Source organism: Rhizophagus irregularis, chromosome 4 (genome assembly GCF_026210795.1).
Source record: "Rhizophagus irregularis chromosome 4, complete sequence".
NCBI classification, from domain to species: Eukaryota; Fungi; Glomeromycota; class Glomeromycetes; order Glomerales; family Glomeraceae; genus Rhizophagus; species Rhizophagus irregularis.
This window is the reverse complement of record NC_089432.1, coordinates 4,815,011-4,950,711: the sequence shown is the minus strand read 5'-3', so window position 1 is coordinate 4,950,711 and position 135,701 is coordinate 4,815,011. Positions and strand designations below refer to the sequence as shown.

General features: G+C 27.0%; 20 protein-coding genes across 20 annotated transcripts; 12 read left to right on the top strand and 8 right to left on the bottom strand.

Annotated features, from left to right (window-relative positions):
* Positions 1-10,356: 10,356 nt before the first annotated feature.
* Positions 10,357-12,412, bottom strand: OCT59_024370 (uncharacterized protein; the record flags this gene model as incomplete). The annotated part of the gene is made up of 8 exons (XM_066135391.1): positions 10,357-10,757; positions 10,859-10,923; positions 10,994-11,137; positions 11,214-11,395; positions 11,463-11,630; positions 11,695-11,769; positions 12,018-12,098; positions 12,197-12,412. The coding sequence occupies 8 exons, from the start codon at positions 12,410-12,412 to the stop codon at positions 10,357-10,359; spliced, it is 1,332 nt and encodes a 443-aa protein (XP_065991417.1).
* Positions 12,413-13,528: 1,116 nt separating this feature from the next.
* On the top strand, positions 13,529-14,523 carry OCT59_024369 (uncharacterized protein; the record flags this gene model as incomplete). The annotated part of the gene is made up of 2 exons (XM_066135390.1): positions 13,529-13,777; positions 14,089-14,523. The coding sequence occupies 2 exons, from the start codon at positions 13,529-13,531 to the stop codon at positions 14,521-14,523; spliced, it is 684 nt and encodes a 227-aa protein (XP_065991416.1).
* Positions 14,524-15,435: 912 nt separating this feature from the next.
* OCT59_024368 (uncharacterized protein) lies at positions 15,436-16,780 on the bottom strand (the record flags this gene model as incomplete). Its single annotated transcript, XM_066135389.1, has 3 exons — positions 15,436-16,245; positions 16,414-16,604; positions 16,690-16,780. The coding sequence occupies 3 exons, from the start codon at positions 16,778-16,780 to the stop codon at positions 15,436-15,438; spliced, it is 1,092 nt and encodes a 363-aa protein (XP_065991415.1).
* Positions 16,781-19,197: 2,417 nt separating this feature from the next.
* Positions 19,198-20,953, bottom strand: OCT59_024367 (uncharacterized protein; the record flags this gene model as incomplete). The annotated part of the gene is made up of 9 exons (XM_066135388.1): positions 19,198-19,316; positions 19,390-19,434; positions 19,514-19,543; positions 19,628-19,993; positions 20,080-20,170; positions 20,235-20,327; positions 20,390-20,488; positions 20,562-20,805; positions 20,877-20,953. 9 exons carry the CDS (start codon positions 20,951-20,953, stop codon positions 19,198-19,200), a joined length of 1,164 nt encoding a protein of 387 aa, XP_065991414.1.
* A 6,190-nt stretch (positions 20,954-27,143) lies between these two features.
* On the bottom strand, positions 27,144-28,300 carry OCT59_024366 (uncharacterized protein; the record flags this gene model as incomplete). Its single annotated transcript, XM_066135387.1, has 5 exons — positions 27,144-27,182; positions 27,263-27,616; positions 27,691-27,864; positions 27,930-28,090; positions 28,168-28,300. The coding sequence occupies 5 exons, from the start codon at positions 28,298-28,300 to the stop codon at positions 27,144-27,146; spliced, it is 861 nt and encodes a 286-aa protein (XP_065991413.1).
* A 16,727-nt stretch (positions 28,301-45,027) lies between these two features.
* Positions 45,028-45,465, bottom strand: OCT59_024365 (uncharacterized protein; the record flags this gene model as incomplete). The annotated part of the gene is made up of 1 exon (XM_066135386.1): positions 45,028-45,465. One exon carries the CDS (start codon positions 45,463-45,465, stop codon positions 45,028-45,030), a length of 438 nt encoding a protein of 145 aa, XP_065991412.1.
* Positions 45,466-52,533: 7,068 nt separating this feature from the next.
* On the top strand, positions 52,534-56,552 carry OCT59_024364 (uncharacterized protein; the record flags this gene model as incomplete). The annotated part of the gene is made up of 6 exons (XM_025332645.2): positions 52,534-52,554; positions 52,629-55,704; positions 55,776-55,854; positions 55,929-56,079; positions 56,146-56,280; positions 56,358-56,552. The coding sequence occupies 6 exons, from the start codon at positions 52,534-52,536 to the stop codon at positions 56,550-56,552; spliced, it is 3,657 nt and encodes a 1,218-aa protein (XP_025169325.2).
* Positions 56,553-63,299: 6,747 nt separating this feature from the next.
* Positions 63,300-65,558, top strand: OCT59_024363 (uncharacterized protein; the record flags this gene model as incomplete). Its single annotated transcript, XM_025332646.2, has 5 exons — positions 63,300-63,536; positions 63,645-63,717; positions 63,793-63,974; positions 64,053-64,392; positions 64,459-65,558. The coding sequence occupies 5 exons, from the start codon at positions 63,300-63,302 to the stop codon at positions 65,556-65,558; spliced, it is 1,932 nt and encodes a 643-aa protein (XP_025169326.1).
* Positions 65,559-71,577: 6,019 nt separating this feature from the next.
* On the top strand, positions 71,578-72,469 carry OCT59_024362 (uncharacterized protein; the record flags this gene model as incomplete). Its single annotated transcript, XM_066135385.1, has 8 exons — positions 71,578-71,674; positions 71,752-71,763; positions 71,839-71,880; positions 71,942-72,010; positions 72,078-72,131; positions 72,206-72,241; positions 72,313-72,384; positions 72,459-72,469. 8 exons carry the CDS (start codon positions 71,578-71,580, stop codon positions 72,467-72,469), a joined length of 393 nt encoding a protein of 130 aa, XP_065991411.1.
* Positions 72,470-73,708: 1,239 nt separating this feature from the next.
* Positions 73,709-74,020, top strand: OCT59_024361 (uncharacterized protein; the record flags this gene model as incomplete). Its single annotated transcript, XM_025327825.2, has 1 exon — positions 73,709-74,020. The coding sequence occupies one exon, from the start codon at positions 73,709-73,711 to the stop codon at positions 74,018-74,020; it is 312 nt and encodes a 103-aa protein (XP_025169328.2).
* A 7,385-nt stretch (positions 74,021-81,405) lies between these two features.
* On the bottom strand, positions 81,406-82,938 carry OCT59_024360 (uncharacterized protein; the record flags this gene model as incomplete). Its single annotated transcript, XM_025321271.2, has 1 exon — positions 81,406-82,938. The coding sequence occupies one exon, from the start codon at positions 82,936-82,938 to the stop codon at positions 81,406-81,408; it is 1,533 nt and encodes a 510-aa protein (XP_025169332.2).
* A 2,145-nt stretch (positions 82,939-85,083) lies between these two features.
* On the top strand, positions 85,084-85,404 carry OCT59_024359 (uncharacterized protein; the record flags this gene model as incomplete). The annotated part of the gene is made up of 2 exons (XM_025327826.1): positions 85,084-85,246; positions 85,313-85,404. 2 exons carry the CDS (start codon positions 85,084-85,086, stop codon positions 85,402-85,404), a joined length of 255 nt encoding a protein of 84 aa, XP_025169334.1.
* Positions 85,405-87,230: 1,826 nt separating this feature from the next.
* On the bottom strand, positions 87,231-88,691 carry OCT59_024358 (uncharacterized protein; the record flags this gene model as incomplete). The annotated part of the gene is made up of 1 exon (XM_025321273.2): positions 87,231-88,691. The coding sequence occupies one exon, from the start codon at positions 88,689-88,691 to the stop codon at positions 87,231-87,233; it is 1,461 nt and encodes a 486-aa protein (XP_025169335.2).
* A 969-nt stretch (positions 88,692-89,660) lies between these two features.
* Positions 89,661-91,708, top strand: OCT59_024357 (uncharacterized protein; the record flags this gene model as incomplete). The annotated part of the gene is made up of 5 exons (XM_066135384.1): positions 89,661-89,681; positions 89,764-89,836; positions 89,921-90,105; positions 90,176-90,527; positions 90,591-91,708. 5 exons carry the CDS (start codon positions 89,661-89,663, stop codon positions 91,706-91,708), a joined length of 1,749 nt encoding a protein of 582 aa, XP_065991410.1.
* Positions 91,709-94,183: 2,475 nt separating this feature from the next.
* Positions 94,184-95,971, bottom strand: OCT59_024356 (uncharacterized protein; the record flags this gene model as incomplete). Its single annotated transcript, XM_025330762.1, has 1 exon — positions 94,184-95,971. The coding sequence occupies one exon, from the start codon at positions 95,969-95,971 to the stop codon at positions 94,184-94,186; it is 1,788 nt and encodes a 595-aa protein (XP_025169337.1).
* A 15,772-nt stretch (positions 95,972-111,743) lies between these two features.
* Positions 111,744-113,717, top strand: OCT59_024355 (uncharacterized protein; the record flags this gene model as incomplete). Its single annotated transcript, XM_066135382.1, has 6 exons — positions 111,744-111,898; positions 111,989-112,462; positions 112,555-113,392; positions 113,461-113,499; positions 113,577-113,612; positions 113,674-113,717. Exons 1-6 carry the CDS (start codon positions 111,851-111,853, stop codon positions 113,715-113,717), a joined length of 1,479 nt encoding a protein of 492 aa, XP_065991409.1. The 5' UTR covers positions 111,744-111,850.
* A 1,747-nt stretch (positions 113,718-115,464) lies between these two features.
* Positions 115,465-117,759, top strand: OCT59_024354 (uncharacterized protein; the record flags this gene model as incomplete). Its single annotated transcript, XM_066135381.1, has 5 exons — positions 115,465-115,713; positions 115,794-115,866; positions 115,960-116,141; positions 116,233-116,593; positions 116,669-117,759. The coding sequence occupies 5 exons, from the start codon at positions 115,465-115,467 to the stop codon at positions 117,757-117,759; spliced, it is 1,956 nt and encodes a 651-aa protein (XP_065991408.1).
* Positions 117,760-118,489: 730 nt separating this feature from the next.
* OCT59_024353 (uncharacterized protein) lies at positions 118,490-120,962 on the top strand (the record flags this gene model as incomplete). The annotated part of the gene is made up of 5 exons (XM_066135380.1): positions 118,490-118,738; positions 118,839-118,911; positions 119,004-119,182; positions 119,279-119,648; positions 119,723-120,962. The coding sequence occupies 5 exons, from the start codon at positions 118,490-118,492 to the stop codon at positions 120,817-120,819; spliced, it is 1,968 nt and encodes a 655-aa protein (XP_065991407.1). The 3' UTR covers positions 120,820-120,962.
* Positions 120,963-121,480: 518 nt separating this feature from the next.
* Positions 121,481-124,181, top strand: OCT59_024352 (uncharacterized protein; the record flags this gene model as incomplete). Its single annotated transcript, XM_066135379.1, has 5 exons — positions 121,481-121,729; positions 121,835-121,907; positions 121,999-122,177; positions 122,274-122,634; positions 122,713-124,181. 5 exons carry the CDS (start codon positions 121,481-121,483, stop codon positions 123,771-123,773), a joined length of 1,923 nt encoding a protein of 640 aa, XP_065991406.1. The 3' UTR covers positions 123,774-124,181.
* A 6,918-nt stretch (positions 124,182-131,099) lies between these two features.
* OCT59_024351 (uncharacterized protein) lies at positions 131,100-132,964 on the top strand (the record flags this gene model as incomplete). Its single annotated transcript, XM_066135378.1, has 5 exons — positions 131,100-131,141; positions 131,617-131,817; positions 132,158-132,238; positions 132,324-132,666; positions 132,732-132,964. 5 exons carry the CDS (start codon positions 131,100-131,102, stop codon positions 132,962-132,964), a joined length of 900 nt encoding a protein of 299 aa, XP_065991405.1.
* Between the last annotated feature and the right edge of the window lie 2,737 nt (positions 132,965-135,701).

Sequence of the window (135,701 nt, the reverse complement as noted above, 5' to 3'; positions counted from 1 at the left end):
CTAATTCAACAATTCCGTGAATTTCTCTATAACCAATTCTTACATAAATTTTTTCTATTGAACTGCATATTTGTGCCAACTCATGATAATAATTTTGATCAATTAATTGTACGATAACAATATAGCTCGTATATATTTGAAAGAGAAAATATTTGCTCCTGAATATTGAAATATTCATATCTGGATTTAAACATTTTATAGATTAACATTCACTAATAAAGCTTACAAATTTCCTCATTCAATAAATTTGAACCTTTCGAATTCGGCCATATTTTCGGAAAATTCCGGCTACATGTATAATATGTATAATATGCGTGCATCGGAAAAAATACACATTCTGTAAATATTAACTTAGATCAAATCCAAAAAGCTTGCCAGAAAAACGTTTTAACAAATAACGAAATAACCTACTGTATATATTTTTTTGCACGCTCTATTAAATACAGTCACGAATCCTTCCAACCAATCCAGAATGTGATCATTAAAATCGGATATCTCTGCTGAAATAATCCACCTTTTCAGTATTAGATTCATTGAATTGAAATTATGATATTTATAAATTAATCAATTTAAATAAATTAACATTTATTAAGATTTTTTTTTCGAAATATTGAATTTCTTCTCATGTTGGTAATTTAATTTCAGGCGGATGAAAATTACCAGGTTGTTGACGCATCCAATTATTACATAAAATTGCTGCATGTAAATGTTTACATGTATTACCTTATGTAGACATTGACAAGTATCTTTTTCTGCTGGATATATACATATATAGTAGTATATATTAAATCCATATGAATTTCTGATTTAATCCATACAAGAAGTTCATTATCAAACTTATCAATTCTTTCTGATGAAAAATTCTTCGTCAGCTTCAAAATAAGCATACCAATAATAATTTTCTTTAATAGTATAATAATTCAATTTTTGATCATCTGATTAATATTGATTTTTTCATTGAGAAAGTTCATTCTCAAGTTATTGCTAAAGTATTCTTTTTCTAATTAAATTATTAGTAATGTATAAAACTAATAAGCATTATTTTCAAATTAAGTGATAAAATGTGAGATACTGAAAATCATGTTTATTTTGATTATAATATTTATGAAGATAATTCATAAGTTCTATCTTTGTTTTTAAAGATTGTCTATGATAAAAAATGCATTTTTAGTATAATATGCAGCTTATCTATCATAAATTGAAGTAGAATTTCTTGAATGACTAAATACTTACTTATCATTACTTATACATGTTAAAACAAATCATGAAAAAAAAACATAAAAAATATTTTTCAAATATTTCATTTGGAAATATGTACAATTCATTTCTAAAATATAAAACAATTAGAAACTTTTATTAGGTTTAATTAACAGTTCAAAATCTGGATTGAATTAATATCAAGTTGGAGTGAAATATATGATTGTTTCAGCATTAGATAGTACTTGAGTGCTAAAAATGATTATTTATTAAACTAGAATATAATATTTTTAAAAAATCATTATTAGTTTTATAGTTTAGCTAGTATATAAAAGTTAATGGACAAATGATGTGTTATAAATATAATACATAGGATTCATGGTGCATTTCTTATGAAGACACAGCCATGAATCTTCTGAGTCTTCTCCTTTGTCTTATGGAGCAAGCTTTCATTAATCTCATAATTAACCATTGTATATCCTTTACTATATGATAAAATCTTGAGATCATTATTTATACTACAATAAAGAACAAGAATATATTCTTATGGGTAAGAAACATAAATGCAATGATGATTTCTGTCAATTCTTTTATTAGAAAAAGTAAAAAGTAACATATAATTGAATAAGGTTATTGTGAATTAATTACCATATACAAAATGTCAATTATTTACATTAAGTTATTGAATACATTAAATTCAAATCATTATAAACTGAAGTAAGAATTTAAAATTAAATACCCTTGGATTTAAGACTTCTTGTACTTTGACTTTATTGTCAATTTACTGTTAATATGACAAGTCAAGAATTAATATTTTATCATGTTTGAATCTGATGTTTTTTAAAAGATTACCAATTGCAATAGCATAGTACTCCAGTATTGTGATGAAGCAAAAAGTACAAGTATCAAAACCACTATTACAGAACCATGTGCTATAACTTGAGTGCAGAATAGGAAATGTCCTCACTATAGTATATAAGATTCATTAATTTCATTAATGTTGAAATACTTTTGTACAACACCAATGACAAGAAACCAAGGCTGAAATACTGCTGAAATATGTCCGCATATTTTCCTTGCAGCAGGGATATTGCACAAAATTAATATTAATGCTGCTCGAATGTTTCTTCTGTCTGGAAATCCATGTGTGCAATTTAAAGTCACCCCATCAGAGATAAAAAAACATATCATTTTTCTCCTTTAATTATTTTATTATTATTTCTTTGTAGTGTTTCGATCCGGGCAGAAACCGTCATCCGGATAAATTAAAAAAAATATCCAGTTTCTATCCGGATTATCCGACTCGGATAAAAATCCGGATATATCCGGGTAGAAACCGAAATCCGGATAAAATTATATAAATTTTTTTTACTGTAGATCATTTTTATTTTTAATAAATAAAATTCGTGGCATTCATTTAATTTAATGTGGCATTTAATTAATTAAATATATGGCATTTAATTAACTACTAAATTCGTGGCATTTATTAAATTTATGACAATTAAATTTCGTGGGATTGATATAAAAATTTATTTATAGCGTTTATTTTTTTATTTATAAATTTAAGTACAGTTAGTTAATGTAGTCCTAAGCCCTAACCAAAATAAATAAATACTGTAATCATTTTCTTGGATTTTTTTGTAATTTCACTTGAAACATATTTTTGAATAGTGGAAAATAATTCATAAAATTATGGAAAACAGTAACGTTCAAGATTATATTACTCTAAGTGAAAATGAAGAGTCCAGTGATGAAGTTACAGAAATTGCTCTAATACTAAAAAGAGGATGACCTAAAAAATTATCTAGGACACTTGGAAAATAAAGGATGATAAGTGCTAGTAAAATAAGTTAACTGTACTTGAATTAACAAGTCAAATATCAAATAATCCAAATCCCTTTAAACTAACTACTACAATGACTAAACCACAAACAAAAGTGAGTTGGGTATGGGAATATTTTGTTAGAAAACAAAGTGAAAATGGAGAAATACGTGCATATTGTCAGTTTATATCAGATAATGGAGAAAATGTACAAAAAGTTATAAATATGATGGATCTGTTGTTAAGCATGGAATAACACCACCCACAGAACACATTATATCTGAAAACAAATCAATAATAAATGCCACAAATTTAATATATTAAATTCAAATTATGTGACAAATCTTGTGACATAACTTAAAATTTTTCCTTGTGGTTAACGAATAATTAAAACAATAAAAAAAAATATTTAAAGTAATCATATATAATATTTTAACTCATCTGAAAATATATGAAATGTTATGATTTAAATTTTTTTAAAATTTTTTTTTATTTTTTATCCGGATTCCGGGTCAATCCGACCATTTTTTATCCGGATATTTATCCGGGTAAAAACCGTAATTATCCGGATACCTAAAAAAAAAAATTATCCGGGTTTATCCGGTTGAACCCGGCAACGGATCAAAACACTATTTCTTTGACATTAAATGAAATTCATTTCTAAAAAGAGAAGTACACCTCCTGATTTCTTGAATCCATATAAATCCCAAAATTCTTTTCTCAATGCCATGTCCTGAACTGAAGTGATAGTGGATCACAAGCAGTCTTCAAATGTAAAATTGTTTGAATGATCTTTTATTTTATCTCTCTGTGATGATTGATAAGATCTAAAAGAATAGATAGGCTTGCTTCATTCACATTATTAAGAACAATATAAGGCCAAAGATCTGATATGAATGAATATTAATCCAATACTTTAGAAAGTAACAATTAAGTAAATGAGTAGAAATCATTCGTGTGGCCACTTGATTACAGCATTTTTAATTTGCCAAGGCTGTAAATGTTGGTGATAATAATGGGGTTGGTTTAAAGTTTAAAGACAAATATATTATATATGAGTAATATGACCAACAAATGGTATATTAAAACCATAAATACAAATATGATTATTTGTTAAGAGTAGATATTGTATAAGTTATGTTTGTTTTTAATGTAGAAATTTTAGTTAAAATATTTTTTATAAAAAAAACAAGGTATTATTAATTTTTTTTTTGTTTGAAAAAAAAATAAAAGGTTATAGAAAAATAAATGTGCAGAAATAATAGGACTTATATGAAATTTGTGGGAAAAAGAAAATAATTTATTTGATATGAAAACATGACATAAGTTATATTTATTTCCTGAAATATCATCATTTTGATATTGTTTTATTAGAATGTTTTAACTTAATTATTTTTCTGAAAAGTTTGAGAGAGTAAGATTTACAATAAGCAAACAATAAAATTTTGGAATTTTGAGAAATTTGAAAATTTTTAACCTTTGATTAAAAGTGAATTGTTTATCAAAATTTAGATTATTTAAAGGGGGTGGGTATGTTAAACAACCAATTAAGTTGAATAACTTTCTTGTTATAATAACATAATTGACACCTTAATAAATATCTAAACCTTAAAATAACAGATAACAAAAATATCAAAATGATTTTGATGATATTGTTCAAATATTATTGGGTTTCTATAAAAATCATGATATTCTTCCATGAAGCAATTAATATTGATGAACTTTTTTTAACTACTATTGGTAGAATATTTTACGAAATATTCAGAAAAGCAATTTGCGTTAAAATCTTTTTTTAATCTTGATAACATCATCATGAAAGAAATCATTCGTGAGGTATTTTAATATATAATACATTTTTTTTCGTCTATAAAATTTTATCAAATATATTTATTTCAAATATTTTATATTTTATTCAGTTAAAAATTCAACGCGAAGTTGATTTTCATGATAATATTATTCGTTGCTATGGAATAACAAAAATTGGGTCAGGTATTTATAAAAGTCACCTTAATAAATATAATATTCTTTTGATTGCAAGATTTCACAAAGTTCATTTTATTAATTATTTTTTTTTTATTATTTTTCCAATTTTGCACGAAATACATTTCCAAAACCTCCGGTACCAATATGTTGAATATTATTAAATTCTTTATATTCAAATGATTTAGAAAATTCTTTATCTACTGATTCCTCAATCCAATTAACCCATTCATTTGTATCTTGCATATTGATATTATTGAATGTATTGAATAATGTTAACAGTGAAGTTTAAAAAAATGGAAAGTAAAAAAAAATCGTTAAAGTGTAACTTGTACGCCTATTTTATATATTTTTTCTCCGATAGTGCTTTGATCCGTTTCTAGTCCATCCGGATGAATCTGGATGAATCCGGATTTTTTTTCATCTGGATATCCGGTTTTGATCCGGATTTTGATCCGGATGAAAAATATCCGGATTCATCCGGAATCCGGATAGAAAAAAAAATTTTTTTCTAATATTTTTTATAGATTTTGTAATAAATAAATAGTCTATTAGTTTCGCAACTGATAAATAATTTTGTAATATATAAATTTTGTCATGAACAATGATAAATTGATGATTAGTAAAAAATTATTTATTTATTATTAATTTATTTAATATAATTAAAGTGAAAATTATTTTTACATTTTTATTAATCTTATTAAGTAAAATCATAATTTAAGACGCGATATTGTTTTTTAAGCCTGATTTTATCAAAATTTGTAACTCAGGCCAAATTAATAGTGCCAGCCCGAATTACGATAAAATAAGCTAATTCAAATTCAATAATCAAATCAGAAAAAAGGCTACAAAAATTAAAAAAAACCTACCAAATTGTATTAATAAGTACCATTATCTTTAATATGGATTGTCATATGCAATCTAAAAAATTTTATATATGAAATCTGATCCGGATTCCGGATTTCACCTGGATTTCTGACCCGGATTTCAATCCGGATCAAACTGGATATAATCTGGATTTTTTTTTTGTGTAATCCGGATGACGGATTTCATCTGGATCGAAGCACTATTCTCCGATGTTAGTCATACAGGCATTTAGTACTACCTCAGAACAAACAAAAAAGTCAATCAGCCATGGTACGCAGTACGCAGTAATTTCATGCATAGTATTTATCATGACATCATCATTAAAATTATCATCAAATGTCGTACTGTAAAAAGAATTTTAAAAGTATCGTAATGTTGAAATTGAATAAATAATCCTGATCACAGCCATTATTAAAATATGTTGTTTTAAGATGAAAATAAGAATGTTTTAATTTATCAAAAGTATCATTACAAAGTTTATTTTTATATCATTTAAAAAATATAACTTGATTTAATATGAATTTAATAAATGTTATTTTTGAGAAAAATTCTAAGGTTTTGTTATAACTTCAACTGTTGCATTGTTTGTATGAGAACGAATATTAATAATTCTTTTGTGGTTTCTATTAGTAATTTTGCAATAAATATTAAATTCTTCTCTCTAAAATTTAGTAAAGAAAGAATTTCAAGTTTTGGTAAAAAAATTCCTTATAAATTATTATCATTTAATATCATATTAAAAACTATAAAAACATATTTTTATCCTGTTAAATTAATAAAATCTGAAATTACTTGGATTAGCAAATAAGTGCAATTACAAAGTTCAAAAATTCTCAAAGTTGTTCAATAATATTAAAAAGATTCGCCGTCTGTATGACATGTATAAATTTTATTTCTCCCAAATTTTTTGTGAGAGAACCGAAATACTTATATTATCATCATAATTTGAACTTTCTTCAGACATACTAATTTCTTCCGAGATATCACCTTTATTATTATAATAAATTGAATTTTCGGATCCAATAAAAATTTGATACGTTTTAATTCATGAATTATTTCAACCCTATAAAAAATATGGATACTGTTAACATACGGTATTACCGTATTTTGCGAACAGTATCATTACAGTATCATTAAAGTATTTTAACAGTATTTTCACATACGATATACATTCGGTATTTTGCACACCGTATTATATACACGGTATTTTTAAATAGTGAAGATTTGTATACTTTATACTTATATACAGTATTATATCTCGGTTTATAACGTATGTGATTATTTGCGAACAGCATGGTATTCCAGTTTATAACGTACGTTTTATACTTGTTGTTATTTGCGAACAGTATTATACCTCAGCTTATAACGTATGTTTTATACTGGTGGTTATTTGCGAACAGCATGATGCCTCAGTTTATAGCGTATGTTTTACACTGGTGGTTATTTGCGAACAGTATTATGCCTCAGTTTATAACGTACGTTTTATACTTGTTGTTATTTGCGAACAGCATGATGCCTCAGTTTATAGCGTATGTTTTATACTTGTTATTATTTGCGAACAGTATTATACCTCAGCTTATAACGTATGTTTTATACTGGTGGTTATTTACGAACAGCATGATGCCTCAGTTTATAGCGTATGTTTTATACTTGTTATTATTTGCGAACAGCATGATGCCTCAGTTTATAACGTATGTTTTATACTTGTTGTTATTTGCGAATAACGTATGTTTTACACTGGTGGTTATTTGCGAACAGCATGATGCCTCAGTTTATAGCGTATGTTTTATACTTGTTATTATTTGCGAACAGTATTATACCTCAGCTTATAACGTATGTTTCATACTGGTGGTTATTTGCGAACAGCATGATGCCTCAGTTTATAACGTATGTTTTATACTTGTTGTTATTTGCGAATAACGTATGTTTTACACTGGTGGTTATTTGCGAACAGTATTATGTCTCAGTGTACAACGTATGTTTTATACTGGTGGTTATTTGCTAACAGCATAATATACGCATATTTTATCATATTTGCAAGTATTATTACTACGGTATTTTTATATATAATATTTATATATTTAACATGAAAATTTGTCCTTATAATTATTAAATTTTATTATTAAATTAAAAATACTATAATCAGATATAGAAAAGTTAGAAGGTACAATTTTAATAGTGATAAAAAAGATAAAAAAATAAAATTAGTAGTAATAAAAAATTAATAAAAGATGAAATTAGTAGTAATAAAAAGATGTAGTTAGTAGTAATTAAAGATGAATTAGTAGTAACAAAAGAATGAAATTATTAAAGATTAGATTAGTAGCGATAAAATTAGTAGCAATAAAAAGGAGATACAATTAGTAGTAATAAAAAGATAAAATTAGTAAAATAAAATTAGTAATGATTAAAAGAAGACAAAACTAGTAGTAATAAAAGAAAAGGATAAATAAAGACAAAAAAAAGAAAAGAAAATAAATGACTGTACCTACTTTATTAAGTATATAAACATGTCTATATTAGAAAAGTTCAAGAAGTCAAAATAAATAATTAGTAATAACTGAAAGTTAACCAATATAAAAAACTATTATAACTTCACAATTCTTCTTAAATAATAAAAATAAAACAAATAAATGTAATATCTGAAATAATAATAACTTGAGTAAAAAAGCAATGATAAAAAGAAACAAATAAATGTAATATCTGAGATAATAATAACTTGAGTAAAAAAGTAAAAACAAAATAAAAGAAAAAGTTTGTATTTTTCAAACTTATATTATTCACGTTACAAAAACAAATGATCTGCAATCATCTATTGGCTAATTTTCACGTGGTAATCAACACTGATCAGCCAATAATTTTGTTCTTACATTATAGATTTAATTAACCCGGAAAAAGACGGTAAATAGCCTATAGTCCTATACAATAATCTATACAATAACCACAAATGTGCATAATTTGATCAGAAATATGATTAAAAAGTTCTAAGTCCGATAATTACGATTGTTAAGATACCGCTCAACTTTAACAGTTTAACTTTTTAACTGTATAGTTGAAAGCATGATCGATAAATTAAACAATGACAAGAAAAGTTCGCGAATTTTCCTTGGTACTGCTTAATTTTTTTAATTTTTAAGCAGTATCAAGAAAATTCGCGAACTTTTCTTGTCATTGTTTAATCGATTGCTTTGAAAAAAACAATGGTATACTTTGAACAATCCAAGAAAAGTTCGCGCGAATTTTTCTTGCCATTGTTTAATCAATTGCTTTAAAAAAAAAAAACAATGGTATACTTTGAATAATAGCAAGAAGAAAAGTTCGAGCGAATTTTTCTTGCCATTGTTTAATCGATTGCTTTAAATAAACAATGATATACTTCGAATAATAGCAAGAAAAGTTCGCGCGAATTTTACTTGCTATTGTTTAATCAATTGCTTTAAAAAAAACAATGGTATGCTTCGAACAATAGCAAGAAAAGTTCGAGCGAATTTTTCTTGCCATTGTTTAATCAATTGCTTTAAAAAAACAATGATATACTTTGAACAATAGCAAGAAAAGTTCGCGCGAATTTTTCTTGTCATTGTTTAATCGATTGCTTTAAAAAAAAACAATGGTATGCTTCGAACAATAGCAAGAAAAGTTCGAGCGAATTTTTCTTGCCATTGTTTAATCAATTGCTTTAAAAAAAAACAATGGTATGCTTCGAACAATAGCAAGAAAAGTTCGCGCGAATTTTTCTTGCCATTGTTTAATCAATTGCTTTAAAAAAAAAAATGCTACTTTGAACAATGGCAAGAAAAGTTCGTGCGAACTTTTCTTGCCATTGTTTAATCAATTGCTTTAAAAAAAACAATGATATACTTTGAACAATGGCAAGAAAAGTTCGCGCGAATTTTTCTTGATACCGCTTAATCTTTAAATTAAAACCTTAGTAAATTACTTTACAGAAATTTCAGTTAGAGTTACGGTCGATATAAAATCAATGTCGATTCTATATTGATCAGACGTCACCATGATGTCGTGATGAAAATCGATTCGACATCTTTAAGTTGAACTTAAATACGTTGATTCGATGTCTATTCGTTTACTAATCGTAGTGATATCGATTCGACATCGAATAACTACGATTAGTAAACGAATAGACATCGAATAATAACATCGCACTTACATTGTTTCAATATTAAGTTAATGTCGAAAAATGTTTATTTTTCCCGCCTTGTGTACATTAAGTAAACATCGAAATGACATCGAACAGGTGTCTATTTGACGTCACACAAACATTATGCGAATCGAGATGACATCGGACGAGCGTTGATTCGACGTCAATCAAACATTCGACATCAGGACACGATGGCTTAGTGTATTTTATTCTAAAAGAAATAAAACGAAAAAAAAAACCTAAAAGGAAGTTTATTGAGACTTTTTTACTCATTTCATATATACCAGCATTGTATGTAATGTGATTTTCATTTATTAATTAAGGTTTAATACTAGTTATTATTACTATTATAATACACGGAATTACTATTATAATACATGGAATTATCTGGTGTACTGACAGTAGTACTTTGACTAGTATTACGAGGTGGGTTTTCTAATAACGCCTGCGTTATTAAACTTTTATTTACAATCATAACGTTCCTTAGGTTCAATAAAACACGTATAAGGGATTTAGTGTTTGTTAAATGTGGCGATATTGGGATTTCAGCATGATCAAGATGGAAATATCGCGGTATACCACCTAGATCCTTTACCAAAACATTTAATCGCATATCTAAACCAGCAATTTGAATACCAACAACTCCAAATTCATTACCGACCGGTCTACATAATGCGTTTATAGCACTTGTCCCGTCTATCATTTCTCTCCACAATTTTACATCATAATCATCTTTTTTTTTTCGCTACATGTAATGCGAGAGCTTTCAACATAAATCAACTCGATATCATTTGTGTCTTGCTTCATTATTCCCATAATATCGGGTTTTTTACCGATTCGTTCTCCATCGATCCCTTTATTTTTTCGAATCTTGCTTGCAATACTCTGACGTTCTGCACTGAAATTTGATAAAAATACACACTAAGTATCTGAGCCATGGTTAAAATAGTAATCACGTGACTACTTACATGCTTGTACAGATATAACCATTTGGTAGGTTCGCCAGGCTTGCACGAAGTAAAGGGACTATAACATCGGTAATATAAGTTCCTTCGCTCTGTTTATTACGGGAAGTACTTGTCGCATAAATTGGACTACTCCATATTTCGCCACTAGGTAAAATAAATATCGGAAAATGTTATCATACAATTACTATTTATATAATGAAGTTATTATTGAAAAACTTACAGTACATCTAAAATTCGACCTGTTATTTTTAATAGATCAGAATCATCTTCTTTCCATTTATTATCGTGTTTGGCATTTTCCACGATTTTATGAGTAGACAATACTTCAAAATTTTCTAAGAAATCCTCACATTTTTTTACAACTAATTTGGGGGGAGTACATTTCATTTTATTGCATGGTTCCTGTTGTTATAATGAAAAAGAATGAGTATGAATGCAATTCATCCAATAACACTAAATTGCTTCTCACCATAAAGATTGGTTTTAATTTGCGATGTAATCCTGTTACTATATACGAGTTATCGCTTAGAACCATGTTTGCTACAGGATCTCGCCACGTAAGATCTGAAAGAACGATATTCTCAACTGTTTTCTTAAGGGCGCTATAGAGAGGCCCATCATCATCACCCAAAGGATGCTATATAGAGAATACCTTTATAAGTATTGGTACGTATGATTATAAAAAATAGAAAAACACATACTTTAAGCTTTTCATTTAACATCTCAATATTTTTCTTTATTTCTTCCTCCGTAGTATCTGGCGTTGATTCCTTATTCTGAAATTATGATTGATTAGATCGTGATAAGATTTTCCAATCCATATATATATATATATTAAGAAATACTGTACCGTATCCAACACCTTGATCTTATTTAATCCTAATATGCTTTTATATCCGCTTTTTATCTACGACAGTTAATTAGCAAATATCGATATAATATAAGTTAGTGACCACATTAATTTTATGAATATTAAATTTTGCTGCACGTGCACAATCATGTAATAGCTAAGATAGTCACGCACAGCTAGAGGAGAGCAGAAACCCTCGACATCTAAAGGATTTGTTCCTAACAACATCGCTCTTCTGGGCCGGCATCCCCCAACCTTCAGCAGTGACAACCAAAACTACTATAACACATTACACTGCCGTAAATTCATCAGTTTGCACAATAACGAATATTAATGCGCCTATTATTACTAACCTCCGTTAAAACCTCCATCACACTTTCTTTTCGTTGGAAATCTCTTATTCTTTTTAACGATGATTTAACCGCACTTTCTACTATTTTTATAACTTCTTCATATGGAAGTAAGTCATTTCTGTTCATTGTCTGGTATATAACGGTAGCAGAACATATAGCATCAAGAGGTCCTTCTAGTAAAAGTTTTTCAACCTTAGCTGTTACTAAACATGACATTATAAAAACTATTAGAGAAAAACGTATTGATATATAAGATATACAATATGAATACAGTAAACAATTAAAAGTCACCGAAGCTCCTTTTACTGCTCTTTTAAATGATATGTTGGGTCGAGCATAATGATATGTTGGGTCGAAGCATAAGAATATGCATAAGAATATGCCTTTTACTGCTCTTTTAAATGATATGTTGGAGCATAGCAACGCCAGAAGTTGGGGGTGATGCATGTAAGCAAATGGCTATTTTTGTTTCACAGCGCCTATATGCATTGTGGCGGAGTGGAGTGAATTGATTGATTGATTTGCTGATCGGGTTACACCAACAATAAAACATGTGATCAAAAATGCCGAGTATAAAGAACGTTAGAGCTGATTCGAAACGTAATAGTAAAATTTTCACAAAAATATATAGTTTTATTAAATCATTACAATAGATAGAATGTTTTTATGTTTCAAGGACGAGGCGACCTTGCATTATGCAAAAGAGAAGATAGAAAAGAGAGAAACGAACAAAAATAACGATTGTACGATTGTACAATTCATAAATTCAAAAATTACTCGAAGGTATTCAATATAAAATAAAGTGAAATAAGGGTACAATCAATCGAGAAACTAGAGAAGAAATAGCAGATGTGGAAAATGAAACGAATACGGACATTATGGAGTTAAAAGGATTTTATTTCTTTTCAATCGCAATATTGCGCTAACAGTATCGACAATATCATGAAAAAAGGTCGTTTTTTCAACTTTAATCTTCAAAACAGCGACAATCCAAATGTCCGGAAAAGACAACAAGCACGATTTGAACGCAAATGTAGGCAAGTTTTTCATAAGTCTGATCTTACAGCTGACGCCTCACTTGAAGATAAACTTTTAGCGTCAAAAAGAAAAGGTTTCCTATTTCAACAATCACAAAATTTCAGAAAGCCGATTATGCATTTGAAATATAAGAAGAAATTTCAGGTTCCACTACAGCGTTACTATACTTTTCAGCTACCGTTCCTTGAATCCTCAACACTACCCGAAGTGCAACGAGAAGTACTACTATATTGCTAAATACTTCGATTCAAATGTCCATGGATCTATATTTGATCCGTCTTATGAGATAACAAAATGGCATCATCATCGATCGAGGACAACATTATTAAATCTCCAACGGACGACAATAATTCAACACCTGTCGTCAATACTTCAGTTGCTTTTGCTGATCCCTCTGGTTCTTCTTCATCTAATACTACTTCGAAAGATGGTCAATTTCCCCTCCATCTTATCCCATTTATCCCTGATGAACCTATCTACAAGGGTGGTCTTACATATTCTAAATTATCTAAGAAAGATAAGAAAAATCTTCAACCGTTGAAAGTTGGTAGCAAACAGTAGATTATTGAAATTGAGGCCATTAAAGCCACCACGACCAAGAAATCTAAAAAAAATCGGATAAAGCTAATACGGTTTCTAATCCCGTTCCTATCCGTTTGTTCCCGAAGAGCCCATGTATAAGGATGGCAAGCTACATTCTTCGTTATCTCATAATGAAAAGAAAACCCTTCGACCCTTACAAGACAAGTGGGTAGTAAACAGTGGGTAGTAAACAGTGGATTGCTGCAATAAGAGCTATAAAGCTACACGAGATCGCGAAACTCAACTTGCGACACGCATCGATGATTTGAAAGTTCAATGGGAAGACTACTACTGAAATCGCTCTCTATCGCGATAATTTGACTATCGCTCTTACTCATTATCAAAACGTTTGTTATGATTATCACACATACTTGAGACGACAACATTCTCCTATTGCATCATCTTCCTTACCTCCGACAAAAGGAAAAAAGAAACAAAAAGGTCGCGCTACCGACCCTGATTTCAATATCAAACAGTTACAAATTTTAGAAGAAACAATGGACGAAAGCGGTCTCCATCTTGCTCTCACAGTACGGCATAATAAACTATATGAACCGGAATATGTTACTCATCAGGCGCCTCGTCAACTTAAACGGTCAGCCACTAGGAATTTTAATTCGGACTTGCATTACAATCTCCATATGAGGAAAAGGTTTCATCATTTTACTGAAGATTCAGCCTTGGTTACTAATTTTTGTTCGAACTAATAATTTCATTTTATTAGATGCTCTCCCTCTTTTTTATATTTATAGATATATTGGTCCTCTTTTTTCACCACTTTATAGTATTGAAATTTTTCGTATTTTTATATATATAGTATTATAGTTATATAATAACTTAGGTTTTTCTTTTTTTTCACTATTATGTGATTTGTTCTCTTTTTGTTTTTACAAATTTAACAACTTAAAATAGCGTTAACCACTCCACCTTTTACAGTATTCACAGGTGGCAACCTTATCTTATGGGTTGAAAGGAAAATACGGGTCTGCACTTGTTGTTCGATTGTTTATTTGTGCGTTTTATTACTTTTATTACCTATTCTACTTCGGTTGGGTTTTAGAATAGTTTTTATATAGTTCTAGTCAGGGCTCGATTTATTGGGCGACGATTCTACATTGTGTGTTTTTATAATTTATTAGCTTAAAATTATCAATGTATTCTCCTGGCTTACCTTAAAATCCTTAAAATAAAATAAAATAAAATAAACAAATTCTATATCACGTCATTTATATAAATTACCATTTATCACCATAATCAGATGGTGATGAATAACTATTTGTCACTATAAAATTTCAACTATAGCAATGTATTTTATTATATATTAATAAAGAAATTATCTAACTGTTAAAATACAATGATTTTATTACATAATCCCATAAACCAAACATCTTGACCCTAATCCTAACGTAATTATAATTCAACGTACTGTCCCTAAACGCAATTATAATGCCAACGCACACTGACCTTAACTATAACACAATAGATTTTTCCAAAAAAAAAATCGCCCGACAAAACCCAGTTGAAATTATTAGAATTATAAAAAAAAAAGGATCTCTAATAGATAGAGATATTCAAAAAACCAAAAAAAAACGAAAATAGAAGAAAAAAAAATGAAATCACTAGTCAATCATCATTTCATCATTATCACCGTCGTCATCTTCGTTGAAGTAGTATCTCGGAGAACCAGTATCATCATGATCGCTCGCTTGAATCGATTTATATATTCTCTGAAGCTTATATTCCCTTAAATAATTCTCTTCAATTTTTTTATAATTATAAATTGTTTGTCCCTCTTCTTTGGTCATAATGAGTCCAGTCTCAATGAGTTTGAGCCAAACTTCATACGCGGCATTACTTGTTGTAGATTTGAAAAAATTTATGTCTAAATTTGGAAAAGCGTCAATAATTCCCCATTCACGATTTGAAAGACTAATTAACTTTTCAATTCTCTTTCCTGTTTTTATAAAAATTGATATATCTTGAGTTTTAAATTTGCTAGAACTGCTATATTCAATTATTTTTTTATTCGTTTGATTTTTAATCGTCTCTCCCCTAGCTCTAGTCTTATATAAATTACAATAAACCTCTATTTTTTGATATATCATAAGAAAATTTACATATCCCCTAAACTTTCTTCTTCTTCTTATTTCCGTTTCGATATGCTCTTCAAGAATCTTGTCATAAACTTTTATTAAATGATTAACTAACGTTTTTATAGTATTTTCTTTTATAATATCAAAATCTGAATCAAGCTTTAAGAGGTTTGTTTCTGAAATGATTTCAGGAAAATTTAGTTCATTCTGAAAATCAATTACTACTTTCTCTTCTTCCTCCTCTGAATAATAAACTTTTAAAAAATCCTTGTTATTTTGATTCTCAATTTCAGCTTCAAACTCCTCCTTTGTTAAAGTACTTAACTTTTCTAACAACTTTTTAATATACAATTTAACGTCAATATTGTTTGGATTCATTGTAGGAGGAATAGTTGGTAGATTATCAAAATATAATAGGAGTTTGTGTAGATTTTTTGCCATTTCGATTGCCGGCGCGGTTAAGAATGATCTTAAATCAGTGGTTCTTGCTGTTGATGAACTTACTGAACTAGATCCCGGGGCTACATTTGCTGCTTGTAAAATTGTATTTTCTTCTTTATTGAAAAGTATTTTAAAAATTCTGAATTCTTTACTATCTAAAATTGCTTCTTGGTTTGATGATATATTAAGAGAATTTATACCAAGGCTTTCCATATTTTTATTTATATCTACAACAAATTTTACAATGTTCGATTCTAGAATTGAAACAGAAATAAACGTTTATTCTTAATAAAAATTTTATTTAATAATTATAAAAATTATATATATGATTCTACATACTATTTTGGCTTGATGTTACTTCTTGAACATTCACCTCTTGATGTTGACTTGTTGCTACTTCTTGATCGACTTCTTGATTAACATTCATCATTTGTAAGTAAGAATGTTCAGAAGAAAATTTATGAAAGAGGAAAATTTATTTATGAAAGAGAAAAATTTATGAAAAAGGAAAATTTATTTATGAAAGAGGAAAATTTATGAAGGGGAAAATTTATGAAAGGGGAAAATTTATGATAGAGGAAAATTTATATTTATGATAGAGGAAAATTTATGATTATGATAGAGGAAAATTTATGATTATGATGGAGGAAAATTTATGAACGAGGGAAATTTATGATTATGATAGAGGAAAATTTATGATTATGATAGAGGAAAATTTATGATTATGATAGAGGAAAATTTATGATTATGATGGAGGAAAATTTTATGATAGAGGAAAATTTATGAAAAATTATGAAAAAAGAAAATTATTTAATTATTTCCAGGAAGACAGTTTAAATAGCAAAAGAATGTATTGTATTGAGCGTATGTATTGTTCGAAAGTTGTTATTAATTTTTAATGGCACAAAGAATATATATATACATAATTTGTTTAAATCATGATGTAATAGGTTTCCTTTTAAGCAGCTCCGTTTCTGGGGCGGTTTTTAAGCAGCCCCAAATTAATGGCACAAAAGAAGCAGCCCCGTTTTCTGGGCGCGGTTTTTAAGCAGCCCCAAATTAATGGCACAAAAGAAGCAGCCCCGTTTTCTGAGCGCGGTTTTTAAGCAGCCCCGTTTTCTGGGCACGGTTTCTAATTCCCCGATCCTACTGTAAACTGTATGTATAAATAAATTTCAAAAATAAATTTCACGTGATCATATAGAACCGCGGTATCTTTGGCTTACAGTAATTGGCATAACATTTGTTCTGGGTATTGATTGCAGATATTACGGAGTTTAAAGTTCATATATCAGATATTCGCAATTCCGCAATAATGCAATTAATTGTGGTATCACAGTACTGCGGATTAATTGCGCTTTGGCTATATTTCGTTTTAAAGGGCTTCGGTTTTTGCAAAAAATATACTTTGAACAATGGCAAGAAAAATTCGAGCGAATTTTTCTTGCCATTGTTTAATCAATTGCTTTAAAAAAAACAATGCTATACTTCGAACAATAGCAAGAAAAGTTCGAGCCGCGAACTTTTCTTGCCATTGTTTAATCAATTGCTTTAAAAAAAAAATGCTACTTTGAAAAATGGCAAGAAAAGTTCGAGCGAATTTTTCTTGCCATTGTTTAATCAATTGCTTTAAAAAAAACAATAATAGACTTGAGTTAAACAATGGCAAGAAATGTTCGAGCGAATTTTTCTTGCCATTGTTTAATCAATTACTTTGAAAAAAAACAATGGTATACTTTGAACAATAGCAAGAAAAGTTCGAGCGAATTTTTCTTACCATTGTTTAATCAATTGCTTTAAATAAACAATGATATACTTTGAACAATAGCAAGAAAAGTTCGCGTGAATTTTTCTTGCCATTATTTAATCAATTGCTTTTAAAAAAAAACAATGATATACTTTGAACAATAGCAAGAAAAGTTCGAGCGAATTTTTCTTTCCATTGTTTAATTAATTGCTTTAAAAAAAACAATAATAGACTTGAGTTAAACAATGGCAAGAAATATTCGAACTAATTTTTCTTGCCATTGTTTAATCAATTACTTTGAAAAAAAACAATGGTATACTTTGAACAATAGCAAGAAAAGTTCGAGCGAATTTTTCTTACCATTGTTTAATCAATTGCTTTAAATAAACAATGATATACTTTGAACAATAGCAAGAAAAGTTCGCGCGAATTTTTCTTGCCATTATTTAATCAATTGCTTTTAAAAAAAAACAATGATATACTTTGAACAATAGCAAGAAAGTTCGAGCGAATTTTTCTTGCCATTGTTTAATCAATTGCTTTAAAAAAAAACAATGGTATACTTCGAACAATGGCAAGAAAAGTTCGAGCGAATTTTTCTTGATACTGCTTAATTTTTAAATTAAAACATTAGTACTAAATTAGCTAATTAGAATTAAGCAGTATCAAGAAAAATTCGCGAGAATATTCCTTGATACTGCTTAATCTTTAAATTAAAATCTTAATACTAATTTATTAAATTTGATTTATAATTGAGCTTTAAAAATTAAACAGTATAACAGTATTATCAATCGGACTTTGAACTTAAAAATTAAACAGTATTAATGAAAATTCTTGTGAATTTTTCTTTACATCAGTAAATTTTTGGGTAGTGCATACTAGTGTCGAAGTATACATTATAAACATATGGGTTTAAAATGTAGTATTTAATATAAAGTTCATAAAGTTGTAAAATTTATAATAAAAATAATATAAAAAAATACCGTATCTATAGAAAATACGCTATAACGTATGAAATTTTTTATAGAGGCTGGTGATTATTTGCGAACATTACAAATTTAAAACATTTTTTATTTTAGTTTATAAAAAAAAGTAAATGATTATTTTTTCTTGGTTTTCTTTTTATTGTTCTTATTACTGGTACTAACAACCCCACTGGCACTACGATTGACCTCTTCTTTATTAACGGCCATAGGTCTTCTACGCAGGCTTCGTCCGTCTAATGTAATAAATAAGAAAAAATATTAAAAGTTATTTTATTTAAATTAATTAATTATAAAAAATTTTTTTACTTGTAATTTTACTTGTAACTTTCAATCGTTTGTTGTTTGAATCCTCTATTAATAGAAAAAAAAATACATTTAATTATTTTTATTTAAATTAAAATATAATCATTTTATAAAAAAAAAATTTTACTTTTCATAGGTTCTCCGGTTCGTTTTTTTGCTAAATAATAAAAATCACAAACATTAATCACAAACATTAAATTAAGTCATTTCCTATGGTTGATTTGTTACAATATAATTATACCTTGATCTTCGTCTTCAACATCATTTTCTTCATTTCTATTTCGGATTTCTTCGTTTCCTTCAATTCTGATTATTACAGTTCTAATCTCCTCTTCTTGTTCCTCATTCCTAACTTCCTCTTCCTCTTCTTCTTGTTCCTCATTTCTAACTTCTTCCTCTTCCTCTTCTTCTTGTTCCTCATTTCTAACTTCTTCCTCTTCCTCTTCTTCTTGTTCCTCATTTCTAACTTCTTCCTCTTCCTCTACTTCTTGTTCCTCATTTCTAACTTCTTCCTCTTCTTCTTGTTCCTCATTTCTAACTTCTTCTTCTTCCTCGTCTTGATTCCTTTTCTTAAAATATCCGTTTCTATTCTTGGCTTTATGATCGCCTTTCATTAATATAAATTAAATATAAATTAGATTTTTGATCTTTTCTTTTTTTTTTAAAAAAAAAAGAAAAAACAAATATACTCACGGACATGTTGGACGTGTTTTTTTAACAATTCATACGCAAACCAATCATTAAAGCCGAACGGTATATGTAAGTCTTTCGTTCTTAATTTAAACTAAGAAAAGGTTATTATTTCATTATATTTATAAAAAAAAATCTATAAAACAAATAAAAATTACCTTTTCGATTATTTTGAATAAAATGTTCTTAGGAATGTCTTTATAGGCATAATTGTATTCAAGCTGATAATCAGCGCATATGCGCATTGCAGCCTAGTTTTATTGATTATTAAAGTCTTGTTTTGTATAACCAAATTATTTATGTATATACGCACCACACATGTCGTATACACTTCATTCGAAATATTTAACGCGTTTAACATATCAGCTTTTGAAATATACTTCTTTTTTGGCCTTTGTATAAAACTATGTGTCTTTTAATGATATATTTAAAAAATAAATAAATAACTTAAATAATTAAATACAGTAATAATAATAAGGGCTTACAACAACAGAAGTTATGGACGACGACGGGGAGGGTCTTCGCGTACTCGCTGTGAATGATGTGGAAGGGCTTACAGCAACAGAAGTTATGGATGACGACGTGGAGGGTCTTCGCGTACTCGCTGTGAATGACGTGGAGGGTCTTCGCGTACTCGCTGTGGAGGAAGGCCTTTGGAAACTTAACGCTGTAGAAGGTCTATTATAACTTGTTATTGTTGTGGGAAACGAAAAAGTACTATCCAGAGAACTGAAAATAAATTTTTTTTTAATAAAATTTATGAAGAGTTGCATAAAAATCCTTATTTTTCATACACATACTTTATTTTTTCCAATAAAGCTTCATTTTGTTTCTTGATAAGGTCCAATTGTTCTTGGAGATCATTATTATTGCTCATAGTCACGTAAAAGTATCGAACGTATCGTAAACGTATAAATGTTAAAGAGAAAAAAGTAGGAAAAATACGTGGATTTTTATGATGACTAGGGTTTATTAACATCAGGTGATAAATTAAAATCGCGTACGTCCCCCGTGTAAACAGATACGTGAAACAATGTGAAACATGACCTGCCTATATGTAGCGATCATAGGGGCACAAACACTTTAAAAGGACGGATCTCAGCCCATCATTTATTGTCGGGATTGTCGGGTACTCGGGTTACTCGGCTAGTCGGGTTATTGTAGAAAAGATATATAACACGGGACATATACACATATATATGATGGCGTAGTATAAAGTATAATTGTATATACTATATAATGTAATTATGTTATACGTTAATTTTAGAGTTTATTTTGAGCTTTACCGAATATTACCGAATATTTTCGAGTTCTTTAAAATTTGCTAAGTCCCGTACATTATGAAATCAGTTATAATAAATTTCAAGATTTTTCATTTCGATATTTGTATTTCGAGCTTATTAAGTGTCGGGCTTATGAAATGTCGGGATTTAGAGTGTCGGGATAATATACCAAACTCTCGAATATATATATAAAGAAAGCGAATTCAAAGAAAGTACTAACAAATTATATGTGATAAAACTCTCCAAATACATATAATAAACTTTATTAAATTAAAAAACCATTAAATAAATATATTTTTTTCCTAATTGAAATTATGCCTAAGTGTGAATGTAAACATTGTTTAAATTTATCAAATGGTAGGGGAAGAGTACTTCATAGGACAACAGTAGCTCGACATTTATTAGAAGAAAAAGAGGCACAAGCTCTAGAAGATGAATACCAAAGACTTCATCCTGAAGAAAATTTTTATCATTCTGAAGAGGAAAATTTATACGAAGAAAACTTACGTGAAGAAGACTTGTATGAAGAAAATGAACGATCATTTATGGTGACAAGTGATAATGAAGAAGAAAATGAACGATCATATATGGAAATGTGTGATAATGAAGAAATTCCAGAAGAAACTAATGATGATTTTAGTTTCCAAAATGAAGAAAATGAGAAAACTAATAATTATGAAAATGATCATTATTATTATTATGAAAATGATGATTCAATTTCTGATTCTCAAAATGAATCAGAATCTGATAACATAAATTCTAATGCTGATAATGAAGAAGGTGAATTCCAAAATAAATTATTAATAGTATTTAAATACATTAACTATTTATTAACAATAATGATAAATTTTTTAGATAATACAATTATTTCTGATGAATTGCTTGAAGGATTAAGGCTTTTATATGTGAAATCAAATTTTAATTTTTCTGAAGCTGCATTTAATAATATATATAAAGCTTTCAATAGAAATAAAATGAGCTTAAATAAAATAAAAAAAATACTTGGTTCGATAGTAGGAATTGAACCAAAAATATACGATATGTGTGTCAATTCATGTTGTGCGTTCGTAGGAGTTTTAGAAAATGAAAGAAAGTGTAAATTTTGTAAAGAGGACCGATATTATAGTAATGGTAAATCAAGAAAAAATTTACCTTTTGTCTCTATAATTGAGCGTTTAAAGCTTCAATTTAAAAACTCTAAAAGATCCAAAGAATTATTATATAGGCATAACTATACTAATAATATAGGAGATCTTGTTCATAGGGACATAGGTGATATTTTTGATGGGCTGATTTATAAAGAGTTATTAAATGATGCATATTTTCCCGATCCTAGAGATGTTGCATTTACTGCATCTTGTGACGGTTATCAAATATTTCGACAAAAAACTGATGACTGTTGGGTATTTCTTTTTATAAATAATAATTTGCCTCAAGAATTAAGGGTAAAAAAAGAAAATTTAATGGTAACATTAATAATCCCAGGGCCAAAACAACCTCAAGATTTTAATTCATTTCTCTATCCATTAATTCAAGAGATGAAATTGTTACAAGGTATATTAAAAAATATGAAAAATAATAATTAATATAATATTTATTAATCATATTTTTGTATTTACAGATGGAATATTATGCTATGATGGAAACAAAAAAGAATATTTTACTTTACGTGCTCACATATTAGCTTGGACTGGAGATCTTCCTGCTCTTTCAAAAATTTTATATTTAACGGGACATAATTCATATTCAGGTTGCAGATTCTGTAATCTTCGAGGAACTTTAAATGAAATGAATAGACATGTATATTATCCATTACAACAAAATATTGATCCTATACGATTACCAATTCGAACACATGATGAGATGCTGACTAGCATAAATCAAATAGAACATCTGAAAGGAGATCGTAGAGAAACTTATATACGTAACTGCGGTTAGTTCAATATTTTAAATAAACTCATAGTAAAATTGATTAATATATTTTCTGAATTTTTAAAATTCTTGTTTAATAAAAAAAAATTAGGAATTAAAGGAAAGAGTATATTATTTGAGTTATCTTCTATAAAATTTCCGCGTTCATTTCCAGTGGATATAATGCACCTTTTTTTTGAAAACATTGCACCTCACATGTTTCGACATTGGATAGGAAAATTCTATCCAAAAAATGATGAACGGAATTCAAATAATTATACAATAAGTTCTAAAACATGGATTGAAATTGGTGAAATCATGGAAAAAAATAGATCTAATATGCCATCTGATATTGGACGTCCTCCACGCAATATCATTAAACATTCGGCTGGGTTTAAAGCTGTGGAATGGGCAAATTGGATTATTTTATTTTCTTTACCATTATTAAAAGGAAGGCTGCCACAAAGGTAATAATAAATAAAAAGAGTTAATTGTTAAAAAATTGATAATATAGGAAAGCTTATTTAAATAATTTAAAATAATAGTTACTTCTTAGGATGGTCAAATTTTGTTGAAGCTGTTCAGTTATGTATTCAACCTCGAATAGATTTTGAAGATCTAGATAAAATCCGAAATTTATTGATACAATTTTATAATCATTATGCAAGGTATCATCTTTATGGAATTATATAATAATATTTTATACATTAATTAACATGTCTTTTTATAATAATAGTTCATACGGGTTAGAAGGAGAAAGATTGCCGGTGTATTTAATTTCTTTTCATTACTCTCTGCATATAGGAGATTGTATTGAAGATCTTGGTCCTTGTCGTGGATTTTGGCAATTTCCGATGGAAAGGTATTGTGGAATGTTAATTCCACTTATTAGCTCTCGAAAACTTCCATATGTGAATTTAATTAATAATGTGTTGCTGCAAGAAAGGTTTAAGTATCTACAATTTTTACCAACGTATGATGAAAAAGTTTTTTCCAATTTCAAAGAAAAGGAAAAAGCATGGCCATCGCATAGGGTAAAGTCTAGTATTGTATATGATAATCAGTATGAATTTTATTCTCCGTGTGTTAATTGTAAACTAACAAAAAATGAGGCTATAAAATTAAAGCAATGCTATGCAGCTATATTCCAAAAAAATGCCAGGGATATTAGAGTAATTTTTAATTATAACTACTTTGCATTGTATATTTATTTATTTTTGAATACTTTTACAGATGTAATATCATTATTTATTATTTAGGACATTGAAGAAAGTTATATGAAGTATGGGAAACTTCGTACAAAAGATGGCAATATTGTATCTTCTAAATGGTGGAAAAAAGAAAATGATAGTAGTCGAAATGATTATTGTGTCGCTGTAAGAAATTGATAATTAGATTTTATAATTATTATAAATATCATTCAAATATTAAACAGAAAATTTTATTATAGATTAACTTAACTATTGATGAACAAGAAGAGGAGACTTTTGGACAAGTTGAATATTTCATGCTCCATAATATGCAAAATCAAGAACGAATGTTTGCATATATTCGAAAAATCAAAAAATTGGAGAAAAATATTGGAAATTTAAAATTTTTTGATTGCTTCGGTCCTCTACAATATGTGGAAGTAATTGGTATTGATAGAACTGTTGGATTTTTTGAAGTGTATGATAAAAAAAATTATTATATAATAGACAAATATGCAAACTGGTAATAACTGCAAGCTGATAATAAAATAACATTTTTTCATCTTTATAAGAATAAAGTTTTCGTAAATTTTTATTTATTTTGATGATCGGGAATGTCAATTTACTTTTAACTTTATAAAGGCCTAAATTTAAGGAAAATTAAGTTTCAATCGCTAATATTTTCAAGTTCAATAAATCTTTATATTGGTTTCATAATAAATAAACGAGAATTTCAAATTTTTTTTTGTCGTAAAATAATAATTTTTTTGACGTAATTGAACCAGTTGCGATAAACATACACGTGATCGGTACTACGGTTAAATGTTATCGATTTTATACATATAGGTATACGTTACGGCGGGTACACAGATATAAATATGTAATCATTAAATTTGCGTGTCTGATAATGGTAAAAATTTTGGTTTTTGGCCAAATTTCGTTAAATTAATTGAGATAATGGATATCTTGTTAACAAATTTATGTTTTATTTATTCAATAAATATTTCTTTGTCATTGTTTAATTAATTGCTTTAAAAATAAACAATGGTATACTTTGAACAATGGCAAGAAAAGTTCGCGCGAACTTTTCTTGCCATTGTTTAATCAATTGCTTTAAAAAAAAACAATGATATACTTTGAACAATAGCAAGAAGAAAAGTTCAAGCGAATTTTTCTTACCATTGTTTAATCAATTGCTTTAAAAAAAACAATGGTATACTTTGAACAATAGCAAGAAAAGTTCGCGCGAATTTTTCTTGTCATTGTTTAATCGATTGCTTTAAAAAAAAACAATGGTATGCTTCGAACAATAGCAAGAAAAGTTCGCGCGAATTTTTCTTGCCATTGTTTAATCAATTGCTTTAAAAAAAAACAATAATAGACTTGAGTTAAACAATGGCAAGAAATGTTCGAGCGAATTTTTCTTGCCATTGTTTAATCAATTACTTTGAAAAAAAAAACAATGGTATACTTTGAACAATGGCAAGAAAAGTTCGAGCGAAATTTTCTTGCCATTGTTTAATCAATTGCTTTAAAAATAAACAATGATATACTTCGAACAATGGCAAGAAAAATTCGCGCGAATTTTTCTTGCCATTGTTTAATCGATTGCTTTAAAAAAAAACAATAGACTTGAGTTAAACAATGGCAAGAAATGTTCGAGCGAATTTTTCTTGCCATTGTTTAATCAATTACTTTGAAAAAAAAACAATTGTATACTTTGAACAATGGCAAGAAAATTTCGAGCGAACTTTTCTTGCCATTGTTTAATCAATTGCTTTAAAAATAAACAATTGTATACTTTGAACAATGGCAAGAAAAATTCGCTCGAAATTTTCTTACCATTGTTTAATCAATTGCTTTAAATAAACATATTAATATCAGTTACGAGATCCGATTCACTATCACTAACAATTACAGGAGGAACACAATGTTTAACATGTTGAGTATATCCAGATTTGGAGGAAAATGTTCTTGAGCAATATGGGCATTCCTGGGGTATCATTTTAAGGTATTTGTATAGGATTTGAATTATTTACTTGCTATTGCCTTTGGTAAAAATGACCGTATTTATACGCAAATTTTTATTTCCTTCAGTAAAAATGGCCATATTTACATATAAAATTATTTATCATACGGCCGTGAATCTCATTAAGATCAGCCGATCCACAAAAATTTGTTACTTTGATCTTTTTTTTTGCACGTAATTAATAAAAAATATGTTTTTTCACCACAAAATACGTTTTTATTTTATTGTTTTTATTTTATTGAAGTTTTCTTTAAAAATCTTTGGTCCCGGATCAGCCGAATTGAATAAAATTTTACTAGAATTGGATAAATGATCGGCCGATAAAAGCCGATCATATTTCGATTATTTCCAGAGATCGGCACATGAAGTAAAAAGTCAAATTTGCCTTAAATTTATTATTGAATTGAAAATTTTATTTGGTTTGTTACAAAAAATTTGCAAATTTTTATATATAAAATTCTTGCTAAGCCCTTTACTTTAAAAAAAACATATTTCCATCAGCACCTCCCCCATTCAAAATTGAAAAACATGCACACTTGTTAAATTTAGTAATATAGAAAAGAATTATATTAATTAGTCAGAACCTTTAAAGGAAAAAGGATATAATATTATCGAAAAAGAAGAATTTTTTTACTTACGGAATCAATATATTTTTTAGTTTTTGCCGTCTGTTCTATCATCATCTAATAATTTCTGACCGTTAATAATTTAAATAAATTAGTTAATAAATAGATACCATTATTACAATTTAAGTTCAAAATTATGAAATTTACCATATAATATTCTATTTTATTTTTCATTGTATTTTCATTTGTTTGTATTGTTTTAGACTTTGGGTCCAATAATACTGCGAACGTGGCTGTTACGAAGGCGAGATGCAAAGAAGATGGATATTCTCCAGCGAATACTCTTTCAAGTATTCGCGTAAGCACGCCCAAACTTCCATTTTGATTAAAAAGTTTATTGTAACATTCAGCCACTGCAGGATGATTTTTCCATTCAATTATCCCTGCTGATGAAGTGTTAGTATTGATGGGTGGCAAAATTACTTCTCCAAAATAGCTGAATAAAGCATCTCTAGCTTTAGTTGTCAAGCAACTTCGTAGGGATCTTTGTTTTGATAGAAGCTTTTATTAAAAAAAAAAGATTATTATTATTTATTAGTTTTCTAAAACGTAAATATTAAATATAAAAAATTTACTTCTGGACAAATTTTGTTGTTAAAATATGAAATCCACTGCGTTTTAGTAGTGAATTTGTTGTAAAAGTCTTGATGTCGAATTTTGAGAAATTCCTCAGTTGCTTCTCGTAATTCTTCTTTGGTAGGGTATATACTTATATTAAATGTTGCTTTAGCAACATCTTTTATTATGGTCTAAAGAAATATAATTTGAGTTATAATATGTATATGACTTTAAAATTTAAAAAAGCTAGACTAACCTTTATGAAGTTATTATCACCGGAATTATCAGATTCGACCATCTCCTCAATATGCTTCATTCTATTGCATAAAAATTCCAAATGTTTATTGGTTTTTACGTTCTCCTCGATTAATTTAGTGTTGAACTGTTTATTTTGTTCTATCATATTATCGAGTTGTTCTAATAAAATAAATTTTTGTTATAAAATATAAATTATCATAATTTTAAAAAACGATAATATTCAAATATTTGCATACCATTAAAAACTTCGCTCATGCTACTCGTGCTACTCATACTACTTTCAATACCTCGGCGTTTGTTTGATGTTTCTTCACCCGCCGATAGAAGTTTTTGAATTTTATTTCGAAATTCTGATCTATCTCCGGACATGTTTGTAATGTTGATGATAATAGAGAATTATAAAATTTATGATAAGGTAAGAATCCTCACGAAAAAAAATATTGAGCAAGTCTTTATTTTACGGTATTTATGAATATTAAATGTACATACGTGGATATAAAAAAATCTAAATTAGGAAAAACTTAGAAGTTGCTATAAATGTATCCACGTGGAACCAATATCGATGTATGTGGAAAAGCTTAATAATATTTAATGGTTATGAATTATTATGAATGTACATACGTGGATCAGGGACTAAAATAGTACTGTAAAAGTCGGAAAAAACGATAAATTTTGAAAATATACGAAAATTTTCATTTTTCCTGCGACCTGTTAATGCCAATATAAAAAATAAAAACAATCCCCTGAGCTCAATCAATACTAATGGTTACGAATTATTAAATATATATGTGGATATAAAAAAATCTAAGAAGAAGTATAAATCATACCCAGAAGTTATTAAATGTGCCTACGTGGAACCAATATCAATGTATGTGGATCAGGGTCTAAAATAGTACGTGGAACAAATATCGATCAGGGTCTAAAATGGTACGTGGAACAAAGATCGAAACCCCAGAAAAATACGATATATTTAAAAAGTATCCAAAAATTTTCAGTAAAATAAACATAATATATAAAAACCAATAAATTAAAGCCCGTCAGCAAATTTTTTGTACCTACGTGGAATCAAATCGATGTATGTGGAGAAGGACACGTGGATTTGGGTCTACATATGTGGATATAAAAAAAATCTAAGAAAAAGTATTAATCATACTCGGGTTATTATAAATGTACCTACGTGGAACCAATATCGATGTATGTGGAGAAGAACACGTGGATTCGGGTCTACATATGTGGATATAAAAAAAATCTAAGAAAAAGTATTAATCATACTCGGGTTATTATAAATGTACCTACGTGGAACCAATATCAATGTATGTGGATTAGAGTCTAAAATAGTACGTGAAACAAATATCGATCAGGGTCTAAAATAGTACGTGAAACAAATATCGATCAGGGTCTAAAATGGTACGTGGAACAAAGATCGAAACCGCAGAAAAACACGATATATTTTAAAAGTATCCAAAAATTTTCAGTAAAATAAACATAAAATATAAAAACCAATAAATTAAAGCCCGTCGGCAAATTTTTTGATAAATCTGATTAAATCCTGATGCGAATACTAAAAAAGTATACATATGTAGTTATTCAGTAAAATTCGAAGCAGATATCACATATACGTACCAGGGACGATGATTTTTTGTTGTGATAAAATTTATAAAATATGTTTGTAATAAACTAGTATTTTGATTTTGTTTATTGGTGATATTTTGTTGGTTAATTAGCTTAATAAAGCAAAAAATATGAAAAAAAAACTAAATTAACAAAAAACTAGCTGTAAGTAAGAATCAAGATGCTGAAGTCGTGGTCAATAAAGGGGAAAATAGGCAAATTTTTTTGTTGAAAAAATCGAGAGTATGAACAAATTCTTTTGAAAAAGGTGAAATAAAATGAAAAATGGTAGTAATTACTACCCTGATGGTAATTACCCCTTTGTTGATTATCTTGTAAAATAGCATGAATTTTCGCTATTTTTTTCATTTCTGGTATTAACTCGCAATTCAGCTTCATATAATCTTTAGCATAAAAAATCAGTCGAAACTAAGAATTCCACCGTGTTGCATTAGGTAACGGAATTTTACGTGGTGATGCAATTCCATGTTCTTTTAAGTGAACTGTGTACGTCTTCGTGTAGGAGCATTAACAAAAACGTTCTTTATATCTTGCAGAAAGCTTTTTAGATGTTAAATTGGGAAAAGTCTCGCTGAAAAAAAAATTTTTTTATTAGTAAAGACAGGTAAGATTCAAAGATTAAGATTATCATGAACTATACCCGATTTATGCGCACAACATGGCGCATGTATAACTGAGCATAACACTTTTCATATAAGCCGCAGAATTAGCGTATAATTTTAACTTTACCGAATATTTCCGAGTTCTTTAAATTTTGCTAAGTGTCCCAACCTTTTTGAAAAATCCGAAGGCATCCGGTTTATTCATATCTAATCCGGATTTAAAAATAAATCCGGTTTGAAACTCTAGGTGCGAAGGATTTCGAGCGTAATATTTCGTAACGATTCCGGTACGTAAAACTTGCGAAGGATTTCGAGCGTAATATTTTGTAACGATTCCGGTACGTAAATTTTCGAAGGATTTCGAGCGTAATATTTCGCAACGATTACGGTACGTAAATTTTCGAAGGATTTCGAGCGTAATATTTTGTAACGATTCCGGTACGTAAATTTTCGAAGGTTTCGAGCGTAATATTTCGCAACGATTACGGTACGTAAATTTTCGAAGGATTTCGAGCGTAATATTTCGTAACGATTCTGGTACGTAAATTTTCGAAGGATTTCGAGCGTAATATTCCGCAACGATTACGGTACGTAAAATTTGCAAAAGTATATGCTATAATATTCCGGAAGTTTACGATACCCGTAAACTTACGTATGTTTACTCCGTAAATTTACGGACATCGTAACTTACGTAATATTATGCCCGATTAAATTTGCTGATGACTACTTCGAACAATAGCAAGAAAAGTTCGCGCAATGGTAGATCAAGTAGTAGAATATAAGGATTTTAATATACCGTATCTATTATTCACAGTAAAATACGTTATAAACGTATGATTTAATATACCGTATCTATAGCAGAAATGAATGATACGTTATAGACGTATGAATTTAATATACCGTATCCATATTTTGCGAACAGTATACAAAATACCGATATACAGTAGAAAGATATTTATACAATATACGTTACAAATGTATGAAATTAAAATACCGTATCATACAGTCTATTCACCGTATACTTTGTTACATTTTTTATTATTGGCATTTTGCGAACAGTATACATAATACTGATGTGCAGTATATAAAATTGCGAACAGTATCAAAGATGCGAATATACAGTATATAAACAGTGTGCATATTTTTTATAGGGCAATATCATCACTCAATTTTAAAGGATCTTATTATATTCTGTCCTAAAGATTTTAATGCAAAATATTCGAAAATATTAAATTTTTAATCAAGATATTTTAATTTTTAACATCTTTTCATAAAAAACTAACCATTGATATTTTTTTAAATAATTTTTTATAATTAATACCAGCAAATACACCTTTTGTTTGGATCTCCAAAAAATCCTGGCAAACCATAGTGATATCGACAGCTAACATCAAAATCCTGATAAATGCAATATCCCGATTGAACCAGACTGGGATGAGTTTGAGATTAGTTAATTTTTTAATGCGATTGTTTCTAATTTCTAATCTAGTAATATACTGTATATAGTCCTTTTAATTAAAATAAAAATTTTTCATTAATAATATACCCTATAAGAAATATGTATACGGAAAGGATACGTTTTGTATACATTTTATGTACGTTTCTATAGATTCCGTATACAAATTCCGTATATTTAATAAGCAATTCATTTTTGAACATTTTTTAAAAAAACTAATGTACAGTCAACTCTGGATATAACGAACCCTCCGTTCCAGGAGGTTTAGTTCAGTATATAGTGAATTCGTTATATAATATACCGAACTAGTTTTCTTTATAGGTAATTTAGGCCAAATTTGTAATGCTGGCCAAAATTATAATTTCTTTTAACATAAATTTTCGAAAAAATTACTAGTAATTCTGGCCAGCACTATAAAATTGGCCTGGACTACTATATAATCACATGACCGTTCGTTATAGAAAGTATAAAGTTATTATATAGCTGATATATAGGGGCTGGTTAAGTTTGGTTCGGATGCGTTATATAGTGTTTTATTATAAAAGTTCGTTATATCCAGTGAAATTATTTATAAAAAATCAGTTCTGGAAATTATGATTCGGTATAGCGAGGTTTCGGTACAAACAGGTTCGTTATAACCAGAGTCGACTGTATACGGAAAAAATTAATCATACGGAATGTATACGGAATTTTTAAACTTAATTTTTTAGAAAATAATTTTACAAAAATCTCGTATCATAACATGAGATCACGTGATTGTTTATTGTTTTGTTATGATACGATTTTTGTTTTTTTATATAAACCCTTACTTTGATGAGTTTGATCTTCTGATCTTCCTTTCTGTCTTTCCTTTTCTTCTCTTTTCTCTTTTCTCTTGTCTTATTTTTGTTATTTTTTCTAAATTTTTCTTCTTTTTTCGTCACCCCCCTTTTAAAAAAAAATTTTTTTTTTCGTACCTCACTTTAAAAATTTTTCTTTTTCATCACTCTCCTTTAAAAAAAAAATTTTTTTTCGTCACTCCCTTAAAAAAAAAAAAATTTTTTTGATTTTACTCTTTTATTCCCACTCTTCTAAAAATTTTCTTCTTTCTATTTCTATTTCCTCTTTATAAAAAATTTTTTATTTTACTAACTTTGACGTTGTCACCCCCGTCTGCCACCCGGCGGTAAACAAGCTTCCCTGCTTTAATGTATATTCGTTCTCCACGAATACATTAATATTCTTGCTTGGTTTAGTTTTATTACTACTTAACTTTCAAATTGCGATAGCTCTCGCCACGATATTTCATCCATTATCTTCTTTCAAAAATACGATAGTTCTCTTTACAAAAGTTTATATTTTATTCATTTCATAATTCTCGTTATGACATTAAATTCACCATGAATTTGTCCAATTAAAATTAATTAAGCGAACATTACAGTAAAGTTTAGGGCGAACCTATTACCTTTAAAATAACATTACGCTTTACTAACAATTAATTAAACAAAATTACTTTTTCATCATAAGAAAATAGCAACAAAAACAATCGAAACAATTAATTTTCATATAAAGGGTATTTTATTTATTCTTCATAAAATTCACAATTAACTAATTTACTTAAAGTTTTACATCGTATCTGACGACTGTGGAATTCACCTCCCATTCCGCTCCTATTTAAACCAACTTTCTTATTCTTTCTTTTCTTACTTCTTATTTCTTTCTAATATTTTATGTTATGTTTTCCCTTTTATGCGCTATCTTATATGCTATTTTATATGTTATCTTTTCTAATATGTTATACTATTTTAATATGCTATCTTTTCTTTAAAATAATCTTTCGCATATTATGTCGTAAAGATATAATCCATCTTTTGTGGCTGTGCTATCTTTTCTTTAAAATAAAATAATCTTTCAAATATTATATCGTAAAGATCCATCTTTTGTGGCTGTGCTATCTTTTCTTTAAAATAAAATAATCTTTCAAATATTATATCGTAAAGATCCATCTTTTGTAGCTGTGCTATCTTTTCTTTAAAATAAAATAATCTTTCAAATATTATATCGTAAAGATCCATCTTTTGTGGCTGTGCTATCCTTTCTACTGCGTCTCGTCAGCTATTCTTCTACTGCGGCTGCAGTTCATCAATATTTTACATGTTCCTATTTTTTGTTCCTTTAATTCGCTATCCTTCCTTTTTATATGATTTATCATTTGTGGCTTATGATTACTCCTCCTAATTGTTCCTATTGTTGAACTTGATAAACTGGTTACTAAGCCACATCGATCAACTCCCCACTTGATCTATTGGTTCTCCGTTAATCATTTAATAAACATTACATCATGTAGATCATTCCTTCTCCTAAAAGTTTATCCTTTCCGGTTAATTTTGTCCAATCATGTGACTTTCTATCGTTTGATCTTTTATTCCATATTATTCCTCCATATTATGCGATTACTTCAGTATCTATGGCTACAGTTTGCCCCCCACCTAAAATTTGAGTCCCATCAAATTCGAACTATTACTTCAAAATTTGTCCTATCAATATATTCTTTCAGTAATTCACCATTTACTGGTGTTTTCAATATCTTCCCTTCCATAGTTTTAATCCTGTATGATCCTTTAGAAATTATCTCATGTACATAATAAGGTCCTTTCCATTTTTCTTATAACTTTCCAGACCATTGTTTTTCTTTTGCTGCGTCATAATATAGTACTTTATCTCCGATTTGTAATTTCTGCTTTATTCTATTCTTTTTATCATGGTACGATTTTTGTTTTTCCTGAGATTTCCTGACATTTTCTTTAGCTTGATTCCTAATGTTTGGTAATCCTTCGATCAACCCATTAACTCTCTCTGCCATGGTAATTTCCTTATCTTCTAAATCTAACAATGTCTTCATTTGTCTCCCATATATTAAATATCCTGGTTCCATTTTCGTTGAATCATTCCTTTTAGTTCGATACACGAACAATACTCCTGGTACTTTCAAATCCCAATCTTCGATATTACTTAGCTTTGCTAATGATTCACATAATGTCTTATTAAATCTTTCAATTAACCCATTAGTTTTTGGATGATAAGGCGTCGAAAAGTTATGTTTTATCTGAAATTCCTCCATTAATGATTTCACTAATTTATTATTGAAATGACTCCCTCTATCACTTAATATCTTCTTTGGACATCCATGCCTACATATTATATCTTCATAAATAAATCTTGCAATTTCCTTAGCATCTGCTGTTTCCAATGCCTTTGCTTCAGGCCATTTTGTAAAATAATCCATCGCTGTAACTATATATCTATTATTTCTCTTTGTTACTGGTAATGGTCCCACTACATCAATCCCAATTCGATAAAATGGTTCTATAACTTTGATTACATTCAGTTCATGTTTTCCTATTGGTTTTCCTCTTCTCTGACAATTATTACATGATTTGACATAAGCTTCCACATCTTTTCTCATCCCTTTCCAATAATACCCATCCTTGATCCTATTATACGTTGCATCTATCCCAAAGTGTCCTGATAATTCATGATCATGAGCTATGTACATTAATCCTTCAAATTCGTATTTTCTTATCACTCTTAGTCTTTTCTCATCTTTTATTTTGTAAATTAATCCTCCTATAATTTCATATTCCCGTTCGTCATTGATATTCCTCGCTATCCTATTATATTCTTCCTCTTCCATGTCTATGTTGTAATTCTAAAAGCTAAAGTGTTGTAAAAGGTTGAAATGTTATAAAGGGTTGAAGTGTTGTAAAAATTAAGGTGTTGTAAAAATAAAGCGTCGTGATAACTGTTCCATATATTTTTAATTTTTATCTCTTGATTTATTTTTGATCCTTGGTATTTCTATCCTTCTTATATATTTTTCATTCCCTATAATCAATTTAGATCGTACCCATCCTAATCCTTTTTCTATTGGTCTTTCTTCTATTATCATATTGTTTCCATCTTCCATAATTAATTTCACCTTTTTCTCTTTTAGTCTTATTATAATGTGTACATCTACTAGTATGAAGTCTTCTTCTTCTTCAATCCTTAAATGGATAATTGTTTCGTTCTCTTCTTCTTTTATGGTCACTTTCCATATCTTATCGACCTTTACTCGATAGATAAGAAACCAATTCATATAACAATCTCCTAATACCATTTTGGAAATATAATTTTAAGCTCTTTGGTGTTTTTCTATCTCCTTATATACTTTTCTCCAACTACTATCGTCATTCCTAACTTCAATTTGACTGTATCTTTTGGTATCTTTGTATACATCCTGGTTTTCTTTAAACATTTTAACCATGTCCAAATATTCATTTTTCTTTAATGTTGGGTATGACGATTTCTCCATTTTCTTTGTTTCTCTTCCAATATAATTTTCCCAACATACATCGCCATCTTTTTCCAAAAATATCACTATTGATTCATCTATTGTTCCTTTTAATCTGAATATTTCTTTTTCCATCTCATGGTTCCCATGTGGAGTAATTAATCCTCTGTTGAAACTTTTCGTCTTCTGATAATAATATTCGCAATATGGCGATTTGTCCAGAATTATTATATCCGTATCTTCATCATATTCTAACATTCTTCTGTTTATTTGTTCTACTACTTCCTTTCTAAATTTCCATTCTGTTTCTAATTTTGATTCGTGAAATTCACCTTTGTCTTTTCTTCTCCTTTTGAATGTATTAAATCTTACTTTTAATCCTTGCTTTTCCCACTCTTTAATCAAATTCTGTACTATACTTGTTTTTCCTAATCCATCCACTCCGTCGATTATAATAACTTGTGGCTTATTTTCTCTTCCCAATTTCTTTAATAATTCTTTTTCTGTCCTTTCCTCCAAATTCAAAAGTATTGCTTCTTTATCGGTAAAATATTTTTCATCATCCCATCTCCCTTTGAATCTTTTAGCATTATACCATTTATTCCTAAATTTGATATATCTCAATTTCCCCTTATTACTTTCTATTTTTGTTATTTCTTGATTCTCGTTCCTTTCTGTTTCTTTTTCTTTAAATCTCAGTCTTGATAATCCATCTGCATTTTTAATTTTCTTTCCACTTCTATGTACTATTTTAAAATCAAATTGTTGTAATTTCATTACCCATCTTGCTCTCCTTCCCGTTTGTTCCTTTCCATCTGTTAATCCTTTTAATGCTGCGTGATCTGTTATCACTATAAATTTCCTTCCTACTAAATATTTCTGAAAATGTTGTATTCCCCAAAATACCGCTAAGCATTCCAATTCTGTTGGTGGATAATTCTTCTCTGCTCCAACTGTACTCCTACTTGCGTAAGCTATTACAACCTCTTTATTTTCTTCATTCATTTGAGCTAACACTGCTCCTAATCCTATCTTAGATCCATCAGTTATCAATATAAATTCTCTGCTGAAATCCGGATATACTAAAATTGGATTTTCTGTCAATTTTGTCCTTAATACGTCAAATGCTTCTTGTTGTTCTTCTTTCCATTCAAACTTTTCATTCTTTCTTGTTAAGTTAAGCAAAGGTTTTGCTATCTTCGAAAAACCTTTCATAAATCTCCTATAATATGAACATAATCCTAAAAATGATCTTACTTCTGTGACAGTTTTTGGCCTCCTCATATTTTCTATTTTCTCAACTTTCTCTTTATCCGGTCGCAATCCATCTCTTCCTACTATATGCCCTAAGAAATTTATATTTCTCAATCCAAACTGACATTTCTTCAATTTCACAATCATATTATTCTCTCTCAATTTACTCAATACTTTATCTACATGTTCTATATGTTCCTCAAAATCTTCTGAATAAATCATTATATCATCTAAATACACTGTAACAAATTCTCCTATATATTCTTTTAATATTTTATCCATTAATCTCTGAAATGTTCCTGGTGCATTCTTCAATCCAAATGGCATAACATTGTATTCATATAATCCTTGTGAACAAATGAATGCTGTTTTCTCTTTATCTTCTTCTGCCATTTCTACTTGATGATATCCTGCTGCTAAGTCCAAACTTGTGAACCAACTTCCCTTTCTAAATTTTTCTAACAATTCATCTATCCGGGGTAAAGGATATTCATCTGACTTTGTCACATTATTTAGCTTTCTATAATCTATACAAAATCTATAATTTCCAGTTTTCTTTCCTGCTAACGTTACTGGAGATGCCCAATTACTCCATGATTCTCTTATCTTCCCCATCTTTAACAATTGTTCAATTTCTTTCTTTATAAACTTTCCTTTTTCATCAGTTTCTTTATATCTCTTTTGTGCTATTGGTCCTTGATTTTCTTCAATTATTATTTCATGTTTAACTGTATTTATCCTTCCCAGTTTCTCTTCGTCATATTCGAATATATCTTCATATTCCCTTATCAATTTTTTAAATGCTATTCTCTCCTCATCGCTCATTTCTCCCAGATGTGTTTTCTTTTCAAATTTTTCTTCTTTGCTCTCATTTAGCATCTTTACCGTCTCTCCTTCATTCAGAAAGCCAAGACCATTCATTTTTCCTCATCCCTCTTTTCTCTATCAGTTTTTACAATCGATAACAACTCTTCTTTTTCCATCTCCTCATATTCATCTTCACCCTCTGACTCTTCACTAGAATTGCCATCTATATCATCTATATTCTTTGGATCTCCATTAAATTCACCCCTATTCCCTGACTCCTCAAATTCAACATTTTTCTTTCCTCTAAAATCAATTGGTATTTCATATATTCCATTATCCCATTCTATTGTTAACAGACCTTCTTTCATATTTATTATCCCATATCTTAATAAATCAGTTCCTAATATTAAATCTTTTCTTCTCGAGTCGATTACTTCGAACTCCAAAGGTATTTCTAAATTTTCGTCAATTTCTATTCTAATTTCCACTCTTCCTAATGAAGCTATGTTATTTCCATCCGCTATTGTCAATACAACATCACTTTTCTTCATTATTGGTATATTTAATTCCTTTCTCAATTCATTCGTTATTACTGAAGGTCCTGCTCCTGTATCAACTAATGCTCTGATCATTTTTCCCTCAATTATTATATTACATCTTGTTGCTTGTGATTTTTCTTCTTTCTGATTAATATTCTTTAATTCCCCCGAGTGTAGTCAATATCTCAAACCATTTAATAATTTCTTCCTTACTTCTGGTCTTTCATTCATCATTTGTCCCCAATTAATTGGTACGCTTGAATTTACAAATTGCTCAAATGGATCAAAATCTCCAACATTTGATATATTTCGATTTAACTTCACTTTCTCGTTTGTACATTCTCTAGCAAAATGTCCTTGTTGTCCACAATTGTGACACCTATTATTATTCTTTCTAGTTTCATATCCTTTCTGTAATTGTTCTTTTGTAAAACCCCTCTTATTATTCCCCTGTGCTTTTTGCTGTTGTCCTTGCCATTGTGCATTTCTTCTTCTATCTCTTTCATCATTCATAACCTTGTCTTTATTTCTTTCACTCTTTCTAGGTGGTACTGGGAACATATCGTATCTTTCCTCATCTTCATAGTTATTCACTTCGTATCCATCAAATCCATTATTATAGTTATCATATCCATCACCCTCATTATATCCATCATATTCATCATTATATTCCATATTATACACATTATATCCTTCACCATAATATTCTTCATCAAGGTAATTAACTTGATTATTTTGGCTATATGACCCTTTATTATTTCCTCCATATGATCTTCTTTGACCTTCCCTACAAACTCTAGAAGTATGTCCTTTTCTTCCACATGTATAACAAGTCATTCTATCCCAGTTCATATTATTTCTTTGGACATTATTATTTCCGATCGGTCTCCTATCATTCCCATTCCTTTGCATTACATATGCCTCATTTCTTTGCATTACATGTGCTTCCAACCTTTTCATTCCATTAATTAACTCATCCCATTCATCACTTTTAACTTCTTTATTTTGTAATTCTTTCGCAATTGGATTCATTCCTTTATATTTATTTGTCTCTTCTTTCAAAATTTCTTCCATGTTTTTCTCTTGTCCTACTCGTTTCATATCTAACCCCATTGTTTTCATTAACAACTCATCTTTCGCTTCCTCTTCTCTTTTTGCTTCGTTAACTGCATCATTCAGATTCGTCGGATTACTTCTCCTAACATGATAACCTAGCATGGCATCTAACCCTTGAATAAAATAATTCACTTGATATAAATCATCTAACGCATGACCTCTAGTTGCAACTCTTAATATTGACCTAAATCTTCTAGTATATTCTTCAACACTTTCATTTGTTCCCTGTTTAATTCTTGTTAATTCTAACATTTTTCTTCTTTGAACATCATTCCTAGTAAATCTGTCGATTAATCTTCTTTTCAAATTTCTGTCCTCATTATGATCACACCAATTCACTAAATTAGCTGCTACCTTTTCTTTTTCTTCATTATACCATTGTAATGCGATTCCTCTCAAACAAGTTATGGCTATATTTGCCTTATTTTGTCTACATACACCTCCTCCAACATTTCCTTCTGGTCGTCCGCTTACTGTAAATGCTATCTCAAATTGTCTAATCCAATCATTAATATCTTCATCCTCTTTTCCACTAAAAGTTGGCATACCTACTATTCCCCCCATTCCTGCGGTCTGAATCCTATCCGCCAAAGTCTGTCCTGCTCCTAACGCATTATCTAATGCATTTGGTGCCAATCCCATAGCATTCTCCATTATTCTTCTTATTTGTGCTTCATTTGCCATATTTACTATATTCTCTTGAAATAATTCTTGTAAATTGTAATCAGATATTTCACTTTCTGTGTCAGAATTTTAAAATTTAATGAACTATTCGAATCTGAATTTTGATTCAGACCAAAACCTCCTGTATTTATAACATTTTCGATTTCATTTTCAGATTCTTCTTCTTCAAAATCTTCATCACTTCCGTCCCATATTTCATCCGGACTTAATATTTCTCCAGTCTTTTCTAAATCATCTGTATTATCTTCTTCTGATTCTTCATTATCACTCTTTTCACCACTTTCTTCACTATCTATTATTCCTGCTTGTTCTTTCAACAACTTATCTAACTTTTTCTTCAATTCTTTTTCCGACTCATTCTTATTTTCTTGAAAGATTTCAATGAATTCTTTATCTAAAATTTCTCCATCTGTATATCCCATACTAGTTAATCTTAACAATTCTTCTTCAGTTATCATTGTTCCAATATCTTCAAAAATCTTTTGCAATCTTTTTACCCGATCATCAATTTCATCAATATCTTCTTCCTCACAAACTTTGCATATAGTTCCTTCTAATCTAAACATATCATTCATCCATCTTATTTCGCATCTTTCGCACCAAGTTGTATTCTCATTTAACCACTTATGAATCTCTTTTCTTAACTCTCTATCTTCTAATTCTATTATTCCCATATACCTTTCTATGAATTCTTCTGTTACCATTATTCGATTATTAACTCCAAAATTCTTTATTCTTTGAATTTCCGATATATCCATTTCGTATCCTAATTTTTCTAAGTTGTTTTTTAGTTCTATTAATTCATCTTGTTCATCTTCCCGTATTTCCCGATTACATTCTTCACATCTGCCGTCTTCTTCCGATATCACATAATCTAATTTCTGTTTATTGCATCTACCACATATTTTTGTACTCAAATCTATCCATTCCTTTATGTCTTCAGACTTATCAAATTTCCCCTCCTGAAAAATATAATATCTTATAAAATCATATGTCAACAGTACTCCCGTTTCTATCTTTTCTTTTATTCCAAATTTCATTATTTCTCTGATGAGCTTTTCTTTTGGGTTTACTATCAGTTGTCTTAATCCTGTCCTTATTTCACTTAACTTCCACGTTTCATCTTCCACTATTATTTCTATTTCCTCTTCGGAATCATATATTTCATTACCTTCTTCTTGCTCTATCTCCACTAACTTGAATTTTTGTGTTCTTTCCATCGCTTCTTTTAAATCTGTTACAATCCATTCTATTACTCCATCATCTATTCCCAATATAATAGGATCTCCTGCGTCTATATCTTCACTATCTTTAAATGTCATGCTATCTGTCAGTTTTCTTACAGTATCTTCTTGCAAATTCTCTCTCTCAGATAACATCTTCTCGAACCATTCTGGTGAATCATTTTCATGATATGTATGTATTCGTTTACCTTCATATTTGTCATTCCACCAGTACCTGAATCTTTCAAATCTAAGATATAAACTCACGTTAAAATTCTTTTTCATTTCATAACTTTCTAAGCTATCTTCACTTTCTGAATCTTCTGGTTCTTTTGTAAAGCCCCTAGTATCTATAAATATTCTTATTATCTTTTGTACCATATTCCTGTGATATTCGTGAACATTTTCTATGTCTATATTCCCATATTCCATATTGGACATTAATTCTTTTACTTTCTCCTCATTCGTAGCTATTCCTTCTTCTTCATAAAGTAATTCCCTGAATGTCTTTATTGCCCCCATCTTTACTCGTAATGGTTCAACTTCTTTCGATGTGATCTTGTACCATTGCCAAAATTTTTCAAACCTTCTTTCAACATCCCAATCTTCCAAAATATATTTGTGTTCTATTAATTCAGGATTTCCAATTAATCTATCAAATACTTCATTCTCTAAATCTCCTTCAATACAATCTCTTACAATTACTAATATAATTGTTCGTAATCCTTTTTCTTTCATTTTTGGTTGTATCCTATATCTTATTGATTCCGTTATTCTATCCATTATGTCTCTACATTTTCCCTTGTGTATTGTATCTTCTCTTTCTGAATTATCCATACTTAATAAATCTATTACTCCCTTGATCGTTACATCATTATATATTATTATTGTATCTTCGAACTTAAATAATGCATCTCAAAATTTCTTGAATACCATTGGTTCATTTTCTATCGGATGACATAATTCACAATTTAAACATTCATCTAATTCTCCCGTTCTTAACTCATGTTCTTCTTTATGTGTCCTATATTCACTTTCCCATTGATGATACCATTCCATCGTATACTCCAATTAAATTATTATAAATATTCATCCAGAATTCAAATTGAAATTCCACTCTCTTATATATCATTTTTATCACTTCTATTTTGATCTTCTAACCATCCTTTACTATATTGTCCTTTCCTATTACCTATATTGAATGTATAATCTTTCTTTCATTATGAATATTCATTTAACAACTTATTTTTTTTTTCTAAATCTTTTACTTATTCATAATATTCTTATATTAATCTTTCAATCTTTAAATCCTCTTTTTTTTGATCTTCACAAGTTTCTTCTGCTATTCTTATCTTTCATAATTTCATGTATATATTTTACTGCGCCATTAATTCAAAAATTATTCTAAGTCCACAATCTCCTCAGACTGCGGAGGTTTTTACTGCGCATTCTAAAAATTTCAAAAATTTTCTAAGTTTTTACTGCGCCTCAAAATTTTCTTTTATCATCGAAATTTATAATTTTCGCATTTCACGAACTTCAAAATTCCCATAACTTCTAAAGTTCGTGAATTTTTTTAGTTCTTTTTCATTATATATGTAATCTTTACATCCATATATTTAATATTACGCAAAATATCTTCTTTGTTTAATCTTGTACTAACTCTTATCATAACCATTATGTCGACACACAACATATTATACTTTATGCGACACACGCATCTACACTTATGCGACACACGCATTTATACTTATGCGACACATGCATTTATACCTATGCGACACACGCATTTATACTTATTTAACGGTGTTTCTTCTTATTTATTATCTTTTACAATTCAATAACCTATACTCGGCTTGCCTTTACCTTCACAATGAAGTATAGTAGTTTCGAGGTTTGCTATTCATCTTATCCCATAATACTTATCTTCTTTTCATGAGTTCAGTTGCGCATTTCCCTCAATGCTTTCAGTTTTATCTGAAGAAGTTATACTCACGATGGTTTCTCTTTTTGCCTTGTGAATTCAATTACGCATTTTCAAAATGCTTTCAGTAGGGAGATGTTTCACTCACGTCTGAGTCCAATTATTTCAATTCCCATCTGAAGAAGTTATATTCACAGCCGGTGTTTTTGTAATAGGTTCCCACGTAACCCTTGTGTTTTAAATAGGTTCCCACGCAACCCTTGTGTTTTGGTAACAGGTTCCCACGTAACCCTTGAGTTTATAGCTTACTCGTCAACTTTTCGTTACAACATTGTATCCCCAGGAACTTCTGGCATCTGCAAAATACAATGGTGCCCCTCCCAGAATACCACATCTTACGAGGGCTTCCTTAATTTCTCGGTTTTACAATTATTAGCGCGAAAACCTCAAAGACGACAACTTTTGTGACTTACTACAATACTTTCTGGATTTTCCTGTAATAAATCTATTATTTTGAAACGAGTTCATTATATTCCATCATATCACCGCATCCTTCTTTTTATAATTCCTAAGGTAGGTGTACAATATCGCTATTTTGCCCGTTCCCATTTTAAAGTTTTTCAGGTACTTACAACCTTTTTCCCCAATATTATATTTTAATTCTAACACCTCTTTTTCTGAGTTCAGATTCTTCGGAATACCACGTCGGTACCATGATCGGAACGATCCTTCCCTTTGCGAGTGATCAATTCACTTAGTTGTTAACCGTTTCCTTCTTAATACCGCATAGGTACTTGACTATAAGAAGATAGTCAAAATGTCAACGCAAAGTCAACATTTCCTTTCTCAGAGCATGCACCAAATTGTCACCCCCGTCTGCCACCCAGCGGTAAACAAGCTTCCCTGCTTTAATGTATATTCGTTCTCCACGAATACATTAATATTCTTGCTTGGTTTAGTTTTATTACTACTTAACTTTCAAATTGCGATAGCTCTCGCCACGATATTTCATCCATTATCTTCTTTCAAAAATACGATAGTTCTCTTTACAAAAGTTTATATTTTATTCATTTCATAATTCTCGTTATGACATTAAATTCACCATGAATTTGTCCAATTAAAATTAATTAAGCGAACATTACAGTAAAGTTTAGGGCGAACCTATTACCTTTAAAATAACATTACGCTTTACTAACAATTAATTAAACAAAATTACTTTTTCATCATAAGAAAATAGCAACAAAAACAATCGAAACAATTAATTTTCATATAAAGGGTATTTTATTTATTCTTCATAAAATTCACAATTAACTAATTTACTTAAAGTTTTACATCGTATCTGACGACTGTGGAATTCACCTCCCATTCCGCTCCTATTTAAACCAACTTTCTTATTCTTTCTTTTCTTACTTCTTATTTCTTTCTAATATTTTATGTTATGTTTTCCCTTTTATGCGCTATCTTATATGCTATTTTATATGTTATCTTTTCTAATATGTTATACTATTTTAATATGCTATCTTTTCTTTAAAATAATCTTTCGCATATTATGTCGTAAAGATATAATCCATCTTTTGTGGCTGTGCTATCTTTTCTTTAAAATAAAATAATCTTTCAAATATTATATCGTAAAGATCCATCTTTTGTGGCTGTGCTATCTTTTCTTTAAAATAAAATAATCTTTCAAATATTATATTGTAAAGATCCATCTTTTGTGGCTGTGCTATCTTTTCTTTAAAATAAAATAATCTTTCAAATATTATATCGTAAAGATCCATCTTTTGTGGCTGTGCTATCTTTTCTTTAAAATAAAATAATCTTTCAAATATTATATCGTAAAGATCCATCTTTTGTGGCTGTGCTATCTTTTCTTTAAAATAAAATAATCTTTCAAATATTATATCGTAAAGATCCATCTTTTGTGGCTGTGCTATCTTTTCTTTAAAATAAAATAATCTTTCAAATATTATATCGTAAAGATCCATCTTTTGTGGCTGTGCTATCCTTTCTACTGCGTCTCGTCAGCTATTCTTCTACTGCGGCTGCAGTTCATCAATATTTTACATGTTCCTATTTTTTGTTCCTTTAATTCGCTATCCTTCCTTTTTATATGATTTATCATTTGTGGCTTATGATTACTCCTCCTAATTGTTCCTATTGTTGAACTTGATAAACTGGTTACTAAGCCACATCGATCAACTCCCCACTTGATCTATTGGTTCTCCGTTAATCATTTAATAAACATTACATCATGTAGATCATTCCTTCTCCTAAAAGTTTATCCTTTCCGGTTAATTTTGTCCAATCATGTGACTTTCTATCGTTTGATCTTTTATTCCATATTATTCCTCCATATTATGCGATTACTTCAGTATCTATGGCTACAACGTCCTCCCTTTAAAAAAAAAATTTTTTTTAACTCTCCTAACTTCGTTACTCTCTTTTTAAAAAAATATTTTTTTTTGATTTATTCTTTATTCCCCTTTCTTTTTTATTTATATTTATCCCTTTTTTTTATTTCATAGGCCAGCAGATTTTTTTTTGTGAGAAGATTCAGTTTTTTTGTAGATCAGTTTGGGAGTTCCTTTTTGTAGGATTGTTCGGGATTTTTTTTTCTTTTTTAGGTCAGTTCAAATTTTCTTTTTTTTTTTTTTGTAAGTTGGGTTCAGATTCTTTTCTTTTTGTAGGTTGTTTCAGTTTTGTTGCTTCAGAGTCTTCTTTTTTTGTAGGTCAGTTTTGGATTTATTTTGTTGTTTTGGTTTCTTTTTCATCAGATGCTTCATAATTCTTTTTATTTATGTAGGTCAGACATTCTGGAGTTCTCTTTCTTTTTTTGTAGGAATGCTGACCTTTGGTGACTTGGACGATTGCAGATACTATATGAAGGGGGGTTTTGTTTCCAATTAAGTTAGACGTTCTTTTTTGTTTTTTTTAGGTTGTTTGACTCCAAATGAACCTGAACTTATAGATAATTTTGGTTGCAATAGGTGGAATTTTCATAATGTATTTGTATTTTGTTTATTTTTTATTTTTTATTTAATTTAATAAAGTAAAATTAGATTTATGTAAATATAATTATAGTAAACTGTAATACAAATAGTAAATTCAGTGACCAAATCGTATAAATTTCGTGATAAAATCAGTGATCAAATCATGTAAATTCCATATGAATTCCGTGCAAATTCCGTATCCAAACCATATTTTTAGTGATACGGAATTGTGCATTTTTCCGTATCCTATTATGATACGTTATTTCTAAGGAAAAAAAATCGTATAAAAACTTTATAAAAAACGTATCCAATTTTTTTATAGGGATAGTAATGTTAGTAAATTTGTATTAATATTAATTAATACTAATCAAATAATTCAAAATTATATTGGATAAATTAAGATACTGTACGTTACTGCGCCGCTGCATTTTTAAAATTAAGTGTTTAATTGGAAATTTATAAAATTTATATAATTTTTTTTTTAAAAAAAAACTTTGGGTTTTGACTATCAAGAAATTTAACTGTCAGTATTTGTGACTATCAGGATTTTGTTTCAACCAGAATTTGGGCTTATCGAGATTTTTGTGTCGAGAACGTAGACTGTCGATATCATGGTTATGGCAATCCCGTGCCATATTATATAAGATTTGCAACCAAAAAGAAAAATTATAAAAATTACTTGCAAGGACACATTCCAAATTACCTCGGTTCGTCTATTGCATAATTAATCATCATAAAATTCTTTAATTAGTTATTCAATAAAATTTTAAATAAGCAATACTATCATTAAAATAAATATTTCAAACCATTTTAATTTATAAAAACTTAAGTCACTAAGTTGTAGTAATAAATCCTTTTATTTTCAACAAATAATAGTAAATATACCCATCATTATAAATTGTATTCTCAATAAATTCATCAATATCATTATTCCAACTGGTTCATCCTTCAAGACCTTATTGTGTAAGGTGGATCGGACTAACATTATGAATATGTCAAATTTGTAAGAAAGGAGTTTCATGTTTGTTTAGTTTTAATTAGCGTGCTTATTAATATATATTGATTATTCGTTGATTCAATGAAAGATCAATGAGAATAAAAAAGGAAAATCAATTTTCTATATCACAAACATTTTAAACAAGACCTTTTTAAGTTAAATAATTATTATATAGATATTAGCTTTTTTTTGTGGCAAAATTTGCAAATTTGTTAAAAAAAAATTTTTCAAGTATTGATAAACTCATAATATAATGAAAGAGAAAATATATTTATGTAGTGAACTATGTGAATGGACGATCTACATCATGTTAAACGGTCAGTTTATTGCGAAAAAAGGAGTCAAATGACGAATTATAAGAAGTAATTTTTTAAGATTAAAAATTTTTGATAATCGCAATTTGTATTATGATTATAACTTTTATAGTGTTAGCGATTGTTTTACACATTCTAATAAAGAAAAACGTAAGAAAAAAATAATATAAAAAAATTAATGGAAAAAATTAGCAAAATAAAAAAATAAATTGAATAAACAGAAATAGTAAATAATAATTATTGTACTAATAAATTTATAACGTTAAAATTGAGTTTTCTTATAGCAAACTTCAAAAAAAAAAATTTTTTAAATATTAAGAATAATAAGAATTATTTTTAATGCTTAAATTCTTATAGGCATTAAAATGAGTATATCTTATTAATTGACCAATAAAATTAATAATATAAACGTATATAAAGCGGACGTGACAGTCGTGACACACATGTCGTATATAAGTTAAACTTTTTATGAAAGTTAAACATTCGACTTTTGATTATTTAGATAGTCATTAGTCATCCTTAAAAAAGAAATATTATGAATATTTTTTATATTACAATTTTAACATATCTGATATATAATGTTATTTTATTCTTCTATCAATCCCAAATTTTATAATTAAATTTGTCTAATATATACTTTAAAATAGTTACAGTATTTACGATCATCGTTATTTGTTAAATGATCCTGCGTCTTCAGACAAATAATTATTTTTTTTTTCTTTTGAAATCCTTTAAATAAATGGTAAAGTTGGATTAATTAATTTAAAAATTTAAAATCAAAAAATCAAAGTTTAAATAAAAAATTATCGTACTTTTTGTCAAAATTAAATTTTTTGATGCATCGGAAAAAAATTTTCCTTAGCAATGAAAATCGCAAAATCATTTGACTAGACTAATTAGGTTTGAGCACAGGAGTACAGACGCAGTCATTGTTACACATGGTTGACTTTATAAGTAGACCGTTCCGAAATTTTTTTTTTTTTAAATTTAAATTTAAAAAAATTTGCAATAAAATATTTCATCATGTCTGTTATTAGAGAAGATTTAATTTATACTACACTTAATAAAGCACGTGCACTAACGGATCATAATATTTACAATGATTTTCACAAACAAACTGAATTTTGTAAACAAACAATTCTTGCTGATGAATCACTTACAAAAGATGAAAAATCTGAAGCAATAAGAATTTTGACTGCAACTTATGATAGAGGCAAACTTGTTTATAATGAAGGAATAAGAGGAGTTTGTGAAATTTGTAACCAAAAATGTTTAGCTACATTATATTGTGAATATTGTGTTCGAAATTATTTAAAAAATAATTTTTCAAATTTGGACATCTGGAAATGATGTTATTGATAATTTAATACAAGAATGTCAGATGAAAACACTTGACCCGAATGTCATAGTTGAATGGATTCCATATAATAATTTAAAAAGTATTAAATATTTAACAAAAGGTGGATATTCTGAAATTTATACAACAGAATGGGTTGATGGAGGTTATGATGAATGGGATTCTAATTAACAACAATTAAAAAGATTGGAGAATTGTAGTGTGGTACTTAAAAGACTAGAAAATGTTGAAGGTGCAAATAAACGTTGGTTTGAAGAGGTTTGTAATCTAAAAATGGTATAGTAATTTTTCATTCAAGATATTTTATAATACTTACTTTATTTTATAGGCTAATTCGCATTTAAATATATGTAATAAATTGTCAGATGCGATTGTCCAATGTTATGGTTTAACAAAAGATCCATTAAATGGAGATTATATGCTTTTAATGAATAAATTGGATACAGATTTAAGAAAATATTTACAACAAAATCATAATCAACTTACATGGAAAGAAAGAATTCAAATTGCTGCTGACATAATATTAGCACTTTCACGAGTCCATAATGAGAATGCAATTCATAGGGATTTGCATTCTGGAAATATACTATTTAGAACTAAATTTAATATTAGTGATCTTGGATTTTGTGGACCTGCAGATAAACCATTAAAGAGTGAATATGGAAATCTTCCTTACATTGCACCAGAAGTTATTGCAGGAAAAGTAACTACTTTTAAATCTGATATTTATAGTATTGGCATACTTATGTGGGAAATTTCATCTGGACAACCACCATTTATTAATTACGAACATAATTATGATCTTGCTATGTATATTATTAATGGTATAAGACCAAAAATTGTATCAGGAACTCCTTTAGAATATAAAAATTTAATGGAACAATGTTGGGATGCTAATCCATCGAATAGACCAGACATTGGAATACTTAGGAAAAGAATAAGAGAACTTAATTTAGACTACCAAAATAAATCAAATGAATTATTAACCCAACTGGATGAAGATAATAGTTTGGAAATAGGTGATTTAGAAAACTATACAAATAGTAGCAGATTATTTACGAGTAAAGTTCATCAATTTAAAAATCTCCCTGAACCAAGAAATGCAACAGAAGGTATTATTGAAATTTGTTATTTGATTTTTAATATATGGTTGATATCAATAATTAAAATCTTACCTTTTTAATTAAATAATAATGCAGAAGAACAAGAAGGTATAAATTAACATACAATTTTATATATATTTTTTTATTTTAAATAATTAAATAATAAATTATTTTCTTTTATTAGCATTTCACAGTAATAAATCATACAACTTTCATATTCCCAATTACAGTAAGTTTATTAGATTTATGTTAATATAATAAGATACTTTATTTGATTTATTTTTATTTATTAGTTGATGATTTTGATAAGTTGAATAATCAGAAGAATAATTCAAAAATAATTAGCATTTTTAAAGGTAATTTATAAAACATATTTAATTATTATTTCCTTTAGTAGATAATCAAACAAATTAATATTTATATTTTAAACTTTTTAGTTGGTAGTAAAAAATTATCCAAAATATTCAAAAGGAATTCAAAAAATGGTAAGTATAATGTTTAATATTATCTATTTAATTGTTTAAAAATTGAACATAACGTTATTTTAATTTTTAGTTATTCAAGAATCAATGCAACAACAAATAAAAAAATATCATGATGATATTGACGGTATTTAATATAATTATTTAAACTGATTATAATAATTATAATAATAATTAATTTAATACTTTCTAAATAATTATTTTATTTGTAGATGATGATGAAATACATAATAATCCAAATCTTCATTCGGAAGAACAAGATGAATTGGAACTTCCGGATAGTAAGGATTCTTTATTTTTAAATTTGAAATTTTTAATTAATTTAAAAAATCACTACTAAAGTCTTTTTTTAATAAATTTTTAGATATAGATAATTAATCATGATAACGTTATCTGCTACGTAATATTATTATTACACAAAGTATTTTTATATAAATTATTTAAACACTAGGACTAGAGTAGTAAAATTAAATATTTCTTAGTTTGTAATTTAAATAATTTATTTTTTATTTTTATTTTTTATATTATAGCTTATCAATAAATTATTTTATAAATAAAATTATTCAATTATATATTATGATTAGAACTAGTAATCTTCTTTGTTTACTGAAGATAGCTAATGGGAGCTTAATAATTTTTTATTACTTTATTTCTGTGTGTATGTTATTACAAAAAACAAAAGTAATGTAACTAGAATCGTAAAAAATGGGTGGAATATTTTGGTTATCTTTTCTTTTTCCGAAGTGATGATGTATTTTTTGATGTCGTAAGATAATATCCCGATGGATTGAAATGACCAACTGTTTTTCATGGACTATTTGTTTGCCCATATCTGTAATTCTGTATCGTGACATGTATTAGTTATTTCATTCAACTTATTATTTAGTCAAATGATAGTCTATCAGGTGATTTTTGGTATTACAAACACAATTTTGGGCAACGAAAAATCCGCCGATATGATATTTTGTTATTATATTATGTATAGTAGTTTTACCATAGCCTGTTTCTTCTGAAATGGTTCGTAGTGACTTTGTACAGAGTCACCAGCTTCGTAAAAACCAATAACTTTTCCACACTCAAAATCCGTTAGTTGCGTTTAAATAAAGCCAAAATTTGGTGTAATAAACATTACTAATCTATGACATCATAAATAGTTTTTGTGCCAGGTTCGTGGCACAGCCAGCAGATTGTGGCGCAACGAAAATCATAATTTTTTTAAAAACAGATAACATATAACTTCAAAAATTACTAGATAGTTGTAATTTTGGCTGCTCTCCAAATTTACTTGGAGCGACAAAGGTGATTTTAAATATCATTATTGACTTATTTAACAAAAGTTTTTCTTTCACGAAATCCATTTTTGGAAATGATCGACAAAGACGATAGAATCAATCATTTATATGTAAAGTCAAAATCGGCATTCATAACCTTCTCCCGAATACTTGCAAAGCAAGTGAAATTACATCTACAATGTAAGTTTAAAAACTTTATGTCAAAGAAAAAATCCTTAATGATGTTTTTTTTAAAAATTTTCTGCGCCACGAACCTGGCACACAAAAAAGGGGTGCGTTTTAGTTTAAATCACACAAATACATAATCATTACTGTTTAGGTTATGTTTATGCAGATCTTGATGGTACTATATTTTGATAATTTACTTAATTTGGTCGGTGTAATGAATTTTTTTCTTGTAATAAAAAATATGGTACTGTTTAGATTATGTTTATGCAGATCTTGATTGTAATTATAATTTTACTTAATTCGGTCAGTATAATAAAATTTTTTCTTGCTTCTTTTTGTAATAAAAAAATATGGAAGGAAGTTCAAGTCAGGTAAATTATTATTTTAAACAATATTAAAATTTAATTAATTGCATATCATTAAAACTAACTTTATATAATAATAGAGTGGAAATTCTTCTATTAATACTGCTTCTGGTAGCTTAGAAAATAATGACCCTATTTCATATAAAACGATTTTGTATAAAAATATTCTCAATAATCATATCCTTCTCAAATTAGAAGAGGATGGATTCACTATGCCAGATGATAAAGTAGAAGAACTTTTAAAAAATCTAACTAAACCAAGTTATTTGTATGCACTTAAATTACTTTTTGAAAATTTACAAAATGAATTTTCATCTCAATCATTAATAAATTCATTAGAAACTCTAATTGATTCCACATCTTTTAATTATTATTCAAAAGAAAGCATGGCTAGACTAGAATTACATTTAAGGACTTGGGTTACAGTCTTAGAAAGAATTTGTTTTTCACCAATAGTACTTAGTAAAGTACTTCGAGATAAAGTTTATAATTCTTTAGCAAATTTTGCAGAAATTCACCGTAAAACAACTCAAGTTATCGAAATAGGACTTGATAATAATTTTAGACCAAATTTCAATCAATTCAATCAACAAAACAATAATCAAGATGAACAAATTATTAAAAAACGTAATTATAATATTGATTTTTTATTAATCCATTTGCGAGATACTCTTCATAGTCTACGTGATGATGAAACTTGGTTTCAAGAAATTATACGAAGGACTAAAGATTTTCTTAAAGCTGCATTAAATATTACACCAGGAATTTTATCAATAACAGGAGTTTCTCTTCCAAATGATAATTGTTCAATCTTATCATTACTTAATCAAGTACGTCAGAGTTTAAGTTTTAAATATCCAGTAGCATCTTATTATGTAGATTGGAGAATTATGTTAATAATTCAACATAATCTTTTCATTTGGTCTGAAAGTGAAAAGATTATAAGTAAAAAATTTGGAGAATTAGTAATAATGGAATATATTTGGAGCTTTTTGGAAAGAGAATGGGTTAATTCTGTGGACAAATCTATTTTAGATTCTCAAACAAAATTTGATGAAGTATCAAATAAAGTCGTTAAAGCTTTGAAAAATACTGGAGGCTTTTTAAATGAACTTGCTGGAAATGAACCTATAGCATTACCAGATACTCTGTGGTTTGGAATATTAGATCTTGCACAAAATCTTATCCAAAGATCATCTCGAACAGCAACATATGGTCTTTGTTATTATTTAGCAATTGAATCACTTAATAAAGCACAAAGCAGTTTTATTCAATTTAAATCTATTGAATTATTATTAAATTTATATGATATTGATAATAAAATGTTTTCAATGATCGAAATTGATTTTGATCAATACACGCAAAAATTAAGTGAAAATAATTTGGAAGATTCTTTAGAAAAATTTCAAAATTTATTAACTTTTGTTAAGGGGAAATACCTTGAAGATTTAAAAATTCTAAGTAATAATACTGGAAAAGGAAAAGAGGGAAAAGGAAAAAACTTAAATCAAAATTTATATTTTAAGAAAGAACAAATATCAAATTCTAACATTTTAAATGTTATAGCAGATGAAATTACTTGTCCAATTAGTAGTGAACCAATGGATCAATTATGTATTTTAAAATGCCAACATATGTTAGCATTAAGCAATTTAAAAAAATTGAAGCAAAAAATATGTCCTAATTGTCGAGAAAAAATTGAAGATAATGATATTAGATATTTATCACAAAATTCAATTTATAAAAATTTATATGCAAAATTTTTTGAATCTGGACATATTTTACCTTCAATTGAATTAGAAAATTCTGATCAATTATATGACAGTGATGAATCAGATAATTCGGAAGTTGAACTCATATTAACTAAAAAAAAGAAATTTATGAATTCAATTATTAAATTAAATTCAAAAATATCATCTCCAATATTTTCAAGAACTACAAAAAAACAACATCCAACATACCAAAATATTATAAAAGAAATAAATGAAAAAAATTATGAAAAAGCTGAATCTTTATGCAAAGAGTTTATAAATTTTTTTCCTAAAAGTTATTCTTTAAGATGTATTTTAGCGTATATTTATAGATGTCTTAACAAATACGAACAAGCTCACTTATTTTTAAAAGAAGCTATTGATTTAAATCCCAAAAGACCAGTTGCTTATTTTATTTGTGGAGAAATATTTTTTAGACAAAATGATTATGATGAAGTAATATATAATTTAAAAAAGTCAATAAATTATAAAGCAAAAATAAATAACTCATATATATTATTCGGAAATAGTTACTTATTACGTAAGAAACGTGATCGTTATAATTATGATGATTATACAGTTGCTATAGAAAATTATAATATTGCATTAAAAAATGATCCAAATAATTATTTATGCCTTAAAAATTGTGCATACAGTTATGAAAAAGAAGGAGATTATTTAAGTACATTAAATTTATTAGATAAATTATTAAATATCAATGAGGAGGATTCTTTGGTTTTATGTTATTATGGAGAAATTTTATATAATATGACAGAATATAGAAAAGCTATATCATACTTTACAAAAGCTTATACTATAGATCCAGAAAACATTCATAACTTGAATAGGCGAGCTATTACATACTATATTATTAAGGAATATGATAAAGTATTATCAGATCTTGATAAAATTATACAATTAGATCCATTAAATAGTTCAGCATATTTTCTTAAATGTTTAACGTATTATACAAAGAATGATAATAACAATGCTAAAGTATCATTTAAAAAGTATGCAGAATTATTGAATTCTGATAATATTTTAGCAAAGATTCAGTTATTTCATCTAGAATACTTACTAAATAAAAATAGTTCTAAAGATTTAAACGATATATTAACAAAAATCGATCAAATTCTTGATTTTAAAGATTATAATCTTTTTGTTGGAGATAAATTATATAAATTACTATATTTTATTAAGTACAAAATTTATATTGAATTAAAAGAGTATAGTAAAGCAAGACTAGCTTTAAATGATATATCAGACTATGAATTTGAATCTATTAGTTATTTTATACAAGATCATCCAGATTTTTGTTCATATTTATATGAAGTTTGTGAAATTAACAAAAATGATTTTACCAGATTTGGAATTGTCGATGATTTTAGTAAATATATGTATCAAGGTAAGAAAATATTCAAAATATTTATTATCTTCTAGTTAAGATAATGATAATTAATATCTTAAACTCATTAGAAAGAAAAGTATATTTTGTTTCAAATCTTACAAATTTGAATAGCGAACTTTGTCAATTTCAAGAAAGTGATATAAGCAGGTAAAGTCTACTCATAATAATACTTTAAGTCAAATTGTCTTATATACAAATTAATCATAATTTTAAAATTAAAGTTTATCAGGGCTGGTAATGTCTTCTAAAAATGAAAATCTTCATTTGGTTTTGCCTAAACAAAAAATTTATCATGGTGATTATCTCATTTGTAAAATGAATGTTAAAAAAATATTATCCAAGGATTGCTTTATAAAATTTATATTCAATGACGTAAGTTAATTAATTAAAATCCCTGTTATTTTATTTAATTTTAAATTAATATTAACTTAATTATAGGATTATCGAGAAAATTATATATTAAAACATAAAGATGTATCAAAACTTGAGGGGTTAGGTTGGATAGAATATCGGACTTCAATACTTTACCTACGTTATGCTCAACTTTCAATTGAAATAAATTCTATTGAAATGGTATGTTCCTATTTACTTATTCAGATTATTAATTTCCTTTCAGAACAAAATATAATAATATTTTTTTATTCACATAGCAAATAGAATATATTCGATTAGGATATAATCCATACACAATAACTCACTTTACCGACATAAGTTTAATGGGTTATTTGTCACCAGTTTATTGTAAATTTTTCTCAAATGTTCCAGTAACTTTCAAAGACAAGTATTTTTCAAGAAAAGAAATGGAAAATTTACTTGATTTAAAAGATATCCTTGACAGCTTATAATTATTTACTTTTCTTAATATTACAATTTTTGTTTTATTCAATAGTATACTTTGAAAATTTTTTAAAATCGAACCATTTTATCTGTAAAAGAAATCTTTCGTTTCAGAAATTTTTATATTGAAAAAAATTAAAATTGATACATGTTGGAAATTTACTACTTACTCCTGGGAAAATATAAAAAAAAAATTTGTATGGTGTAGAATACTTCATAAAATGTTAGTAACTACAGTAATATAATATTATGTAAAACGTTTATTCAAATTTTTAACTAGAATATAACAAGTTTATTAGTTAAATCTAACATCCAATGTTTTATTATTTACGACAAACATCACTAAAACAAATGTATTGTATATTACTTTATTTGATATAATAAATTTTATTTAACAAATTATAAAATATATATTTTTATTTTAATCTTCACTAGAAAAATAATTAAATTTATTTGTCATACTCCCATAGACCGAACATGGCTTTTAGCCTACCCAAATTAAGATAACTTCAAAATTTATATATATAAAGGCTTTTAGCTATAATAAAATGCTTCAACATTTAAATTCCATAGAATGCTTCAATTTTCAATAATATTAATAATTTCATTAGTAGGCGAATTATCTCAACATTTTATCATTAAATCAAATAAGATTTTGGAGTTCCTTTAATATCGAAAAATTCATTACGTAATAATAATATATCATATTTTAGTATAACACTATAATTTGAATCTTTCAAAAAGATTCTGAAAAATTCTTATAAAACGTTTCCCATATGAAAATCGCGATGTATGTATCCATGATCATGTTTAACTGCTACTTCTAATAATATTTCTAATCGAGCTGAAAATATTAGAAAGGGAGAAGAATGAAATATAAGATCTTCGGTATGAAAGCCATCTGATCTACTTAATCTTCCATCAAACTTGTGCCCAAAGAACTTTCTAACATTATTTACAGTTATACTAAAAAATATTCGAATCTCCGTTTCATTACTATTGATTTCTTATCTTCACTCCATACGGAAATGACAAAAATTGTGGGATGACACATCCCTAAAAAAATGGGAAAAACTCCACTATATCATGACACGACAGAAATCTAATGACAACAAGCAATCTTCTTGTAAAAGCAAATGAAACAGTGTAATAGTGATAGTAAGGTCGCTTCCCGCAACATTACCTAGCAAGAACTACCGTTCCAACATCATCACCCAGGATGAACCTGAATTCTCTTTGATGTTTGACTCGTCATCAATACCATTTTGTACCCCTTTGGATGGTGAATGGTGTCTAAATCTGAATGGTAAAAATTCTGGTGGTATGCGTTTATTTTATTGTCAATAAATTATTTCTATTTTAAAAATAAATTTTTTTTTAAGCTCGATCAATAGAGAATTTGAAGTGATCAAATTGCTTAATATTAATTAATTAATAAATTTCTACCTATTTTTTTTTATTATTAATAATAAAAGAATACATTAACAGTTAAATTAAAATTATTGTATTATGTAATTATTATTAATTATTTGCAAATTATTTATTAATAAAGTTCGAATCAAATGAATCAAATGGAGAATTTTGAAATAATCAGCAATACTCTCTATCGTGATTAAAATAGTTGGTCGCATTTTTTAAGGAATTGATCTCATAGCTAGCTGCACGTAACAAACAATATTAAGAATTACTTGGCGGCTGTTATTCGTACTCTGTAGTAAACCATCCCTATAAGAGGTGATTATAAAACATGTAGTGTATGCTTAGCGTTGTATGTATTGTATGCTTATGTATGCTTTGATTGTGCCCATACATGTATGGATATTAAAAATGATGTATGGCATACTTATTTTCGCCATACATAATATTAGAATTTACAAAAAAAAATTTAAGTATTTTTTATTATAAATAAAATAAATGTTCCTTATATTCATAGATGACTCAAGGAATTAAATTTCATTTTCAGATATAGTTTCGTCATCAGATATAGTAAAGAATAACAGGATTTACTTTAGACATAGTAATAAACACAATAGAAATATTTTAAATAAAAGAAAGAGAAGATTGCAGTAATAAAAACGCGTAAAAATATTTATATATTTTTTTTAAATGAAAAAGTAGTAATAAACAGGGTAAAAATATTTATTTTTAAATAAAAAGAAAAGATTATAATAATACGCGTTGAATTGTTTTAGCCAGTACATGAAAAATGTGTAAATAATTAAATTTGGTAATAAAAAGTGTGGCAAGAAGTTATCCTTAAATCAAATAATACATGAAACTACCACATTTATCATACAATACATACATAATTGATACATTACATACATTAAAAAGTTTTAATAATACAATACATACAAAGCTAACCATACAATACATGTTTGCTATATACCCCCCTATAAGAAATATGTATACGGAAAGGATACGTTTTGTATACATTTTTTGTACGTTTCTATAGATTCCGTATACAAATTCCGTATATTTAATAAGCAATTCATTTTTGAACATTTTTTAAAAAAACTAATGTATAAGAAATGTATACGGAAAAAATTAATCATGCGGAATGTATACGGAATTTTTAAACTTAATATTTTTAGAAAATAATTTTACAAAAATCCGTATCATAACACGAGATCACATGATTGTTTATTGTTTTGTTATGATACGTTTTTTGTTTTTTATATAAACCCTTACTTTGATGAGTTTGATCTTCCGATCTTCCTTTCTGTCTTTCCTTTCCTTTCTCTTTCTCTTTGTCTTATTTTTGTTATTTTTTCTAAATTTTTCTTCTTTCTTCGTCACTCCTTTAAAAAGAATTTTTTTTTTCGTACCTCACTTTAAAAAAATTTTTTTTTCGTCACTCTCCTTTGAAAAAAATTTTTTTTTTGTCACTCTCCTTTGAAAAAAAATTTTTTTTCGTCACTCCCTTAAAAAAAAATTTTTTCTTTTATTCCCACTCTTTTTTTTTAAAAAAAAATTTCTTCTTTCTATTTCTATTTCCTCTTTATAAAAAAATTTTTATTTTTCTAACTTTGACGTCCTCCCTTTAAAAAAAAATTTTTTTTTAACTTTCCTAACTTCGTTACCCCTCTTTTTAAAAAAATATTTTTTTTGGTTTATTCTTTATTCCCCTTTCTTTTTTATTTATATTTAATTTCATAGGCCAGCAGATTTTTTTTTGTGAGAATATTCAGTTTCTTTTTTCTTTTTTGTAGATCAGTTTGGGAGTCCTTTTTTTTTGTAGGATGATTCAGGATTTTTTTCTTTTTTTAGGTCAGTTCAAATTTTCTTGTTTTTTTGTAAGTTGGGTTCAGATTCTTTTCTTTTTGTAGGTTGTTTCAGTTTTGTTGCTTCAGAGTCTTCTTTTTTTGTAGGTCAGTTTTGGATTTATTTTGTTGTTTTGGTTTCTTTTTCAATAGACGCCTCATAATTCTTTTCTTTTATGTAGGTCAGACATTCTGGAGTTCTCTTTCTTTTTTTGTAGGAATGCTGACCTTTGGTGACTTGGACGATTGCAGATACTATATGGGGTTTTGTTTCCAATCTTTTTTTTTGTTCTTTTAGGTTATTTGACTCCAAATGAACCTGAACTTATAGATAATTTTGGTTGCAATAGGTGGTTTTAATAAGGAGGGAATTTTCATAATGTATTTGTACTTTGTTATTTTTTATTTTTTATTTAATTTAATAAAGTAAAATTAGATTTATGTAAATACAATTATAGTAAACTGTAATACAAATAGTAAATTCAGTGACCAAATCGTATAAATTCCGTGATAAAATCAGTGATCAAATCATGTAAATTCCATATAAATCCCGTGCAAATTCCGTATCCAAACCATATTTTTAGTGATACGGAATTGTGCATTTTTCCGTATCCTATTATGATACGTTATTTCTAAGGAAAAAAAATCGTATAAAAACTTTATAAAAAACGTATCCAATTTTTTTATAGGGCATGTGATTAGAATCACGTTAAATTGTCAGTTTATTGATCTTTCTTGATTTGAGTTGGTGGATCAAAGAGAAAATGCACTCTATGCCAACAGTCTGGACATAATTCTCACACTTGTCAATTAAATATTGAACATCAATTGAGAGTGTACTCTTAAAATCTACTTAGAACAAAAAACTATATATATAATGAAAATATCATTTTTAAATTTTATATAAAAACTTATAATTAAATTTAAACTTGGTTTGATTATTATTCAGTCATGGAGTAATAGTTAGAATGGATTTACTTTATTTATTAGGATTAGTTGCTTTGAAAAATTAATGTTGAAAAGCATACTATTTTTATATAAACTTCTGAAAATTCATAAGCAATATATACTAAAACAATATGTGGGTGACATGTGATAAGAAATTTCTTTCATTCCTTATTATTATTATTATAAGTTATGGAGATAATACAAAATTTCTTAGAGTCAAAGGTGTTGCAAATAAAGGTTATTTTCTTTAAATCAAATTAATATTACAATTATTACAAAATTTTTTTAGATAATTATCATGGTTGCTAAAAAAAATTTAATAAACTAATTAAAAATTTATGCGAATTTCTTCTTTATTTTAATTTTAATAATCGTACTTTAAATTTAAGAAAATTCATACAAATTTTCTTCTTTTAAACTTCTAATATGACGTAAATAATTAGGTATATGATCTGCCAAAAGTCTGATTAAGAATTTCAATCTGTTAAAAGATGTTTATTATCGAGATTTTCTATCTCCAAGGCAATGAAATCCCAGTTAAAGTAGTGTCTCCGTAATTCTCTGCCCGGGCTTTGACCACTTCATCCCAGAAGCTAAATATTGTCTGCTCCTTTGACTGGTGAAGTGGGTTCGTGCTGGAGTCGTTAAATACCTTATTACAAAGAATCAATTATTTAAAATATGATATTTCATATTACTTGTAGTAGGACACCCATAAAATTTAAAGAATAAAATTTAAGTTTATTTATAAAATTTACAAAATTTTCTATGTTAAAACCCTAATATTAAAAATCTTCCAATTCTTCTACAAATTTTAATTTAGAATCAATAATTAAATCACGATATTTTTGAATTTTAATATTATATAACTCAAATTCCTTCACTTCAGCTTTCAATGAAAACAAATCAGTAGTGTAATAATAGCCAAATATTTGACTCTTTTCTTTTTCATAATATATTCTTTTATATAGGATAATATAAGATCATTAGTATTATCACAACCTTCCTTATCTTTACTTCCCCTATTATTGATTAACAATTTTTTAATAAAAGTATTCTGAGAATTTTTTAAGAACATTTCAAAATTATTCTTATATTTAATACTAAGAGTTAAACTTAAATATTCTAATTTAATAGGAAGTAATTGACCTAAATTTTGTAATATAATTGAACTAAGTTCAATAGTACTTGAAAGACCATAACTGTCAAAGATATTAATAGAAAGATGATTAAGATTTTGTTTTAAATTTTCAATTAAATTGAATAATGGATAAATAATTCGACTATTAAATACAGTCAAATCAAGAAATTTGATACTTTTACAACGTCATCTGCAAGAATATCAATAAAAATTAAAAAAATTCATGAATTATTATTAAAGAACAGTGGTATAAAAGTAGAAAAAAGTCACAGAAATTATTACACAAAAGTGAATTAAAAATGATACACCTTTTTAATGTACAATATCAGATCATGCTTTATTTTGTTTATTAATAGACTTATTCTTTCTATTAATAGAAAGTATAAACATTACTATCTTATGAATATGATATTAGTGATTTAATTTAGTTAATTTGATGTATAATGGAACTTTGACCGAACTTTGCAAATACCTGGAAAGAAATATTTATCATTTCAATATTGTATATAATAAACTATTGGTATTTAACATATTTAACATTGTACGATAATTAACTATTGATGAAAATATCGGTCAAATAAAATCAGCATGATCCTACAAGGCCGTGCGATAAAATTAACATGATAAGCTCCAAAACTTGGCAAAAATTAATGAATTAGGTGATTATTTAAACATCTTTAAACATTTATATTTTATTAAAAGTGTTTACTGTAAAATTAATGATCATTATATTATTTAATAATTTGGTTATTAAATGATCTTTGACCGCATGAGGTCTATAAAGTTTATGTTGTATAACGTATTGATACAGTAACTTTTTGAATCGAATGCATATTGCACAGTAATCGACAACTTATTGTCCGCAGCATTAGTTGATACTGTATGAATCTCGGTAAAGTAAATACAGATTTAACGTTCTCTAGTATAAATTAATTTCAATTTTCTATTTTAATTGTATTTTTTAAAAAAGACGTAATATATAGAATGCCGATTTAAAAAATTTTATTTTATAATAATTTAAAATAATAAATATGAACTTTCTCCAGCTGCGCACTCAGCCAACAAATGATCGACATATACAGTATATATTGTACGTAAGATCTAGTTTGTCCAAAACTAAGAACAATTAATATAGATAATTGTATATGGTTCGAGATTTTTTTTTTTTTAAAAAAGATCGATAATATTTTCTACATTAATAATTTAGTTATTATTATGTTTCGGAATATACCGTTACTGCGGTACTGTGTCTAATGAGTAATGATCCTTTTGTTTGGTGATACTAACGGCGCTGTGCAACAAGTACATTGCTGCTATATATATATATTTTATTATTTTCACTTCAATTTGACCGTTTAATCCTACCGTTTTTCATACCTTTTCCAGACAAATTATTATATATTATGCCTGATAATAAGAAAATGCAAGATATCGAAAACACGTATGATTGGATTGAAGAGGCTATCGTTAAAGAACATTTAAAATATTATGAGTACAAACATTTTAATAACTTTCAACAAATTGGTGCTGGAAATTTCGGAAAAGTGTATCGTGCGAATTGGAAAACTTTAGAAAGACCTTTAGCATTAAAGTCTTTTTTTAATCTTGACAACACCACTGTGAAAGAATTTGTTCGTTTGGTAATTTAATATTCGATAATCTTTTTTTATTTTATTTTATTAGTTTATTGTATTTATTTTAAAAAGAAGTGCAAGAATTATTAAGCGAATCTGAATTTATTTATTTAGTTAAAAATCCAACGTGAAGTTGACCTTTATAATAATATTATGCGTTGTCATGGAATAACAAAATTTGAATCAGGTATTGTAAAAATTTTAATTTATATATTAAACTTTACTAATAAAAATACATTTTTAATCATTTTTTTTTTTTTAGAAAGTCATGATAATAATATTAATTATATGTTGGTAATGGAATATGCAGACGGTGGTAGTCTTCGAGACTATTTGATGAATAACTTCGGTAAACTTACATGGAATGATAAATATCTTATGGCGCACCAGCTAGCTTGCGCTGTATCATGCCTGCATAATGAGAGGATTGTTCATCGTAATCTGGTAATAAATTTATTATTGTTTAATCATTGCTGATAATGTTACGTTCGAAATATATTTATTTTTATTCGTTTTTAACAGCATTCTGACAATATATTAGTTCATCATAACATGATTAAATTGGCAGATTTTGGATTATCAAGAAGAATTAAAACATCTAATTTTCAATCCAAAATGATTCCTTACATTGATCCAAAAATCTTTGACAGACAAAGGAATAATAATAACCAAACAACGCAAATGTATTCATTAAATGAAAAAAGCGATGTTTACAGCGTTGGTATATTATTATGGGAAATAACTAGTGGGCGACCTCCTTTTTATGCTAAAGATGATGTTAATTTAACTTTGAAAATTGCACAAGGTCTTAGAGAAGCTTTGATTCCCGATACGCCAGATGATTACATAAAAATTTATACTAGTAAGTAAAATTATAAGTTTAAATCTGAATATAATTTTAATTAGACCTTTAATTATTTTTATTTAGAATGTTGGGATGATGAGCCAAATGTTCGTCCAACCATATTTCAGGTAGTTGATTGGCTGAAAGCGATAGTTACAAAAATTGATGTGACAATAGATCAGCAATTTTCAAGCAATCAAAAACTATATGATAATTCAGAATCACGAGAATTATCCCAATTTATCCGAAACTTTGATAAAATAAATATAAAAGAAATTGATCCTATAGCAGTGTCAGTAGAACAAGAGAAACTTTTATTTGAAAAAGGTTTTAACATAATAGTTGATGAAGTAAATGATTATTTAGTTAAGTTAGCAAATAAAGGAATTGATTGGCAATTATTAAAACTCCAAGTTATTGAATATTTTAATTATCATACTATCGATTTGCAAGAAATTTATAATTGGTTATTAAATAATCAAAATAATTCAAATTCTATTTTTTTACTTGGTTATTTTAATTATTTTGGAATTAAGACAAGTAAAAATATAGAGAAAGCATTTAATTTATTTTTAAATGCATCAGAAAAAGATCATATATCTGCTCATTATTTTGTTGGAAATTGTTATAAATATGGAAATGGAACTAAAAAAAATGAAAAATTAGCTTTTGAATATTGTGAAAAATCTGCTAATAAAAATTTCACAAATGGTCAATTAGATGTTGGTTATTTTTATAAAAATGGAATAGCTATCAATAAAAATATAAAAAAATCCCTTTATTGGTATGAACAAGCTGCAAATAGTGGAAATGTAATAGCTATGCATTATCTTGGTAATTGTTATAAAGATGGAAAAAATGGTGTTAAAAAAGATTATAATAAAGCTTTTGAATTATTTGAGCAGTCAGCTATAGAAGGATATACAAGTGGAATGACTTCATTAGGATATTGTTATGATAATGGCATTGGAACTGAAGAAGATAAACAAAAAGCATTTGAGTTATATCAAAAATCAGCGAATTTAGGAAGTATTTCATCACAATTTAATCTTGGTAATATGTATGAACATGGAGATGGAATTACAAATGATATAGATAAAGCAATTTATTGGTATGAAAAAGCTGCAAAACAAGGAGATAAAGTAGCACAAAATAAATTAGAAAAACTTACAAAAAGTCAATAACCTAGAGTAAATTCTTTCTTTATATGTTAAATTAAATTAAATTTGCTTCATTATTTTTTTTTTTTTGAATTTACAAATAATGAATATAGACTTTAAAATACAATATATAAAGGATCATTCTTGTTGTAAGTATACTATTATCTTTTATTATTAACTGAATATATAGATTTTAAAAGATTTAAAGCTTAAGCTTTTATGTAAAAGGATATTATTGTAATTAAATATTAAAATATAAATTTTAGTAAGAAATTTTATTTATTATTAATTTATTAATTATATTATGTGTAAACCTATAACATCAATGAATTTCTGCATATACAGACCTACAGGCTTACTGCAAGCACTTCATCTGCCGACATATTTTTATCAATACGGAATAAATTTAAATAAATACATTTTATAAACTAGTTAGCGTGGAACTATAGCGTATCACGCAGAAATTTCATCTATAGTGGACATTTACTTCCGAATAACTTAAGAAAATTTTTCGAATAAATTGGAAGTTAAAATAATTCTACCATCCAAAAGTGTTATATTAGGCGAATTATGCATGATTATTAGGCCCGTTTGTTTTTTTCTGGGCATTTTTTTTTGGCCGCGGTTAAGTGGGCATAAAAACATCATGTACATGTATTTACGGCTATAGCCCGAATTGTAATTCTATTCTATTTTATGTGTCGTAAAAAGTCGTGTGACCGCGTGACATTTGGCACCACATTTATTTTTAGAAAATATTTTATATCGCTTTCGTCATATTTTTTACTAAAAAGCTCTGGAGTAAATTTTTCATTACACAACTTTGAATTATTAATGAGGCGTTAGTTCATTTAAAATTATGTGTGTAGATTAATCACTCATTATTCTTCATTCGTTTTTGTTAGGAAGGACAAGATTTTTTTATTCTGTTGATTCAATCCAATTTTCTTTTCTTTTTGCAGTTTCAGTGAAATAGTGGGATTAGGATATAGTTATTTACGTCAATCAGTTTCGTATAAAACCGTAATTTCATTGGAATTTCTTTTTAGCGCCAACTGTTAAACGCATCTTGTTGTTTCAATAACTACGCATAAAAAGCCATTAGAGTCAAACATCGATCCACCAATAAATACGCTTACCAATAATTTACTACACATCAGTTTTATCTATGTCCAGTTTTCCTTTTATTAATATTTCGGAAGACATGATATTTTTGACTCTTTCAGCTTTATTTTTTCTTGCTGGTCCAGTGATATTCACCGAAAAAATGTATGTATATAATTGCTGCGCGTGATTCGAAATTGCCAATGATCTCTTCGCACATGATTCAAAAATTATTTCACTGTCGGAGCTCAACAAGGCCAGGCAAAAAAAATTTTATCAATGATCACGGCAGTCAATGACATGACTACAAGACTTAATACTATCGAAGAAGCCTACCATAATAAAATCAAAGCTTTCCAATAAATGAATGATCATTCAATTATTAAATTAAACATCCAAAAAAAGATAAATTTATCTTTCAAGTCTAAAAATGTTTTATTAAAAATATTTAAAATTAATACCAATCTTTATTTTATCTAATAATTTGGTTAGATCTTTGACTGCATGTAGTTTATTATCATTTGTGATCTCAAACTAACGCAAGAGCACTACAAAGTCTGCGTCGCATAACCTATTGATGATACAGCAACCTTTTGAATAGGGTGTATGTCACACAGTAATCAACAATTTATCTCCCAGAAACAAGCGAAGACACGATAATACAAGATGTCCCGCTCGGTGCTCGCAATATTAGTCGAGAGATGGTGTCATTGAATAATGTGAATAATGATCTTGATATTGTACGGTAAGTATTAATTAATTTCAATTTATTATTTTAATTTGTATTTTTTAAAAAAACGTAATATACAGGATACTAATTTAAAACTTTTTTATGTTATAATAATTTGTAGATATAGATAATTGTTTCGAACTTGTCAAATGATCGACATAGTTTAAAGTAGCTCACGATATTTTCAACGTTAAATTATTATTTTTTGGAATACCGTCGTTACTGCGGTACTGCGGTACTGCGTCTAATGGTCCTTCTGTTTAGTGAAGCGTAAATAGCTAGGCTGTTATTTTGCAATAAAATTTTCCGTTCAATCATATCATTCTTAATACCTTTTTCAGCCAAATTATTATTCATTATGTCTGACAATATCGAAATGCGAGATAAATGAATGGATTAATTGGATTGAAGAAGCTATCGTTAAAGAACATTTGAAATTTTATGAATACAAACAATTTAATAACTTTTAACAAATTGATGACGAAAGTTTTGGAAGACTGTACCATGCAAATTGGAAAAATTCAGAAATATTATTTGCGTTAAAATCTTTTTTTAATCTTGACAACATCACTGTGAAAGTAATTATTCGTGAGGTAATTTAATATACAACAAAAAATTTTTTTTTATTCTGTTTTATATATTTATTTCAAAAATTTGAATTTAATCATTAAGTTAAAAATTCAACGCGAGGTAGATCTTCACGATAATACTATGCTACAAAACTCGTGAGGATTTGGGCCCATTTTTTTCTTCTATATTATTTTTGATGTAATTGTGTATCTGATATATGAAAGATAAGACTGATTATGAAATATTATAGTATTAAGATATTATAAAAAAAAAACTCTAATTTAAGTTAAGAAAATTCTCATGATTTTTTTTTTTTTGCTTTTAAACAATGGTTAAAGAAAACTTGTGGGAATTTTTCTTCCTTTGAACAAATAAATATATTTATAATAAAAATAAATATTATGCTTGGGGTAACATGTTCATAATTTTTTGATCAACATTGACTATACTAAAGGCGTATCGTTGGTGGCAAAATATGATTTCGTTTAAAATAAAGTATTGATTTATCACTATTGATATGATAAAAAATATATACTTGATAGTCTCCATATAAATAATTTGAATTGTGTAACATGAAAACCCGTGCCATGATATTAAAACCCTGTGACATACTTGCGCCTGATCTATTATTTTACGTAATAATTTCTTTCATTCAAACTTATTTTTATTAAACATATACAGTATTTTGCGATCCATCATTACATCCTAAAAAAAAAAATAATAATTATAATTCTACAGAAACTCTTCTCTTGGATATTTTAGTAGAAATAGTAAATTGAATGGTTTCTTATAATCTTTCATGTTTATTATTCGCCATGTTGTTTATTCAATTGAAAATAACTAAATTGACTTTTCATCAATCATGTATTCTTGTTTATATTGATTTTTTAAATAAGATTTAAAAATAACAAGTAACAATCATTGATTTTGTTTATCAAATTAATCAATAATCAAGGATATTATCTATTCATTATTGCCGTTTTCAAAATGGTTGAAATTCGATAATTTATATGAGGTGATGACAAAAACACAAAAAAAACACACAAAAAATTATATCAAAAAAACACACTCAAAAAACACATGTAATGTGTGTCATGTAATACGAGATCACAAAATCTTTTTTTTTTTGCGCTAAAAGCCTTTAAAAGGTTGGAATTGACACCAAAGCCACAAATGATCTGCGATCACGTGACCAAGACAATATTTAATTGACATTCGTTTTTTATTTATTTTTATATAAAATTTACAGGCCATGCACAAAATGAATAATCCAAGTTAATAAAGAATTTGAATATGTTGTTTAGGTTAAATTTTAATTATATTTACCCACACCAACTATAGTTCATTACACTAAATTTCACTTAAATAGCGTTCAAGATAAAAAAGACTAATCAATTAAATAAATTTTATTAAAACAAAATCCCATAATATGACATAACAATAAATAAACAAACTTTGTAGCAACTTATTAAAAATATTTCTCCCTTTTCTTTCTATTCCAAGGCTATAAATATAAGATTTTAATTATTAATTAGTTAATAAACTTTTAAGTAAAAAAATTATATAGATAGAGTATTTCCACATAAATATTTAAAGTAGTGCCATAAAATACCATTTTACTGCTTCCCAAGAGAACTGAGAATACTTTGGTTAGTTTAGTTGTAGTGTGATTCTAGTGTAGTGTCTTTTTTATTCACTGTGATCTAAGTGTGATTCTAGTGTGATTCAAGTGTGATTCAAGTGAGATCTTGGAGTTAAAGAGTAAAAATACCAGTCTATTTTTGACTAAACCTTACAAACTCATAGTATACACACGTGTTTATTGAAATATTAAAAAAAAAAAAATATAGTAGACTATAAAAAAATTTAGACTTTAATTTCGTATATAAAATTTTTTTTTGTGTTACATGATCGACATCGATTTCAACCATTTTGAAAACCGCAATAAGTATGACAATCAAATTTGTTAAACACAAATTGTATTCTCTGAAAATAAAATAAAAATAAAATAAAAAAGTAAAAAAACGTAAATTATTAATCATACTAAATAAGTAAATGGTAGTAATATTTTTCTTTTTTTGGTTTAAGAAGAGGCGTAAAATACATAAATACTACATCTCATTCGTCTCTAGGTCACAAAATTAATGTGGGACAGCATGAAATTTTGATCGACAATTTGCATTTTACTAATTTATCAAATTTATCAAGTGAATGAACTTAAAATAATTCATTCTTTCATTCTTTCTTATTGATGGCCACTTTTCGATATGAATTAATTGGTGCAACAATTAATAGAACAACAACATTAACAGATACTAATATTTACAATGATATACACAACCAATTTGAATTTCAAAAACAAATAGTCCTTGCTGATAAAATTCTTACAAATGATGAAAAAACTTATGCAATAAGATGGATAACTAAAGGTTATGATCGAAATAAAGTTAATTTAAATTCAGGAACAAAAAGAATTTGTGAAAATTGTAAGCAAGAATGTTTAGCCACATTATATTGTGAATATTGTGTTCGAAATTATTTAAAAGAAGATTTTTCAAATTGGACATCTGGAAATGATGTTATTGATAATTTAATACAGAAATGTCAAATGGAATCACTCATGCCGAATAATATAGTTGAATGGATCCCATATAGTAATTTAAGAAATATTAAATATTTAACAAAAGGTGGATTTTCTGAAATTTATACAGCAGATTGGATTAATGGAGAATATGATGAATGGGATTCTGAAAAAAAAGCAATTAAAAGATTTAAAATACCTGGAATACAAAACATCATAGTGACGGAAGTAGTACTTAAAACGTTAGAAAATGTTGAAAGTGCAAATCAAAGTTGGTTTGAAGAGGTTTGTATTATTGTATTCTATATTTCATGAAATTGTTGTAGTTTTTTGTATTAGCACTAGTATTTTTACAAATTATGGTCTTTTAGGCTAAATCACATTTAACTATAAGTAATAAATGGGCGGATGTTGTTCGATGTTTTGGTTTAACACAAAATCCATCAAATGGAAATTATTTTCTCGTAATGATGAAAATGGATATAGATTTAAGAAAATATTTACAACAAAATCATAATCAACTTACATGGAAAAATAGAATTAATATTACTTATGAAATAATTCTTGCACTTTATTATATTCATAAAGAAAAAGCAAATCATAGAGATTTACATTCTGGAAATATATTATATTCACAATCAAATGATCGGTGGTATATCAGTGATCTTGGATTTTGTGGACCTGCTGATAAATCTTCAACAAGTATATATGGAAATCTTCCTTACATAGCACCCGAAGTTATTGTTGGGAGAGAATATACTTTTGCATCTGATATTTATAGTATTGCAATTCTTATGTGGGAAATTTCATCTGGACAAACACCGTTTATAAATTATGAACATGAAAATGATATTGTAATGAATATTATTAACGGTATAAGGCCAAAAATTGTGCCAGGAACTCCATTGGAATATAAAAATTTAATGAAAGAATGTTGGGATGCTGATCCATTAAAAAGACCTGACGCTGATACACTTTGTGATAAAATACAAAAAATTAATGTATATTATCAAAATATGTCAGATGAATTATTCAAATCAGAAATGGATAATTTAGAAATGAATAAAGTAGAAGAAAATTATATGAGTAGCAGATTATCTACAAGTAAAATTCACAACTTTGAAAATCTACCTGAACCAAGAAATGCAACAGAAGGTATAAGTGTATAATATTTATTAATCAATATATTTATTTTAAAATACATTATTAATGTTATCTTTTTATTATAATAGAAGAACAAGAAGGTATAACCATATAATCTACTATTTTTTGATTACTATACTAATTTAGTTTTAAATACTTTATTTTACTGTTAATAGTGTTTCATAGTAAATTGTATGATTTTAACATTCCTAACAATAGTAAGTATTTAATAACATTATAGCGTTGAATTATCGTTTAATATTTGATTTTTTATTTTAGTTGACGACTTTAATAAATCAAATGAGCAGAATAGTAGCAAATTATCAAAAGTAATTACTATTTTTAGAGGTAATATATTTTAATTATTGTCAAATCGAGATTGATTTATATATTAATTCTATATCTTAATTTTTAGATAGTAATAAAGAATTATCTAAATTATTTAAAAAGTTGCAAATAAAGTCAAATAGTAAGTAAATTACTAACAAATAAAGTTACTATATCAATTTCATTTATTAAATGCGACTTTTATTTAAAATTTAGATGACGAAAAAGAAAAAACTCAAAAATATGTCGATGGTAGGTGAAAATTTTACGTAATAACAAACAATTTTAATACTATTTTAATTCTATTTACTTATCTATTACAGATGATGATGATGAAGTATATAATAATCCAAACTTTCATTCAAAAGAACAAGATGAACTGGAAATTCCTGATGGTAAGCTCTTAAAATAAGTAGAAAAAAATAAATTTCTTTATTAAATCAAATAATTAATCTATTTTTATCTTTAGATGGATTTTAAATTGTCTTTTGATAAATCAAATTAACAATATTTTCTTTTTTATATTCTAATTATTATCGCTTATTTATTTATCATGGATTATTTAAACACTAAGACTAGAGTAGTAAATGTTTTACAAAATTCTTAGTTTGTAATTTAAATAATTTTAATAAATTCATTCAAATTATTAAATGTATTGATTTAGGCGAAAATTAAGTATCTTAACGTAAATTTATGTCGTAAACATTATAGAATTATAGAATCATGAACAGATTATTTCATTCGTTATACATGAATTTATTAAAACAAGTTGAAAGAATAATCAACCTCATGAATGTATAACAAGATATTGTGCATACGTTTTATATTAAAAAATTTGTTTTGATTTTTTCTTGTTAATTCCATAAAATTTATTATATATTTGCATGATCAATATATAATAAAATACATAACTCTCATAATGATTAATAAAAATTTTTTTATTGTAAATTACTTCATTGATGCATCAAAATTATTTATCTATAGCATAAAAGTAGGAATTTCAATTTGTTCAAACAGCCAACAGAAGCTGTACTAGTTTTAACTATTTTACTATTTTTAAAAAAATTACATGATCAATCACGTGATTTATATAAACCAATCATTTAATAGAATTTACCCATTAAATACGTAGTCCCAATTACCGATACCGTTCAAGGTTAAATAAATATCAGAAATGTTTCCAAAATCTCAGTGAACATTATAGTAATCATCCACCAGTCAAGCGCAAACAAATGAAAAGATTTGCACATAGTTGTCACCGAATATTTTCCAACACACCCGACAATAAAAAGTCCATTGTTACGTCACAATATGGAAAAGTTTTACGCGCCAGCAGACAATTTTTTATTTGATAGTTCTCACAATGTCGCTAAATGCATTCACCACTGGTCAGCTAAACCGGAAACCAATACTCGCTCTACCTTCTTTACTGCAACGCAAATGAACGTCACTCATGAGGTCGATACCTCTGAGTAGGACTTTTCAATTTCTGATGACTTGCACCGCCCTGAACATTTGGATGCTTCAGATTTTCTCAAACCTCAGACATCTAGACCGGCTTATTACACATATGTCCCAGAGATACACGGGACTATCAAAGAAACGTTAAAATATAATTCGGACAATGCACCTTACTTCGGCACCTCCGTTCACAAATTTCATCGGAGGAGATTACAAATTGATTATTTAGATAGTTACCAAGAGCGTCATCATAACAGAATGACTTCGTGGATTCATCGACGGCACTCTTCTACGAATCCTAAAGTTATCGCCAAAGCTGAAAGAGATTACAGCAAGTTTACTCTATCATTTAAAGATCATGTTAAAGAACAAGCTGGACGACATTATCGCAGTGATCACAGCGATACTTCCGACGATACTAAAACTTTAGAAGCGCGACCGTTAAAGCGCGCCGTTTATAATACTACAAACCTGGATCACAACAGACACCATGCGTTTAACAAGAAAGCTAAACGAACCCTTTCCTCTATAGAAACGGGGAAAGGCATTTTCGACATTCCTTCACCATAACGATCCGTCTCTCAAAACAACCGATTGATTTCGAATAGTGTGAATCAATCCACCTCTGACAGTATTTACAGGTGGCGGCCTTTACAAGGCTGAAAGAATAATACGGCAACTTTTCTTTATTTTCTTTTTCCTTTTTCTTTGGTTGCGTTCCTGGTTACTTAGGTACCGCGATTATGTTATCGACACCAGAGTGGCGCCGTCTTCGGGCGGTTTTATGTGTGTAATAGTTTAGAATTTTTTTTTTATTACTTTTGTATGTTTAAATTAATTCGTCTTACCCATGTGCTCCTTTGGATATAAAAATAAAAATAAAAATAAATACGTAGTCCCAATTTTAACGATATAATAAAATAACTTCTAAAGGCCAACAGCCCAACACTCTATCAATAAATATTTTGAAGGAAACTAGCAAAGTAATGGAAAAAATATTTTTTTTTTTTTATATAAAGGTAACGTACTGTATATACATATATTTTTTTTTTTAGAAAAAAGTTACATTAAACTTTTCAATCTATTTAGTTGTTTTAGGTCTTTTTAATGGTCTTTTTTTTAGAATCCTGTTCTTCATATTTCCCATCAATCCAAATTGTTGTATAAATTCAGAAAAGTAATGTGCTATAATAAACGATTTAAATTGAAATTTAGTTGTATTTATACAATAATAGTATATACATCCAGAGAAACAGGTACGGCAAATGGAGAAATCATACCGGTTAAAGTTTCATATATAAAAAACAATAAAGCACAATGCCGTAAGAACATACCATAACCAAATAAATAACACCTTTCTTAATACGTCATATGTCAAAATAGGTTATTTGTTAATTTAATAAAATTACGTAAGTAGAAATATAATACTTTCATAATATTGAATCATTCAATTACATGCTATTTTTAAACTCCATAAATAGTAGAAATATACAGTAGAATGAATTAAACTATTCTAGTCATAGTTATGATTAATTCTAAAAATAATGAGAATATTTTTAACTATAATGTCGATACCATTGCAAGTATAATTCTGATTTTAATCTAAGAATAAAAAATAAAATCAATAAAAGTTGTCTTTAAATTTTAAAAATAGATAGTAGAAATATGTTTGAATAATTTACCCTCAAAAATTTCTAATTCGTCCTGTTCTTCCGAGTGAAGATTCGGATTATTATATGTATCATCATCATCATCTAAGATAAAACCACAATATCATTAATATTATAATTTTATTTTTATTTTTTTTTAAAAAAAAAATGATAAAATAATTTTTTTCACCATCATTCATACTAGTATTCGTAACGTAATTTTTTCTTATATAATTGAATTCTCCTTTATTGTCAATTTGTATTTCTAAAATTTTTTAAAAAAATTAGAATATTAAAGGGTCCGAATAAAACATTAATTTTATAAATATTATTACCTTTATCTTTACTTAATTTTATTATCCTAAAATTTTCATCTATTGTTTTGAAAGCAATAAAAAATAATTTTTAGTTTCTAATCATCAACGCATACCTAATTTCTATTATTGTTAAAAAAAACAATTTATTACTTTCTAAATTATTCGAGTAAATTCTTTCAGATTCATCCTTTACATTTTTACCTAAATTAAATTATTATTAGATCATATAATTTAATAAATTATACATTAAACATAATATTCTTACCAATTATCACTTTAGAATCATTATTCTCGGGTTGATATCCAGATATATATCTTAAATGAAGTTTTAAGTTATATTTTTAAATAACTTTATTAATTTCTCAAAAAAAAAAAAAAAAAATATTGAAGTAAATACACAGTGAAATTCGATAAACCGGATCTATCGGTTCCACTAAAAATATCCGGTTTATCGGGATATCCGGTTTAGCGAAAAAATTTCGATATATTGAAAATCTATTATATTGAATTTTTAAAAAATTTTCATGCTAATAAAACTAATATACACTATAATTTGATTTTTTCATCTAGTTTTAAGTTATAGAGGTCATGAAAATGAATATAAAATATTTTCATTGAATATATAAGTAATACTTAACTTCAGCCGGAATTAAGATTTTTATAATTCCGGCCAAATTTAAGATTTACCGAATCACGTTACTTAAATTTTATTGGTTCCCAGTCACGTGATCCGGTTTATCGAATCATTTTTACTATAGCTTGTTAGAAAATTGATCCGTTATAGCGAATATCGAGCTTTTACTAGTAAACTCCGGTATATCGAGCCTATTTTAATATACGTGATTTGGTTCCAGCAAAAAAGTCCGGTTTAGGCCCAAATCCGGTTTATCGAATATCCGGTTTATCGAATTTCACTGTGTACTTACTTGCTATCTGGAATAATCAAATCTTGTTGAATACTATAGTAAGCTTCTAAAAAGATAGTTAGTATTTAATTATCTTATTACTAAATAAATTAGTTAAATTACCTTCTTTGCTCTTCTGTTGGTTCAAAGACAATAGATTTTAATATTATTAATTATAAAAGAATTAATAATGAAATATAATATGAAATAATTTACCTTCAGTAAAATTCCTTGGTTCTGGCATTTCTCCAAAAATGTGTATTTTACTAAAACTACTGATTAATGAATTCACTGAATTGAGACTAATATTCATATTTAAACAATCTAACTGTTCATCATTATTATTTTGATAACACAATTTGTTGATTTCAAAAATTTCATTATCAAGATGGAAAATATTAGGTCTTTTTGTTGAATCAGCATCCCAACATTGTTCCATTAATTTTTTATATTTTAAAGGAGTTCCTGGTATTATTTTTGGTCTCATTCCATTTATTATTTTTAATGCAAGATCGAAATCATTATCAGAATTAATAAAAGGTGGTTGTCCGGATGAGATTTCCCACATAAGCATACCGATACTATAAATGTCAGATGCAGGGGTAGTTCCTTTTCCAGCAATAATTTCTGGTGCTATATATGGAAGATTTCCATATATACCATTTAATGGTACATCAGCCGGTCCACAGAATCCAAGGTCACATATATAAAATATTTGACTATTTTCATCAAATAATATATTTCCAGAATGCAGATCCCTATGAATTAATTTCTCTTCATGAATATTGGAAAGTGCAAAAATTATATCATCAGCAATTTGAATTTTTCTTTTCCATGTAAGATTATTACTATTTTGTCTCTTAAATTCATTTTCATTTTATTCATTACAAGTACATAATTTCCATTTGATGGATCTTTTGTTAAACCATAACATTGTACTACTGATCCATATTTATTGCTGATAACAAAATGTGATCTAGTCTGAATTTTTAATATGAGATTTGTTAATTTTTTTTTTTTCAATAAAATCGTAAACCTTTTTATTTAAATTAAACATTACCTCATCAATTTCTATTTGTATTTTCTATATTTTCTAGCTTCTTTAATACTACTACATGTGCACAAACCCTTTTTAATTGTTTTTCTTTTGAATCCCATTCCTCATATCTTCCATCAATCTAATCTGCTGTATAAATCTCAGAATATCCACCTTTAGTCAAATATTTAATATTTTGTAAATTATTATATGGTATCCATTCTATTATCTTATCAGGTGAAACTGTTTCCATTTGACATTTTTGAATTATGCTATCAATCTTTTCATTCCAGATGTCCATTTTGAAAATTGAGCTTCTAAATAATTTCGGACACAATGCTCACAGTATAATTCAGCTAAACATTCTTTTTGACAATTTACACAATTTCTTTTTGTTCCTTTATTATCAAGAATTTTAAATCCATCAAAGTCCTTACTTATTATATTTATTGCTCCTAACTTTTCGTTATTTGTAAGTGATTCGTCTGTTAGAATGATCTGTTTAATAGATTCATATTGTTCTTCTTCATTTTTATCATAATCTATTAATATATACGCTCTGTTAATTGCGGCACTAACTAATTTATTTCTATTAGAAGACATGATTTATATATATATTATTATTTGAGGGTGAAAGTTATTTGAGTTGTTGAATAACTGATTCTATATAAAAAATAATCGAGATCGACAATGTACACAACGTATGTCACACATTCATGTAGACCTTTTATAGATAATTAAAAAATTGTTAGGTATCCCTGTAAAAATAACCGAGATCGACAATGTACCCATACCATATTCATGTAGATCATTCCTTTTATAGATAATTTATATACTGTAGCCAGTAATTATTTCCTTTTTTGGATACTGGCTGGCATTATTTTATTCGTTGGCTTCACCTTTACCTATATGAGAGATTTTTCTACCGGAAATTTTCATTTGAACAGCATATCAGTAGGGCTTTTACATTTTGAAAGGCCAGAAAAGTTCAAGTCTTCAAAGATAAGTAAACAATATTATGTCGTTGCGAAAGAGTATATAATAGGACTCAAAATATACATAAAAAGGAAAGGTCAGACAAAAAAATCATAAAAATCTTCTTTTTTTAGATAATGCCAAAAGCTATTAATTTTTTTAGGTAATGACCAAAATTATCATAGTTCCGGCTCTGAAAAATGCGTATGGCTAATAATAAAGTCCTTCAAACTTTTTATGTGTTTCGGGTAAAAAAAAAAAAGAACCCCATCTAAATTCAATTGAGCTAACTGCAAATGATATTACATTACTATAATTTCTTTTCATACTATAATGTTTAATAAAAATGATAATTTTAGATCCTTTAGATGATGTTAAGTGAATGTATATAATTTGAGCCATCCAAAAGTATATCTAATAAATTCAGCATTTAAACATACAAATTGTTAATTTTTAATTAAATTAATGCAACTAAACTTACGCATTTTTGAATTATATGTTTAACAGTAACACTATATTGAAGAACTGATAAACAGAAAAATTTAATTTTCTTAGTTTATGAGCCTTTATCATATGACCACTTTCATTATAAACGAAAATATATATGATGGTTCGAATTTATTTTCATTAAAAAAAGCTGACTTATAACGTTTCAAAGTTAAAATTTTAATTCTTAATTAGTATTTAGCTCTTGATATATATTATTTCTTTTTCATTGAGATAAAAAATCAAAACATTTGTTTTTTTTTTGTGCAATAATGGCGCAGTAAAGCTTACAAGTTCATAATAAATTAAGTAAAAAAGCCAGCCACACAAATGTCATTAGTTCACCTTTTATTTAATAAATACCCTGAGAATTCGTCGGAGAATCATTGAATCAAAATCTAATGAGTAATGATAAAACCATATTAATCATTTTTTTCGTGTACTGATAAATTACGCGATTAATCACTTTGGAAAAATACACTGCGGATTCAAGTTGGCCTGATATATGTGGTAAACGTGAAGACTCTTCACACCTCGAAGTGATACAAGGTTGAAAAACGAGGTATTACCTCATCAGTGTCGTGTAAAAAATTTTTTTATTAATGCATATATATATATATATATATATATATATGTATGCGAAAAATAAATACAAAAGTTCGGGGCTTGCCCGTGATACATGACGAATTTTATACATTTCTATCCTAAGCCCTATCTGCCCCTAAATTCTAGTTCGATTTTTGCTTGCTTCTGCGCCTCTTCCAATAACCATGCAATATGTCCGAGAATTCTTTCAACATTTCTTTCCATATCCTCATTACCATACACAACTATTACCGGCTTCGATAGTTTAAATGTTAGCCTATCTTGATCATCAAGTAAACATTCTAAAAAATACCATTTTCCGCATCCATCTGTGACAATTCAATTCCAAAAGTCTTGCCCACAAACACACTTTCCTCCTTCATCTCATCTGCCTTACGCTTACGGTTTGATAAAGCTGATTCAAGTTGAACGGCATTCTGAGCATTACCCTTTAAAAAATCTTCGTTCTTTACTTCTGTTACGCCAACAGTTTTTGCGGTTTTGAAGTAAATCTATTGCGAAATCGACTGGGCCATGCCCATTTGGTCCTGTGATGTTTTTTTCTGGCAGGTGATTTATCATAATACATACGATAATATATAAAAAAATCAAATAAAGCTGACAATGTTGATAAAAAGTACAAAATATCTTGACCAATAAATATTAACTGAATTATCAATTACGAGAAAAATCTATATTAATGATTAGACATAAGATTTATAATTTATTTCTATTTTTGTGAGACAAATTGATGAGAGGAGTTGTCCTATGATCAAAATAATTTATAACTGCGATGCATCACAGAGAGTTCTATACTAAAGAGGTTATTAGTTAAAGCAATATAATAAATTTGTTATTTCTGTAAAAACTCCGTAAAAATGAACTTTTCACGGATCCATTCACGGAAAATGTAAATAATTCGATAAATTTCGATGATATAAAGTTATTAATTCCGGACATATGAGCCTTTTTACGGAAAAAGATGGAATATAAAAAACGGATCGACTTTTTTACAGGGGCTGTTAACGCGGGAATACTATATAATAAAAAAAATTAATGTCTAAAATAATAAGTTAATATAAAAATTAATAAGCTTACTAAAGCTAAAATTAACCATTTCACTCTATTTAATATATTTACGATAGCAAAGATTACAAACTAAATTTTTATTTAAGCAAAATAATCTTTTTTATTAACTGATTTCATACATATACTATATGTTTATTTGGCGAAAAATCATACCTGATATATATAATAAAGCTTACCACATTAATTATCATACTCGAAGTCCTCATGAAACATTTTGAAAAAACAAATATCATACATAAAAAATAAGAGTAAAAAATGCGCCCGCATCATAAAAAAAAAGACTTTAATATAAATCTATCATATTTCCGACTTTTAAAACTTGTAATCTTTGAATCACGATACTTATTTAAACCTTAAAGAAACTTTTTTATTCACTAAAATACGATCTTAAAATAAAAGTTGCATAGCACTAATGAACTATTTAATTTATTTATTTATAATAATGACCTAAAATTTTTTTTATCGATTTCTAAAGTTTAAAACCTTTTAATTACTCGAAATTAATGATTGTGATTGGGTTTTTCTGCTAATTGATACATACAATATTAAAGAGAACCAATTATAATTTTAAAGTTGTATTTTAAATTAGTCTTGTTATTATATTATAAAAATTTGTCATTTGGAGCGTTGAGGTTATTATGCCAAATTTTACATGATGCCAAATTGGCAAATATTCAAATGTTGGTATCAAATGTAAAAAAAAAAAAATGAATTTATGTTGCATTATCGGTTTCATTATCCAATCCTTGAAGTAAATAATGAATGATACAAAAAAAAAGTTTAAAATTGTCTTTATTTTATAATCATGAAAAATATGAACAATAAAAGTGATATAAAATGAAGTACATCATCTTTATAATAAGCATTTAATATATTGTGTGTATATTCAAAATATAAAAAAAAAGAGATGAGTTCAATCCATTATCACCACATTGTGTTTGAAGGAAGGATCACAACCCGGCGTATTCCACATTTCTTTGCACTTCATGCAATATTGTGTACATCCTTGGGAATTTAATTTGATCGCAGCTTCTTGACACATTATGCACTTTTCACGTGCTTTACATCCAGGTTTATTCTCATCTTGTTTACAACATTCGTATCCGATCGTACAACCAGTTTCTATCCATTCTTTTTTGCAATTATCACATTTTTCAATACAACCTTTTTCTCCAACTAATTTATTACACCTCTTACAAGAGATATTTTTTGTCTCATAATAATATACAGTTCCTCCGACACAAATAGTAAGAACAGTTACTGACGTACCTGCGGCTGCAAGAAGATATAAACCTAATGGCGGGGCTACACCACCTTTAGAACCACTCGCAGAACCACTATGTCTAGCAAGAAAGGCTATTGACGGCAATATTGATGATGACACTACTACCTGTGATACTTTTGACGCCGCTTGAGATACGTGCGAAATTACTTGTGACATACGAGACGGTTGTGACTCTGGTGTTGCTTGTACTTGGTTAACAGTCAAATCTGGTTTGCATACTTCAATAATTTCTTTCCCTATTTCACTTGAAACTTGTGACGCAGGAAGCTTTGTAGGATTGGTACCGAGCATCTTTTCAAAAAATCTTTTGATTGAAATTTCATCAGGTTCATGATCAAGGAACTTACTACCCGAATGAAAATGAACTATTCGTTCAGGATGAAAATATTCGATTTTTATAGAATGGTTAAAAATTAATGTAGTATGACATTCTGTGATGAAAAGCCTCGGATCACCGATCGCATTACATTTTTGACATTTTCCTTGTTTAAAGTGAACTGATATTGGACTAAAATTTGGAATCAAATGTTGAATTTTTGATTTTATTTCGTTCTCACGGTAACAATTAAATTCGAAACGAGCTTCAGAATCCATTTTAGCCCATCGTGCATTGGTGTTGCCATTGATATCATAGATCCAACATGGAAAATGTTTAACGAAGAAAGAATCGTCATCAATTTGCATATTAGAAAAGGTCTGACAAGCATTCTTTGCAGCAGATTTTGGACCATTAATTAACTCATGCGATAGGAAAGTTCCCTTTGTTATAATCAAGACATTTTTCCATAAATCTATTGGTTTATATCCATCAGTATATTCGACAAAACGTTGGATAAAGTTAGCCTCGTGTTTTAGGGGATCCATTTCTCTCACACTCTCAGGGCAAAACCATAATATTGTATCGATATTAAAGATATTATTTTTTCCATGTTTCTGAAATAAACGCATTATATCATGAAATATTTCTTCATTTGTCGTACCAAATGAATCACCAAATCCACAAGTATCAATATAAAAAAATTCATCCGTTTCATATATTATTGCTTTTTCAGTGCCAGATTCAATACCATTTGAACCCTCAACGTCTATTTCACAAAGTAAACGGGCCATTGTTGTCTTGCCAAGGCCTGTGGTGCCAATGGCAAGAATAGTTTTCTTCATTTTTTTTTTAAGAAATATTTCTAAAAAATATTTTAAAATTTAATAATGAATAATTAATAAAGTTGGAAAATTATTTGTCTTAAATATTCGAATATATGATAATAATTTGATGAAAAAAAAAAAATGGAAAGAAACGGTCAAAAAAATTTTCATTGTCAATACTTGTTATTTTAAATATTTTTATGCACCTTATTCTCCGAAGATAGTCGTACAGCATTTGATGATACCGTACCGCAGTAATTACTACAGGCAGTGTCTGTGGCACCGACCAAAATTTAGCGATCACGTGACATACTTTAAATCATCACCCACCTGAGGGACTTTGTTTTTTCTGAGTGGGTATCGGTGCGACTGGGGTAGTTTACCAATTCTTTTGCGAGGAAAATATATTCTTGATTTTTTTTTTAAGAGAATTTTGTAAGAAATATAAAAATCTATTAAGCTCATTTAATAAAATATTATCATTTGGTTATTTTGATAATATACATTCTCCAACGAACTTATACTGTATGAATACTCGCATTTAACTATAAATAAAATAATAAGACAAAAACCCCATAATAATAGCATACGGTTAGGTCCCATTTATTTTTCCTCTTTGTTATTATGTTTTCTTTATCCTGTAAAAGTTGACTCAAGGAACATTTGTATGTTTTCTCAAATAATGTGAAAGGTAAGATGATTTTTACCAATTCGAATTTTAAATAAATATATACTTGTTATTCAACGGATAACTGAAGAAATAATTAAAATTGTATATTATATTATTTAGATTATTTACACTTTTTATTATTATTATACTGATTCATCATAACCCTATCTACTAGTAAGAAGTTGCAACAAAAGCTGATTTATCACATGCTATACTTTCACTATATCACATTATTCTGTTCCAACCAAAGTACTCAAATAAATATAAAAGTGAAGTGGACATTATTTTTAAGATAAAAATATAGTAAAAAAGTACAGCATAAACGTTATTTAGTTCTATAAGAACAATAAACGAAATAAAAATGTATGAATTGCCTTTTTTTAATTGGATACTGTATATACCCATTTAGTTAAAATGTACAACTCTAATTATTTTGTGTATTAAGAAAATTAATATATTAAGATCATTAATACAACCTTATAAACAAAGTTACGAAGCTATTTTTTATATTTTATATAAAATATTTGCCGTTTGGTATGAAAAAATAAACCTTTATACAGTATATACTGTACTGTATACAGTCTAACCTCGATATACCGATATTCGGTAAGACGAATACCAGTGGTGTAGGGTCGACCACCTGTGTGGTGTATGGTGATATTTAGCAGTGTGTAACAGTGTGTAAAATAAGGGGCGTGAACCATACACAGGTGATGAATAGCATTTCGGCTCACTCCAAATCACGTGTTTGGCCCATCGTGTTATTTACCACTTGTGTAAACTGTCATACACTACACATCTCCTTGACCCTGCATATGCCGATATACTATTAAAAACTTGATATACCGATAAAATTTTATTTTCCCACTATATGTGAGGACATATACAGTAAATATCGGTATAACTTTGATATAACGATATTTTCTAAAAATTTTATATATGTCCGACATATCGTTATATAAAAGTTTGACTGTATATAGATGAGATTTTAAATCTAAAACACTAAAAAATTTACTAGTTGATGCAAATAAATGATTCTTAACTTTGCAGACGTTGTTCATATTGAAAATTTGAAATAGTCACATAGTCGAGTAAGAGATTTGGACATCTAAAAAAATATGATTATTTTATGATTGATTTAATTTTCGATCAATAAAATTAACCGAACTAAAAGTTAAACCAACACATATAGTTTTGATTCAACTATTTGCCTGACTACCCTAGCAGTCGCATATGACCCCGGATAATTATAATAAAGGTCATATGCAAAAAAAGTATATAATTTTGCATTTTTAATGGAAAGGTCATATGAAAAAACGGGTATTTTAAAAAAAAGTTACATGTCAAAATAGAGTACCGCCAAATTAGGTCACAGTAAAAAAAGTATATAATTTTAGACAAAATTTTAAGGTCACATGTGATTTTTCTAATAAAAGCGTATATTTAGGAAATATCATATGCAATGTTACATCAATTTTCAATATAAATAGCAAATGAGAAAAATACATTTTATATTAGATAAATTTATCATAATTTATCAAATTTACTTAGTTGCTTTGGCTCAAAATGATGGCACAAAAACTGGAAATTTAAAAACTAAAAGATGGCAAAATAGAACATGTTTAGAAGTATTGGAAAGATATCAAAATGCCTCAGGTAAAATTCACTGGTTATTGTTTGCAAATTTATATTAATTTATAATTTATATTATAATTTATTTAGCTTTGCTAAGCATTAGCGTTGCAAATGTTACTTTGGAAAATTCCACCAATCGTGGTGGTTATGCATTTGCACTTTTGGGATTAAAAATTTGACTTGTTCAATTTTTGGCTATGTATCATAAATTAACAAATTATCATTCTTATGTTGATAGTACTAGCTGTATTGATTCACTTTCTTATATTTCAGTACATGTTTATATAGAACAGATTCCAAATATTTTTGGATGTTTTCCAATGGATGAACCAAAATATGTTTTGTTTTTACATATTCCTAGTTATTTGATCATTATTATTTAGGAAATTGCGAAAATATTACTGAAAATATGGGATTTTTAATTGTAGGAAAAAAAGAAATGGCAATCTATAATTTTTTTAATTCAATTATAGATAAATTACAATTGATTATTGCTACAAAGTCGATTAAATGATGATGCTGAATAAATTTAATATGAAATATAATATTGTAAAAAAAAAAATATTATTAAAGTCATATGATAAAAAAGGATATTTTTAATACGTATAAAGGTCATATGATAAAAATGTATATCAAAACGGCAAAAATTATGTATATTTCATTGAATTTTTAATTAGTACTGCGGATGTGACCTCTATTATAATTATCCGGGGTCCTAGTCGCATCGTATAAGTCATTCGGCGATATATTAAATTATGAGAAATTCTAATAACCCAAAGTTATCTGTCCACTTCATTCAGCTGATTGCTTAAATAATTTAAAAGTCTTATTACAATTGCTACTGTTAACGCAGGTACGTAGAAAATAAAAATTTTCCCAATCTTTTAACGTGTAAAAAAAATCAAGTGATGAAAAAAATGTAAATTTATTAAAACTCAATGCAAACTATATTCTTATGATAAAAATTAGTTTGTACCCCCTTTTCAATCAAAAGAATTATTTATTAAATGATTTCATGCATAAATGATACACATCCGAATTATTTCTTTCGTTGAACTAACCTGGTTCCTAAAATACTAAGGTCCGTGCGCTTTTATTTGAGTCACGTGACGACATTCACATGACTCTTCGCAACACTATTTCTAATTTATGAAATAAAATAATAAAATTCGAATATAAAGTGATTTTATAAAAATCAGCGCTCAAATTATTAAATAATTTAACAAAAATAACAAAATAATCAATTATTTTAAAAAAATTAAAAATTTCAAAAATTCGGTAAGGATTCTTGGACGATATTTCACATCAGTTAAAATAAGAGATTTGGCATTCTCATTACTTTATATACAATAAATTATGAATTTTTAAAATCAAAAAGCAAAAAAATAATCCGATCCTGAATTTTTTTTTTTTCTTTTTTTGGAGAAAAAAATCAATAATTCCGATCATTATTTTAATTTAGTATTAAAAATAGCTAGCCGGGATCAATAAACTTAAGCATTATAAGCGAATGATATTCAGGAAAAATATTTAAATCTGTTAAATCTGGATCAAATTTATTTCTGTATCACAGCCAAAGATTATATTAGTAAAGTCCTTCTGTTAAAGATTAATTAATCGTGATTGTGATTAGGATTTTTTGTTAACTGATATAATAATACTGAAGAGAATAAAAATATAATTTGAAAGTTGCATTTTAAATTCTTCTTATTTTATACGAATTTGAAATATTCAAATGTAGGCATTATTAAATGTAAACGAAAAACAAAAAATTAAATTTACGTCGCATTATTGGTTTTATCTTCCGATCTTTGCGGTAATTATTGTGGCCAATAATAATGAATTACAGAAAAAAAAAATTTAATTGTCTCTATTTTTATAAGTACAAAAAAAAAGTTATCTTTATTTAATATAAAATATAAAAAAAAATATGTATAATAGAATAAGTATTACATCATTTTTTAATAGACTTTTAAAATAAAAGACAAAGGAAAAATGATGAAATTCAATTTATTATCACAACATAATGATTGAAAGAGGGATCACAGCCCGGAGTCTTCTTCCACTTTTCTTTGCATTTCGCGCAGAATGGTGTACATCCTTGGGAATTTAATTTGATTGCAGCTTCTGAGCACATTATGCATTTTTCACGTGCTTGACATCCAGGCGCTTCCTCTTTTTGTTTACAACAATCATATTGAGTTTCACAACCAGGTTCCTCCCATTTTTTTTTACAATTATCACATTTTTTAATACATTCTTTTTCTACTCCAATCAATTTTTTACATAATTTACATGGAATATTTTTTGTTTCATAATAAAACACAACTCCTCCAACACAAATGGCAATAACTGAAGTACTTGCAGCTGAAAGAATTGCAGCTGAAGTTATAGTGCCTGCTGCTGCTCTGGAAAGGGCCAATGGCACCATTGGCACTACTAATCGTATTGCCTTATACGCTACCGTCGCTACCTTCAAACTTAATAGTGACACACGTGACAGTTGAGACTCTGATGTTGCTTCTATTTGGTTACTAAATTCGTACGACTCAATAATTTCTTTCGCTGTTTCACTTGAAACCTGAGATGCAGGAAGCTTTGTAGGATTGCTACCGAGTATTTCTTCAAAAAATTTTTTGATTGAATTTTCGTCAGGTTCATGATCAAGGAACTTACTACCCGAATGAAAATGAACTATTTGTTCAGGATGAAAATATTCGATTTCTATAGAATGGTTAAAAATTAATGTAGTATGACATTTTGTAATGAAAAGCCTAGGATCACCGGTCGCATTACATTTTTGACATTCACTATTTCTAAAGTGGACTAATATTGGACTAAAATTTGAAATTAAATGTTGAATTTTTGATTTTATTTCATCCTGACGATAATAATTATCCGGAAGTGGACCGTCTTTGGAAGGACGTTTGATATCACAGATCCAACATGGAAAGTGTTTAACGATGAATGATTCTTCATTAATTTGCATACTAGAAAAAGCCTGACAAGCATTCTTCGCAGCAGATGTTGGACCATCAATTAACTCATGCGATGGGAAAGTTCCCTTTGTTATAATTAAGACATTTTTCCATAAATCTATTGGTCTACATTCGTCTGTATATTCGATAAGTCGTTGAATAAATCTAGCCTCACGTCGTAAGTGGGCCATTTCTCTTACACTCTCACAACAAAACCATAATATTACATCGATATTAAAAATATTATTTTTTCCATATCTCTGAAATAAACGCATTATATCATGAAATACTTCTTCATCTGTCGTGTCCGATGAGTCATCAAATCCACAAGTATCAATAAATAAAAATTCATTCGTTTCATATATTATTGCTTCCTTAGTTGCAGATTTAGTACCACTTGAATCCTCAACGTCTACTTCACAGAGCAAGCGGGCCATTGTTGTCTTGCCAAGGCCTGTAGAGCCAATTGCGAGAATAGTTTTCTTCATCTTTCAAGAATAATTTCTTAAAAATTATTTTACTTTTTATAACCCAAACCCTGAAATAATTATTAACGTTATCATTATTTATCTAAACACAAATAATTAATAAAGTCAATGTTATCATTATTTATCTTAACTATTTTAAGCAATAAATGGACTCCGATTAAAGTCGTACAATTAGATGATAGGTAATCTACTACGCCACACACGTGTGAGCCAGAACAAAAGAGCTGATCAAACATCGACTATCCTTATTCAGGACATGAACATGAACAACAAACTAAACAAATAACACCAATCAAAATATTAAAATTAAAAGATTTTACAAAAATTTATATTACAAATTGCTTAAAAATAATATTATTGTTATCAAATATTATAATATATAAAATTTTCCATTTTCTACTCGTAAAATGTTTTAGCATCTTGATCTACTTTGTTTGGCAGATTTTTCATACCAAAGTATAGCTTAACCAATATTTTTCTTTACTCCTTGTCCTATTTCATAAATTCGCGGTTGCTTTCTGATATAATTAAAATGCTTTTTGTCTATCAACTTTAATACCAATTCCATTATTATAACAATAAAATTTTTTTTATTTTAATAAGTAATCCTACGTCATTACTGCGGTACTGCGGTTAATGAAGATAAATTTGACCTAGTGAGTAGATATTGTACAACAATAATAGGCATAAAATACTTAAAATGGGGTTATTTTGTTAATAAAATTTTTTATTGTTTTTCTACCAATATTATTATTCACTATGTCCGATAATAAGCAAATGCAAAATGAATGGATTAATTGGATTGAAGAAGCTATTGATAAAGAACATTGAAATCATTATGAATACAACCAATTTACTAATATTCAAGAAATTGGTTCTGGAGGTTTCGGAAAAGTATACCGTGCAAATTGGAAAAATACGAAAAAACAATTAGCGTTAAAAACTTTTTTTAATCTTAATCATGTCACCATGAAAGAAATTGTTTGCGAGGTAATTTATTATATAATACATTTTTTTTACGATGTTTTTTTAGCCTATATTATTTTATTTTTAATATTTGAATTTATTTTAGTTAAAAATTCAACGTAAAGTTAATTTCCACGATAATATTATTCGTTGCCTTGGAATAACAAAATTTGAATCAGGTATTATAAATATTATAATGAGACTTCAATAAGTATTATATCTAAATTTTATTCACAGAATTTCATTCCAATTTTTTTTTTTAGACAATCAAATTGTTAATAATAATTATATAATGGTAATGGAGTATGCTGACGGTGGTAGTCTTCGAAATTATTTGGAAAAAAACTTTACTAGTAGGCTCACATGGGACGACAAATTAGATGTGGCGTACCAATTAGCTTACGCTGTATCATGCTTGCATAATGAAGGGATCATCCATCGTGACTTGGTAATTTATTTATTATTATTTAATCATACTGTATTTGTATTTATTTATTTAATATATGTTTTTCTAATAGCATTCCGGCAATATATTGGTTCATCAAAACATAATCAAATTGGCAGATTTTGGGTTATCAAAAAGAATTGGAGCATCATCCAATTTCCAATCTAAACTATTTGGGATGGTTCCCTATGTTGATCCGAAAAGCTTTAGCAAACGAAGAAATAATAATAACCAAATGTTTTCATTAAATGAAAAAAGCGATGTTTACAGTGTTGGCGTATTATTATGGGAAATATCCAGTGGCCAACCTCCATTTTATGCTGAAGGTGAAGAATATGATGTTAGTTTAATTTTGGAAATTTCACAAGGTCTTAGAGAAACGGTTGTTCCTGACACGCCCGAAGAATATGTAAAAATTTATACTAGTAAGTAAATCTTAAATTTATTATAATTTAAATATTGTTTTAATTAATATATTTGTGTTTTAGAATGTTGGGACGGTGAGCCAGATAATCGTCCTACTATATATCAAGTAGTTGATTTGTTAAAAGCAATGATTACAAAAACCGATATAATTACGGAAAATCCTCCATTATCAAACGAGCAAGAATTTAACGAGATCCGTTTAAATATCAATAATTTGGAATCACAAGGAGAATTATCCCAACTTATTCAAAATTTTAATAAAACGGACACAAAAGAAATTGATAATATAATAGCATCAAATAAGCAAGAGAAATATTCAACTGAAAAAGATTTTAGTATAATAGTTGATAAAATAAATGATTTAATTTATAAATCCTATGACAAAGGAACTGAAGGGGAATTAGCAAAAGAGCAAGTTATTGAATATCTTGATAATTACAATACAAATTCACAGGAAATTCATAATTGGTTACCAAATAATCAAAATAATTCAAATTCTATTTTTTTACTTGGATATTTTAATTTTATGGGAATTGAGACAAGTGAAAATTATGAAAAAGCATTTAATTTATTTATTAATGCATCAGAAAAAGATCATATATTAGCACAACTTTTTGTTGGTGGATGTTATCAATATGGACATGGAACTAAAAAAAATGAAAAATTAGCCTTTGAATATTATGAAAAAGCGGCTAATAAAAATCTCTTACGTGGACAACTTAGAATTGGTTATTGTTATGAAAATGGAATAGGTATTGAAAAAGATCTAAAAAAGGCTTTTTATTGGTATGAAAAAGCTGCAAATAATGGAAATATATTAGCCATGCATAATTTAGGTAAATGTTATAAAGATGGATATGGTGTTGAAAAAGATTATAATAAAGCTTTTGAATTATTTAAGCAATCGGCTGAAGGAGGGTATTCAGAAGGAGTAACAAAGTTAGGATATTGTTATGAAAGAGGTATTGGTACTAAAATTGACAAGCAAAAAGCATTTGAATTATATAAAAAATCTGCAAATTTAGGAAGTTTAGTAGCACAATATAATGTTGGTATTATGTATGAAAAGGGAAATGGAATTACAAAAGATATAGATAAAGCGATTTATTGGTATGAAAAATCTGCCAAAAAAGGACTTCAAAAAGCACAAAATAAATTAGAAACACTTCAAAAAAAATAAATAAATTTAATTTATAATAAATTAAATCATAATATGTAAATCAATTAAATCACTAATTATTTTTTTATTTTATAGAATAGTGTATACTAGTATACTAAGATATAGTAAATAAAAATCTTATCAATTTTTATAATCATCCTTAAGTATTACAAACATTTTTTTTTTATCAAAATATATAAATTTCTCTTTTAAATTAAAATGTCGTTCTAGGATTTCAAAATCCATGGGAATTTGATTTATTTTCCGAAAATTTGATTGTTTAAAAAATTTGATACTTATTAGTAATATTTTTTGAAACGATCGTATATATGGAAAAAAAATAATGAAAGATGAAACAGTGCTTTTTATATCTAAAGCAAAAAAAAAAAGATTTAAAATTTTTATATAAAGTAATACTTTTTATAAAATATAAAATATTACTATAAATCACGTATACGAAGAATAAGCATTTGTCGACGGCAAACTTAATTAAGTATCTACCTGCATACTCTTACGTCACTCTTGCTAACATACTTTTATCGACTTTTTACAATTATGAAGATTTTGCCAACGAACTATTTTTAACTACAGAAAAGATCAAACAAAATACCACTCAACATAATGAAATTTCAACTCAAAGTACGACAAATAACAACAATAACCCCTTTACAAACAACTACAAATAGAATTTCAGCACAAATCAAGTGTAGACAACATCTACAAACAAAACATATGGAGAATATGGATATTGTTAGAATAATTCCGGCCAATACTATATCAGATATGACAAATTTTCTATAAAATCACGGGATTACCCTCAATACTACTGCACGTGACCTCTCCCTTATCGTCAAAATAATCAAAGGAAAAAGTTGTACTGTACCCAAACTATTAAACAATCAAAATATAAAAAACAGCTTACATATACTTGGCGCTGACCATGTGCGCAGATATGCATCAGAATTTGTTATTTGTTCAGGAATATCGAGCAGACATATTTGCATAAATAGTTACCTTAACAAATTTTCGCCCATTGGATCCGATGTGGAATTACCTCAGATTCCATGAAATGACGGCAGATGGGTCCGGAAGATTATAAATGATTACAAATCAAAATATTCCAGATGTTGATCAATCGGACCTAGTTCACCAGCCAGAATCAATGGAATTAGGGGCGAAAATTCTTAACAGTAAATCCAAAAAAAAACCTCTCCCCCGCATACCAGCAGAAGGTCCAAGAAGAATTGTCTCTAAAAAAAAAGGAAAAATTTGTTAAATGTCAAAAAAAAAACTTTTCCCACTTAACAAAAGTGAAGTTTATACTGAAAAGTAAAAATATGTGTGCCTATATTTTTTTTTTAAAAAAAAATCATATCCATTTATGGCACGGCGTAAAAAATTCTGATGGCATCTATAACTGGATCCTGGAAAAAAATTTTAATGAACTTACACACACAGATGTTACCGTATTCAGCATTGAGCAAAAAGCAACAGAAATATCATGAAATCGTTTTAACCGAGGCCTCGCTTAACAACAATCATTTTAGATTGTTTCCAGGTCAATGGAAATTATTAGACATTCCCAGAAAGAAAGTAAATGAGAAATTCCAATTGTGGTGCTGCAAATTACTGTGTAAAATACTGGCCAACTTTAATGTCACGACCTGTAAACTAACAAAGACACAATTTGTTGTTAGGATATTATCATTTCAAAAAACATTTGAACAACTATGAACCAATACATAAACTTTGAACGTGAGTTTCATATCTCGTGTTTATTATTTTATTATTTTTTATTATTTCACGTTTATGCAACATATATTTAATTATTGCATACAATAATTCTGCACTCTCGTTTATTTAGGAAAAGAAAAAATACTTTTTAATCAATAAGACCATGGATTTTGCTCATGAAAAATACTAGGTACTCGCAAAATTCGAAGAGGAAACTAGAAAAAGAAATCTTGTGCGTCCACGTATAGAAAGTAACATGAAAATAGGAATTGAAAATTTGGCAGATTTTAATGAATTTTTCTAATGGTAAAATATTTAAAATAACTTCCTAAATAGGAGAGTAAAAAAAATAATAAGAGAAAAGGAGAGAAAGTTTGAGGTGTAGAGCTAGAGAATAATAAAATCTCAGGAAAGATTGCGTCACATTTACCGTACCACAAAAATATAGTATTAAATACTTTTTAATTATTGATCGCCAATAAAATTACTTGCTTTTAAATTTTTCGAATAAATCTACAAAAATTAATAGAATTATTTTTTTTTTGCTAGGAAACTGATCGCTACCGTTCACACAATTATGCGAATATATTTATTACCGTATGTTCTCATATAAAAATTATGCAAATGGAATTAAAAATTCGTATAATCAGTTTTTTTATGTCATTTGAATTTTATTATTAATGTAATATATCTTAAATACTAAATTGTAATTGTCTAATTATACAAATCATGAATTCTTAAAATTTAATAAGTAAAAGTTTTTTATTCTTTAATTGTTACATTTTCTGATAATCCATTATCAATATGTCTTAATTTTAGCTTTTTACAAATATCGTTACATCTATGATTTGCTAAGAAACATTGATTAATTCCCTCTTCGCCAAAATTTGTTCTTCCAAATCTTAAAGTATCAACACAATGTATCGCCGGATCAGTTAATAAGAATTCATCATTAAGTTCAATTCCTTGAAGATCACAAACCACTAAATATTTTTCAGTGTATTCATATGTGAAGTGGACAAATGCTTCAAGAGTAGGTCGAAGTTCTGTAATTACACCAGTATTTGAATTGAATCGTTTATATTCTCCTTGAAGTTTTGGTTCAATAGTATAATATCGAGTACGAAGGTCAATAGTACCGCAACGTAAAAGTTTCACATTAAGAAAATTTACTTTGGGAATATTTTTTCTTTCTGCATACCAATTAAATTCTTCAGAAAGAAAATATGTAACTGTAGAAATTTCTACCGCCTCAAGATACTTTTCAAAAGGATCATTCTGCCCGACATGAATGTATTCTTTTATTACCATTTCTTTTGTTTGTTGTCTAAATATGAAAGGCGTGAAAGGTATCGTACTACTCTTGATATCAAGAGCAAAATGTGCACATTTTTCAACACCTGCAGAAAATGGTTGTTGGGCGATCTTGAAGGAGAAACTTTCAGAAAAGAGTTTCGGTTTGTTGAAATAATTTGGGTTTTTAAGTTCGTTCAAGGTATCAGGAATGAGGTACCACATAACTACTCCTTTTTGCAATGGAAGAGTATCCCAATTAGGCTTATTTGGGTTCAAATCGAGCTTTTTTTGTTGCAAAGAATATATATCCTTAGAATTATTTGAATTGCTTCCAATAGTACTAGTTAATGAAAGAGCATAAGTAATAGATGATGAAGTTGCCTTAATAAATTTTTCAATTAATTTAATCGGATCTCCTCCTACAAGATCAAATACTGGAAATTCTCCAATTATACTGCGGAATATTTCAAGCATTTTATCAGTATTACTTTTAATTTTACCAAAAAAGTAAAGGATATTTCTTGATTTCATCATATTTAGTACGCTTTCTGCGGTTAGGCCATTTGGATCACCATCTGGATAGTTATCTCTTAAGGTCGTGAAACGACGACCATGTGGTGGATTATCACCAATATGAAGAAGAACCTGAGTACCATTTTGCCAATCCATTTGAGTTATTGCTGCGTTAAGACCTCCAAGAACATCCTCCGGACTATCATTATATAGTGAACTAACAGGTTTTACGTTATTATGCATATATTGAATAAATTGTTCATGTTGATCGGTAAAATCAAAAATTAGCAGTCGACCAGAATTATTATTATGATCTCGATAACCACATAAACCAACTCGAAATTTAATGCTTGGATTTGTATGTATAATGTATTTTGTCACATGTGAGATACAATCTTTAACAGCAGCAATATGAGGCTTCATAGAACTAGTGCAGTCTAAAACAAAGCAAAGATCAACTTTCATTGAATTTTTGATATTATTAAGTGCTTTAGATACAGCCTTTTCTCGTATAAATCTAGTTTTAGACTTTAAATCATTTTCTGTATTAGCAACTAACGTTTTGTTAGAAGTATCAGAAGATAGAATATTTGCTTCATCAGCATAGCGTTTCAGACGTTCTTCAGTGATGTTTAATTTATCTAAATCATATGCAAGCGAAGAGGGAACAGAAGAAGTGGATGTCGTATTAGAAGTTTGGGTGTTTGCATTTTTTTTCGAGTTGCAGAACCACTTGGACATGTTTTTAATGTTGAAAATTATTGTATCTAAAAATTATTTTGAAGAAAACTTGCGTATTTTATTAATATGGATTGACGCTTGGCACTTTTCAAATTAGGACAGATAATTATGTGGTTTTATAATACCCATTTAGGAAAATTTTCTTTTTTCTTTTTTTTTTTTGTATGTGTAGAACAATGCATTTAGGAAATTTTTTCAATGTAACACTTGAAAATCATTCCAAATTATTGGATATAAAGATTAATTTGGCACAACGTACGCAAGAAAAAAATAGTAATATCCGATTAAACATTTTCTAGAATCAACAAGTTATCTTTTTATGCTATTTTACATTGTTTTGAAATTCGTTCTATAAATATAAAAAATTTTGAAATCCAAATATAGTATGTAAATGATATTATTGTGCACTGCTTTAGCTGCATGACATTTTAATTATTTCACCATTTATTACAATTGTTCCAAAAGAAAATCTTGTCAAAAAACTTTGTATTAAATGCTCCCCAATCATAAAAAAATCTAAGAGGAAGAAAAAATTATTTGTAATTTTATTGGTAATTATATAATATAAATAAAAGGATGGTGTGGTCTGTTGCGTATACATGATATGGTGACACTGAAATTCGATGTGACGACTATCCGGATAATCCGCTTTAAATCCGAACCGAGATAACGGATAATTTTTTGGATGCATCATCCGTCACGGATTAATCGAATTATCCGTCCTGTGCAACGCTAGAGTCACGTGATTTTAATACCAATGCCAACACTAGGATTGCAGTAACTTCGGATATTATGATATTACAGATATTGTGAGTTTTCAATCAAAATGTGGAGAATAACAAAAGAAGCATACTTTTTGACGACTCTGGACATATGTGGGTTTCTTTGGACTTCGGGGTTTCTTGGGAATTTTTCGTCGCAAAAATTTTCAGGACGGCGCAGCAAAAATTTAGCACGCGGACGGAATACAAAAGCAGTAATGGAAAATTCGCTGAGGAACCAATGGGATTAAAGAGAAATGAGGTGATTTACTGTGAGATAAATTACGGCAACAATTTTATCTGAGGAGGATCAGCCAAGTCCGAAGTAATCACGTGATATTGGATTTTTGATACTGGCGAGCCCTCGAACCAATCGCGACTGTCGATTCTAGAATTATCTTCGTGTTTACTTAGGAGCTAAAACCGACTAGTCTAATTTCTTGGAGAGACGTACTAACTTTTCTTTTTGTGGGTTTCGACACATTTTGGAAGAGCGAGTAGTGAAAGAAATTCTCAGTATCATGTGGTTACATTTTTGAGAAACAAACACAAGGTTTTCTTTGACACCAGGCAAAATAATTTTTGGTTTTTTTGGATTTTGGTCAAAGAGGGCAAGAGAAAGGAACCTTGTTCTCAAGTCTCATGCTTTGCATGAATAAAATGTTCGGGAAAAAAAAATTTTAAAAGGTTTCTTTGATTTTTTTTTGTTTTGGCACGGAGATTGACGTGGGAAAAGGTCGGGCTTGGCGCTAGGATTGTAATTATCTTTCTCTAGATTAGTCAGTGTTTCCTGTAAACGTTAGACTTTGTGTAGTTTAGTTTAGAAATAGAGGTTTTTGTTTAGTGTGTAGAAAGTGTATAGGTTTTGATAGGTTTTTTTTTATTATTTTGTTGTTTTGTTTGTATTAGGATAGATTAAATTTTGTTATCGTGTTGCACGTATGGTTCTAGGTATTTCGATGTTGGATATTTATCTTGAATAAAGAAATGCGTTACAAAAAAAAAAAGAGTGAGTTTTCAAGGATTATCTATAGATATCCGGATCGCAACTCTATGACCTCAGCTATATTGTATGGACTTTAATATGAAATAGGGTACTATACTAACCATATTTGCTAATTTTTAGCACAGAGGTCATACATTCATACCATACTCATTATCTAGAAGCTTTGCACTTAATAATAGTCATTTTGGATCATATTATATAAATTATTTGAATTGATTCCAACGAAAGCTGTATCACTTTCCTCATTCCTTCTTCGTCTTTAAAGGATGCTAGAAAAATTAGATTACTTTTTAATTTACTACCTTTCCAAACATAAACTTGTATTTATCTAATATCTCCCTTATCGCTTATACTTCATCTTTGGGACATTATTGAAATATTTCTAATCTAACAGCAGTTTTATATTATATAATCATTTTTTTCTAGATATTATAGTTACATATTACCGAGGCGTTACTTTTATTTTCTAGCGTTATAGTTTGATAATTTTGTAAATAAGGTTTAATTTTTTTTTTGTTTTTTTTTCAAAAAATTTCCTATGGATTTAGTGGAATATTTATTTATTTATTTTTATTAGTCTAGGTATTTCAAGTAAAAGTATAAATATAAATAATAGTATTCAAAAAGTCATATATTCGTTTAACTTTATTATGTCTATAAAGAATTAAAGAAAAACAATCTTAAAAATGTCAATAAAGAAAAAATTAGAAAATTTTTACTATGTACTTAAATTTAAAAATTTAGTTGGTACCTATTTTATGAAATTACCGACTTTTATTTTAAAAATCGATCACGTGAATTTCTCTGTCCGCCACGTGATTGTCACCCAAATGAAAACTCGCAAATTTTAGTTTTTCGCTAAAGTAAGTTTTGAAGTCTTTGTAAAGAAAGAGTTATTTATAGTTGAACATTATTGATAATGATATAAGAAGGTTATGATGTGATATTGCATTGTGATTTTTTTATATACTTTTAGAAAATTTTAAAAAAAAAGAAAGAAAAAATGTAAAAAAAAAAGATAAAGGTTAAAAAGGATAAAAACATTGTAACTAGGATATTTAAAATTACAATCGAGAAATTAAATATTATATGTTTAATAATTTGTGTACTATTGAATATAATTGATAATTTTATCACGAATTACTTGATTGTTGACATTTTTTTTCTTATGGGCAATAGGACTATCTTATGGGAAAAATGGCCAAGTTCTGAAAAATTATTAATTTTAAACGAGTGGTAATTTTTACTAGTGATTTGTGGCTTTTGTAAATGTGACTGTGACGGTGTGACCTGTGAAACTATATAAGTTATTTCGTCATTTTTTCCCCATAGCTCTTGATTTCTCGTTCCTTCGTGTGTAATATAAACCTTTTCTTTTTCCTTCATATGTAAACCAATGAATATTATCAAGATATTTGCAAAATCTAACATAATTGAAAGAAAGTTTTTTGCTTTTTGAAATTTGCTTCAATGATATTTTATTTTTTAGTAGTTTTATTAAATTATCTGATAATGTGAAATGATAATATTGAATAATGATTTTTTGTAAACACAATTAAAAGGGCACCTCCATAAAATTGGAATCATGATTTTACACCAAAGTTTGTTTACCAACAAACAGGAATGTAGAAATTTTTCGTCTTTTCTGTTAATTAAATAATATGCATCTTGAAAAATGTAATAAAGAATATCACCATTTAATTTTGACCTGTTTTTTTTTTGTTATGAAAGAGTGAAAATAACAAGAAGTAAAGAAAAAAATGGTTATTTAAATTAATGATAATTGTAGTCATAATTAGTTGAAATTTGTACCTATGCGCAGTATCGCAAGTGCACAAAAACCAAAACATATATTTCTGTGAATTAAAAGGTAAGAATAAACTGAAACCCTTGTTTTGTTTTATCTATAATATGAAATTTATATGTTCAAGATTCGAAGAAATTCTAATGTGGAACCAGCGTTTTACTAAATCTATGCGGGAGTGAATGATTGGGACTTTGGAATATTATCAATAGTATCATTTATCATGATTCATCTTTTTTCTTGTATATATTTTCAAATCAAACTCAGGAATCATTATTATCCTCAACCGAGAATTCGAATTTCATCTCGTATTTACAGTATAGCAACAAAGACTTTCATCATGTTAAAAGAAAATTCAAGATTTATAAACTGCATTTTAAAAAAAACTTTGCGTCTATCACATTTAACTGAACATGATACTATTAAAGAAAAATGTTCAAAAGAATGGGAATTATTTTTATTTATTCATTTACGTTATTCATCATAAATGTGTTAATAGCTCATTTTCATTCTAGGATTGCTAGAGAACAAGTAGAATTCAATGGATATGTTATCGAAAATTTTCCACGACATGGATATTGGAAAATTTAATTAGTGATTTTAAGGAGCGTCCATCGATCAAGATTTTGTGATGCAACTGGAAGCTTCGATAAACTTATGGTTTTACTTTTGTCAATCTTCGTCGTTAAGAAGTATAAGAAGTACTATACCATTACCATATATAATATCAACTTAATTTCGATGATTAGACTGCTACAAATTATAGAAGAATAAGATTAGCGTCACTTTTATTCGCTTTTGCACAAGTGTAACGATATATTGTTAATATTGTAATAAATCCAATACTATCTTTACTCCTCCTTTCACCTTAATTTCATTTAACTAGTAATCTTGATCATGTGTTTAGTGTGAAAATTTTTTCTTTAAAGTCGTCCTTTCCAATAATAAAAGTATTTAAAAACTCTTTTCAAAACAAAATTTTTTAGGCAAGAAATTAAATAAAAAAATTTTTTTATTGAGATAGATTTTTTATTGAGATAGATACTAGTACATTTACTTATATAAATGTACTGGCCAAATATTTAAATTTTCTTATTTCTAAAATTTTTGAAATTAATATAATTAAAGAATCGCTATCTCTAATGTAATAAAGGTTTAAATAATAATAGTGATTATTATGGATTTTTCACATATTGATAAAGAGTTATAACAACATTCCTAAATATTATATATTTGATCATTGTAGTGTAAATATTTTCATTCCAAGTGTTAAAACTAAATTTAAATTTTTTGAGTTTAAGTGAAACGATTTATAAAATTTATCAATTGTTTACTCAATTTTGATTGTTAAATTGTTATAACTTGAATCCCTAAAACTTATCATGACTAAAATAATAATCCAATTTTGACCTTATTTAATGATATGCTCATTTCTCGTTCAATGGTAGATTAAACCACTGCGAATTCATATCTTCTTTCCAAATTGCAGGAATATCGTAAAAAGAAAGTTACACGCGAGCGTAAAACTTTTTTTGATCATCCTTTAATTAATCTACATCAGAAATGACGGCGACAGTAAATGAATTGTTCATAATTCGTTTTTCATTTCCAGTTTGTTTAACCTTCGAAAAATTCAATTTTAATTCAAAATTTAATGAATCAAGAATCATAATTAATATATAGACAATGCCCGTCCGAGAACAACAACCTGACACCAGTTTCGTATGTATTATAGTACATCCATACTGACACCAAAATCAAGAATCTGGACAAAAACCACCCCATTGAAAAAATTATTTATTCCTTCAAATTTAAAATAATGAATTACTATATTGATAAGATTTTTTTCTAAATTACTTAATAAATTTAATTTCGTTAAATATAAAGTGGGAATATTAGATTTAATAAATGAATATATTAAATTGTTCAATATTAATCAATTACTTAGAATTGATCGATAAAATGTCGAACAAAAATTTTGTGATTTTATCATATGATAAATTTAAGTAGTCTTTGCTTTTCAATTTTTAATTCTGTTAATTATTGCTCTGAATTATCATTCTCCTCTACTTGTGTTTCTACAGTTTTACCCTTAAAATCCTATAAAAAATTTTTTTGAGGAAAATTCCGATAAATAGCTTTCATTCCAAAAAAAAAACTCCGATATGTGATTTATTTTCTGATAAGTTTTTTATAGGGAAAAGAAATAATTCAATTAGATGGGGAATAATCAGGCGACTTTCTTCTCTGATTCCGTTATCAAGTTTCTGCTATCCTGAGGGAACTAGATGATTCGATTAGCCCTTTGCTCATATACCAAGTTTGACGATTAATTTGCATATGAACCGCTACGAGCCTCCATCAGAGTTTCCTCGACTTCACCCTATTCAGGCACCGTCTTTTGGGTCTTAGCAGAGCAATCCGAATAGTAAATGCAACAAAATGCCTTATAATTTGAAAAAAGCCTTAATTGAAGTTATTAATAATAAAGGAGACTCTTTCTTGTGCAGGAAGTTTTGTCGTGTTAGAGACTTATCGAGAGCTAAAAAAGGGAGTTTGTGAGGCGGGATATAATTTATTAAAAATTAATTTGTTATTTAAAAAATGGTTTGTTTTCGTTATAAATATTAACATTATTAATAGTTTAATACCGCAAGTTTTGTTAGATTTTATAGTTGTAAAATTTCCACGATTATATTTTTATTAGTTACGTAAAAGGAACGTGCGTAAATATTGCTGCTCTATACCAAAATCGATTAATCAATATACAGTTAAAGATGAATGATAAGTCGTCATTTTGTGGAAGAAATTCCACAAAATAGGAGCAAAAAAAATCGAAATGAAAAATATACAAAAATATGTTGTAATACTTATATAAGTATTTGCGCCTCAGAATTTGGATGACACTAAGAATTAATATTCTGATTTTAGTATTCTGATTTTAGATTTTTCTATCTCTAGAATTTCACATGTTATTTTGATTTATTTTGATAATCTAAACTTTAATAGCTAAACTTAGCTTCCATGAACAATAATAAGGCTTAGTATAATAGTTATTGAAGCCGTAGATATCATTGGCGGATTGTGAGGCTTGATCCCGTTAAATACGGACGATCAGCTTTATATTGCATCATATGATTGCGTGTCTAATTTTATGACTATTTGAATTTTCATTGAATCTATATAATTAAAAAAATTGTGTTTGTGTGACTAACGTTTAGATTAGCCTATATAAATAATTTTTGAATTGTTATTCATCTGCGCCTCTGCACCTGGCCTATTACGTTCTGATCGATATATACAATGTTAATTACTAATGTTGTGTAACATTTAATATGATCTATTAATGTGTTCGCGCCTGATCTATGCTTAATAGTTAAGACCACTTGATCGGCAAATTCATTCTAATTACTAATGTAATTTTATTCTCGGTAACCACCCTTTCACTAATACTTATAAATGATAGGTAATTAACTTTTATAGGAATAACAATAATCTATATTCTATAAATAAATAAATTTTAATATAGAAAAATATAATAATGGATCGGTAACTGACATTTTTCTAATACTGATAAGCAATAAGTAATTAACTATCTTTAGCAATAATGATAGATCCCTATAACAGGTGTTTTTTTTTTGAGATGTATTTTTCAATTATATAGGTTAATATAGATTTTTTTAACAATAGAACATTATGATGGTATTTTTGTTTTTATATCAATAAATTATTTAAAATTACCTTTATAATGTATTTGTAAACACATAAATAAATAATAAATTCTACAATACTGCAACATCATCTTCATGTAATAATAAGATTTGCATCAAATTTCCATCTATATAACACATCTACTTATCTATATAACTAAAAAAATTTGTCTGACATATGGATTTGTCTCCGCATGAATAATTTGAATTGTGTAACTTGAAATCCCATGCCATGTAATTAAAACGGTGACATGCCTCCGCCTGATCTATTTATGGTTGATTCCAGTCAATTAATCCAATTTCAGTTAATAAAATTTTACCTTAGTCGGAATTTTTTGAATAATAATAAATGAAATGAATAGATTTTATAAATACATTTAATTATTCAAATATTTTTTTTTAAGTTAGTTATAAGTTTAAGATTGACGTAATATAAAATTATAAAGTTTATAATTAATAAAAAATTAATCAAAAAAATGAGGGTGAATGAAAAAAGGGGCAGTGAGGGAGAAACGAAATGGGGGAGTGAAAGAAACAAAAGGAACGAAAAAGATCCAGTGGGAATGAAAAAAATGAAAAGAACGGAGGGGAACGAAATGGAGCAAAGGGAATAAAAAAATGAAAGGAACAAAGGGTAGTGTAAAGAGAAGTGGGAATGGAAAAAAATGAAAAGAACGGAGGGGAACGAAATGGAGCAAATGGAATAAAAATGAAAGGAACGAAGGGTAGTGTAAAGGAATGAAAAAGATGAAGGAACGAAGAGGAAATAAAAAACAATGAAAAAAATGAAGGAAAGGAAGAATAAAAAGAGCAGAGATGAAGAGACAAAAAGAAAACAAAAAAATGGAGAAGGGACAAAATGAGATAAACAGGGGGACCAAATAAAAACAAAACCCATAAACTAAAAGAAAAATAAAGTTAGTAGGGAACAGAAATTACATGTAATAAATAAACAAAAACAAAAATAAAATAAAAAACATACCTTAGTAGTTACAAAGAAGAACCGAAAGACCTAAAAAGAATGAATTCAAAATATTCAATCACCCTAGGTGAAAAATTATTAAATCGCAAACATCAAATCATTAATATAAGCTATATTATAGTAAATATAATTTATATCATTCTAATATTATAAATATAATTTAAAAACAAAAAACTACTATAACCATCTTTAATTTATTTAGTATTACATTATAATACTAATTTTTCTATTTAAACAACCTCATTGGTCCCGGTGCGAAGCAACGGGTGACTGCTAGTTTATAATAAAGAATATGTATTATTATTTTTTATCTTTAGAATCTCAAGGTCATTCTCTAGTTTCTATTATAATTGAATATATAAATTCATAGACATTTCTTTAAATAATTTAATAAATTTAACTAGTAAATGCATTCTTTACTGTATGTAAATTGATTAGATGCTTTTATCATAATCACTGAATTAAACTGATAATAATTATTATTTACATAGGTTAAAATAAAATTTTTATTCAAAGCCCAAAATCAAGATCAGCAATTATTCCATTTTAACTAAGCCATTCTACTGATCTATATGATGCTATTACAAATCAATAATAATAGTAATATTTTTATTTTTATTTTTCCATTTAACAGCTGAATAGAACTTGTCCGTTAATTCGGTAATTGCTCAAAATCCGGTATATCGTTATATTTTCCCAGATTTGCAACATCATATCACTATAAGTTAAAAAAACGCATGCAGCTTCTGAATTTGGTAAGATCAAAATTTTGTTTGAGGATCGGTATCTTTTTGGCTAGCTGGTTTAAATATAAATATTGGATTTTACTCATTTTTTTTATAAAAAAAAAATGGATATTCCAAAATATGATGGAAATATACATTCAGCAGATGAATGGATAAATGATATTCGGAAAATATCATTACATTTGGAAAGCTGATTATGAAGAAGAATTTTTTAATATTTCCATATCTTTAATAGATTCCACTATCAAACTTCCAACTGAAATTAATAGTATTGAAGAACTTCGTAACGCATTAAAAGAAAATATTTCTTTTACGGTATTTAAGAATACAAACATACTCATTTGGTACTATAACTTTTTATGTGTATAAGTATTTGGTTTTATAAAGTATTTACAGAACTTAATGACAAAACATTTTTTTAGATTTTTGTAAGAGGTTCAGAACCTGGACCAAATTCTTTATGAAAAATTAAATTTAATAAAGAATTGACACAAAATTAAAATGAGTTACTTGGAATATGTTGGAATTATGATGGATATTCGTATTATTCATAAATCTCCAACATCTGGCTGTACGGAAGGTAATAATCATTAAAATATACTTCATAAATACTTTTTGAATAATTGCTTTGCATTTCCTTTTTACTCCTCCATTATCTTATCACGTCGTGAATAAGGTAATAGTATATTCAATATAATCATTATCATGACGGTGTCTTTTAGTTTTGGAATCTCGCGCAATCTATATATACAGTATATACTTTAAATATATTTTCAGTATCCATAACTTCCAAGTATTCATCAATTTTATGTCCCTTTAATGAAATAATTAATTAATAAAATAAAATACTTCAAATTAAATTAAAATTAATTAAATTAAAAAAATACCTAATTATTGCAGTTAATAATTTAAGCTCCAATTAGCGAGTGCATGGGCAGCTTCAATTGCATTGGTATTATTTTCACTGCTTGCCCATATTTCAGGATTTATTTTTGATGCATTTAAATTTAAGAAGCAAGAATATATGATTGGCAATAATAACGAATCCATATACTACTGATTACGAAAAAAGTATAGATAATTGCGCGCGAAAAATTATGATTAGTGCGACGGAATTAATGTATTACAACATCCCTTCATTTTGTAAAGTGTTGATAAACTGGCTCAAAATTCTCGTTTATTGATATTTGTTTGATTTATAACATTAAAGAATTGATCCCCTAACGCTTAGATCTAAAAATTTTTGGACGAAGTTACTAACTGTAAATAAAGAAATTTGGTATATACTGTTGTAAAAAAGTTACAAATTATATTTACGAACCGGGAAACTACCGGGAACCAAAAACTCAGGTTACACACATTATTATATAAGCTGGAGCGATGAGACTTAAATAACATTATCAACATACGCGTAATGGATATGGCGCGTAAACAATCTTACATCATAGTACTAATCACAATGACTCACAGTAAATTATCTATAAAAACCTCATTTTAGACTTTTTAGTTTTCGAAAGTTTATTTCTTTTTTTAATATTTATTTTTCAAAAGTTTTTTCTCCTTTTATATTTATTATCTTTTTAGTTTTCTAAAGTTTTTAGTCTTTGAAAGTTTTTCTACTCCTTTTAATATTTATTATCTTTTTAGTTTTCAAAAGTTTCTTACTCCTTTTAATATTTATTATCTTTTAAGTTTTCAAAAGTTTTCTCCTTTTAATATTTATTATTATCTTTAAATATTATTTATTTATTTAACATTTGTCTTTTTCTTTAATATCCAAACATCAACATTTTTCTAGCACCTTTAAACAACCACCCTCCATCAACACTTGTTACAACATAACTCTCGTAATTAAATGTTTTCGCGTCGCTTTGTCACCTATCACGCGTTTTTTATTTACAGTTACTGTCCAATGGTTATTATAACTTTCTTGAACTTATCAGTTATTATATTTAATACATACAATATAAGATTTCATTCTTATCCTTTCTACAAAAGCCTTGGAAGATTTCTACTTAAATGTCAAAAAAGATAATTTTATTGGGCTTTTTTTGTTATTTTGGTAAGTGGAAATGACTAAGCTGGGATGTATAAGGGATTTGTGCACCTAGAGTGCTTTGGTTATCCTCCTCTTCTAGAAGTCTGGTTACCTTAAATGAGAAAAATAATACTCAAGCTATGTCGCAGACTTCTGTATGTGGGGCCCTTCCCGTCTCATGTCTTATTATCAATGTGACAGTACCTCTGCACGAGTTTGATCACTCACGATATATCGTTAATGTCAGTTGATAGTGGGCGTGGGGGCTTGAATCTGTCTTTTCTACAAAGCTTACTTAGAGTACTCGAGTCTTCTAATATATTTTTATCATTTATTTTTAGGTAATAAATAACTTATTCTAACAAGAAAGTTTGGAAATCTTCTTAAAATCTGGACGCCAGATGATTAATTTCGTTCTTGTATTTTATTATCAAATAATGTGAGATTTTTTTTTTCACAATATGCATGATATTTTAGGAAATGCAGCCATTTTAATTTCTCGTGAGTTATTAGTTTCTCTAGTTCGATAGAGAGATTGCAAGCTTCTTTTTTGAATGACAGAATAAAAACGTGAAATCAGGTTGCTGTCTGCGGTAATTATAGTAGCCAAGAAATTTATAATCATTTGCTGGTGTATTTAAAAATTAATCAGATATTTTTGTCATAATTGTGAAATTTAGGGATAAAAAAAAAAAGAATATTACGTGTAAGAAAAGAAGGACAATAGATAGTACTTATAATAAAACTGTTGTACTATCAAAATTACGATTTTTGCATAAATGTAATTTAGTTACGTAATGGCAATATTGCGTCAAAGCGGATGTTCTAATTGTATTATATCGATCAAAATCTTTCATGTTCTTCCCATCAATCATAATTATTAATATAAAAACTATATGATTTTATTACATGTAGTTCATCATCAGCCCCCGGGATTAGCTAAGTCACGTTTCGGTAACCGTACAGCCGAAAAATTGATTTAAATATGAGAATTCTTTACTGATACATTGCGCCACAATCGGAAACAGTGCCACTTTGAATTAATAATATGATTTTTTTTATCGAAGTACTATTTTATTAATCACAATGAATTTATATATACCCTCAAACTTTCTGAAGTTTTCTTAAAACTTAATAAAAAAAATTATTTGTTTCTCTTAAAAAGTTTTTCTCAAACTAAAAAAATTATTTCTTCCTCTCAAAAGGTTCACTCTAAAAAAAATTATATCTTTTTCTAAAAGTTTCTCAAAAAAAAAAAATATTTCTTTCACTAATAGTTTTCTCTAAAAAAAAAATTTCTTATCTCCAAAATGAAGGTATCATTAAATTATATAATGGTTAACGTTTGTGATGATTCTATAATCGATGTTGATAAACTTAAAATTAGAGACTTCAAGTTTCTTATTTGGAATGAGAAAAAAAACGCGTTAGGAAACATTTACAGCAATGTTTGAAAAGGATTAGCGATGCGTATTTTATGGAGCTATTTCTTCGATGAGAAAGAGTTGTCCCGGATTGAATTTTACGTAAAGATTTTGATTCATTGGAAATTGTTTCTCCAAGTTTTATTGGAATGATTCTTAGGACATTATTATAAAGGACAATTTTTCCTTGATAGTAGTTTGCTTAAAGATTTCGTCAAAATCTTGACCATAGATATTATAAAAGAATGCTTTTAAGGCTATTAAAAGTATCATATTTTTAATACGATACGAAAATTTAATTTTATATTTTTTTACAAAAAATTAAAAATCCAAACAATTTTACGAGCCAACTTCACCTAACTTCAAGAAATCGTCTGAAGGACATATTTTCGAGTAAAGTTCTTTCTATACGTTTGTGGAACCTCAAGACCATGCAGACTGTCGCCATCTTTGCTGGAGAATGCAGCCATCGTGAGCCGGTTTTGAGCATTGTAATGGTTCAAAATTTGTCATTGACGAAATCACATTACCCATTTACCCTATTTCTTATGCAATATAAAACTCTTTTAATTTACCTTTAATATTATATCCGGATACTATACTGCGATATCATTGGTGGTTATAACCATTTATTCCTGGGGTAATTTGATAGTTGCTTACAATAGAGGACACAGGCTTATCAAAACGCTAAGCAGAATAAGGTGCTCTCTCACAGAGGATGGAAATAATTGATAAGGAAATATTGAATGTACGAAAATTAAGCCCTATAAAAAATATGTATACGGAAAGGATACGTTTTGTATACATTTTATGTACGTTTCTATAGATTCCGTATACAAATTCCGTATATTTAATAAGTAATTCATTTTTGAACATTTTTTTAAAAAACTAATGTATAAGAAATGTATACGGAAAAAATTAATCATGCGGAATGGAATGTATACGGAATTTTTAAACTTAATATTTTTAGAAGATAATTTTACAAAAATTCCGTATCATAACACGAGATCACATGATTGTTTATTGTTTTGTTATGATACGTTTTTTGTTTTTTATATAAACCCTTACTTTGATGAGTTTGATCTTCCGATCTTCCTTTCTGTCTTTCCTTTCCTTTCTCTTTCTCTTGTCTTATTTTTGTTATTTTTTCTAAATTTTTCTTCTTTCTTCGTCACCCCTTTTAAAAATAATTTTTTTTTCGTACCTCACTTTAAAAAATTTTTTTTTTGTCACTCTCCTTTGAAAAATTTGAAAAAAAAATTTTTTTTCATCACTCCCTTAAAAAAAAATTTTTTCTTTTATTCCCACTCTTCTTCTTTATTCCCCTTTCTTCTTTATTTATATTTAATTTCATAGGCCAGCAGATTTTTTTTGTGAGAATATTCAGTTTCTTTTTTTTTTTTTTTGTAGACCAGTTTGGGAGTCCTTTTCTTTTTGTAGGATGATTCAGGATTTTTTTCTTTTTTTAGGTCAGTTCAAATTTTTTTGTTTTTTTGTATGTTGGGTTCAGATTCTTTTCTTTTTGTAGGTTGTTTCAGTTTTGTTGCTTCAGAGTCTTCTTTTTTTGTAGGTCAGTTTTAGATTTATTTTGTTGTTTTGGTTTCTTTTTCATTAGACGCCTCATAATTCTTTTCTTTTATGTATGTCAGACATTCTGGAGTTCTCTTTCTTTTTTTGTAGGAATGTTGACCTTTGGTGACTTTGACGATTGCAGATGGGGTTTTTGTTTCCAATCTTTTTTTTCGTTCTTTTAGGTTGTTTGACTACAAATGAACCTGAACTTATAGATAATTTAGGTTGCAATAGGTGGTTTTAATAAAGAGGGAATTTTCATAATGTATTTGTACTTTGTTTATTTTTTATTTTTTATTTAATTTAATAAAGTGAAATTAGATTTATGTAAATACAATTATAGTAAACTGTAATACAAATAGTAAATTCAGTGACCAAATCGTATAAATTTCGTGATAAATCAGTGATCAAATCGTGTAAATTCCATATAAATCCCGTGCAAATTCCGTATCCAAACCATATTTTTGGTGATACGGAATTGTGCATTTTTCCGTATCCTATTATGATACGTTATTTCTAAGGAAAAAAAAATCGTATAAAAACTTTATAAAAAACGTATCCAATTTTTTTATAGGGAAGCAAAAATTAAAAAATCTGTTTTGCTATGTGATGATTTACATGAATTATACACTATGGAGAAACTTGATTATCTTCGGCCTGAAATAGATGAAATAGATGTAAATACAAGGTGGAATTCCACCTATTATATGCTTTGTAAATTACAACGGATTGAACAGCATTGAAATGCTTGCAATTAAACATGAAGGTGTGCGTAATTTAATGCCAAATGCTGAAGCATGGATTTAAATAAAGGTATTTTTGTTTATTGATTTAGTTTATATAAAAAATTTGAACAAATGAATAAATATTAAATGCTTTAATTGTTAATAAATTAATTATATAAGGATACGATAATCGTTTCGGAACCCCTTGCAAGAGCAACAAAAAAGTCTTTCAGGTTCGATGCATCCAACAATTGCTGGCGAAGGTTTTGTATATGAAAATTTTTCAGTGACTCATTATGATTATATTTATTTTATTGAATATTTATTATAATTCTAATTAATCTTATCATTATTATATGTGCGAAAGTGTGTGTAATAAATGGAATTTCTCGTTAGAAATGTAATTATGGTGGATGAGATTTTTTATTTGACATCACAATTGGGCTGGTAGAAAGGTTCCCAATAGTCAGATTATGAAAATTTATTTATTACATTACTGTATTTATTAAATATCAAAATTATATAAAATCATTATCTCTTAATGCATAATTAAATAAATATCATTTAAAATAAATTTTCTTTTTTGTTTTAAAATTTACTCAATTTAAAATTGCATAATAGACTTTTCAAGATTATTATTGATTTACGTATATACAATAAAATTTCGTATGAAATACCTTACATTTCTTTCATTTACCATATTTACTAGACAAGGTTCATTTTAAAATTTTTATTCCAAACTAATTTATTTTTATATATAATTTGGCAATGATTTTTCTATTATAGGTTTATCTATTTATTTTTTTGAAAAAAAAAAAATATATGATCTACATTACCGATTACTTCGCATTTTTCATTTTAACCATTTCGGGTTAGATTTATTTTTTATGATGATCAGCTGCTGCGAATTTTCTTTGTTACAAAAAATAGTAATTTTTGTATACAATAGTAGTACAAATAGTAATACAAATAAGTAATACAAATGTGCGAACTTCGTTCAATTCATAATAATTTTTTTCTTTTCCCATAATAATTCTGAAATTTATTTTGAGTAACGTAGTTATTTATTTATATAACTAAAATTAAATTATAAATCCACAACTCAATTAATATGGATGAAAAGCCAAAAGATTTATGGAAGTATGATTATAAATCTCAGGTAATAGCAATTTAATATATTTTTAATAATTATGTTTTTTTATTGAATTTTTGTAGTTAAAAATATTAATAATTTTTTGTCTATTAAAAGCATCATGTTACAATTCCTACTATTGATTCAACTATTGAATCGGAAAATGTAGATGAAAGAGTAGTTTATATAGAAGATTTAGAAAAAAGAAAACAAGCGTATGGAATATGTGGAGAATGTAAAGAACCTGGCACAGGAAGAGATTGGTGTCAATCTTGTAATGCTAAAAGATTTAAAGATAACTTTAAAAATTGGACAAGTGGAAATAAAGTTATTGATGAATTTATACAGCAATCACAACTTAATGCTGTACATCATAAAAAATATCTTGAATGGATACCTTATGAAAAATTTCAAAATATCATTTATATTGCGGAGGGTGGTTTTGGTAAGATTTATTCAGCTGAATGGCCTGAAGGATTTATTTTTTATTGGGATATTAAAAATCAAAAGTGGTATAGACATAGTTGGAATAAATATGCATTAAAAAGTTTGAATAATTCTTCTGATATATGTACAGACTTTTTAAATGAGGTAATTTAAACTTATTTTGTCTTATATATAAGGATTGTTATTTGCATTTATTTATTAATAAAATTTTTCCTTTTTGATGATATCATAATTAGATTAAATCTCATCTTCAGATTTATCTTGAAGATATTGTTCAATGTTTTGGAATTACTCAAGATCCAAATAATAAAGAGTATATGATGGTTATAAAATATTATGATGATGGAAATTTGAGAAATTATTTAAATAAATCTAAAAATTTTATATATTTTAATTTAAAAAATGATCAATTACGACAAATTGCAAGAGGACTTTTAGATATTCATAATGCTGAAAGAGTTCACAAAGATTTTCATTCAGGCAATATATTATTTGAAATTGCTCCATATATAAGTGATTTAGGAATGTGTCAACCAGCAAATACAAAGCAAACAGTTAAAGAAGAAGGAATTTATGGAGTATTACCATATATGGCACCAGAAGTTTTACGTGGACAACAATATACAAAAGCAGCAGATATTTACTCATTTGGAATAATAATGAACGAATTTCTTTCTGAAGAAATTCCTTTTAATGATATCCCTCATAATGAATTTTTAGCTATTAAAATATGTAAAGGACTTAGACCAACAATTTCTAAAGACATACCAAAGTTACTTGCAGATTTAATAATAAAATGTTGGGATGCTGAAATAAAAAATAGACCAACCACTAAAGAGTTGTATCAAACACTAGATGATTTGTATTCCAGTGTCAAAAATAGTGAAATTCGTTTTCAAATAGAAGAATATAATAAAATTAGAGAAGAAAAATTCAAAAACAGGTCAAATGAAGATGAATCCAAAAGCTTCAAAACGCATCCGCAAGCAATTTATACTAGTAGACTTTTAAGTTTCAAAAATCTTCCAAAACCAGTAAATTCTTCAGATTTATCATCTTTTCAATTCAGTTCAGGTAATTAAATTTAATTTGTTTTATCATATAATCCATTTTACATTAATGTTATTTTTATTTTTTAATAGACACTAATTATACTGCTCAATCAACATCAACAAATCCAAGTAAGTATTCCCTTTATTACTATAATTATTTATTTAAATTTATTAACGTTTAAATATTATAAATATGTAATATTCAGTTTCAGAATGCTTAGATGTTCAATTAAGTGAATTAGGTAAGTTATTACTATTTGTAATTTTATTAATATTCTATATCTAATTTATTATTTTTTATAGAACTAAATGAAATTTATCAAGATAGTGAACATAATATTGAATGAAGTTTCTTTTTATGTGAAAGTTGAATATTAATTCGTGTATTGAAGTTAGTTTACTTTTATTTTTTTTTCATTTATACTTTATAAATTTTTATAGTATATAGTACATATAGATTTATTGGATTTTATATTTAAGAATATTCTATATAAATAAAGATTTTAAACATAAAACTGTAATACAGTAAGTATATTTGCAACTGCAAATATTCCGCTCAATGTATCTTTGCTCAATGATAATTGTTACAAATTCTTAGTGAAATTTCATTTGATTATATCATTTTATGCGTAATAAATAGTTTGGTTAATACTTAAGGTAATTAGATCAAGTTAACTAAAATTCATTTTTTTTTTTTTCGAGATGAAAAGGCATACGGTAATTTCATATGATCAATATGGCAAATAGGAACACGAATTTTGTATATTAAATAAAATACTTTTTTGAAAAACCTTCGTATAAAGTAGCGAATGAGAAACTTTTTTTTTTGTGAAAGGGCAAATAAGTATTCTATTGGTTTCTTAGTTATAACTTTGTGACGCTTATATATATAGACTTATTTTTTCTAAAAGTTTCTATTGTGGTAATGTTTTACTTTTATAAGTCATTTCTTTATGGTCAATATTATGATTTTAAAAAAGAACTATTTATTTAATAAAATTTATGTTGATTATTAAAAATTTATAAATTTATTAATTTTACGCGTTTAATGTATAGTAATCTATAATATATTGATTGATTTCAGCAAAACAAAAGAACACAAATTTTGTATGATCTGGTATTAAAATAATTTATTAAATTAAAAATTCATCGTGTAAGATGCATATTCTTAAAGTGCCAATATATTAAATTAGCTTTTGAATATTATGAAAAATCTGCTAATAATAATTTCTCGCATGGACAATCAGAAGTTGGTTGTCTTTATGAACATTGGAATAAGTATTAAAAAAGATTTAGAAAAGGCTTTTTATTTACTTTTATATTATCCATACATTAATAATGATCATGTGACATGTGATTATAACGCTTCGGGCTCCAACAGTTTCTATTACTTAGTATTTAAATCAATTTAATTTGCTACACTGTATTATATTTTCTTTTAATTTACAAAATGTAATAAATAAAAGACATAAAAATATTAATAATTATTCTTAGCAAGTATATTTTTATTATTAACTGAATGTATATACTTTTCATCAATGTTGTGAAGATTTTAAATCATTTTATTCTGAAAAAATTAATCGACATGAAATAATTAATGTTTATTTTTCATTAGTACAGTATATCAGTAATACAGAATATATGAAAGAAAAGATCATGAACGACGATAGTATATAATAATGAATAGTCTCTCCACCCAGCCAGATGATCGACATAGTCCCCTAATCTCCTACTAGTTTATTAACTTGTTAAAGGTTTAAGGTTTGCAAAAATTCATAATATACATACGTTGCCCAATGTGATCTAAAAAATAAGAACAATTTATATGGTATAAGTTCGAACTTAAAATGATGATTGGTAATATTTTCAGCGTTAAAATTTGATTATTATTATTTTCGTGATACGATCGCTGATACGTCATTACTGCAGTACTGCGTCTACTGCGTCTAATAATCCTTTTTTGTTTGGTGATACTAGTGGCGCTGTGCAACTATAATCGAAACATAATTATTCCGCATAAATATTTTGCACAATAATGTTGACCGTTCAATCCTATTATTTTAATACCTTTTCTGTCAAATAACATTATTCATTATGTCTGACAATATCGGAATGCAAAATACCGAAAATATGAATGAATCTATTACTAACTTGATTGAAGAAGCCATCGTTAAAGAGCATTTAAAATTTTACGAATACGAACAATTTAGTAACTTTCAACAAATTGGTTCTGGGAGTTCTGGAAAAGCATACCGTGCAAATTGGAAAAATTCAGAAAAACAATTTGCAATAAAATCATTTTATAATTTTAACAATATCACTCTGAAAGAAATTATTCGTGAGGTAATTTAATATATATAATAAGTTTTTTTTATTCGGTCTATTAGCATATTTATTTTAAAATTTTGAATTTATTTATTTAGTTAAAAATTCAACGTGAAGTTGATGTTCGCGATAAAATTATGTATTGTCATGGAATAACAAAATTCGAATCAGGTATTATAAAAATTTTAAACATAATATATTGAATTTTACTAATAAAAATACATTTCTAACAATAATATATATATATATATATATTTCTTTTAGAAAATCATGATAATAATTATAATTATATGTTGGTAATGGAATGTGCAGACGGTGGTAGTCTTCGAGACTATTTGAAGAATAACTTCAGTAAACTTGCTTGGAGTGATAAATACCTTATGGCATACCAGCTAGCTTGCGCTGTATCATGCTTATATAATATGGGGATTGTTCATTGTGATCTGGTAATTTATTTATAATCATTAATCATTGTTGATAATGTTATATTTATATTTACTTAATTTTAATATATCCATTTTTATTCATTTTTAATAGCATTCTGGCAATGTATTAGTTCATCAAAACAAAATCAAATTGGCAGATTTTGGATTATCAAAAAGAATTAGAGCATCATCTAATTTTCAATCCAAATTATTTGGGATGATTCCTTATGTTGATCCAAAAACCTTTAACGGACAAAGAAATGATAATAACCAAACAACACAAATATATACACTAAATACACTAAATGAAAAAAGTGATGTTTACAGTATTGGAGTATTATTATGGGAAATATCAAGTGGGCGACGTCCTTTTTACGATCGATATAATGTTAATTTAATTTTGGAAATTTCAAATGGTCTTAGAGAAACTATTATTCCTGACACACCTGAAGATTACATAAAAATTTATACTAGTAAGTAAAAATCTTAAATTTAATGACAATTTGAATATTATTTAGTTAATCATAAATTTATTTATTTTTATTTAGAATGTTGGGATAATGAGCCAGATAATCGACCAACTATATATCAAGTAGTTAATTGGTTGAAAGAAATCATTTCAAATGCGGTTGTAACACAAAATACTCAATTCTCAAGCAAGAAAGAACTTAATGAGAATCTAGAATCACAAAGAGAAATATCTCAATTTATTCAAAACTTTGATAAAATAAATATACAAGAAATTGATCCTATAATATTATCAAATGAACGGGAAAAAGTTTTATTTGTAAAAGGTTTTGACATAATAGATGAAGTAAATGATTATATTATTAAACTTGTAAATAGAGGAATTGAATGGCAGATGTTAAAGCGACAAATTATTGATTATTTTGTTAATTACAATATTGATTTGCAAGAAATGTATAATTGGTTATTGAATAATCAAAACAATTCAAATTCTATTTTTTTATTTGGCTATTTTAATTTTTATGGAATTGGAGTAAAACGTGATTATAAGAAAGCATTTAATTTATTTGTTGATGCATCAAAAAATCATATATTCGCAAGATATTTTGTTGGAAATTGTTATAGACATGGAAATGGAACCATAAAAAATAATCAATTAGCTTTTGAATATTATAAAAAATCTGCTAATAAAAATTTTACAAATGGACAATTAGATACTGGTTATTGTTATAAATATGGAATAGGTATTGAAAAAGATTTAAAAAAAGCTCTTTATTGGTATGAAAAAGCTGCAAATAATGGAAATACAATGGCCATGTGTAATTTAGGTAGAAGTTATTTAAATGGAGAAGGTGTTGAAAAAGATTACAATAAATCTTTTGAATTGTTTAAACAATCAGCTGAGGGAGGATATTCAGGTGGAATAATGATGTTAGGATATTGTTATTATAAAGGTATTGGAACTAAAATTGACAAACAAAAATCATTTGAATTATATCAAAATTCAGCAAATTTAGGAAGTATGGTAGCACAGTATAATCTCGGTAATATGTATAAACATGGGGATGGAATTATAAAAGATATAGATAAAGCGATTTATTGGTATGGTAAATCTTCCAAACAAGGGTATCAAGATGCGAAATACAAATTAGAAAAATTATTAAATTCTTAAATTCTTTCGATTCTTGATATTTAAATCAATTAAATTTGCTATACTGCATTATATTTTTTTTTTTAAATTTGATATACATGTATTTATTATTATTTATTTTTTTTAATTTACAAATAAAAGACTTATTAAAATTTTAATGATAATTATTCTTTAACGAGTATATTTTTATTATTAACTGAATGTATATATTTTTACTAATGTCGTTCTAGAACTACAAGACTTGTGATAATTTGGAATCATTTCGCCGAAGTGAAAGAAAATAATGATTTGCCGATTTGCGATATACAGTATATATATTTTCCTATTTTGTTAGTAGCTGCGGGAAATAAATATGAAGTACCGTGACCTTGGGTTACAGTCTCGTTGTTGGGATTAATTGATAGTACTATTTTTTAAAATTTTAATTTGTGCACCAGCTAATTGATCGGCATAGTTCTAATCCCCTTTAGTTTGGCAAAAAGTCATAATATACATACGTAGTGGTTAAAAAATGAGAAAATATATATAGTAAATGGAAATTACTTTATTATTGTTATTATTGTCAGAATGTGTTATTGACTGTAGTACTGTGTGACTGCGTTTAATGATTTTCGGTGATGCTAATGGGCGTTGTGTAACTATGACCGGAGAATATATTGCGTAAGTCGTTTACACAATAAAATTTTCAACTCAATTCTAAAATTTTTAATACTTTTTTTTTGCAAATAAATTAAATAAATTATTATTCATTATGTCTGACAATATCGAAAAGCAAGATACCGAAAATATGAGTGAATCTATTAACTGGATTGAAGAAGCTATCTTTAAAAAACATTTAAAATTTTACGAATACAAAAAATTTAGTAACTTTCAACAAATTAGTGTTGGAAGTATTGGAAAAGTATACCGTGCAAATTATGATAAAAATTTAGAAAAACAATTTGCAATAAAATCTTTTTTTAATTTTAACAATATCACTCTGAAAGAAATTATTCGTGAGGTAATTTAGTGTACAATAATTTTTTTTTTTTATTCGGTCTTTTCGGTCTTTATTAGTCTATTAGTATATTTATTTCAAAATTTTGAATTTATTTATTTAGTTAAAAATCCAACGTGTAAATGATCTTCGTGATAATATTATGTATTGTTATGGAATAACAAAATTCGAATCAGGTATTATAAAAATTTTAAATGCAATATATTGAATTTTACTCATAAAAATGCATTTCTAATAATATATAAATATATGTAACTTTTTCTTTCAGAAAATTATGATAATTATAATTATATGTTGGTAATGGAATGTGCAGACGGTGGTAATCTTCGAGACTATTTGAAGAATAACTTTGATAAGCTTACTTGGAATGATAAATGCCTTATGGCATTCCAGTTAGCTAGCGCCGTATCATGCTTGCATAATGAGGGAATTGTCCATCATGATCTGGTAATTTATTTATTATTATTTAATCATTGTTGTTGATAATATTATATTTGTATTTACTTAATTTTTAATATATTCAATTTTATTCCTTTTTAATAGCATTCTGGCAATATATTAGTTCATCAAAACAAGATCAAGTTGGCAGATTTTGGATTATCAAAAAGAATTAGAACATCATCTAATTGTCAATCCAAATTATTTGAGATGGTTCCTTATGTTGATCCAAAAACCTTTAACGGAGTAAACGGACAAAGAAATGATAATAATCAAACAACGCAAATGTATTTATTAAATGAAAAAAGTGACGCTTACAGTGTTGGAGTATTATTATGGGAAATATCAAGTGGGCGACCTCCTTTTTATGCTGAAGACGATCGACATAATGTTAGTTTAATTTTGGAAATTTCAAATGGTCTTAGAGAAACTATTGTTCCTGACACACCTGAAGATTACATAAAAATTTATACTAGTAAGTAAAATTTTAAATTTAATGACAATTTGAATATTATTTAGTTAATTATAAATTTATTTATTTTTATTTAGAATGTTGGGATAATGAGCCAGATAATCGACCAACTATATATCAAGTAGTTAATTGGTTGAAAGAAATCATTTCAAATACAGTTGTAACACAAAATACTCAATTCTCAAGCAAGCAAGAACTTAATGAGAATCTAGAATCACAAAGAGAAATATCTCAATTTATTCAAAACTTTAATAAAATAAATATACAAGAAATTGATCCTACAATATTATCAAATGAACGAGAAAAAGTTTTATTTGAAAAAGGTTTTGACATAATAGATGAAGTAAATGATTATATTATTAAACTTGTAAATAGAGGAATTGAATGGCAGATGTTAAAGCGACAAATTATTGATTATTTTGTTAATTACAATATTGATTTGCAAGAAATGTATAATTGGTTATTGAATAATCAAAACAATTCAAATTCTATTTTTTTATTTGGCTATTTTAATTTTTATGGAATTGGTGTAAAACGTGATTATAAAAAAGCATTTAATTTATTTGTTGATGCATCAAAAAATCATATATTCGCAAGATATTTTGTTGGAAATTGTTATAGACATGGAAATGGAACCATAAAAAACGATCAATTAGCTTTTGAATATTATAAAAAATCTGCTAATAAAAATTTTACAAATGGACAATTAGATACTGGTTATTGTTATAAATATGGAATAGGCATTGAAAAAGATTTAAAAAAAGCTCTTTATTGGTACAAAAAAGCTTCAAATAATGGAAATATAATAGCTATGCATAATTTAGGTGGATGTTATTTAAGGGGAGATGGTGTTGAAAAAGATTATAATAAAGCTTTTAAAATGTTCAAGAAATCAACTGAAGGAGAATATTCATATTCAAATGGAATAACAATGTTAGGATATTGTTATCATAAAGGTATTGGAACTAAAATTGACAAACAAAAATCATTTGAATTATATCAAAATTCAGCAAATTTAGGAAGTATGGTAGCACAGTATAATCTCGGTAATATGTATAAACATGGGGATGGAATTATAAAAGATATAGATAAAGCGATTTATTGGTATGGTAAATCTTCCAAACAAGGGTATCAAGATGCGAAATATAAATTAGAAAAATTATTAAATTCTTAAATTCTTTCGATTCTTGATATTTAAATCAATTAAATTTGCTATACTGCATTATATATTTTTTTTTTAATTTGATATACATGTATTTATTATTATTTACTTTTTTTAATTTACAAATAAAAGACTTATTAAAATTTTAATGATAATTATTCTTTAACGAGTATATTTTTATTATTAACTGAATGTATATATTTTTACTAATGTCGTTCTAGAACTACAAGACTTGTGATAATTTGGAATCATTTCGCCGAAGTGAAAGAAAATAATGATTTGCCGATTTGCAATATACAGTATATATATTTTTCTATATTGTTAGTAGCTGCGGGAAACAAATATGAAGTACCGTGACCTTGGGTTACAGTCTCGTCGTTGGGATTGACTTAAAATAATTGATAGTACTATTTTTTAAAATATTAATTTGTGCTAATTGATCGGCAAAATGAGACAATATATATAGTATATGGAAATTACTATATTATTATTATTTTCGGAATGTGTTATTAACTGTAGTACTGTGTGACTGCGTTTAATGATGCTAATGGGCGTTGTGTAACTATGGGCGGAGAATATATTGCGTAAGCAGTTTACACAATAAAATTTTCAACTAGACATTTCAATTCTAAAATTTTTAATACTTTTTCTTACAAATAAATTATTATTCATTATGTCTGACAATATCGAAATGCAAGATACCGAAAATACGAGTGAATCTATTAACTGGATTGAAGAAGCTATCTTTAAAAAACATTTAAAATTTTACGAATACAAAAAATTTAGTAACTTTCAACAAATTAGTGTTGGAAGTATTGGAAAAGTATACCGTGCAAATTATGATAAAAATTTAGAAAAACAATTTGCAATAAAATCTTTTTTTAATTTTAACAATATCACTCTGAAAGAAATTATTCGTGAGGTAATTTAGTGTACAATAATTTTTTTTTTTCGGTCTTTTCGGTCTTTTCGGTCTTTATTAGTCTATTAGTATATTTATTTCAAAATTTTAAATTTATTTATTTAGTTAAAAATTCAACGTTTAAATGATCTTCGTGATAATATTATGTATTGTCATGGAATAACAAAATTCGAATCAGGTATTATAAAAATTTTAAATGTAATATATTCAATTTTACTCATAAAAATGCATTTCTAACAATGTATATATATATATAAATTTTCTTTTAGAAAATCATGATAATTATAATTATATGCTGGTAATGGAATGTGCAGACGGTGGTAATCTTCGAGACTATTTGAAGAATAACTTTGATAAGCTTACTTGGAATGATAAATACATTATGGCATTCCAGTTAGCTAGCGCTGTATCATGCTTGCATAATGAGGGAATTGTCCATCATGATCTGGTAATTTATTTATTATCATTTAATCATTGTTGTTGATAATATTATATTTGTATTTACTTAATTTTTAATATATTTAATTTTATTCATTTTTAATAGCATTCTGGCAATGTATTAGTTCATCAAAACAAGATCAAATTGGCGGATTTTGGATTATCAAAAAGAATTAGAACATCATCTAATTGTCAATCCAAATTATTTGAGATGGTTCCTTATGTTGATCCAAAAACCTTTAACGGACAAAGAAATGATAATAATCAAACAACGCAAATGTATTCATTAAATGAAAAAAGTGATGTTTACAGTTTTGGAATATTATTATGGGAAATATCAAGTGGGCGACCACCTTTTTATGCTGAAGACGATCGACATAATGTTAGTTTAATTTTGGAAATTTCAAATGGTCTTAGAGAAACTATTGTTCCTGACACACCTGAAGAATATGTAACAATTTATACTAGTAAGTAATATTTTAAATTTAAATTTAATTTTAATATTATTTAATTAATCTTAAATCATGTTTCCTGCATTTTTTTAGAATGTTGGGATTGTAAACAAGATAATCGACCAACCATATATCAAGTAATTGATTTGTTGAACGGAATAATAGATCAACAATTCCCAACCAATCAAGAATCGCAAGGAGAATTATCAAAACTAATTCATTATTTCAACAAAATAAATATAATAGAAACTGATCCTATAGCAGTATCAAATGAACGAGAGAAAGCTTCATTTGAAAAAGGTTTTGATATAATAGTTGATGAAATAAATGATTATTTAATTAAATTAGCAAATAAAAGAATTAAATGGCAGTTTCTAAAGCAGAAAGCTATGGAATATTTTAATGATCAAAATATTAATTCACAAGAAATTTACAATTGGTTAATAAGTAATCAAAATAATTCAAATTCTATTTTTTTACTTGGATATTTTAATTTTTATGGAATTGGAACAAGTAAAAATATGGAGAAAGCATTTAATTTACTTCTTGATGCATCAGAAAAAAATCATGAATTTGCACAATACTTTGCTGGTAGTTGTTATTATTATGGAAGAGGAACTACAAAAAATGATAAATTAGCTTTTGAATATTATGAAAAATCAGCCAATAATAATTTCACACATGGTCAATTAGATATTGGTTATTTTTATATAAACGGAATAGCTGTTAAAAAAGATTCAAAAAAAGCTTTTTATTGGTATGAAAAAGCTGCTAATAATGGAAATATAATGGCTATGTATTATCTTGGTAATTGTTATAAAAATGGAAATGATGTTGAAAAAGATTATAATAAAGCTTTTGAATTTTTCAAAAAATCGGCTGAAGGAGGATACCCACGTGGAATAAATTTATTAGGATATTGTTATGAAATAGGTATTGGAACTAAAATTGATACACAAAAGGCGTTTAAATTATATCAAAAATCAGCAAATTTAGGATATGTGACAGCACAATATAATCTTGCTAGGATATATGAAGAAGGTAAAGGGATTACAAAAGATATAGTTAAAGCGATTTATTGGTATGAAAAATCTGCTAAACAAGGTTATCAATATGCACAAAATAAGTTAGAAGTACTTCAAAATAATCAATAATATTATTAAAATTATAAAATGTGTTTCAATTGTTAATTCGTTATACTAGTATATTAGAAGTATGTTATATTTAGTATTACTGATTTGTAGATTAAAAGAAATAAGATGTCATTCTATATGGGTAAATTAAATATAAAGAGTTTGTAGGATATGATTCACGAAGGTTTGGAATCAATTTAACAATTTTTTTTTTTTGACTTATTATACTATATAGATTATTTATGCTATCCAGAAATCGGTGACCACATATACACTTCGCATATACATCAAAACCATAATTTCATTATTAGTCCTATTTAATTATTAATATATCTACAAAATTAAATATAGTTCGTTAGCATCTAGTAATAAATAAATAATTTTAAATAATAAAATTGGGCAAAAAATTTGTCACGTTTTTGCGTTTGCCATCATTGTTCTTCATAATAATAAGCTGGCGCTGACCTCTGTATGTCTATATATTATGTGTTTTTAAGTTAAATTTCGTTGTTCCTCATTTTATTATTAAATTTCATCCAGTTTCACTACCTTTTTCTTTTTTTTTCATTAGAAAAATTTCAGTTAGAATTATTTTTCAATAAATTTCGTTTAATATCATTCCATTTTTCTTACCTCATTTTCGCATTAATTTTCACTTTCGCATGTATTTTGTGTGAAATTTCATCTGGCTTCTCTCTTTCATTAAAAAATTTCAATAAGAACTATTTTCTACACATACTGTATTTTCGCTAAATTTCCTTTAATTTTATCCTCTACCTCATTTCATAAAATTTCATTATTATTCTCCGTTTCCACATAAATTTAGTTTTTTTTTAACAATACTTCTTTGGTTAATTAAGCAGTTAATTTGCCTTGAAAGAAAAAGAACGGAAGGGAAATTTTTTAGCAGAAAGTATAATCAATGTTATTATGCTTACATAATACTGTATTTGAAATAATATTATCATGATGTTGAGAAGAATAATACTTCGAATTTTAGTAATAAATCAAATAAAATAAAAATTAAAAACAAATTGACGCTCTTACCCGCAGTGTTCCGTTTGGTGTCCGGAACCGAACCTAAAATAGATAAGGACGGTTAGACAAATTTACGTGGCATATTATTATAATATGTTGGGTTCATGTGGTCAACAAAAATGAAATGTGATCGATAAATACTCTACCTTGACATTGCGTGACTATGCTGCGATCACAATTCAAATAATCAAATTTAAATATAATATTGTTTTAATGTCTATATATAAATGGAAAGAAATTTTTCGATATATCAGATAAAGAAATACTTTTACGAAAATGAGTTCACCCTATCTATCAGATGATTGTATTTACTGTATATTAAAATACCTTCAAGATGATCGTTCAACTTTATTTAATTGTTTATTGGTTAATCGATTATGGTGCAGAGAAACGGTTCCTTTACTTTACAAAAATCCTTTTAATCAACTATCATATGAATATAATAAAAAATCCAAAATAATCTTTACTTTTATTTTATGTTTTAATAAAGCAGAAATTTTACGATTTAAAAATCAATTAAATCAATATAATATTAATATTAATGACGTTAATATTAATGATATAATAAATAAACCATTATTTGAATATTCAAAATATATAGAATATTACGATTATTTGGTAATAAACCGAATAATTTTTTTTGGTTTTGGGAATATTTAAATATAAAGGAAGATCATGGAATTGTTAGAGAATTTATTTTAACATTTCATCAATCAAATTTACGTAAAAGCATTAATATTAAACAATCTATTATTTCATTCCAATGCGATTATCAAGATTATAATATAAAAAGTATTCCACAAAATTTTTCAAATTTAAAATCATTAAGTTTATGTGATATAAACTTAAAACCAAACAAAGGAGAAGTACTTTTAAAAAGTATAACGAATAATTGTTTAAATTTGAGAAAATTGGAATTTTCAAAAGGGAGTCAAATTCCCATAAGAATTAAAAAAATCATTAGCACAATAATTCAAAAGCAAAATAAACTTGAAGCATTTAAAATATTTATACGTTATTCTTTATTAAGTTATATATTTTCATCATTAGAATTTCAAAAACATTCTTTAGTTTATATTGAATTTGTAGCTATTAGCTTTCGTGATATTTCTTTTGAGAATTTAATAATTTTATATAATTTAAATACTTAAATTTTTATAATTGTGATGGATTATCAATTGATCAATGTAGGATTTTAAATTTTGCATCATTTAAACTAAAAGAGTTAACAATTAAGAGCAACATTTGGAATGATAAAGTTACATCTTCAATAATCAAATATTTAGGTGAATCATTACAAAAATTATATTTTCATGGTGATTTAACAATTCTTATTATTGAGTATTTATCATTATATTGTTTAAACCTTAATAATTTAAAAATAACAATTGATCCAGAGATTGTTTTTTCATTAATTCCTTATTTTAAAAATTTAAGAATTAGTAATTTGTTTCTTTATATAATTAGAAATTTTACAAGTGATGAAATGATGGGAAATTTTGCCAAAAATTTAAAATTTTTTGATGTTAAGGAAATTTCTATTCAGTTTTTTCTGATTTTCAATATACTATTTTTGGATTTAAACATACTTTTCTACTTGAAGCATTTTTTGAAAATCTTCCTCATCATTTTGAAACGATTAGTTTAAATATTAATATTCATTCAGAGTATCTTAAAATAATTTTGAATTATATTAAAAAAGAAAATAATAGTTTAAAATTCTTTGGTATGGGAAAGTTAGAAAGAGTGTTGAATGATGAAGAAACAAAATTATTGGATCAAATTAGGGCAAGAGGAGTATCATTAATATATTCTTCTAGTATTTATCATGAATGTACTCCGATTACCTATAATTTAATTTAATTTAAATAAATAAATATTCTCTGTAATAGATTACTTTAAACTGTAAATATTTATATCATAAAATTTCAACTTAATTATTTATAAAGTAATGCAAAGGCACTGCTTTTGCTGCGTCTATCATGACGTTATCACTTTTTCATACAACACCTTGGTGGCTGGAGTAAGATTACATATAAATTGATATCAATAAATATTTATGAAATATGATGCTTCACAACTAGTCACTCTTTATACCCTTCACATTATTTATTCAGGAAAAGAAAATTAAACCTTACATTTGAATACACTATTACGGTATATTTTATCGCACAGAAAGTCAAATCAGCAGTGAATTCACGAGTCGCTGATATTGAAATAATCGAAGAATAATAGAGCAATATTTTTATGTTAATATATGGAATATAATGTTTGTTAATATACAATAAATAATGGAGATTAAATTCCTATAACATAATAACTGACTATTTTAAAATCTTGTTCACACCAGAGTGCTTTGCTAATTTAATGAAAAGTCCTGATTCCAAAAAAAGATCTACAATGACAGAAATTCGCAAAACCTTTGGTAGATGGTATATATAGAAATAAAGATATAGAACAATTTAATCAAGCTGAAAAAAAAGGAAAGAATTAGTACAATTAAAGAAACTTTGTCCCGAGTTTAGTGAAAACCCTCATCCAAGTGCTATTTATATAAGTAGATCATTAAAATCTATTATTTCTAATTGCTCGTCTAAATATTCTTTTAAAAGGTATGTAAAAATAAAATAGATAAGTAAATTCAAAATACTAATAACTAAATCTTTGGATACAGATTATGTTTCAATAGAACTTAATTTTAAAATAGATACTGAAAGGTAAAAATATTTTCGTTTATCTTTACAAAATCTAAATTCAATGATTGACCTTATATTTTAGTAGTAGACAAGAAATTAATCGAAAAATTGACGAATTAAATATTAATACTAGTTAGTAAATATTTATTTGACATAATCAAATTCGGTTGTATTTTATTTATTTAGTTTTTTCAATTAAAAATACTAGGAAAACATATTAAAATTAGCCCTAGTTATTCAAGTACTACTTTTACAGAATTTATAAAAAGAATAGAATAATTTTTGCACATTGTAATAAATATATAGTCTTAGCATAAGAAGAAATCAAAGTAAAAATGTTACACGTAATGTTGTGTATCCTGAAATCTTTAAATAGAAAATGTTTAGAATATTTTATCATGCTATTTCTTTGTCATTTCATGTAAAATACAAGAAACTGTTTAAAGACAAATTTAATTAATATCTACCTATTTTCAATTGGTTTATACTACAAATGTTAAACCCACAAACAGAAATGCCCGGGATTAGAGGTTGGAACCGGTCCAAAAAGTCTTAACCGGTTAATAACCGGTTAAAACTCAATCCTAGTCAGCATTAAAATTCGGCCAGGATTAGATCAAATATATTTTTGATCCCGGCCAAAATTAGGCCAGACCAAAACTCAACGAAACTCTAGCTGAAAGACGAAATTCAGGCCAAAATTGTCTGACCGGCACTATGAATCTCGGCCCGCATTATGAATTTTATCCATTTTCGAAATCTACCGTTCTGAAGTTACCAAGTCAAAATAAACCAGCAAAAATAAAGAAACATTAGAATAAATAACATTTCTTATTAAAAAAAATAAAAAAAATTGTTTCGCATTGTTTCGTTACGAAACTTACCATTTCGAAATTTACTGTTTCGAAATTCACCGTTCTGAAGTTTCCATACTGAAACACTTGGACCTAGAATAAATAACATGTGCAAGTGTTATACAATATATAAAATATTATTGTTAAATACAAAATTTATTTATTACACGAAACAAATGTTGCAGTATTGTGGAATTTACAAATTCATTACAAAAACAATTTTGTATAAGTAGTTTGTTGTTACATTGTTACAAAAAAAATCTTTTTTTTTATCCTCTAGAAAAAAAAATATCTTACTAATTAATATGAAAAAAAAATTCCCAGAAAAATTAATTATAACGATCTATTGTTACAAAAAATAAATAATTATGTCAGTCTATTTATTATTGAGCTTGATACAAAAAAATAATACTATTATTAATAATAAGAATCGGGAATAAAGGTGTCGCCGCAACATTGATCTAATCACCGGTCCAAACCTAAATGGTGAAAGAATGTATTCAGAAAAAAAATTCGGTATGAAAGAAAAAAGGCCAAACCGAAAAAGGAAAGGGGAAAAAATTTTCGGATTGGAAAAAAAGTCAATCGGAAAAAAAGAAAAAAAAAATTTGTGGGGAGGAATAAAGAGAAAAATCGGGTTGAAAAAGAAAAATTTCAAAAGAAAAAGAAAAAAATACGGGGAATGAAAAAGGATAAAGAAAGAAATCGGGTTTAAAAAGTACCGAAAAAATTCTGAAATAAATAATAATTCGGTCCAAAAAGACCGAAAAATAAAATTCAATAATATGGTCTAAAAAAAAAGACCAAAAAAAAATAATATAAGTCTTAAAAGACTTTTAATAAAAAAAAATAATAATAATTTTTCAGTTTTGGAAAAAAAACCAAATCTAAATGGTGAAAAGAAAGACAAAGGTGTTTTGAAAGAGAAAAAAGGAAATTTGAAAAAATGAAAATTATAAAAAAGAGGAACCGAAAAAATTTAGATTAGTTGAAAAAAAAATTCATAGATGTGATGGCAAAAAAATGTTTTATACCGGTAAATGTGATTGCAAAAATGCCAAAGGATCGGTAAATTTCCAAATTTGTAAAAGAAAATCTTAAAATTTATTAAATTTGTAATATAAAAAACCAGTGGCATGGTAAGCTATTTTTGGATATTGAACAATTCCGTATTAGGAAACATGATGAAAATTATTTGTCACATGGTGAAAAGTCATCATAAATCATGGTGAAAAGTATGGAAAGCCGTCCTTGACAAAAGGTTGATGTCCAAACATCATGAAATATAATATTTAGACATCATGATGGTATGTCTAGACATCATGTTTGATATATGTAGGATGATGTTTGTACATCATTCAACATGATGTGAAAGACATCAACCGACATGATGTCTAGACATCATGCTGATCAAATTACCAAATATAGTATATTTATGAGTTACACAAAATAAAATTTACTATATTTGGTAACATGATGTCTAAGACATCATGTCGGTTGATGCTTGAGCATCATGTTGAATGATGTACAAACATCATCCTACATATATCAAACATGATGTCTAGACATTATCCAACATGATGTCTGGATATCAACCTTTTGTCAAGGATGGCTTTCCATAGAAAAGTCATCAAGCAACATGGTGAAAAATCATCATGCACCATGATGATTTTTCATCAACCTTTCCGTGCTTACGTAACACAATTTAATTCAAACCAAAACATCTAAATTAATCGTAGATCTTAAATTTCACTAGCCTTTTTTAAAAATATTGTTCGAAAAGTCGTATATCTGTATATCTATCACCTAATGTAACACAATTAATTCAAACCGAAACATCTAAATTAATCGAAAAAATGTGTAGATCTTAAATTTCACTAGCTTTTTTTAAAAATATTGTTCGAAAAGTCGTATATCTGTATATCTATCACCTAATGTAACACAATTAATTCAAACCAAAGCATCTAAATTAATCGTAGATCTTAAATTTCACTAGCCTTTTTTAAAAATATTGTTCGAAAAGTCCGAAAATATCGAATTTTATATATTTTATAGTTATGATTTAGTCAGTAGTCTCAGTAGCACAAAAAAAATAATGATCGCGAAATAAATACGCCATTCTTTCTGAATAAACTTTTTAAAATTTTCCAATATACAAATAAAAAAAAAATCGACGAAGTAGTACTTACCATATTATTATCATGCAAAATGTATATATTTATATTTTATTTATATTAATATATTTATATTTCTTGTAGAGTGATAAACTCATCAGAAAATATATGAACATATTCATAATCATTTCGTTTTGATTAGTAAATAAGTCCTGAAATACAATCTGAATCGGCTTTCCAATTAGTAAGTTTACATGTAAAAATTATATCATATATATAATTATATGTATATGTACAAATTTAAATAAATAACCTCTATTGAAATAATTACCTTGATCCACGTCGTAAGTCGTTAAATTTGATTTTAATATGACTACTAAGCTGATATTATAATTCTAAGAAGTACATTGACATGCATTTTTATTTAAAATTTTGAATTTATTAATTATAATTTTTATATTAAAAAAATGTACAATTGCCAATTATTTACATATATTATAAAATCTTTAATAACTACAATTTTTATATATTGCGCTTACGATATTTACATAATATAGATAGTTTATTGAACAATATATAACACTCAAGAATCGATTTTCTGCTTGATCTCGACTCATTAACTATTATGACGTATCTCTAAAAATTATGCCTGAATTCCATGCTAAACCATATTTTTCGGTTCTTTTAGTAGGAGATCACACTTTTCGATTACCGATCACCAAAAAAATTTTAGTTTTAAAAAAAAACTATCAAATATCCTAATATCCTTACGTTCTGGGTTGCAATCCTTTTACACCCAAGCTTATAATATAACTTTCTCTCTTAGCGATTGTGAATTGTGACTTATCAAGATCCATAATCCTTACTTTTTTGGTAGTAATAACAATATTACTGCTGTCAATCATTCCATGAATTTACGTGATTTTTAATTTATTTATTTATTTTTTTTTTCTTTAACTTACATTCTTGCATTTTATTAATAAAAAAAAAGCACAATACGAATATACAGGTAAATTATTATTTTTTGATTGAATTATATTGAGCCTAACTTTTTTTTATCCTTCAGTTAGTTAGGATACATTTGATTTAAAATTAAAACCATTCAATTACTAGTTATTAATTAGTATTTATTTATTAATTAATTATATTTTATTTTATAAAGATACGTGAGTCAAATAGCATTAATGTATTATTGGATGATAAGATAATTTGTTACTATGACTCTCAAGAATTTAAAAATTTTGTTAAGATTGGCTCTGGAGGATTTTCTACGGTTCATGTCGCATATTGGAAGAACACAACAAAATTTGCGATTAAAGAATTTAATGAAAATTTAAACTCCATGGAAGAAATTATTAACGAAGTATGTTAATAATTAACTCTGTTTATACAGTATATAGTATACTATATCCTATTGTTTTATTGACATTGTCATTTTTAATATTATGAATTCATTTAGATTAATTTAATGATGATAGCATCTCATCCAAATATAATTCGATTTTATGGAGTTACGAAATTAAAAGGTATGAGGTATGATAATCATTTGATCGTTTGATATATATTTTAAGTATTGTTTACATAATTTTTTTATAATTTAAGATGAATCGGATGGAATAAATTATTCATTCGTTCTTGAATACGCGGACGGGGGAACATTGGAAAATCATTTAAAAGACAACACTAAATCTTTAATTAAATAGGAAATCCAATTTAAGTTTGCCAAAGAAATTACAGGTGCAATTTTATGGTTACATGATAACAAAATCATACATGGAGATCTTGTAAGTGTGATTAATTTATTTTAATATCGTTATGATATTATATAATTAACACCAATTAACACATTAAGTTATTCATTCTATTTAGCATTCCAAAAATATTTTAATACATCAAAATACAATAAAATTATCAGATTTTGGATGTTCACGTTTGCGTCAACAAGAAAAAGTTTCCTATCTACCTACTAAACCACGTGGCATAATACCTTACGTTGATCCTAAAATTCTTAATAATGTTAAGGGTTACGATTTAAACGAAAAATCAGATATTTATAGTTTAGGAGTTATATTCTGGGAATTGACTAGTTGTTCATCACCTTTCAATTATGAAACAAGGAATGATAATGCATCTATTATATTAAAAATTCTTGATGGTGAAAGAGAAAAACCTATTCCAAACACAAACGATAAATTCGTTGCGCTTTATGAAGGTAAGTTTAAGCTAATACTATTAATTTTTAACTATATGATCTAATTTTGAAATTTATTTGAATAGAATGTTGGAGACAAGAACCAGATGAAAGACCAAATATTCACAAAGTAAATTCGGAACTTGATAAAATTATTGATTCTACTGATCCTAAAGTCAGCACAAGCTTAGCAAATAATTTTAAAAATGAAAGTGAAACAACAGTAATATTAAGAAATGATGATTCTGACTTATTGAACTTACCAAACTTACCAAGTTGCGATGATTGTGACATAAATTCCGATAAGTATCAAATATAAAAACTTATATTACTTCGTTTATTATTCTTTTTTTTCGGTTTTTATTACATACAAATTATTCGAGTTATTTCAATTTTTCTTTCATTTTATCCCCCGTTTTTTTTCATATTTTTTTTTCACGGATTTTATTACAAATACAAACACTTTTTTCGTTTATTATTATTCTTTTTTTTCCGGTTTTTATTACAAACGTAAACAAATTGTTCGAGTTATTTCAATTTTTCTTTCATTTTATCACCGTTTTTTTTTTCATATTTTTTTTCTCGGATTTTATTACTAATACAAACTTTTTCATTTATTATTATTCTTTTTTTTCGGGTTTTATTACAAACGCAAACAAACTGTTCGAGTTATTTCAATTTTTTTTTCATTTTATCGCTTGTTTTTTTTTCATATTTTTTTTCTCGGATTTTATTACAAATACAAACTTTTTCGTTTATTATTATTCTACTTTTTCGGATTTTATTACAAACGCAAACAAATTGTTCGAGTTATATCAAAATTTCTTTCATTTTATCGCTTGTTTTTTCGTATTTTTTTCCTCGGGTTTTTATTACAAATACAAACAACAGTTTTTTAATTTATTTCAAGTTTTCTTCCATTTATTATAGTACGTGTACACAGCTTTTTTTAATTTCATACAACCAATTTTTATATGTATGCATGTATTGCTAGATTTCTTACAATCTGTATTAATATTTTATGATACGAATCAAACGATTATTAAATTATAAATACATGGTACTGTATGTTTAATACGATTTAACATGTTATAAGTTTCGTCCAAAAATAATTTGCAAACCAATTAATAATAATTAATTTAAATATAATTTTTTTTAATAATAATAGTATTTGTAATAAAAATGTTAATAAAAAATATCAATTTGTCTATAGCAATCGTAGCATGATGTCCAACTTACTAAGAAGAGAGAGCCTGAGGAGAACTTATTTAGTATTAAATAATCTAATTTTATGATACTTTCAGCTGAATAGTCAATTAGAGGAGAGTAAGGTACTAATTCATTCGAGTAGAGGTACGTAGGATGCTTTCTCAGAATTAGTGTATGAGATTTCTCGCAATAATTGAATAAACATTTCTTTTTCTTTTACAATAGCTGAGATTGATTTATTAATAAAGACGCTGGGTTAAAATTTTTATTTTTAAGAAACGAAAAACAAACATTTCAATTACCGATTATGAATTGGCTTCGTCTCACTAAAATGAACATTACTATTATTTTTTATTGTCTGCAAAAGAAAAACATATCTTTAAATAAAGTAATCTCCTTAAAAAAAAAAAAGATTGATATTAATTATAATACATACTTCCGAGATTTCACTCAAATCCTCATAATGATTGATTTTCTAATATTTAAAGAATTAGAACGAGTTGAATTTTATGTATATTTAGTGAAATTGTAATATTTGATATATAATGTCAAAATTTTAGTTTATAAAGCAAGTTTATTGCTGTTTATCTTGATTCTGAGACATTTTTCATAGCTTGTGTGAGTTTATTTTTTTGTTATTTAAATTTATTTTTCAAAAAAACGAAATATAAATATTTTGTATCAAGTAAAAAAAGGAAAAGTACAAACATTATATATGTATTGAAATTTGGCGCACGTATATTGTATGGTAGAATAAAGAATGTCTAAAAGGAAAGGCGGGATGAAAAAATTACTAAAAGGATATAATGAAAGGATTGCTTGATTGTACAACGAATTCAATGAAAATTAAAAATGGAGAGAAAACAAACAGTTATCCGGAGATAAATAATTATTGATATCCGAAACCGGCAGCGGCCGGAATTATAATGAGTATATTTGTATATGCCAAAATTCTGGCCTGCATCATAAATTCGACCCGAATTCATTAACGAATAAAATCATGCTTTGATCGAGCCAAAAGAAATTTTTATAATAATAATAAATATTTAAATAATAATAAAAATAATAATGAAGTATTAAAAGATATTGATTTTAATTTATTACCGTTTCAAAATGGGAGTTCTTAATAATGAAAATAGCAAAGTATTGCCTAAAGACCTATACAATATTTCTCCGATATTTACATTTTCTACATTCTAATATTACCACAATATTAGAATTACTCCACATGTAAATTTTCTTAAACCTCCAGGCATATTTCAGTTAACAAAGTACTGAAATTACGAAAAACCCCGCACGTGGAAAAGCAGTATGTAATTTTACATTATATTGAAAAAATACTTAATAATAAAACATTATAATTAATAATTAAAAACAACTTTACAAGCTATTTTCAGTTTTTATTTATTAAAAAAAAATATGGGTGTGAGGCTGAAAAATCAACAAAGAAAAAAGGAAAAAAAAAATGAATAAATATGTAATCATACAAAATAGAACAATAAAATTTCCTGATGCATATCACGTGATTTCATAGAAAGTACGCACAAATTTTATGAATTACTAAAGAAATAAAATATTAAATATTACTTGTTTTTATATTTGGCTGAAAAAACTAAATAATTGATAATTATATAAAAATGTATAAAAATTAATTGTGCATAATTCTATACCAAAATCATATTTAAATTGTACATAAATTATGATTACTTTTCATAGGGAAATTGAATATCAAAATAATCGTATGCTAAAATTTAAACATAAATTACACACTTTATTTAGATTGTACGAATATCATACATTTTTAGTACATTAAACAAAATACTATGAATACTATGGCTATTTTTATC